At 44.3% G+C, this 144,179-nt stretch overlaps 1 protein-coding gene across 3 annotated transcripts; it reads right to left on the reverse strand.

Annotated features, from left to right (window-relative positions):
- Nucleotides 1-17,408: 17,408 nt before the first annotated feature.
- On the reverse strand, nt 17,409-108,281 carry MYOCD (myocardin). Of its 3 annotated transcripts, XM_036452306.2 has the most exons (15): nt 107,794-108,280; nt 73,446-73,511; nt 68,468-68,511; nt 63,472-63,527; nt 62,124-62,199; nt 59,684-59,845; nt 45,388-45,563; nt 43,508-43,633; nt 38,597-38,841; nt 36,898-37,051; nt 29,292-30,227; nt 26,318-26,461; nt 25,186-25,314; nt 22,733-22,790; nt 17,409-19,690 (listed from the first exon to the last, which is right to left on the reverse strand). In XM_036452306.2, exons 5-15 carry the CDS (start codon nt 62,137-62,139, stop codon nt 19,119-19,121), a joined length of 2,718 nt encoding a protein of 905 aa, XP_036308199.1. In that variant the 5' UTR covers nt 62,140-62,199; nt 63,472-63,527; nt 68,468-68,511; nt 73,446-73,511; nt 107,794-108,280; the 3' UTR covers nt 17,409-19,118. The 3 variants fall into 3 exon arrangements, with proteins under 3 accessions (XP_036308199.1, XP_036308196.1, XP_036308195.1); XM_036452303.2 differs by lacking the exon at nt 68,468-68,511 and having other exon boundaries at nt 29,307-30,227; nt 107,794-108,281; XM_036452302.2 differs by lacking the exon at nt 68,468-68,511.
- Between the last annotated feature and the right edge of the window lie 35,898 nt (nt 108,282-144,179).

Below are 144,179 nucleotides of genomic sequence, written 5' to 3' on the forward strand. Positions count from 1 at the left end.
ACAAGCTCAGAATGATTTTGGTCAGTTTAACTTGACTTCTCCAGGCTACTTCTTCCTCACCTACTACCAGAGGGATTTATATAAGACCACCAAGTTAGAAGTTTTGGAAATCAATAAACCAACCAGTCTATTTGCCCAGTAACTTGCTATTGGCCTAGATGTCCCTAAAGATTCCAGTATTAATATGTCCAATACAATCTTCAGTGCTCCTCTTTAACTAAAGGATATCATTTATCTGTTTCAAACTTAAACTAAGAAGGCATAGCTATTAGTCTGAGGTATCTTGTCAGCATGATGACAGATGTTCCCAACTAAGGGCATTATCAACTCTAATTTTTCAGCCTCACCTTAGGCAGAATGTATCTCCATACTGAGTTACTTTGGACTAGACCATGTGACTGCTTTAGCCAATGGCACACGGGTGGAAGGGACATGCGTCGCCTTCACACTGTGCACTAAGAAGCTTTGCACATTTTTCTCTTTCCCTCTTCTGTCTCTATCACCACTGTGAAAGCTTCCTCCAGGGGCTACCTGTCTCTCATCGTGGGCTCTGGGACAAGCACTTTGGAGCAGGACTCAGTTCACAACTGGAATCAAAGGAGAAATTATTGATAATTCGCTTTAGGACTGGTTATTGTAAAAGAGAGATTAAATGTTTAAATCTAAAGAAAGAAAAAAGGAGAAACTGAAACACAACTTTAAGAATGAGAAAAACATTTAATCACAGATGCAAAATAAAATATGAGAGAATATTTTTGCAATTTTATGTTTACTTATTTTTAAATAAACTTTTTTTTTTTTTTTCACTAGGCAAAATAAGAGGAATCTCAGAGGGAAGAGGGGGGCCAGGGAGAGATTAACCAAAGAATTTATATGCATATATGCATTGCCCCTGGACACAGACAATAGGGCACGAGGGCCTAGAGTAGGGTCAAGGGAGGCAATGGGGAGGGGAGGGGATAATGGAGGGGAAACATCTATAATACCCTCAACAATAATTTTTTTTTTAATGACATAGGTGTTTCAAAAACAGATAGCAAGCATGAGTAGGCCAAGAACACAACAGAAATCAGAAAACTTGTCACAGAACAACACTCCTCAAAATAGTCAGACCAGGTGGCTTTATGGGGAACTCTTTCAAAGTTCCTAGGAAAGGAAATTCCTCTACTATGCAAAGTGTTCCAGAGCACAGAAACAAAATGCAAAAAAAATCATCTTATGAAATTGGCCTGACCCTTCTAACAAACCCAATGGATATATTTGTTGAAGAATAAATAACTAGGATAAATTAAAAAAGAAAAAGAAAAAAGAAAACCATGCATATTTTAGTAACCAATATAACTATGAATTTACTAGAGGCCTGGTGCATGAAATTTGTGCTCAGAGCGGGGAGGTATCCTTCAGCCCAGCCTGCACCCTCTCCAATCTGGGACCCCTCGAGATTTGTTTAACTGTCCATTTAGGCCCAATCCTAGTGGGATCGGACCTAAATGGGCAGAAGGACATCCCTCTCAAACTCCAGGACAGCTGGCTCCCAATCACTTGCCTGCCTACCTAACTGATTGCCCCCTAATTACTCCCCTGCCAGCCTAATCAACATCTAACTGCTATTCTGCCAGCCCAATTGCCCCTAACTGCCCTCCCCTCCCAACCTGGTCACCCCTAATTGTCATCCCCTACAGGCCTGGTCCCCCACAACTGCCCTCCATTACAGACCTGGTCCCCCAATATTGCTCTCCACTGCAGGCCTGGTCACCCTTAACTGCCCTCCCCTACTGGCCTGATCATCCACAACTGCCCTCTCCTACCAGTCATCTTGTGGCAGCTGTCTTGTGTCCACATTGGGGCAGCCATCTTTGACCACATGGGGGCGGCCATCTTGTGTGTTGCAGTGATGGTCAATTTGCATATAAATCTTTTATTAGATAGGATAAATATATTTTTTCATGGGGTCACACTGTTGTTAGGTCAACATTCTTTCCTGTCTTCTGTTAGTCTGACTATCAATGTAATTAATATGCTTTTGGCTAAAAGTTTTCATATATACCTGTTTCTTAAGATTCAATATGAAAGAAGTAGAATTTATGCATCCAAGTGTCATGTTTTCAAGCTTCTTGTTATATTGCCATGTTATCCACTAAATTAAAAATGGAAATATTTTGCAGGCCCACCTGTGTATATTGATCACTATGTATAAATATTCAATTTCACCACACTCGATCTACACTGAGTATTACCACTTTTAAAAATCTTGCCAGAAGAATAGATGAGAAGTAGCATTATAGTATTGTTTTAATTTATACTTTTAAAATTACATTAGACATTTTCCCACATGTTTCATGGTTATTTGTATGTCTTTTTCAGTTAGTTGAATACTTATTCACATCCTCAAACTATTTTTTATTATATGGATTTTATATTTCCTATTGATTTTTAAAAGCTTTTTAGTTATATTAATTATACTAATGCTGTTGTGCCTTATGGAAAATGTTTTCTCTAGTTTGGCCTTTCCTTTTCAAATTTCCAATGTTTTGGTTTGTTTGTTCAGATATGTTTTTATTGATTTCAGAGAGAGGAAGTAAGAGAGAGATAGAAACATCTATGATGAGAGAGAATCATTATTGACTGCTTCCTGCTGGCCCCCAACAGGGGAATGTCCTGACCAGGAATCAAACCATGCAACCTCCTGATTTCATGGGTCACTGCTCAACCATTGGGCAACACTGGCCAGGCTCAATCTCTAATGTTGATTTTTGTCTTCAAGGAATTTTACATTGGTCAAATCCATCAATTTTTCTCCTTTATTTATTTTTTAAATACATTATATTGATTTTTTTACAGAGAGGAAGAGAGAGGGATAGTTAGAAGCATCAATGAGAAAAGAAACATCAATCAACTGCCTCATGCACACCCCCCATTGGGAATGTGCCTGCAACCAAAGTATGACCTTGACTGGAATCTAACCTGGGACCCTTCAGTCTGCAGGCTGAGGCTCTAACCCCTGAGCCAAACCAGTTAGGGCTCCCCTTTATGTTTTATGCCTTTGGATTAATATCTAGAAAACCCACGCTATCCCCAAAGGATAAAATATTCAACTATATTTTTACCTAAACCTTTTATGTGTTAATTCTCTTTACTTATAATAAAACTTAAATTCAATGTTTGGAACCATAATCTTAACAAGTTAGTACTTTTAACTCATTTCTTCTTCCAATATTTGAAAAAAATAAAAATAAAAAACTCATCTAATGTAATAGAGAAATTCTGTGTCACTCATGGAAATTAGAAAAAAGCCCCCACTCACAATCCTGACAGAAAATTATATGGATTATTTCTGAGTGAGGGAAGACTAGCCAGGCAGAATATTCTGGAACTTTCTGGGGGAAATTAAATGGAGACCTATACTATCTCTGATAGACCACCTTCCCCACCATCAGAGCCACCAAATCTAGATGAATTGGATCTCTATGTGAGAATGAACAAACACTAGTTTAATATACTAGTAAAGATTATGATGAAGATTATGATTATGATGAAGGTAATGACGATAAACTATATAGCTAAGTACTATCACAAGTACTTCAACATACATTCTTATTTAATCCTAAAAGAACCCTAGCATGAGGATTTTATTAGCCCTTCAAATAAATCAAAGCTCAGAGGGTTTAGGTGACAAACCAGCCAAGTGTCACAACTCGGATTCAAACCCATGTTTCCCTAGTTAAAATGTCTGTGCTTTTATTACAAGCTACTGCCTCCATGAAACAGAAAGACTAACCTGAGAATTCAGGGGAATGGCCTTTAGTGGAAATGTGAAGCCAAAATAAGGGAAATAGATTTTAAAAGTCTAATTTGTATTCTTGATAAGAACAGAGAACATTGCTTTAATACAACTGGAGCCAATTGCCATGAAAAAGAGCCATATTAAACAAGAAAGAGTTTTTGGATAAGAAACGCATGACTTCCAAAAGAATGAAATTCAATAGAGGCAGGAAATATCAGATTTGGCACTGTTCAAGATGGAATTGGTGATTTAGGAGATGGGTGGGAAGAATGTTCCCAAGATTCAGAGGAAAAAATATAAGTATTTCCATGACTTGCAAAGAAGAAAAGAGACCTGGAATCTTTTTCACAACATTCAAAATTATGTAATAGAAATTCTAAAGCAGATGATGAAGAAGATATAAGCATAAACATTCTGGAGAAATATTTTACAGAGCTCAAGAAAGGCCCAAGTCAAAATTAAAATAATTCACCAAGTGTGAGAAAATATTACCTCATAGTAGGAGGTATGGGAATGGCTAGACATACCTTGGTAAAAGTTTTGAATTTCAAGATACATAATACTGTATTATGAAGCTGCTAATAGAGTAGGTCTTAAAAGTTCTCACCACCAGAAAAAAAAATTCTGTAAAGATATGATGATAGATGTTAAGTATGGTTGTGATCCTTTAGCAATATACAGATATTTATTTTATTAGTACACCTAAAACTAATGTTATATATGTCAATTATATTTCACTTTCTAAAAAAATATATTTTATTGATTTTTTTTTTTAACAGAGAGGAAGGGAGAGAGATAGAGAGCTAGAAACGTCAATGAGAGAGAAACATCCACCAGCTGCCTCTTGAACACCCCCTACTGGGGATGTGCCCGCAACCAAGGTACATGCCCTTGACCAGAATCAAACCTGGAACCTTTCAGTCTGCAAACTGACACTCTACCACTGAGCCAAACTGGTTTCAGCTATATTTCACTTTTTTAAGACACACAAAAACCCCTCAAAAATATATATACATATAATATACATATGCATATACATTACATACATATATGCATACACATACACATACACATACACATAAATACATACACTAGAATCCCAGTGCACAAAATTCATGCACTGGGCAGGTTGTGGGGGGGTGTCCCTCAGCCTGGTCTGTACCCTCTCTTAGTCTGGGACCCCTCACTCCTTACTGCCTGCCTGCTTGCTACTCCTTACCACTCAGCTTGCTGCTTTTTAATGCTGCCACAGAGACAGGAGTTGCTCCCTCCACCGCCACTGTGCTCATAGCTGTGAGTCCGGCTTCTGGCTGAGCAGTGCTCCCCCTGTGGGAACTCACTGACCACCAGGGGGCAGCTCCTGCATTGAGCGTTGCCCCCTTGTGGCCAGTGTGCATCATAGTGACCATTCTTCCTGGTCATTAGGCCATAAGGGTCGCTTAGGTTTTTATTATATACTTATGGCCCGATGCATGAATGAAAATTCACTTAAGAATGGGCCTTTATTCCCCTGGCTGCCAGCACCGCCTTTGCTTTGGCTGGAGCAGCCTTTGCAATCTGGCCTAGAGCTGCCTTTCTGCCTTCCCACGCTGCCCAGAGGACTGGAGCAGCTGGGGTGGTGTAGAACACCTGTGTCATGACCATGGCGATGACACAAGCATCCCACCCCATCCCCAGCTGCTTGGAGCCTGCATATGCAAATTAATCCACCATCTTTGTTGAGTTAATTTGCATACTCACTCCTGATTGGCTGGTGGGTGTCACGAGGGTATGGTCAATTAGCATGTTACTCTTTTATTAAATAGATACTAGAGGCCCTGTGCACAAATTTGTGCACCAGTGGGTCCCTCGATCAGAACCAGTTCTCCAACATCCCCCGGAGCGCTCCCAGATTGTGAGAGGTCACAGATCAGGCTGAGGGACCCCACTGGTGCATGATTGAGGCCAGGAAGGACACAGGAGGTTGGCCAGGTAGGGCGGGACTGTGGAAGGGTTCCAGGGCGTGTCTGGCTCATCTCACTCAATCCCTATGAGCTGGACCCCGGCAGCAAGCTAACCTACAGGATGGACTGTCTGCCCCCTGGTGGTAGGTGCACATCATAGAGAATGGTTGAACAGCTTTAGCATATCATTAGCATATTATGCTTTGATTGGTTGAATGGATGACCAGGCACTTAGCATATTAGGCTTTTATTATATAGGATATTTGTCTCATGCTTCATATTCAATGTCATTCCAATTTGGAGCCACAATTACAGAGCTCCAATGGAAATAGGTTGTCCCTCCAGTGCAATTCATAAAGTCTACATCTGCCCTTGCAAGCACAAACAAGGCACGAGAAAGTCGTTTTTAAACATATAATGAGTGGAAAGTTTATCAACCATCTATTCTCTAAAAAATATTACTAAAAAGCATTCTTTCCAAAATAAATAAAACAAAGAACAGAGATAAAATTTCTACATGAATTTGGAGTAGACAATGATTTCTTAAAGATGACACCAAGGACTCTAACTCTAAATATTGATAAATTGGACTTTATAACAATTAAGGACTTTGATCTATCAGATGATATCTCTTCATTTAAGAGAATGAAAAATCCATTCTCATAGTGAAAGAAGTTATTTGTAATACATATAGCTGTCTAAGGCCTCAATTCCAGAATATAGAAAGAATCCTACATTTCAGTGAGAAAGCTGTGTTTGCATTATCAGTAAGGCTTAGCAGCATGTGTCCCCCATGACCCAACAATGTTACACATTCAACAGAAATGTGTACTTATTTGCAGCAAAGGGCATGTGCTACAATATTTATGTCAATATTTTGAATAGTAAAAAATAAGAAGCAATTGCAATGTTCATGAACAGTAGGGTGAATAAGTAAATGGTAATATATTTGTACAACAGAATATCATATGGCGCGAAAGACGGATGCATTACTTCTGCAGCAAACAGTTGGTGAAAACATGGACGAATCCAAAGACAAGGCTGAGCAGAAAACGCCAAACTCAGAAGAATGCATACTATGTGATTTCATAAAACAATTCAATGGTAAAATAAATCAGAATAGTGCAGGGGAGGAAAGGATACTAGAAAATGATAAAATCAGTGTCCTGGCCACTAGCCTATGTCAATTGAACAATCGGGGTACATGAAAGTGAATGGGGGTGGTCTTTCGAGTGGCTTATATTTAGGGTAGCCGTAGTCCTGGCTTTCCCAGGTCAGTCTTGGATATGCCTGTTGTGTTGGCCTCCTATTGGATTTAGTATTTCACCTGAACAAAAATGTTCTAATCCAGATGGTAATTATATGGTCACTCCTACTGGACCCTGTCCTGGCCAGATCTTTTCTCCTGTGGAAGTGGCAGTGTTGACCCTTGCCACGTTGATATGCAGCAGAAACAGTGGGCTCAAATCCTGCCCTGGGATGGGCATAGTAGCAAGAGGACAGGATTCTGCAATCCACTGTAGAGAGCCAGGTTACTCAAAGAACAACAGTGCCCCACCACAGAGGAGTCCAAGCTGACTTTGACCTGGAGGTCCTTCATCTGAGCAGGATACCTTGGAGTGAGATCATGCCTTATGGGGAACCTATGGTGAAAAATCCCTGGACTCCCCTCTGGCAGTGTGGCTCTGGTCCGGGCCTAGAGGCTAGGAGGCACCCAGATTCATCTCAAGACAACCCATCATGGTTGACATAGAATTCCATAGTCTCAGAGAAAATTTATTTGCGTTCCAGTTTTACAACCAAAGTCAAGAGTAATGAACCCTTCTTTCCATTACTAGACACCAAGGGCATTCCTTGACATTTGAAGGTTAAGTGGGCTTTGGAGTGATAAAGTGGACTTCCTATTAATTTAGACATTGGGAAATCAAGGTTCTTCTTTGAGCCATTCCTGGGGGACCATTATTCACCTCCATCAAGTGGTAATATGAATAATGGATATTCATATATATTATTATTATTTTTATTACAATATAATTATTAGTAGTATTTGTAATGTTTAATTTGTGATGCTGGTAAAGCATTTTTTCAGGGTGTGTCTGTGAGGTTGTTTCCAGAAAAGATTACATTTGAATCAGTAGATTCAGTAAAGAAGATCCACCCTCATCAATGTGGGTCCTTCATCCAGTCCATTGAGGACTTAAATACAACAAAACAAAATGAAGGAGGGAGGGTGAGTTCTCTCCTTGAGCTGGGACAAACATGGCAGCCCTTGGTTCTCAAGCCTTTAAACTTTGGGATTTATACCATTGGCTCTCCTGGTTCTCAAGCCTTCAGACTTGGACTGAATTACCACTGGCTTTCCGGGTTCTCCAGCTGGCAGAGAGCAGATTGTGGCATATTTCAGCCACTATAACCACATAAGTCAATTCCCATAATAAATCTCTGCATCTCCATGAAGGCTACATATATCTACAGGGTGGAGCAAAAGCAGGTTTACAGTTGTTTGTATGAAGACTAATATAATAATTAGTAAATAAAAACACAAGAATAACCTTTATGTTTCACCTACTCACAGTATAAACCTACCTTTGTCCTACCCTGTTTTTAAAAAAATTTACAGATATCTCTATATAGAAAGAAACATATAAAGAGACCTTTTAATCTATATATCTCTCTACCTCTATCTCTACATTGAAACACTAATAGAGTATTTTCAATATTGAATCTACTTCTAAGTTTCTTTTTCTTTTAAATCCTCACCCAAGGGCATCCTTAGAAAGAAGGATTGAACCTGCAACCCAGGTATGTATTCTGACTTGGAATCCAACCAGCAACCTTTGGTGCACAGGACAATGCTCAACCAACTGTACAACTCGGACTGGCTACTTCTGGTTTCTCGATCTAAGCATTTTTTGCCTCCCGTTTTCACTCATTTCCCTAGAAGAATGCACTGGATACCACATAGTACACCATTTTACCTTCTTTTCAGTTTTATTCTCAATTATCCAAGTCTGTATACTGATTCTCTCAGCATCCTAAATTTGGCTCTACTCACTTCTTTGCCTTCTCTGCTTCCAAGTGCCAGGCAATCAATATTGTTAATGGAAAGTCCCACCATGGTGTGGAGGGGGTGACCTCCAGCCAACTTTTCCAACTCTGCCTAGAAATCCTGTGTTTCCTAATAAGTTTTCTCTTCTAATTTCTTCTTCACTCAACTTTTTTTCCTTTTTCTTAAAACTTCAGCCCCACCCTTTTTCTTCCCACTAGATGAACATTATCCCTACCTCTTATTTCAAGTATAAATTGCAAGCCACCATGAGAAATCCTTCAATGTCTTACCACAACGTTTGTCAAAGCACCCACATATTCATCTATCTTTCTCTTTCTCTCTTGTCACAACAGATAGTTCTTTCCTCTTCCCAAACAAAAATCAACCTAAATTCCATTCTTTACCATTTTTTCTTGTGTATACTACCTAAATCCATTAGTTTTACTATTAGGTCATAAATCTCTCCTCTTGAAAATCAGTCCTGTAAATTTTTTACTCTTTGTATGGCTTTTGTATCTTCTTTCTCACATTGTTATACTTTTTGAAAGGCATGCCTGGATTCACTGTCTCCACTTCCTCACTTCCTTTTAATTCCTTAGTCTACACCCAGATGGCCTCACCATGGCACCCAAGATGCTCTCACTTTGGTTACCAACCAACTTGTTATTAAATCAAACAACACTCTTCAGTCCTCACTTTGAAATTTTCTCCCTCTTTAGTGTCTCAGATACCACCTGCCCATAGTTTTCCTCCTGGTTTTCTATCCACTCCTTTTCCTTCTCCTTTGCTAATATCTCAAATGTTGATGTTTCTCAAGATACTCTTTTCATCCCACTCATTGCATAGGTCATAAACATTCCCACAATTTCAGTTATCTTCTGTATGCTGACTACTCCCATATTTAATCTGTGTTCCAGACTCTGTGTTCCAGACTTCTTTAGTAAATTCTTTTGACTTTAGGCCACACAGGCACTAGATCCTTAAAAATTAAATTTGTAATTTTTCCTATTAAGTAAAATTATGTGGGGAAGCATGGGACTTGGTTGGAAAGTTTGTAAGGAGGAATCTCTGAAAGTTTAGAACCTCCAAGGAGGCTGGCTGAAGGTGGCTACCCCTGCCTTGACTTTTCCAAACAAGTCTCAGCCCCTAGGTGTTTTACTGGAATCTTTATGTCTAGTCTTTAGACGCCCTGGCTTAAAGGACACTACAGATGCATGTGTCTTCTAAAGGATGCTTAATCTACTGATGGTATCTAATAGTTAATTTTATTTCAAGTGGTTGTTACAATAAAAGCCTAAGGAGACAGGCTAATGGGACTGTTTGGTTTCTCAAGCCAAGCAGTCCCTTAGCCTCTCTTTCACAGCGGAAACGTGTGTCAGAGTAATCATTCACCAATTGCTTGAGGTCTGTGGGTCAGCCCTGGCAGGTAACTATTCCTCATTCTGGCCTTTTGCCTCTTTGAATGAAGTAAACATATATTCAACATCCAACTATCCCTCCTTTAAACCAAACCTGTTTCTCTATCACTATCCACAGCCAATGGTCAAGTCCATACTTTCCCTTCCATTAACATTTTTCAAATTTACCTTCCTCTCTCTATTCCTACCACCAATCTAATCTAATTAGTAGGACTATAATTTGCCTCTTGGCTGATTTATCGCAACAGGTTCTTAAGTCACTACGTTCACTCTAACTCCCACCCTATCCTATCAATCTTCATGTATTAAATCTGCTGTGTTGGGTTGCTCATCATTTCCCTTTAAGTTTTTATGTCTATAGATAAAGAGTGCATCGATGACTTATCAAACTAATTCACCATAATTTACTGGACTGCCCTTTCCTTATTTTTGTCATTCCAATCCATTTCCACAGTGTAGTCAGAGTTACCTTTCTAAAGTGTAAAGATTATTATAGTGTTTTCTTGCTTAAAGCTCTTCAGTGATGGCCTACTGGTTTAAGGATAAGTTCATATTCCTTAATGTGTTCAATGAGACCTACCTTTCATGAGTTAGGGAGCTCCTGCTTATTGTGGGTTGACCTATGGCCCCTATCTCCAAATTCATATATTAAAGTTCTTATCCCGGGAGAATGTCACCTTATTTGTTTTATACAGAAGTAATCAAGTTAAAATGAAATTAGGGTGGACCTTCATTTATTGTAATATGACTGATATCCTTAGGAAAAAAATAAATTTGGACAGAAACACATGTAAGAAGATAGAGGGGCAGTGCCATGTGAATATACAATAAGACAGCCATCTATGAGGGTCTTCTTTACTGAATCTACTGATTCAAATGTAATCTCTTCTGGAAACATCCTCACAGCGCTCAGAAGGAACTAGCACTGCCAACACGTTGACTTTGGGCTTCTAGCATAAGACAATGAATTTCCTTTGTTTAAGCCACCTGGTTTGTGGTACTTTGTTACAGCAGCTCTAGCAAACTAATATGGCTTCCAACTTCTCTTACATTTCCCACATCTCAACCCTCAACGCCTTCTGTCTTCTTCCTATAACCTCTAGCCATTCTGAACTTCTTATATCCCCTTCAACATGGTAAATTCTCATCTCTAGGCCTTTGCACAGGCATTCCCTCTGCTTGGAATGCTCTTTTCCTCAGCTTTTGCTTGGCTAACTCCTGTGGCATTAATATTGTGACTTAGTGGTCTCCCTTGGAGAGTCCTTCTGGACCATCCTCCCTATGCATGGTTTTATTACATGCCCTTCTTATGTTAGCATAGGTAGCTAGATATTAATAAAATAAGAGAAAAAAGGAAATCAGACACTATTAAGCATAATAAATTAAGGAGTATAAGCCTACTTGCATCACCAGGGAGCTACAGATTCATACACTCCAGGGGATAACAGCATTGTCCTCACAAGGGGATTAACACTCTTCCCTTCTCAAGTAGAAAGCAGCCTGCCCTCAGGTACCGGATTGTTGGATTGTCAGGAGAGCACCTGCATAATAGGAGCCAAGATGGCATCCACAGAGGCGTGTCAGTCTAGTCTGGGAAAAGGATCGTGTTTGAAAGGATCGGCTAGGAAATAGTTTGGTTAGAGGATGGATTCAGTGCTAGCCTGCTAAAACTTGGGAATTTGATTGATTAGTTTAAAGAAGTGCCTGGTCCTTCCCAAACCTGTGATAATACAAAGACAAGGACCTCTCTCTCTCTCTCTCTCTCTCTCTCTCTCTCTCTCTCTCTCTCTCTCTCTCTCTCTCTCTCTCTCTCTTTCTCTCTCTCCAGGTAACATGCACTCATCTTGTTTGTTCTTGGGTGTGTTCTCTCATTAGCAACCATTTGGCCCTAACAGCTGGCTGGGGCCCACAGCAGACTGTATGGGCCTGAGCACAGTGCTGGTTGGGAGCAGAGTAAGCTAGCCAGATGGGGACAGAGACATGGACTGAATCAATGGTGCAAAATGTCTGGACACTGGCCCTATTTCTGGGCCTGATGAAGATAAGATTGGACTTTTTCTGCAGAGGGACAGATGGAGATGAGATATTGGAAACCTGGGCACAGCCTTCTATTTCATCCAAATAAATCGTATCATGCCACAACCTCCCACGCAGGGTCTCTTGCAGTGCTTTCCTTGGGAGTCTGTGAAAGAACATGATTTTCACCGGCACTTGCTTCCGTGATTGGACTGTGTGTCACTCCTGTTTGCCTCCTTCACTAGATGATAAAATTGGAAGCAGGGTTTGTGTAGTAGAAGTCCACTGCTTGTGTCTTTTCCATGTCCGTGGCCCTTTTTGGCAGTTGCACCCTGATTTTCCCTTCCCCGCCTTCAGTCCATGAGATTCAAATGACCCCACTTCCTGGCTCAGGGCTGAAGAGGGAATCTAGGCCTCGTGAATGAATGTTTGCCTCATTCTCACAGCCACAAGGATATTCTCCCTGCCCCCTTCCCAGACCACTGAGAGCCGCTATGAGATTTCTGTGGGGATGCAGGAAGGAGAGGCTCTCCTTTGTTGGAATTGCTAGTCTGGCTGCTGCAACCTGTTACCTTCTTGCTTCTATGTGGGGACAGTTCACTAGAAAATAAAGCCACAGCAGGAAGGCAGAGCTGGAATGGAATATGACCAATTTTAGCCTAAACTAGGGATCTCCTCACAATAGCTCAGTTCTTCAGTGTGTTTTATAATAATCATGGACAAGAAAATGGCAGGAATATATTTAGGAGAGGAAAGCAGATTAAAAAAAACCAAAACAAAAAAAAAATGGCTTCTTACTTAGGGAATATATACATATAGGTCACCTGGAAGCCAAATTCTATATTATTCAGTTTGATTAGTTGCCAAACTGATGGCAACGTTGGATTGGCTAAGCTGTGTGTGTATGTATTTTAACAGGCAGTTATGTACCTTGAGAGTCAGTTCTTTTCACACAAGTCCTCAATTTACTAATATGACCAGATTAAGAGCAGGCGAGTGTTGAGGATTGGGGGCTTTGACGATGAGGGAAGTTTGTCTACTGGCTTTTGGCATTGTTTCGTTGTGTAGCCTTAATCAACTTAGCTTATTGGAACCTCAGTTTCCTCACATGTAAAATACGGACAGTAACAGGTCACTTCCTGGCGCTGTGGTGAGGGCTAAATGAAATCACACACCTGAAGGGCTCAGCACAGTGCTTGGTACATCATAGGGTCAAGAAAGGAGCTTACATCTCTTTTTAAAATAGACATTTTATTTAAAAATATATTTATATATTTAAAAAGAACACATGCCAACTTTGGTATTTTAGCCGTTGCTACTTTTCTCTTCCTGGCAACCCACATTTCTTTCTGGTTCTGTATAGCTGAGCCAAGGGGACCAACATGAAACAACACCTCACGGGGTCCCCACAGAAAATGTATTCTTGGTCTTTTTATTTCTTTACAAAGCACCTCGTTGTGTTTCAGCAAGGAGGGTTTTAAGCACCCAGCGAGCACTGCCCTCTTTCCATCCTGGAGAGGAACCCTGGGGGCATGTAGCTTCCCTTCCTTTGGAAAACACCAGAATAGCATCCAGAATCCCCATGGTTATGCTCCCTTTCGGTGAACACCCAGGAGCTGTTAAGCCCTTTGTGGGAAACTCATATTGCCAGCAGGTGGTTACAAGAAGCATAAGAGACTTTCAGGAGTTTGTCTTAATTCCCAGGGGGAACTGCCAAATCCTAGAATCTGAAGGAACTTACTGGCACATTACTGAGCTCAATGAGTCCTCTTATGAGTTCCCTGGCAGATGCTAGCAAAATTCTTCCAAGATTTTTCTTGTCTTAAACTTATATTTCCATGCATAGTCTCAACCTAGCCTGGGGTCCTCTGGAAAATGTGGATTCTCCAATTGAACCCAGCTCCTGAACACACTGGAGCGGCTCTCAGCACCAGAGGCCCGTCTTTTCCCAGGGCCTGGATTTAGGGTTTATTAATACAATCTTTCTAATAAGGCACTAGCAATGTCAGCCTCTGCACCACCCTGAGGAGTTATGCTGGATTGATAGGAAAGCAAAGAGCTCAGACCCTTTTATGCGAAGTTCCCTGTCTCTGATAGCAAGCAGTGTGCCAGCTTGGGTGAGGAATGCAGCAAAACCCAAGGGGGAAGACAGTGCCTTCACATTGCACAGCTTTTCTGCTAAGGATGGAGGCTCAGCTTGGACACCCCGCCCCTGCAGTAAGTGTCCTTGTTGTCTAGAGAGCTTGCTCTGGAGAACGAGGATCAGTGGTAGGGTAAGATGTTTTCTTCTCCATCCTCAATTTTCATGGGTTTCTGTATCTGGAGATAAAAATAAGCCCTAAGATGCTCGCACATGTTTCACATGGTGGGAGATATTGAAAGATCTCCAAGTGATGTACTGCTGCTGCCTGGTCATTGAAAAAGGGACAAGAGCCAAGACCAGTTTGGCTCATTGGATAGAGCGTCGGCTTGGGGACTGAAGGGACCTGGGTTCGATTCTGGTCAGGGGCATGTACCTTGGTTGTGGGCATATCCCCAGTAGGAGGTGTGCAAGAGGCAGCTGATCGATGACTCTCTCTCATCGATGTTTCTAGCTCTATATATCTCTCCCTTCCTTTCTGTACAAAATCAATAAAATATATTAAAAAAAAGAAAAAGGGACAAGAAAAGAATATTAGTGTGGGTGATATCTCTTAGCTAAAAAGAGCCCTCTGTTTTCTCTTCTGGAAAAATGGGGACAGCCTTTTTATCATGGCTAAAAGGTTTCCGGTCTGAGGACTGGGAAATTCTCAGTATTCTTTCTTATAGCAGCTGCAGCTCCCCAGCCACTCAAATTCCGAACCAGTACTTAGCCAGTGTGGTATTGGATATCTGAGGATTTGTGTGGTTTGCACAGGTTAGATATCAAGTAATCATCTATTGGATGAGTAAATTTGATGCGGGAGTTTTCAGCCACACCATGATCTGTTTTTAGGAGAGCTGACAGAATTTAAATAATTTTTGAAAAGGACTGCCTCAGATGCTTGTTTTTAATTCGTTCTTTCTGTTCATATTGGAAATGAATACTTTGAAAGGCAAAGGTCTTCAGTTCTCAGACCCATGACTACATAGGTGGAGACTCTCTTGGTTTCCTCATTTATGGTGCAATCATTGCGTTTCTAAAGGATGACTTCTCATCTAAAAATGTGTGGTTCACTTCTCAACATGCAATGTCTTAGGTGAACTGGGAGGTTCACAGATCAGGAAGTTGGGTCCTTTTTTTATCCCCGATCTCCCTCCCTCCTGTTCTTTTTCCCCTCCCTTCCTCCCTCCCTCCCTTCCTCCCTCCCTCCCTTCTTTCCTTCCTTCCTTCCTTCCTTCCTTCCTTCCTTCCTTCCTTCCTTCCTTTCTTCCTTCCTTCCTTCCCTTCCCTTTCCTTCCCTTCCCCTTCCTTCCTTCCTTCCTTCCTTCCTTCCTTCCTTCCTTCCTTCCTTCCTTCCTACTCTTATCCTTCCCTCCCCCCTTTCCTCTCTCTCCCTCATAATACAATATATGTGTCATATCAACAACATCCTTAGAAACAGGGCTACAACTAATAAGCACTGGCTTAATGACAGCAGGCTTAATGACAGCAGTTGCACAAATGAATTTTCTACTCCTTTGAAAAGTCTGAACCTAAGCGACTACATCAGCATTCAAATGTCTGCAAATGTCTGCAGGTCTGCTGCCTCATGGGGTGCCAAGAGTATTAAGAAAACTACAGGTGGTTATTTTCAGGCCTAATATAATTAAGAAACATGAATGCTTCCATCTTTATAAGTCTCTGTACATCTTTTTATCAGGCCCAATTTGTCACCAAAACAGAGGACACAACTAAGAGCTTAACAGAACTTAAAAATCCCCTATAGAAAGACAGATGAATTAACATGAATGAACTGATCCATGGGGAGAGGCCAACTTCATCAAAATTTTCCAGATTACCCCCGGTTTTATCCCACAAATACACCATCTGAGCTATGAAGAGACAGAGTGAGTATGCTGTGTGGAGACTGTGGAAGGAGGCTGAGATCAATAACCCAGGGTCTGATCTGTGTTAAGTGTGTTGGTTTGTAGCAGCAAGTAGGATCCATCTTTTGTCAACTGTGAGGTGTGTATACCAGTACAAGGTAAAAACCTAAAAAGATCCCTAAAGATGCAGAAACTTGCAAAGTGCAGAGGCCGCCTAACCAAGTCTATTTCTTCAGATAGGACTACCCAAAGGAAGAAAAAAATAATTAACACTCAAGCCACAGCCTCAGAGGAAAGACACTATGAGTTTGTTTTCCAAAGGAAGTAAAGGGTGAGGAGGATAACGTACAAATCACACAACGTAACACATGGAAAATGTACTGACCAGCAAGCTTTGTTAAGATCCAAATAGAATTTCAACATCTGAGGAATAAACAAATGTGAGGAATGTGTTCATAAGGGTTTCTTCTCCATGCTTCATCTTCAAAGAAAATGTTGGTCATCCCCTCCACGCTCCCCTGGATTTTTGGTTCTGATGACCGACATAAAAGCAAAATTTACCGTGTGGATCTTTTAAAGCACAATGCAGATCAAGGAATGTAAAAAGATGTTAGTGTTCCTTTTATGCTTTCCAGGAGAGACTGGATAGCCATTTCCAGCTGCTAATGGTGAAGCTGTTCTGTCCTTCACATCCATGTCCATTGTCAGGATGAGCTTGTTCACAGTAAGCAAGTGGCTGTGAGTTATCGGCTGGAACCCTCAGTCACACACAGAGAGGCAATGTGTAGTCTGGTTGGTTAATTACAAACTCGTCGTGAGAAAGACCAAGTATCATTTCACAGCAGATTGAGGCTTAAAGGTTTTTGGTATAGATCTCTGTGACACTGCTTTACAAGATTCATACACACATGTGTATGTATCTATACACATGTATGTCTATCTGTGTACAGACATAGACACATACACACGCCTATATATATCTCATACACATATGCATGTGTGTGTGGATATATATATATATATATACACATATCCCCCACCCCTAATAAGCTCTTGCAGCTTTCAGAGTAGCAGTCACCAAAAACTCTGTTCACACAAGTTTTACAAGTTAACAAATGGAATGATTTCTAAATCTTTGGTTTAGAAAAAAAAAAAAGAAAAAAAAAAAGAAGAAAAAAAAAAAAGAAAAAGAAAAAGAAAAAGAAAAAAAAAAAAGAACTAAAACCACAACATTTTTGGTTATTTTCTCCATAAGTGCACAGTGAACAACATTTTTTTACAAAATAAGAAAACAGTGCCTTAGTGATTTAAATTAAAACAACAACAACAACAGCTACTTTCTACAGCATGCAACACTATGAAAACGGTGAAGTCACAGTGCACCTTGGGGAGGCTGTCCCCACAGCTGAGTTTTTCAACCCCCAGCACAAGCTTGAGAGGTAATGAGGAATGCACAAGACACCACTGTCTTTTCTTCCACTGTTTTCAATGCACAATTGTGTTTTCTTCAGAATTCCATACCTAAACACTCTCTCCTTGTGAATGTATCTCTACAATATAATGATTTCCAATTTCCCAAATCAATGATTGCTGTAAATCAAAGGAGGGGAGAATGAGCGTGGTGACTGAGGGGCCCAGTCACCAGCTTCTTCCTAAGGACATTCTTTTACCTTCCTTCTGCAGCCAATTATGCATATGGAGAATGAGTTTTCCTGGAAAACCTGAAATTCTAGCTTTTTGAAATGGCTTTCTTAGGAGTATGGCAGCTTGTTAGATCTAAGAAGCCTTTTCCCAATTTTGGGGCAGAAAAATAAAGATATATGAAAGAGGAGCAAGAAAGGGTTGGTTTCTTGAAAGAAAAGTTGAGCGGGAGGGAAAAAGAAACAAGACCATGCCCATTCCAGAAAAAGAAGTTGGGCCTCCACACACAGTCCTCTTACAGCAGCCTATGGTATTTATCCCCATGGTATGTGAAACAGCATTCTCTAGTGCGGTCTGAGTGATCCCTGATATGGCTCCCTGAGGCTAGAGCGGTCCTTTGTCTGCCTAGGACTAGGTGGTCAGCACTAGTCTTCGGAACTAAGGAGGGTTGTGTTGAAGAACCTCCCATGGCAAGAATTTCTTGCCTGTTTCACAATGCTTCCCACCACAGGGAGGGTGGGAGGGATTCGGCTAACTGGTTAAGAAAAAGGGAAGTTCCAGGAAGGGTTCTCTGCAACAATCTTGGGTCACTGTTTATCGGGGACCACACAGACTCCTGGGTAGGAGATTGGAAACCATTCCAATGGGGTCGCTATGTGGCCAAGGGACACTGAGTTGATTTTTCTTCTCTTGTAATGAATTGGTTCTGTCCCTCTATTCTGCCTCAAGAACTCTGTAACTGAAACTGGGCCTTATTTGTATTTTGAAAGACAGGTAATGGAGCTATGAGAATCAGCCTCCATCACAAGTGTGTCTTCTATAACCTTTGATAGATTGACTTCCCTGGACTCCCAAGTTTACATTTTCTTTCCACAGTTTTTCCAATAAATTCATGAGAACAGCTTACAAGGTGAGATTATGCCCCAACAATGTCTTAATTAAATATGGGTTAGAAAATATATTGGTGTTTGAAAAGGTAGTGAAAGATTTTTTTTTTTTTTGCATTCTTGATCTGAGAAAGCACATTTTAAGTGCATTGTTAAATTCAGCAACAGTCATTGAATGTTGGTAAATATGACAGCACAAATAGAGTATATATATATATATATATATATATATATATACTCTATTTGTGCTGTTGTCACAGAAATCTCCATTGCTTCTTTTAAATTTCCTCCTCCTCCTCCTTCCCCTCCTCCTGCTCCTCCTTTTGGATAATACAAATATTTGTGGTCATAGAATTCCTATTGGCCTTCCTTAGCATTTTTGTGTCAGGCATTCTACCACTGCTGTAAGTGAAGGTCCATGGGGGAATTCAAATTAAGATCTGTGACATCCAGAAAATCAATGTTGAAGATGCTAGGGCCACTGGTGGTGAGTGAGCTGAAGCTCGGTGTGGAACTTGGTGGCGTGAGGTCCAGCCACTCCATGGTTTCCCAGGGAGATTCTGTGAAGCTTAACTGCAGCCCACTGCTGTCCACAGAAGAAGGTGAAAACTGAGTGTGTATCGGGGAGAGGGGACCTGGCAAGATCTCGTGCGAATTGAAGAGGTCTTCTGCAGCCTTCCCAGAGAATCCATCCATTATGCCATCGAAAGAAGGCTCCTCACTCCCAATTTTTAGAAGGGCAACATCGCTCACCTTCCCCAAGGGGCTCTGGGAATTTAATAAGACTTCCAGGTGCTCATCACTGTCTGTGCCGTAGTGATCAAATGAGAGCTGGCCTCCTGAAGACGCTGGTTCAAAGGGAGCAGAAGGCTTGGGGAGGGCATCAGTAGGGCTTCGGGAAGACCTAGGCATCTTTGGGACTTTTTGAAGACACGAATGATCCTCTCTGGCATCAGCTGGCATTTCTGTTGGTAAAACACAATGGGAATTGTCAAATCACTTCAAACAGAGCATGAATCTTTGGGATGAATGAGTTACACTCAGATGCAGGAGATGGCTATGTTTCTCTGCTCACTGCTTACTACCGTCTTTCATCTCCAGACTGCTCTATACATTCCTATCCCCCTGACCCCACCTGCTTTCTCCTCACATGGTTTCTTTCTGGAAATTTCACTTAGTGTTTATCAAATTCTCAAAGCAGGCTCCTTTACCTGCTCATCACTGACACCTGTCTGTCCCCTGTGGACAATGCATCCTCGTTACACCCTCAGTGTGGGCTCCTATACTTTAAAGTAGAAAGTGAGTCTTCCTGCTGCCACTCTCTGACTATACTGCCCCAGCTTATAACTCCTAGTTTTCAAGATCATGCCGCTCTCCTCACAATCCTACCCCACAAGGCCTCCTCATCCACTGAAAACTCTATTCTCAGTTTATTGCCTTTTCCCCACTTCAACTCTTGTAATTTTCTGTGATTTCAGCATCCTCAGAAGTCACCCATTGCCCAGCTGGCCTCTCAGTTCCTTGACACCCCCATCACCCTCAACTTCAGTGATTCCTTCATTTTCACTCTGCTGGACACACCCTGGACCTTATCATTTCCAAATACTTTATCCCTCTGAGACACCCTGGACCTTATCATTTCCAAATACCTTATCCCTCTGTAACACCCTGGACCTTATCATTTCCAAATACTTTATCCCTCTGAAAAGCTCAATATCAAGCAAAATTTCTCACTCTCAGTGCATGCCCTCCTAGTCATCAAACTTACCCAACAACAACAATTTCTCAGCCACAAGGAGTCACTCTAATCTACAGACACCACTATTTTATCATCATTCATAAACCTCTTCTGGTTTTCACTTCTTTTATTTCCAATCTATATTATCTGGCCCACCATTATATATATATATATATATATATATATATATATATATATATATATATATATATATATATTACCCTAATATGCACATAGACCAAATGGCAGAACAACTGAACAACCGAACAACCAGTCACTATAATGTGCGCTGACCATCAGGGGGTGCATGCAGAACATGGTGAGTATCTGCAGTGGTGGGATGATGGAGCAGGTGAGTGGGGGTGCCAGACCAAGATGGGGTGCCAGTCACTGTCATTGGGGCAAGCCTCTGGTGGTTACTGAAAATTCTTTGCTCCCACCTGCTGTTGGCGCTGGCTCTGCTCACACCTGCTGCCAGAGCCACCACTCAAACCTGCCTCTGGAGCTCTATTTGCACCCACTGTCAGCACCTGGCATTGGCCCTAATTGGTCAGCACCGTCAGTGGGTGAGAGTGGTGGCTGCCAGCCCTGATCACCCCCCAGGACTTCTCCACTTCCCTCTGCTCCTGAAGGGTGATTGGGGCTGGCAGCTGCCTCTCGCACCTGCTGATGGCACTGGAGCCACCACTTGTACCCACTGCCAGTGCTGGTCCTGCTCATACCCACAGCTGGTACAGGAGCCGCTACTCACACCCGTTGCTGGTGTCTGGCACCAGTCTCGATCTCCCCTGAGGGCTTCTTTACCTCCCCCTGCTCCTGAGGGGCAATCAGGGCAGCAGACACCCCTCATACCTGCTGACTGTGCTGGCCCCACTTGCATCAGCTGCTGGTACTGGCCCCATTCACTTTGTACCATCAGTGGGTGCAAGTGGGGCTAGTGCCATCAGCATGTGGGAGCAGTGGGAGTGGGAGTTTGGCTGCCAGCAGAGAGGGGACAGGGGGCCATGGTGGGAGGGAACATGGAGGATGGACCGAGACCCACCCTTGTGCCCACCACAGCCTCATGGCCCATGGTTTTTTTTCAAGGTGCATGACTTTGTGCATTGGGCCCCTAGTTCTCTTATAAATACCCTCAATGTCTTTTCTCTCTTCTCCTTCCAATATTTTCCCATGGAAAAACTCCACACTTGGGTAAATCTTACCATCTATATTTTCTGAGCCCTGGATTAGCTGGACATTGTAAGAGAATAATTACACAATGAAACTGACCAGTTTCATTTAAATTCATGTCAAGACTACAATTGGCATTTAATATTGCCTAGCAATCCTACTGTGTTTCTCTAGAAAACTCAATTTATTCATGATTGATCAATAACTTCTCTTCTTTCCTTGAATCTCCTATGCTCCCCTTCTGCACACTGACTCCCTGGTGACTTTGCCACATAGTAGTATTTTATTTAAAATATAAAGGTGTCTGAAAAGAACCTTCTCATTTTTCCATCATAAAAATTATAAAGATACACACATCTGTGCCCATCTTTTCCTTCTTCTCTCTTGTTACAATGGAGGAATTGCCTGTTCACTTGCTTGTTACCAATCTCCCTCACCAGAATGCAAACTTCCCAAAGGTAGGGACTTGGTCCAGTACAGCCTTGAGCCTGGACCCTCTTTCTCTGAAACTTACCTGAGGTTTTTTATTTTTTATTTTTTTTCTTTCTACCTACACTTTCTTTTGTGTGACCTTATTCATTTATATGGTTTCAAATTCTAAGTACATATTATATAATTTAAAAATAAATACATGACTTAAAAGGGGCAAAAAGAATGTGTTGATAATTTTTATTGCTAGTTTGAAAGACATTTAAGCATGAATGGACCATCTAATGGGAGATTAGTAGTTGAATATCATTTGGAGTAGGTAGCTCAAAACTTGTTTTTTCTTCTCCATTCTTCTCACAATGAAAAAATAGGGACACTGGGATTAGAATGGTAGAGAGAAATAGTATAAAAAGAGAAAAGTTAGGAAACAGTTGGAGCATGAAAACTGTTAAAATGATTGGTGGAAATGTCCCGAGGACAAAGGGACAATGGGGAGAGGAGTCATCTACAATGCCTTCCTTTGTCTGCTCCAAAGTGGACAGAAAGTTCAGATGGAGTGCCCACTGTGCCCACAGACTTTCAGTCTCATTTACAGTGAGCAGCTGGATTTACTCCCTAGAATACATGCAGGTGCAGAGTATCCTGATGGGCAGAACACTGGCAGTCTTACCTCCACTTTCAATGAGGACATCCAGGAGTTCATCCATCTGCTGACTGCGAGTCATTTGCTATAATGAATTAACCAAAGGAGGACAGAGAAGTCAGAAGGTGGCTTCCTCTTCGATAGGAAATCATTCGAAGCAGCACCACATTTTTTTTTAAACTAGGTTTGACTTTAATTGTGGTAAAATACACAAAACATAAAAAGTATCATCTTAACCATTCCTAAGTGTACAGTTCAGTGCTATTAAATACATTCATATTGTTGTGCAACTATCACCACTCCCCATCTCCAGAACTTTTCTCATCTTGCAAAAGTGAAACTCTGTCCCCGTTAATCAATAACTCCCCATTCCATTCTCCTCCCAGGCCCTGGCAACCACCATTCTACTTTCTGTCCCTATGAATCTGACTACTCTAGATACCTTTTAAAAAATATATATATTTTATTGACTTTTTACAGAGAGGGATAGAGAGTTAAAAACATGGATGAGAGAGAAACATTGATCAGATGCCCCCTGCACACTCCCTACTGGGTATGTGCCCGCAACCAACGTACATGCCCTTGACTGGAATCAAACCTAGAACCCTTGAGTCCACATGCTGATGCTCTATCCACTGACCCAAACCAGTTGGGGCTCTAGATACCTTAAGTAGTGGATTCATATATAGTATTTTTCCTTTTGTGACTGGCTTATTTCACTTAGTGTAATGTCTTCAAGGTTCATCCATGCCAGAATTTCCTTCCTCATTAAAGATGAATAATATTCATTGTATGTATATATCACATTTTGTTTATCCATTCATCCATTGATGGACATGGGTTTGTTTACACCTTTTGACTTTTGTGAATAATGCTACTATAAACATGGGCATAACTCCTTTTTGGCCCCTTATCTCATTTTGAAGTGAATATGGTCCAAGAATGTGGCTCATATTTCCCAAGAATGTGGCTCATATTTCCTTACTTCTTCATTGCAGTAGTTTGTGGAACTTGTCAATACTTGTAGGGACTGGACCCCGCCCCTCTGGCTCACCGGCATTAAGCAGAGTCTTATTTATGGAAATTCGCTTTGCTTGGCCTTTTTATTTTCTTTTGAAACTGATATTTACAGATAACAGGTTGATATTACAGATACCAACGAAAGAAAATGCGGAGAACTAAGACACATATTGATCTCACTCCTCTGAGAGTCCAGTCCCAATAAACACAGGTGTCAATAATCAATACAGATGGGAGCACTGTTCCAAGAATGAGTCATTCACCAGTCCGGAAAGCATCTTATGCCTGCAGGGTCTGGCAGGCAATGCAAATGGTCCCAATGCAGAACAGGAGAGAAGGGTGGAGTGCTGAACCTATGCTGTGGTTCAAGAAAGCAGTGGATACACTGCCTCAGGTGACTGTTTTCTAAAAAAAAATGTGGCCTCCATGTAGACATATCCCCTAATTTTTCTGAAATGAGAAAGCCTAATTTTTGCATAAAATCTCCTACATATTAAAAATATTCTCTAAGCCAAGTAAAACCTAACTGCAGGCTGATGTGATATGTGGAATACCAGTATCCTTTTCTGGATTGAGCACATATGAAGGGTTAGCTGATACTTTATCCAAACTCAAGCCATTTGGAAAATAAGATCATTAATTGCTTTTCTTTTTGTACCTTTTCTTTTGAAAAATTTTGAACATAAATGAACCTCTGGCCAAAACTGGTTTGGCTCAGTGAATAGAGCGTCAGCCTGCAGACTGAAAGGTCTCGGGTTCGATTCCGGTCAAGGGCATGAACCTTGGTTGTGGGCACATCCCCAGTAGCGGGTGTGCAAGAGGCAGCTGATTGATGATTCTCTCTCATCGATGTTTCTAACTCTCTATTCCTCTCTCTTCCTCTCTGTAAAAAAAATCAATAAAATATATTTTTAAAAAAGAACATAATCTTACCATTTGCAACAGCATTAAAAAAAAAGAACCTCTATTATTATCCAGTTCCATAACCATCAACATATTGCCAGGAACAGTGAAATTTGAAGCTAAAAAGAACCCCGGAAAGAATCACACTGCGCATTGCTCTCATATATTTGAATATCTATCTGGTGCCTGGACATTTGGTATTAGAATGGTAGAGTTAAGTATTATATCATTTGGGATCATTACAAAGGAGATATTGGCCCTGTTTCATATAAGAGAAATGGAGTACTTGCCCAGCCTTAGTGGGAGTGCAGCTGTCATGTGGCTGAGCTGGCACTAAGTCCAGTCATTTGGGTACCCAGACAAACCCCTTCTTTCTCTTGGCCTCACACAGCTTACATACACATCAGCACCTTTCTATAGTTAGCATCTAGACACCATCCATTTTGATGGGAGGCACCAGATGCCCTCAATACCAGAATCCACATGCATGAACCCATGTAAAACATAGTCCAATTCAGCCAACCTATTCTTCAATAAAGAGCAAATCATGTGTTTACCTGTTTTACTGCATCTTCATAGGATGGAGGCTGTGTTATCTCTGCAACTGTTGATGTTGACTTAGGAAAAGTTGGAGATGGATTTGAAAACTTTGGTCCTGCTTTATCAGAAGAGTGCAAACCAGCCATCTGTGTGAGTCAAAGCAGAAACAGACAATTCACGTGTCAGATGTGGTACTGATTCTGTAATGGAAACTACGGGCTCAATTTTGGGAAAATAGATTTAAGGGGAAAAAGAGAGATAGGGCTAGGAAAACAAACCCAGTAGATTAACAATAGTATCTATCACTATGGACTTATTGCTGGAGGCATCTTAGAATGAGAACCTCACAGATTCATTTCTCGCTCCATGTTGCACCCTCTTCTGTGAGGAGGAAGCAAGATGAGAACAGGGAATGAAGTAAAAGAGTCTAGTCTAATCCAAAGAAGCCCACCACCCCAGGAGTTTCCATAGTAACTCATCCCCCAGCTGTTCCATTCGGGGCTGGTGCATTTGCAGAGAGCAGCAGGCATGGCTGGGGGAATCACTTGGAGACCAGCCTCGTGCAATTAGTGTGCCCTGTGGATAGGCCACTCTGGGGTCTCTGTCTCCAGGACCCTGGCCCCAGCAGGCAGTATGCAGCACTTCTGTATTGGCCATCATGCTTGCTCCTTATCACCTGACCCTTGCCCATGCTCCCCACATACTGGGTCCTTCATGCCCCTAACTCTTCCACCTGCTGAAATGCATCATCTCTTCCTTTTTTTTCTTTTTTCTTTTAAGAGAGATATTGCACGGTGACTCCAATGTTCTGGATCCCTCTGATCCTTTCCACAGATCCCTGTATTTCACTTTCTCCAGCAGTACGTCTCATGCTCCTCTATTTCAGCTTCACAGGAACCGGTTTGTTCGTCACAGTGTCTCACAAACACACCAGGGTCATGTTATTCACATCACTTCTAGAATAACGTTGGGAAATGACTTCTTGAAGTACTTCCGATAGCTTATATTGGTACATCCATTTCAGGCCTATTTCTGTCTACAATGTCATTTATTTCTGCCATCGAACCTCATCATTGGGATAAAAAGGATCCACAGAAGAAAGAAGAGGCAAAGTCAACCTTAAGTTTAAACCCTTCTCCAGATGCCTACCTTTTGCTGTACACTTGGGCTTGAGGGACAAGGATTGCCCATAGCACCATGACTGCTGTCTGCCTGGGCCCCAGAGAAAGGGGGGTGAAGGCTGGCAGGCTGCGGGGAGAAGCTCGCAGTATGGCCCTCGTGTGCCCCTGAGTTCTGTAGAGAGAAAGAAGCACAAGCTAAGCGACTTTAGAGTAGCCTTTGTTGAAACAACTGGCCCTGGTCCATTCCATGACCAAAGTCCCAGTTCTTGTTTTTATGTGTCACCTACTGCTCGAAACACTCAGGTGCTCTTACGTGTCCAAAGCACGGAGTTCCGCTTCTTCCCCCCAACATCAGTGTTCAAGATGTTAGTCAAGCACTAGCTCCTTCTGCAAGTTCAAGTTCCATGAATCCCTCTGTGAGCTTCCCTCAGCATGCCCTGTACATGCTACCTCCCTATCGGTTTTTCCCCCTCATGGAATGCCCTTTTCCTGACCCCCCACCCCCTTTTTAAAAATATATTTTATTGATTTTTTTTTACAAAGAAGAAGGGAGAGCAATAGTTAGAAACATCAATCAGCTGCCTCTGCACACCTCCCACTGGGGATGTGCCCACAACCAAGGTACATGCCTTTGACCGGAATCGAACCTGGGACCTTTCAGTCCACAGGCCAATGCTCTATCCACTGAGCCAAACCGGTTTCAGCCTGACTCCCCTTTTTGAACTCTACACTTCCTTTTAAGTCTACCCTCTTCTCTAAACCTTACCGGACTTTTCTAGCCCTTCAGGATCCATCTGCCACCCCTACCCTCACCACAATGTCATAGACACAAGTCAGTAATGTTATCCTGGATTGCTCAATATATTTTTTATCAAGCAATCACTTATGTCTTCAAAGGGTGCTTTGTAAACTGTAAATCACTGTACGAATGTTGGTTTTTCTGGAGAGTATCGATATCGTTAGAACTGAATGTGCAGAGCTTTGTAAAAAGAGCTGTGTTGACCTCTGTTGCCTAGGACACTATGCATTCAGTCAATGTTGTCAATGATGATGAAAATGCATTTCAATCCCAACTCCTCCCAAATGGGTGGGCATTATTCATTTGAATGCACTGCTCCACTGGGTTTGCAAAAATGTCTTCTCATGACCTATGGCCACACCCAGAGCAGAGAATAGGCAGTGTGAAGGGAGCATGTACTTTAGAATCAGATAATCCCAGTTTCACTTCCCTGAGCCACACGTTCCTCAGCGGCAAATAAAGAATAATGAGCCAAAGCCATTTTTGATTTAGTGGATAGAGAGTCAGCCTGCGGACTGAGGGGTCCCAGGTTCGATTCCAGTCAAGGGCATGTACATTGGTTGTGGGCACATTCCTGGTGAGGGGTGTGCAGGAGGCAGCTGGTTGATGATTCTCTTTCATCGATGTTTCTAGCTTTCTGTCCCTCTCCCTTTCTCTCTGTAAAATATCAATAAAATATATTTTAAAAAAAGAAAGAAACCCCATATCTAAAAAAAAAAAAAAGAATAATGAATCAGAGCCCAAAAGATTGTTGTGACAATGAACAAGATTACTCATATACATATACATGTACATGGCAGGAGTGAGATTAATGCTAGTTTTCTCCCTACTCTCTTTCTAATGCCATAGCACTCAGATTCTTTTCATGATGCAATCCAAGCATGTCAGACTCACGCTGGTGGGTTGCGAGTTTGACATGCTTCATATAACCTTTCCTTAGGTAGACTTAAAGAGATGCTCTTAATAATTCTTTGGCTTCATAGACAAAGTAACATCTTGAGTCTTGATGATCACCTTGGTCTAATCTTTGAAACAGTTACTATTCTCAGCCGGCTCCTACAATTCCGCTCTCATCCTACCCCAGGCACACCTTCTTTCCACCATGCACGGTCCCTCCTCAGGGCACTTGCTATTCCTCCTTTGCCTAGAGTGCCTACACCCAAATATTCATAAGGCTTTCTCCTTTACTTCTTGAAAGCTTTGCTCAAATGTCCCTGCCCCTTTTACTTAAGGTTGCAAATTTCCTAATCTCCTCACCCCTCCCTCCCCTTCTCTGCTTTCTCTCTATAAGATGTATCATCATCTTCTTCTTTTTCTTTTTTTAAAAATATATTTTATTGATTTTGTACAGAGAGGAAGGGAGAGAGATAGAGAGTTAGAAACATCGATGAGAGAGAGTCATCGATCAGTTGCCTCTTGCAAACCCCCTACTGGGGATATGCCCCCAACCAAGGTACATGCCCTTGACCAGAATCGAACCTGGGACCATTCAGTCTCCAAGCCGATGCTCTATCCATTGAGCCAAACCGGTTTCGGCAAGATGTATCATCTTCTAATACATTACATATTTTATTTTATTTTTCTAATTTACTGTCTGCCTCCCCATGAGGATAGGGATTTTTGTTGTTGTTGTTTTTGTTAGTTCAGCACTAGTCCCCAGAGACTGGAAGGGGGTCTGGGCTGGCACACAGTAGGTGCTTAGTAAATCTGTGCACGCTGCATACCACCACCCAGAGACCACGTAACTTCCCCTTTGGCTCTTGGAATGAACTGGTTGGGCCTGTGCTGAGGCTTGGCTCCAAGGAATCCTACAACAGAGTTTGGCAATCTCCAGGCCTGGGAGCCAAACCTGTTTGTGCACATAAAGCTTTATTGGCACGCAGCCACGTGCACTTGTTTATAAGCTGTCTGCAGCTGTTCGCATGCTGCAGGGGAGGAGGGTTGCGTCCTTGTGACAGAGACCATAACGCCCCCAAAGCCAAACGTATTTCCTATCCAGCTTGTTACAGAACCCGGCTGCCAATCTCCGCCCCAGAGAAGCGAGCCCGTGTCTGTTCTGAAGGCCCCAGCATCTCCCTGTGTGTCCCAGGAGGTGCTGCTGGACTCTGCAAGTTCCAACACCAGCTCTTAAGCTCTGCAACTCCACACCCCACTTCCAGGAAGGGGGGCAGGGGTGCAGCGGGGGTGCGCGAGGCACTCTTACCTGTGCAGTGCACACCTGGGCGCTGGCAGGTGAGGAGACCCCGTGCCCCTCTCCCTGGGCACCTGCTGACGAGGAAGGGAGGAAGTAATGGTTGTTGGGGGATGGGGGCAAGCTGATGTGCTGCGGGCTCTTCAGGGCCCCCAGCGGCGAGTGCTGCGGGGAGCACTGCGGGCTGAGGAACGTGGAGGGCAGAGCGTGGGCCTGCCCCGAGGCCTCCAGGCCGTGCCCGCTGCCCGGGGGCAGCAGGAGCGGGGCAGCCTGGACGTCCGGTGGTCTGTGCGCGGAGCAGACCCGCCGGGAGGCCGCGAAGGGGCAGCTGGGGGCAGCGTCCTCCTGCTTGATGGGTGCCCCTAGGAAGGGCGGCGGCGGCTCCAGCTCGGAGGCGGCGGTGCCCTTGCTCCGCTTCTGCTGCTGCAGCTGTAGTCGCAGCTCCTCCACGTGCCGCTGCTCCTGCTGCAGCTTCCACGTGAGCTCGTTGATGACCTTCTGCTTCTCCACCAGCATCTTGTCCTTCTCGGAGTCCAGCCCCGCGTCCAGCTCTGCAGGAGCGCTGCCACCGTGCAGGCTGCTGGCCAGGCTGTCGTCGGGGCCCAGGCGGCCCGGGGACGGGTGCAGGCCGAAGGAGGGCGATGCATCTTGGAAGGCGTCCGGCAGGGACCCCGCCAGGGACAGGTCGGAGGAGGCGGGCGAGATGGGCGGGCTGGAGCTGGTGCTGCCAAAGTGGTAGAAGCCCTTGGGCAGGGCGGACGGGGAGGACTGATAGTGAGGCAGGGCGCCGGTGGGCGTGACGGGGAAGGTGACCGTGGTGATGTCGCCGAAGCTGGGCACAGGGCTCCCGGAGCAGTCCTGGAAGGGCCGCAGCCGGTCCATGAGCGCCGTCTTGGTGCCCGACACCGGCAGGCCGCGGAGCCTGAGCTGCTGTCGTAATTCAGAAACCTGGAGCAAGCAGGCACGTTACTGTTCTGTCAAGGACGATGCTTTAAACATGCATAATTATTAGTATTACATTGACTTTAAAAGATCACAAGTGCAGTTTCACAGTGTTCGCTTCTCTTTTTATCATTGCCTCCCCCCCCCCCCCCCCGCTGCATCCAGTATGTCAGTTTTGCACAATTTTAATAATGTTCTTAAAATGTGTCATAGGCCAAGTTTTCATGGCTCCAAGATCATAGATATATCCTAGAAATGGTGAGACCACACGGATCACAGAGGCATGCCAATCCCATCCTGGTCCTGTCCCCATATCACAGATGAAAAGACTGATACCTGCCTAAGTTCAGGCATCAGCTGGCAACCAGCCATCCTGCAGCATGCTAACACTCTGAGGAACTGCCTCCTACCTTCCCCGCCAGTCCTCCTGGTGGGCGATTCTCAAACCTGAGCAGGTGCTGGAACCCAGGCCTGCAGGTTGTTACACAAGTGGGTGGTGGTGGGGGGGAGGGGCTGGGGTTCTTACACAGGTAGCTGGGCCCCACACCAGTTTCTGGCTCCCTGGGGCAGGGGGTGGGGGCTGAGAGGTGCCTTTCTGACAAGCTCCCAGGGGCGCTGATGCCGTGATCCCAGCCCAGCGTTGGAGAACAGCAGCTGTACATGAACACTCTGTCCCCGGTTTAACAGCTGGCGGATGGCGGTGCTCTCCTGAGAGAGAGATGTGTGGCAATAAGACCCTCAATTCCAATGCTGGCCCTGCTCTCCCTAGTTCAGTGTCAGCCTGTGCCCCAGCTCTGCTTCTGCACACGGAGGTAATCCTACCACCTTGTGAGGATTAAAGCAGTTTACACAGTGGAAAGCACTGGGAAGAGTACTTTGCATATGGTCAGTGCATGTAGGGGCTGTTATTGTTATGTTGAAGCACATGTAATTATCTCACCCCTGCACTTTTTCATGTTCATGAATTTTAACCATCAGATATCTAAAAAAATAGAAACTAAGTAAATAATAATGCATACAAATGATGGAATACTTTAGGTCTATTAAAACTGATGGTGTAAATATTTGTTGACATAAAAATAATTATTTATGGTATAGTATTACATTTAAAAGGTTTCAATAACTTTATTTTATTTTCTAAGAAAAAAATATATAGTATACGTACACACACACACACACACACACACACACACACGTGTATGTGTGTAATATAAATATATATTTAAGCCTGTGCTTGCAGATTATAATATCCGGATAAAGATGTGCTAAAATGTTAATGATGGTTCTCCTTATCTGTACTTCCTAAGTAGTTCCCATAAGCATATTACTTTTATAATTAAAACAGGAGCCATATTAAATATCTAACTGTCAATAATTCTATGAAACAGCTAGAAGAATATATACAAAAATATCCTTCTGATAGTCTGTAGGGGAAGACCTTTTGAGCAGAAAAGCAAAGAAGCTAATCATAAAAAGTTGACAAAAATATTTGAAAACTCCTATCAGTCACAAAATGAAGATGCAAAGGCAAATAGAATTTTAAGGAAAAATAGTTGCAGGAAAAATAATAAAGTATTAGTATGCTCAATGGGCCAAGTGTGTTTAAAAACCCCGAAGATAAAGATGGACACCCAACTACAAATGGACAATGGACATCATCCAATTTTTCACAAAAGAGAACATTTTAAAATGACCAATAATGTATGTATACCATCATTAGTAGTCCAATATTTGCAAACAAAAAATATGCATATTTTGTATTCATCTAATTGACAAAAAAATTTGCAATAGCACTTTGTGTTACTTAAATAGCAGCAAAAATAAATGAATAAAAAAATTTAAATTAGTGAAAGAGAAAGATAGAATGAGAGAGAGAAAGAGAGAGAGAGAGAGAGAGAGAGAGAGAGAGAGAGGATGAGAGGCAATCAATAAGTTACCTCCTGACTGGGGATTGAACCTACAACTTGGGATGTGCCCTGACCAGGAATCGAACTCACCACCAACTGAGCCACACTGGCCAAGGCTAAAAATGCTTTTTATTTGTGTTTGTTTGTTTTGTTTTCAATCTCTTTTATACTTAACTAAATGCCCAGTGCACGAAATTTGTGCACAGGAGAAGGGATCCTCAGCCCAGCCTGAACCATCTCACAATCCACTTAACCACTTGCCTGCATGCCTGATGCCTCTAACCACTGTCTGCCTGCCTGATCACCTCTAACGGCCTATGCCTGCCTGCCTGATCACCCTAACCATTTGTTTGCCTGCTTATCGTCCCTAAGTACTCCGCTGGCCTGCTTGATCACCCCTAACTGCTCGCCTGGCTGCCTGATTGTCCCTAACTGCCTCTGCCTTGGCCCCCACTGCCATGGCTTTGTCCAGAAGGACATCTGGAATGACTTCCAGAAGGTCCTTTGGCTGTCCAGTCTAATTAGCATATTATGCTTTTATTATTATAAATACTAGGCTATTTTGAATGTGGTCTGTGGACCAGCAGCACTGGCAGCTTCGGGGAGCCTGTTAGAAATACGGAATCTCAGGCCCCTCCCAGACCTACTGAACTGAAAGCTGCATTTTACCCAGAGCCCCTGTAGCTCATCTGCTTCCCGGACTAGCGAGGCACAATGTTCGGGACAGAAAGTGGGCAATATGTAGCAAGAACTTCTAAAAACGGTAATATGCTTTGGTTCAGAAATTCCACTCCTATATGTTTAGCCTGGGGAGATATTTAGATAAATTAATAAATGTATGTACAAATTGTATTTTTAACAGTAAACATTTGGAAGCAAGTTAAATGTCCAACAGAGGAATGTTAACTAGGTGGTGAAGTAATATGCTGCTATTAAAAATTAAAAGATTTTTGACTCTTAAGAGTTATAAAAAATGTTCATTTGTTAAACAAAAATGCATGTCAGAAATTTACGCTCACATAATTATTCTAAAGCAAAATATGTCCATATGCATTTCAAAACTAGAAGGAAATAGAATCTGTTATGTGAGTCAACTGCCTTTTAAAATGCTCTTTACTTCTCTCTACACAAATGTATTTCAATAGTGAGTAATATTATTTCACACTCAGCTAAAATGTATTTTACATGGATTAGGACAATTTACACCACCCCAAGCAATGCATATGCTATCCTCCCCCCCTCCCCGGTCTTGCTAGCATTGCTTTTATTTTAGATTTGCTGATTGGAAAAAGTGCAAAGTGCCAACTCATTGTTTTAATTTTGAATTACTTACAATTAATGAGTTCTGCATTTATTTTTGGAATCTGTTCTGGCACTGAATAATTTAAAGCACATTATCAAATAGTGCAGCTTATATTCTAAAGTAAACTGAATGCTGGTTGAATTCAGTTTACCTTCCATTTCAGAATATTACACTGTGTGGGCATGCTTGGGACAAAGTTTTGTATATACATCCTTCCTACATTCATTGGTGTTTCAATTATTGATAAGGTAAACCATTTATTATGGAAAATTTCAAGCATACATTAAAGTAGTGAGAAAAACGTAATGAACCCCATATAACCACCAACCACTTTCAATAATTATCAACTCATGTCCAATCTTGTTTCATTTATACCCAAACCACTTCTTCCCCAACATTTTCTGAATTCAGAAATCGTGTAGTTTAATCTGTAAAAAGTTGGTATCTATCTCTGAAAGATAAATACTTTTAAAAAACACACCGATACAATACCATTATCACATCTAAAAATACATGAACCATTATTTCTTAGGCTCTATCAAATATTGCCTAGTTTTTAAATTTCACATTCACCTTCACATTCTTATTCTCTCTCTCTCCCACCAGTTTGTTAGAAACTGGATACAAGACAAACACAAAAAATGGACTGTGATATTATTGTTTGAAGTTTTTAATGAGAAACCAAACTCTATTCTCAGTATTTTCCACTTTTAATTTCTACGTAGCAAAACATGAGCACTTATGGAAAATATCACTTCATTGCCTTATCTTTCTGGTTATTAATATACCGTATTTTCCGGCGTATAAGACGACCCCCTAATTTTACAGTTAAAACATAGGTTTTGGCCTATATTCGCTGTATAAGACTACCCCCCACTTCCGAGGCAACACCAGTTCTTTTTTTAATAGACCGCCTCTCTGACTCTGGCCATTCTGAGCAGGCTTTCTCAGAATATAGGCCTAAACCTATGTTTTAACTGTAAAATTAGGGGGTCGTCTTATACACCGGAAAATACGGTGTGTGTGTGTGTGTGTGTGTGTGTGTGTGTGTGTGTGTGTGTGTTGGTTTTAGAGAGGAGAGGTAGGGAGAGGAAAAGAGAGAGAGAGAAACATCAATGTGAGAGAGAAACATCAACTGATTGCCTCCAGTACGTTCTGACTGGGCACTAAACCTGCAACCTAGGTAAGTGCCCCGACCAGGAAACAAACCAGTGACCTTTCTGTGCACAGGACAACACTCAACCAACTGAGCCACACTAGCCAGATTCCGATTACTTTTTTGGAGGGTCGTCTTCATTAATTCCTCTTATCTCTTCCTTCCCCAAAATGTGATTACATCATTTGCTTCCCTTATTCCTCTTCTCTCCTTCCTTTCTCTCTGTTCCAACCTCCTCTCCACTCTTTCCATTTTGCTCTCCTTCTATCTCATTCACTCTTCTAAAGTTTCAACCTTCCCCACTGTGAAAACAATCCCAAAATTTCTGTCCCTATGCCCAACAACACAGCTGAGGCCAACCAACTTGGTATTTATCTAACAGAACCTGCTGGTAGCTGAGACTCAGCTTTCCCAGACTGAATGAACTTGCCAATGTCCCCTCACATCAGCTCCTCAAGCTAACGTCCCAGTGCATGTTGTTGTGGTAGAAGACATGTCACATAAATCTCACCATTTAATCATTCTTCAGTGGCTCCAGTACATCAACAATGTTGTGCAAATATCAGCATGATTATCTCCAGAACCTTTTCGGGATCTCAAATTGAACCTTCTGTCCCCATGAAACACGAACTCCCCATTCTCACCTCCTCCAGCCCATGGTAACCTGCATCTACTTTCTGTCTCTATGAAGTTGACTATGTGAGATACCTCATATTCGTGGACTCGTACAATATCTGTCTCTGTGTCTGGCTTATTTCATGGTGTAATGTTTTCTAGGTGAGAGAGCCTGCTGATCTGGACGGGTTTAGGATCTGGGGAGTGGAGGGTGGTACCCTATGGCTCTGGAGAGCATTGCCATGCCCTTGGCATCCCCGTCTAGGTTTATGGATGCCAAGTTCAAACCTGAGCACTTGTATTCCAAGTGGGAGTAACAGAGAAACCTTTGATAGTAGGACCCTAGATACACATTATTCACTGGTCTTGGCACGTGGCAGCCATGGAATTTTCTTTAATTTGAAATAATCCCAATCCTACTTCCCTTCAAAGAAGATAATGACCAAGTACTGAACGTGGGAATGAGAGTGGCCATGAGGACTGAGACAGGGCTGTGGCTGGCCCAGTGAAGACTGGGGACTTGTATAAATTTAGTCTTTTGGGAAACATGCTTTGTGGGTAAGCAGGTGTCAGCATTGAGAGTGAGGAGGCACTACAGACGGTGGTGTGCTCACAGAGTAGAGCAGCAAGGCACTGCGCTCACCCTTTTCAGTTCTGTGTGAGTCCTGGGCAAGTGCATGCACTGCCTGAGGGTCCCGCCGAACCACACCAGGCTCAGCTCAAAGCTCAGGGCATCTCAGTAACTGAGGGTCTGTGGTCAGTGACTAGAGTAAACTGCTAGCACATACATAGCATGTCGCCAGTTGCTGTTACATTTCAGAAGGTCCCTGACTGCATTTCATAGACTAGTACATTGCTTTAAATTATATAATTATCATAGAGTTACCAACATTTTATTTTGTTAAATAAGGACTAGTATCCTTACTTAATAACTAGAAACCCAGTGCCCGGGGTCCCTCGGCCTGGCCTGTATCCTCTCGCAATCCGGGACCCCTTGGGGGATATTGGATAGCCAGTTTCAGCCCGATCCCCGCAGGCCCAATCCAGACAGGCGGGAGCCCGATCCTGTGGATTGAGTGTCTGTCCCCTGGTGGTCAGTGAATATCATAGCGACTGGTCAACCGGTAGTTCAGTCATGCATATATATAGTTTCTTTTAATAAAAGGAAACAAAACTTTCTCAGAAACACTCAGCTTTCATCTACTATCATCATTTACTACTGGAAAATATCTTTCAGCATTCAAAATATTGGGAGAAAATAAGTACTTTGAATAAATATTACATCTGTGGAACATATTTAGAGTTACAAAAACCTTTATATGGTTTTTATTTTCCTCATTTTACCAGAGATTGGTAAGAGGTCATCATGGGATTGACCACTGGCTCGGAGCTCATATCGATCCCATAGTACTCTGTGCTATGCTCTATCATGTATATATGATTCCAATTGATTTTCATGACAAACCATTTATGCAAATGAGGAATCTGAGATGCTAAAAATTAAGAAACTAACCCAAGGTTGCACAGCCGGTCAAGCTTGTGTATTTAGCCATAGCAGTTAATATTCTGTCACCTACTGAGTCTCTCCCACATTCTTCTGCATCATGTTCTATACAAGAAATCAGTTGGTGAAAATGTTATTTAAAAGGTATTTGTTTAAAAAAAGGAAAAAATAAATCATGCCGAATCCTATACCTTCAGATCATCCAGGTTTGATGGGAGTGGGCCTGGCTTGAGAGAAGAGACACCAGTTTGACCAGAAAAACTGTTTTTGACAGGAGACATAGGGGTACTGCTCAGTGGTGCTGAAGAAGAGTTTGGATTTCTGACCATCTGTTCATTTGGTTCCCTGAAAACAGACAAAAAGGAGGGACTTAAAATACAGTCAGATCTATATATTGTGATATACAATAAGAAATATATACTTGGTGTTTATACAGTTTCTGGCTCAAGGCTAAAACCCTTGGGATTTGCCAGGTGAGGAGAGTGACAAAGGCGTATCTTGTTATGTTAATGAGGTGGCTTTTGGACTATCTAAGGAGCGATGCTGGCTGCCAGGAGAATCCATCCTGTAATTAGACTCTAATCATTAGAGGGTAGAAACTTTTGGTTCCACCACCTTCCCTGGCCTCCAGGCAGGGTGAGGGATTGGAGATTGAATTCACCAATGGCCAATGATGCAACCAGTCCTGGCTTTGCCATGAAGCTTCCATAAAAACCCAAAAGATTGGGGGCCAGAAAGTTTCTGCGTTGGTGACCACATGGAGGTGCTGGCAGAGTAGCCTCCCTGGCCAGGGCTTGGATGCCCTGTGCCCCTCCCCACACCCTGCCCTGTGCATCTCTTCCATCTGGCTGTTCCTCAGTTGTATTCTTTCATAATAAACCAGTGACCCAGTAAATAAAATGTTTCTCTGCATTCCATGAGCCGCTCTAGCACATTAATCAAACCAAAGGAGTAAGTTGTGGGAACCCAATCTGTAATTGGTTGACCAGAAGCCCATGTAACAACTTCTGGACAACCTCTGGCATCTTCAGAAGGTGAGAGTACCAATCTTAGGGACTGAGCCCTTACCTGTGGAATCTGACACTATTTCCGGGTAGCTAGTGTCAGAATGAGGTTAAATTGTTGGATACTCTGCTGGTGTTGGGGAATCGCTTGGTGATGTGGGGAAAACATCCCCTACATATTGGAATTGGGTGACCAGAACCCTTAGGGGGTAACTTATATTTAGACTAGAGGCCTGATGCATGAAATTCATGCAAGGGTAGGCCTTCACAGCCCTGGCTAACTTGCAGTCCATGGCCCTGCAGCCCCACCCCCACCCAGGGGTCATTCCGAAAGGTCGTTCCACCATCCGGTCTAATAAGCATATTAACTCTTTATTATAGAAGATGAAATCACAAGTTAATTGTCTATAAGGACCAGGCACGGGGAGGAAAACCACAGCAGGCTAGCTGGCAAGTGGCAAGTCACACTCAGGCTGAGTCTGGGGGAGACTGGAGGGAGTGGTGCTGAAGAAGAGTTTGGTGGATTCTTTGGCATATGGGTGGGCATATCCATGCCTCATTTAGCAGGTGCAGCTCTGTGGAGCAGAGGCAAGCCTGCGGAGCTTGGCTGTACGCAGCATAATGGCTGGTGTCACCCAAGGCTGAACAGGGAGATGGCTGGAACCTCTCTGTTCCACTTGGGGCCTCAACGTGGTCACTCCTCCCTTTTCCCGGGGAGGCCTCTTATCAGGGGCACTGATTTCCTTGCTCCCTCCTGGCCTATGTTCCTGAAAAGGTGTGCCCAGTTTCCAAACATGACAGCATGGGACTTGGCCGCAGGGGCTGGCCCGATGCCCAGGAAGAGAGGAGCCACCACCCTGTGTGCAGCCCAGGCTCTGGGACTCACTTGAGCTGAGCGGGGTGGACGCTGGTGTAGCCGAAGCGCTGCTGCTGCTGCTGGCTGAGGATCTGCAGCTGCAGGAACAGCTGCTGCTGCTGCAGCAGCCGCGCGTAGGCCGAGTCCATGGGCGGCGGCGACTTCTCCGCCTTCTGGTCCGGGGGGATGTACTGGTGGTACTTGAGCTTCTTCACCTTTGGCTTGGGGTCCTTGGGCTTCTTGTGGCGGTTCTTACTGTCGCTCAAGGACTTGGCCTGCAAGACATGGCTTTAGGTGATGGAGAGAACTGGTGTCATGGGAACGTGCGACGGTGTCCTGTCCGATAGATGTTCTCGAATCTCGGACAGACATACAGCAAAGCATGGAGTGCAAGGAGACCCTGGGACACTGCGATGTCTAATGAACCGGAAGCACACCCCTCAGCTGGGAGTCTTGGACCTTACAAGTGGCTCCTGGAGCTTTTTCCTCCCAGAGTAGAGTGAGGACACTTTCCTCACCTCAAACCAACTGCCGTCGAACACATTCTGATTTTGGGGTTGATTCGTAGGAAAGTACTCCCATGTGTATACATGGAATCACTGCTGCTTAAGCACTTAGCCAATTGACGTAGTAATGCCATACATTTAGATGAAATTAACCTTGACTTTGAAAATGTGAAGTTTTGCTGCTTCACGCTGCAAAGTAATATAGACTCTTCCTCCCACCACCATCCCTAATCCTGATATAAAATCAGGAAGTGGTACCATTGAAATACTGTACTTACTATGAGGAGGGTTAGCCACGCCCTGGGGATTTACCCTTTGTAGAGCGTGGTTTGGACACATGGAAAGAAGTTTAGTGTATGGGCTAGGGAGTGAAGAGAAATTTCTGAAGGTGGTACAAGCACCTTACTACATCTTAGTTACCTCACCTGCGAGTTGGGGAAAATAATCTCTACTTCCTATCTCAGTAACCAACGTAAGGGTGATGGAAGACAGTATTGAAATAACAACAGGTCTCAGAGGAGAGTGTGATTAGATCTATAATCTAAAATCAAAGGCCTCCCTACTTTAGGAAGCAAATACTGTGATCAGTTGAAAAATATAAAGTTCAAACCTTGACTTTTTCCAGAAGGTTGAAATGAAGAACATGGATATCATGTAGGAAGATTCTTGAGAATTTGGGGAAAAGGTGGAGGGAACATGTGGTACCAGAAGTGGCCAGAAGAGGGGGCTCCTGCATAGCTGGCAGGCCCGTTCTGAAGGGCAGTGGCCCCATTTTAACCACAGAACACATATCTGAAGGTGACCTACCCAGGGGAGCTGCCCACTTGCCTTCCTAACCAGTGCATCCCACCACCGAAGCCTCTGTGTTTTCTCAAGGAGGCTTCTGGGAGACTAATGAATGATGAGCACGTGTCTTTCCCTGCTCCTTAATCACTTAGCATTCCAGTTAAGGAGTCAGTCTCTCACTGGGAGGACTTCTCCGGCCCGCAGTCAGCTCTGCGCTGCTTGGCTGCATCTGTTCCCACCTCAGCGGGGACTTGCCTTATCCTGGGAGCTTCAGCCCCAAGTCTTCCTAAAGATTTTCTCTCCATGCTGCCTTACTTAGTTAGCACAGGGAATGAGCCATGCAGAAGGTTCTAAAACCAAGTCATTTTCTCTGCACAGTGAGGGCAATGACTATTGCGCAGGTGGAGCTCTGAATTCAGGGACTGGTGCCGTTTCACACTTTTTCTGAGACCAGAAGCTATTCAACCTGTGGATTTGTGTTGCTGTTTCCTACCAGGTGAGAGGACAACCTAAGGCAGCAGTGCATCTAATGCCCAGGGGCTTAAGACCCAGGCATGAAGGTGAGTGTAATGTGATAGGGAACAGTGTGCTCCGTGCCTGACACTTCCTCACTCAGCCTGCACACACACAGTGGGGCTGTCGCACAACACAGCAGCCCCTGCCTGCGAGATTAAGTCAAACTTGTCAGCCCAAACAGGCTGGCGCCAAACTGCCTAGCCCTACCCTCTCCAGCAGTTCACCCCTCCTTCCCTTGTAATTTTCTGCTGTTTGGGAACTCCCTCCTCCACTTGTTGTATGACTCCAGCTCATCCTCTGAGTCCAGCTCAAAGCTCAACTCACCAGGGAAGCTTTTCCTAACTCACAGCCATGTCTCCTGTCTGAGAGTCTCACATGGCATAGCCACACCCCTGCTGAGGGGAGGGGACTGAAATCCAGCCCTCACTCTGCTTCGGAGGCTGTTGGTCCTGAGGTGGAGCTATGGCTGCCTGGGAGGGGGAACCTCTGCTTATGTTACCTAATAATATACAAACATGTAAATTGACTGTACCTCCACTATGCCCACCAGCCAATCAGGAGAGAATATGTAGATTAGAAGAAGAAAGATGGCAGCCACTCAGCTACTCCAGGCTTGAAGTGGCCAGGGAGGGTAGGATGCCTGCTATGAGAGGGGGGGGGCAAGGGGATCTATAGGTGTGGCACTCTGGCCCCACAGCAAAGACGAAGATGGCAGACTTTGGCCAAGTCTGCAGCAAAACAGCGAAGACAAGGATGGCAGACTCCAACCTGAGTCAGCAGAAAAGACAGCAGACTCTGGCTAGAGTCTGCAGCAAAGACAAAGAAGGCAGACTCCGGCCAGAGCAAAGGCCTGGGTCCCAGGCACCAGAAGAAAACCGATGCTGGAAGGAAGGCCTATTGCACGAATCTCTTTGTGCAGCGGGCCTCTAATATTGTGATAAGATACAAGTAACACAAAATCACCATAGTCATCATTTGAAAGTACACAATGTAGTAGCACTTAATACATTCACAATGCTGTGTGTGTCGTCACTATCTAGCTCTGGAACATTTCCATCGCCCCCAAAAGAAAGCCACTCATACCACTGAGCAGTCACTCCCAACCTTCCCTCCTTCCTGCTGCCCCCCAGGAGCCACCTCTGCTTTCTGTCTATATGGCTTGGCTATTCAGGGTGTTTCAGAGAAATGGAATCAAGTCTTTTGTGCTGGACTTTTCACTCAGCATAGCACTTTCAAGGTTCATTCCTGGTATACTGTGTAGCAGCACTCATTTCTCCTTATGGCTGAATAATATCCCATTGTGTGGATATGCCACATGCATATCCGTTCTTCAGTTGATGGGCCTGTGGGTAGGGTGCTATGCATATTTGTTTCCAAGGTTTGGTTTGAACATTTGCTTTCAGTTCTCTTGGGCAAATACCTAGCAGCGGAATTACTGGGTCATACAGTAATTCAGCCCTGAACTTATTGAGGGGCCACTGCTGTTTTCCATAGTGGATGGAAACCATTTTACATTACACTCTTCCTCTGGCAACATTTGAGAACGCCTGTCTCCACATCCTCACCAGCACTCGCCTTTCCCCCATTTTTTACTATAGCATTCCGGTGGGTGTGCTGCGTATTTTGTTTGCATTTTTGGGTTTTCTTTTTTCTGATGACATGCAACACCTTTTAATGTGATTATTGGCAATTTCCTTATCTTTGAAGAAATGGCTAGTAGAGGCACATTTTCCGTACTTGCTGAAAGCACTAAGTTAGCAGCGCTGTTATACCCAACAGGCGCCTCGAGGGCAGGGACCATAGGATGGGCGCCTCCCCCCCGCCCCCCACCCCCGCCCCCCTCCACTGCGTGGAGAATGCCTTCCTCTCCTAGGAGACTTTCCACATCCGAGCACTGCTGTGCATTCACATTGGCCTCACGGGAACCTCTCACCGTCAGCAGGGCCTCTAGAGGGGTTCCCAGCCTGGTTGCCTCCTTTGAGAGTCCTCTAGAATCCTCTTAATTTAAAGATGATGAATATTCAACAGCGAGCAGTCACAGGCATTGGCCAATCAGCAGGAATGTGGGCTCTTACGTAAACGTAAACCACCGCTCAGTCCTGCTCTTTATGAAAATGGACCCGTCCTCCTAGGGCAACATTCGCAGAGTGCAGGGGCCTGAAGCTTCACTAATCTGAACTATGAAATGTAAGACCCGTTGGTGGAAATTCTTATACAATTTCTTTGTGCACAACATTGAAAATAATGTGAATCATCGCCTCCTTCCACCTGCAGTGAACAAACTCAGCAGCAGTCACCTGATTTCAAAGCTGCCTAGCTGAGTGAACTGGAAGCGAGCTTTAAGCCACTGCAGTTGGGTGGGGGCGCTTACTGGGCGGCCGAAATGCCTGCTGGCCACTTCTGTGTGAGCAGTGGCGGGGACCCTGGACTGTTACTTTAACACTGACTCTGACTCAGTCTACAACCACTAACAAAATAGTTCCTCTCAATTTTCTTTAAGTGGCAGTCTGAGAGGTGAGAGACATGCTCCCAAAGCAACTAGGAGTTGCATGGCATACACTGGGAGGAAGGCTAGATGCCTCCCAGGCACCTAAGCCAGGGGATCCCACTCCAGAACGATGAGCTACAATGCTGAGAAACGAACCAGCGATATGCTAAATGCTGTATTGTTCTTGGTCTGTTTACCTTAAAGAACATCCCCTTTATCTGCACTTTATATGGAGCCTGGATGGACCCAGGGAGGTCTGACTTGTCCAAGGCCTTCTGGTCTGCTTCCCTTGCATGAAGTTCAACTCCCCTCTGCTGGTTTGATGGCACTTACAATTCTGTGTGTGTTACGGCCAGCTGTGTCTATGGCTTTTAAGTCAGGAACAAACTAGTGGGCGCTGAGCCCAAAGAAATGCAAAGGCATGGGCTTCCCCTGCAGGGAAATCAAGTCCCACGCTGTGCTGCGTGGAAAGCAGGATCTTGGTCCACGTACCCACTGCTCACACTGTCATGCGTGTTCCTAGTGGACTAAACCTGTAACAGGGTCTGCGTGGCTCTCATCTTCGCAGCCTCGCTCAGAAAGCTCTGCTCAGTGCTGCCCTGTGAGCCGGAAGTCAGGCGGGGCTTGTAGAGGGGCCCATCGTACCTTCACTGCAGCGTGCCCGGGGTTGGCGGAGCTGAGTGGGCCGAGCCCCTGCTTCCCTGGGTCTGACTGGTTGCTGGGCTGGGAGACCGAGTCATTCCTGTCATTTTCTGAGCCCGAAGTCAGATCCTGAAATCCAAATTGTAGCATTACTAGGATGTAAGGTCAAAACGGTGACATAGAAGTATTAAAGTAGAGCTCCCTCCTTCCCCCCACATAAACACACACATAGCTCTGCTGTGTTTTTTCAATTCTCACTGAGGATTTGTTTTTAATGATTTTAGAGAGAGAGGAAGGGAGAGATAGAGAGAAACATGTATGTAAGAGAAACATCAATCAGTTGCCTCCTGTACCCAACCTAGGTATGCGTCTTGACCAGGAATCAAACCCACTACTATTTGGTGTACAGAACAATGCTCCAACTAACTGAGCCACCCAGTCAAGACTAGCTCTGATATTTTAACCCAGCTTTATGTCCAAGTACATATAAGACTACTTCCTCCAGGAGAAGAATATGTATATACTGTCAGCCAATTGAGGACATTTTGAGGAGAGAAAAGGGTCATTATTAAGAATTATTCCACAAGAGAGGTATAGAACCAGCCTAGTCTTGGCAAACTGGGATCTCTGGTCAGGGTGTGGGTTCCTCCTGCCTGTGACAAAGTCCATCAGTTGGACTTGATAATGGGATTGAAATAGAGAGAGAGAGGAGCAGGTGTAGCAACTGTGGGAGGAGTAGGACATGAACAAGACGACAGGGTGTCAGCCGATGGAGGAAAAGTAGGCATGCATGTATGTATATGTGTGTATATTTATCTCTGTGTGTATGTGTGCATATGTGTGTGTGTTCTATATACAGCTGTATGTGTCTCTGTGTATATTTTGTGTACACATAGGTATATGAGTGTATATACTTGTATATGTATCTGTGTGGATGTGTTCTGTGTATGTATATTTAATGTATCGATACATGTGTGTATGTGTTTGTGGTTGTCTGTATGCTTATGTGCCCTTGGTGTGAGTGTTTCTGTGGGTACGTATGTGTGTTTATGTGTATTTGTGTGCATGTGTACATGTAGGTGTGCTGGGCAGGCTGAGGAAAATGGCACTAAGCCTGGTGGCTTCTAGGGGTGGCAGCTGAGGGGCTGGGGGTTGCAGTGTCCTGGAGACCACACACTGCTCAGCCTCAGACCCTCAGCTCCTTCCCTGTAGGATCAGTGTCAGTGCTCCTGCCTGGGGGGCGGTGCTCCCTAACAGGCTATGCTCAGGAAGTGGCTGGAGTACCCTGGCGTAATGAGTGCTTAATGGAATGCAGCGGCTGTTGTTAATAATCATCATTATTCTTTACAAACGTGCTTTGAGCAATATTTGCAATATACATGCTTTACATGCTTCACTAAGGGTTTGTGGATTTGTCCAGAGGAGATTGCTGTGCTTGGTTTGGGGCTGGAAGTGGCCTTGCAGGGGTTCTGCAGGTAGAAACCTGCTCAGGTAGAACCCACATGCCGCTCTGTTTTGTAAGCACAGCGCCCCCTCGTGGCTGCTCAGTGCACGGAAAGGGCGACGTTGAAAGCAGTCCTGTTCTGGCACATTCTGTCCAGGTGACTGTGGGGGATCATCCATGGGAGAGAACCTCACTTTCACTTTGTAAAACCAGGGATGGAAGGTGTCTACTTGCCAGAGTAGATGCTTAAAAAGTATGTCCCAGGTACAGACCTCGGGTTCTCCTCCAGGTGTTCTGGAGGTTTCGCCACCACACAGAGTCCTGGACCTGGGGGGTGACATGCCATGCAGACGTGTATGTGAACCTCAGAGTGGGACCCCAGCCTGGCAGTGTCATTTCCGGACCGTGAAGAGATGACAGGCTGAGAAGTGTTTGTTACCTGGATTGTCCCTGGAGGACCTGCCAAAGAGGTCTCTGAGGCTTTGGTGTCTGGGGGGGACCTCGCTGGGCCCTGGGGGTCTTCGCTTCGTGTGTGATCTGGAGAAAGCCCATCGCTGCTGCTGTCCTCGTCGAAGGCGAAGGCATCTGCTGGTTTGGAGAAGCTCACCTGGTTCCCTGGGGCCGGGAAATCCAACACCGGTCAGAGGCCCAAGCACCTCACAGGGCTTGCTGCACCTGCTCAGTGCCACCCATTAGGACAGCGCCGCCCCTTTAGGACTGTGTGCAGCTCAGGGTAATGGTGAAGGTCCTTTCTAAGTAGTTTCATTTCCATCTATTGACTCAAATGGGAACTTGTGTTTATAAAGGCCGGACGTTGGGCAGGGAAGAATGACTTGCGTTATTGGTTAAACCTTATTTTCAGGTTTGTCCATCTCTGAACATTTTCTGTGGGAACCCCTGATCTTTTGAAATGGAATTGGGGGGTGCTGAAGAAAAGAAAAGGCCTCCCCCAGCTCCCTCTTTCTCCCCCCCTTGCCCTCCCTCCCCCGCCTCGCCCCGGCAGGAGGCCATTGGAGCGAGCTGGGAGAGAAGGCCACCTCCCTGTCTCACAATGAGAGACATGACCGAGACAACAGTGGGCCATCTGCATCCTCTTCACATGTAACACACAACACAGCACCAATGTTTAGCAAGCTTCCTCACAGGCCGAGCTAGGACAGCTACTGAGGTTCAAGTCCAAATGTCAGAAGCAGCCCACGTCCCGGGGTGTCCCATCCCACCAGTGCATGTCTGTTTACAGAAGCATCAACGTGTCTCAGAAATGTTGGGGTGATCCTTACTTGTTTATGATTTGGATTTTCTTTTGACTCCTCCTACCTCTGGGTCTATTTGGGAAAATCTTACGGGCTCACATAGGCAGAGATGCCTCCTCTGCTGCCCACACACCTCTACGGGCACAGGCGCATTCGCTTGGGAAGAGGGTTTATCAAACCAGCGGCACTACAGCGACATCCTTACATGTCCCTTATGCTTCCTAATCGCTCAGTTTCATCTGGCTTACTATCCAACGGCATCGTCCCAAATGTGCCGGGGCCACCTTGCTCATCTGACCCGGACCCAGGCCAGCTCTCCCGAAGGAATTCAGTTTATCAGGAAGTTGCCAGGCCGGCCTTCTGCAATCGCGCTGCCGAGAACTTTTGACTCCTGCTCTGCGCAGATAAGGGAGAGGCGCTCTCACTGCAGACGGGGAAAGGCAGCGGGGAGCTGGAAGTAATGGAACAAATGCGGCTGGGGGCCTGTCATCGCCACCACTGCTGGCATCTGTCACGGCCCCTCACTCAGATGTCCCAGGGTCAAGTCAGGAAAGAGGCCAGACTGGGACAGGGCAGGTGGCAGCCCAGCCGCTGGCCTGTCCGTGGGGCGGCCCGCCGCCCTGCCTGGCACGGCGTGGGGCCCATACTGCTGCTCCGGGGAGCCTTCAGGGGAGTCATTATTGCTTTTCTATTTGGTTATAGAAGGAACCTCTATTCATCCCTAACATTCACACCGCAGGAAATGGCCACACCAATCCTTCTTCCTACAAAGAACTCATCTCCATGTCTAGATTTAATTCTATATGCACAGCAGGACGTGTAGGCACACATGTAAAATGCATGTCACCCAGACCTGCCTGGGAGAACCATCTGCTCAGAAACTTGTCTCCCCCCCCCTGCCCTCTACACGTGTCCTGAAGACCCTTCCCTGTGAGCATCGAGGTCTTCCTCATTAAAAATCACATTTTGTATCAGCTGCACAGTATCCCATTGTATTCACGGGAACTTTGATTCTTCACCTTTTATTTTCAAAAGTGCACTTTTTTAAAACTACAAAACATTTGAAATAATGGACAAGCACAGAGAGTAATAGAAAACACCTGCAGGTGTCACCTGAAATAAATACGCGCTTTCATTTTCTCGTGTTTGTAGCAGAGTTCTCCCAGGGGCATTCTTGGTGCTCAGGGGCCACTGCCCCCCTGTAGAACTCTGGTCTCAAACGCCCCCTCTCTCTTCTCAGAGCCCGGAAGTGGCTCCCAGCCTTCCCGTCCTGGCCTCTCACAGCGAACCCCACACTCCCCACAGGAGGCTGTGTTTGTCACTTTGGTGGGGTGTGAGAAAATGTCTCCACTCTTTTCTCAAGGGGCCCTCAGCCTGAGAGCTTCCCAGGAAGGCCCTGCCAGCTGCCTCGGGAATCAGCTTCTATACATGTCTTCACTTTAGAAACCATGTTTTCTTGGGAATTGCAAATACCTTCTAACACACGTGGAATTAGAGACTTTGTCCCCATTATAAAAGTTACATGTATGGTTGAGGCCAGGTGGGCCTGGGAGGCGGAGGGCGGGTGGGTGTTAAGCCTTCCCACCCCAGAAACCACAGAATTTCACTGGGATCTACCTGGCACCTCTCCTTCCCCCCTCCCTTTCCTTCTCCTCCCTCCTCCCTTCCTCCCCCCCAGCCAACACCATCCCCACCCTTAGAGAAGCCTCCTGAGGCTGTGCCCACCAGGGCCCCTTCTGAGAGCTTTACCTTCTCTCCATCCCACTCCCTCAGCCTGCAGGAATACGGATCTTCTGTGTGCTGTTTGGTACTTCAGATGACAGACTCCGCCCACCTCCGCCCCTGTCAGCTCACCCACATCTACCGTATCACATTGCCAATGTGTAGAGATGAGATGGAATTTAGCCACATTGTAAAGTTGTCCAAGTAGTGTCCCCCAAGGGTAGGAATGTTTTGAGAAAAGAGGAGGAAAGAACGGTTTCCCTTTTTAGCTTCCATCAACCTTGCTTTCCAAATGGAGGGATAGCAGATGGTAAGAGGAGGAGTTTGTATCAGTCATTCCCTAGATAGCGCAGCCATGGCAAAACAATCAGCTTTCATGAGGCCGTGTGGCGGGCAGTAAGTCAGAGCAGGGGCGCATTTTCTCATCTCTCTTTGGAGGGCCTGGCTAGGGCCAGGCCATCCCAGTGTTTAGAGACCTGCTGACTGTGGGCCCAGCCCACATTTCTCCTCTCTCTGCACAGCTGTTCTGAGGACATCCCCACATTCCACCACATGTTTTACTTGAGCTTTTGCTATTTGAGGGGCCAATGTGACTTCTTGATTGTGAGAGCGAAAAGCCTCCAGTATCTGGGAAGGTGCTCATGAGGGTTCCATTGGGTCTTGTCTCCGAAAGGGCCAGAGGGCTGGTTGCTACCAGTCAATCAGCATGCCCTTTGCATTCTAATATGTACATTCGGTGACCTAAGGCTGAGGCACTAGAATGACATGGAAAAGTCTACAAGTCAAGCACCTGGAATAAAGGAGTCAGTAACTGTCCCGTTTCCCCAATTCCTCAGTTACTCTCTTCTTTTCCAGCCTTCCCACCTCAGGAGAAATGGGGAGAAAGAGGAGCACACTCAGACACGGTAGGTAGAGGGAAGAGGCACGCTGAGGAGGTTATTCTTGCATTGCCATGGACACAGTGGACAATGTCAGGGACCAGACTGGGGAACGTGGTGGGCAGAGGAAGGAGGGAGGGAGCAGTCGGGTCTCCTGGAGTGACTGTCAGCTGTGGACAGGCCACAACAGGGGGGGCGGCGGCAATAATGGGGAGCATGGAAGGGAAGTGACAGGCAGTGATTAGCAGAATCCAGGTGGGAAGGGAGAGGAAGACATGCTCCCAGCTGGGGGAGAGGTTTATCTGGTGACCAGTCCCTGGAGAGGAATGGCTTCTACATGTCTGCTTCACCAAGTGACCATGATCACTGAAAAGGTCCCTCTGCTTACAGGTGAATTCACAGCAACTACAGGCAGGTACACCCCAATGAAAAATCAGGGTGAAGGCAAGGCCCCAAACATGGCTCCTGTCTGGTATCTAAAGAGCAGCATGTGCCCGCTCAGAATATGCCTCCAGACACGTGAGGACCACTCAGAGGCTGTCCAGGTCAAAAGATCTGCATTGGCCCCTGCTCATCACCCCCCTCCCCGCCCCCCCTCAAGTAGATGAAGTTGTGATGCCAGGGCAGACCATGAGAGAAAGGGCACAGAAATCCCCCCTCCCCCCACTACACCCTCAGCTCAGGCTCTGTGGATGGAGAAAACCTCCACAGCGGAGGGGTCATGAACACAGGGCTGACTGCCCCCCGAGACAGTGCATGAGGGGCTCGGTGTGGTCAGTAGGCAGTGGGGCTCTGCAGTCAAACAGACTCCGTTTGCTTCTCCGTTCCACCACTGCAGTGGCAAAGTGACGGTTGGCAGTTATTTGACCCGGCGGAGTCTCTGCTTCCCCATCTATAAAATGGGAATGATAACGACAGCTATCTTTCAGGGTTTGAGGGTGAAAATGACATGTTGTGCATTATTTGCATCGTCCCGCAAGTGCTCAGTGGTTTGCAGCTGTTGTTGTTGGTGTTGTTTTTGTTAGGCGTCTCTCTCTCATCTCAATTTTACTATCATCCAAACAAGAGACCACCCAGGAGGCAGTGTCCCTGCGGCCAGCTTTGCAAGGGTCAGCACAGCTCCAGAGAGAGCGGTGTGTCCCAGTGGCACAGTCACGCTGGGAAGGCAGAGCCTTCCCCGGAGCAGGGTGTCGCAGGAAGGGGTGTCACAGGCCAGATTCCTGTGGAGCGGGACCGAGGTCGGCTTATCTGGCTGCCTCAGGAACAACCAGGTCTATCAGCGTCCTGTTGCTACCCTGGGCCTCCGCTGCCCGGCTCCAGAGGGCTGTGCACTGGCTATTGTCCCTGGACACGCTGGGGGCCGTGATGACAAGGACCTGCTTTGGGAAGCCCTGATATCACCCCCCAGCTATGCCCTGGGGCTGGCTCTGGGCGCTGGCCCCTAGGGATCTTGGCCTGGTGGCTCTTAGCTCTCCCTCCCCCTCTTGGAAGTGATTAGATGAATGAGTCAGTTGTTCTTTCCTTCACATAAACATTTAAAATTCCAAGATTAGAGGGAGATAATTGGAGTCCAAGTTACCTTTCTGCCGGCCCACAGGAGGGCTGAGACCACTCGGTGGAATGTGAAAATGGGCCCAGCTTCTTATCTCAGGCACTGCCAGAGCTATTTTAATTCCCGGGCAGGCCATCTCCTAACCTCCTCCTGAAAGGAGTTCCAGCCAAGTCCATTTCCCCAGGGAGGAGGCTAGGACTCAGAGGTAGATAGGGTTTCAGTGCGGCTCTTGCCTGAGCTATTTCCATACTGGAGATACCGCGTCTGCAGAAGACGGAGTACAGTACACGGCCCAGCAAAGACAGACCACCTCTCGCTCTGGGAGGGGATCGGTGCCTTGGCTATGGGAATAGAGTCAGTGGATGATTGAAGGAATAAAGATTTCTTCCCTCAGATGCCTGGCTACAAATTTGCCGTTAGGTCTCCAGATATACAAGGACCAAAGGCTATAAGGATTAGGACAAACAGTTAACTTGCTTTCAAGCATTTGACTTAGCTCTCAGGACTAATTAGACACTGAGATCACCAGGAATATAGAGATAGGTTAGCACCGTCTCTCCTTCCAATGCTCAGGACCCCACCCTTTCACACCTCCCTCTCGGTGTCTAGAAACCTCCCCCCGGTGAAGGCCCACCTGGACTTGCCCTGCCCACTCTCAAGGAGGCCTGTGGTCATTTCAGTGGGCAGCAAAGGCCAACACCAGGACAGCCACCTTCTCTCAGTGCCAGCTAACTGTCCTTTTTGCCACTCCCACCCCTACCCCCCTGCCATAGCTACTGGTCCCCTGGTTCTCCCTTCCCACACTTTTTCCAGAATCTTCCTCAGAAGAGTCTTTTTCATGTATGTCTCAGTGTGTTTCTTTCTTTCTTTTTTCTCTTTTTAAAATATGTTTTTTTAATTTATTTCAGAGAGAGAAAGGGAGAGGGAGAGAGGTATAGAAACATCAATGATGAAAGAGACAGACTCTGTGGATAACCAGGAATGGAACTGTGGTCTCCTGGTTCATAGGTCAATGCTCAACCATTGAGCCACACTGGCTGGGCTCAGTGTGTTTCTTCCCCCATCCTAATATCCTGCAAATCAGTTGCCCTTTAAAAATTATTTCTCATTATGGAATGATAGAGTTTGACCATGAGAAAGATATCCTAAAACAAACCTTTTCTTCTTATGCCAAAGCAAATGACTATCTGTCTTATTGTCTATTTGCCTTAAAAGTGAATGATAAGAGAGTGTCAAGACTTCCAGAGTCTCAGATAACTGGAAACTTAGAAAAGATGATTTTTTCATTTTGTTTTACTGTGAAGTCTGAGCCTTGGGGACACGGATGAGTGAAGACTAGTGTAGGGTCCTTTAGAAATGTACGTGACAGTGTGAATGGGTGACTTCTGGACCAGCCCTGTGGACCAGTGTGTTGCTTCCTGTGTTAAAGGGATAAAAAAAAAAAAACCCAAAAAACAAAAAAACTCATCAACCTTGGATGATGAGGCTGTATATTCTGAATCACAGGTTTGCTTTTTGAAGTAGCTGAAAAGCTGACCAGGCATTCAGCTGGGAAGCCTGGCTTGGTTCAAGGACAAGATGAGAGCCCTTTGGGAGGAGGCGTCAGTCTATTGGAGCAGAACACCAGGACCCTTCTGTCCTTGCAAGAGCTGGGAAAGCCAGCTGGGCTTCCGTTTTACTCAAGCAGGAACCAGGCCTCTGGGCAACCAACAGCTTTCTTGGTAGCTAAGGGATGTTCCTGTCACGTGAAGAAAATACTCAGATGACTAGAGAGAGAATTAACAAGCTTGGAGTAAGCCTCTCCTCCCGCCCACCCCTCACCCCCAGGACTGAGGGATCCCTGAGTAACAATGACCACTCATACGCTGAACAAGACCATGCTAAAACCCAGCATATAGTTTCTGTTCTCGGAAACAATCACCTCTACGTAACATCATATTTGTGATATTCAGTATTCTGGCCGGAGAGAGGGTGGCTGTTCGTGGTTTTCTCTGAAAGAAAAGCAGGGGGTCAGGTACATGCTTTGAGATGGGGCCCCTGCTGCTGAGGAAGTCACATCAGCAAGCTTCCTATTCCTCCTCATCATGCCATTCTTATCAGGCAAGCCCACCTTTCCTCCATCGTGAACCTGTGAAATTCCACCCGGCTCAGAAGACACACCCGCAGGCTGGAAGTGGGGCTGCTAGCTGGCTCCATTAAGCAGAGGAAAGCGGGAAAGACTGGCTGCCATCATTCAGCTACAGCAAGAGGGGTTGGAAACTGGGAGTGGGAAGGAAGATCCCAGAGCAAGAATGGGTTCTCTGGTGGGAAAGGTTCTAGATGATTTTATCTCAGGATTGGAGAATAGTTGGCCTTTAACAAAACCGGGAGGGAGCCAGACAGTGACCGAGCATTCCGCTCAGAGCTTGGCAGAAACACAGAAACACAGCTGCAGAGAGAGCTGGGAAATGTAAACACATCTGGAAAGGCACGTGGATGGGGGCAGTGGGGACACAGACACCAGGAGAATGATATCCAGTCAACCTCCACCCTGAATCATGGCACGGCTTTCTCAGGGGAGATGATCTGATCACGAGAAGTGACAAAAAGGTGGGTGGGCTGGACCATCATCACCATGAGAAGCACTATTCCAAGTGCTGGACCATCATCACCAAGCTTGTTAATTCTCTCTCTAGTCATCTGAGTATTTTCTTGTGACAGGAACATCCCTTAGCTACAGCTGGTCTTCGAGCAACTCCCTTTCTTTATGACATTTCAACTGATGACGTCACTTGCTCACAAATGCATTGAAAGTTACCACTAACTAGGCTGACGCCTGGTTGATAACAGGTGCTCAGTCTCCATCACTTCCCTTAGATTAGGTCATCCTATATCCTCCACCTCTTTCTGTAGCCATTCCTCTCTTTATTTGTCAGAGAATCACTTCCTCTACCCCAAATATTGCATGAGGACCTCACCTTAGCCCTTTTCTTGTTTCATACACCCTCCATTCCCCCAACTATCCTCTACTGGGCACTCTTAATTCTTCTTTTCAATTTTTAATTTTTATATTTTTTATATTTTTTATTGATTTTTTACAGAGAGGAAAGGAGAGGGATAGAGAGTTAGAAACATCAATGAAGAGAGAATCATTGATCAGTTGCCTCTTGCACACCTCCTACTGGGGATGTGCCCACAACCCAGGTACATGCCCTTGACCGTTTCAGTCCTCAGGCTGACGCTCTATCCACTGAGCCAAACGGATTTTGGCTCTTAACTCTTTGTACCCTGCAATACTTCTATTTTTTTTTTTACAGCATTTATCATCTTTTATTATGCTATATAACTATTTCTTGTTTTTGTTTATTGTCTGTGTCTCCCCCTCTAGACTGTAAGCTGTTAGGGCAGAAGTCTTTATATGTTTTGTTTCTGAGATATCCCAAGCACTTAGGATTGTGTTTGACAAATAGAAGGTGCTCCATAAATATTAAGAAATAAGTGAATAAAAAGCAATCTTATCTAATCCATCTGTTCAAATTACCATATACACTAAAATCTCTCAAGTCCATAGTTCTAGACCAATTTTCTTCTGAATCCTAGTTTGATAACTCCCACTGCTTACACAATTCCTGCCTATGGAGCTCTCCTGAGCCTTTTAAACCCAACAATTCTTCATGCTACTTCACACCTGCTCTTCCACTCATGGTCTCCATCTTGATAAATGGCTGCCAGTTACCCAACTGCCTAAAAGAGAAGCCTGGGTGTCATCTTTGACTCATTCCTTTGTCCAAATTGGTATCTTCTACTGACCATCTAACCATGCAAAATCAGTGACCTCTCAGACTCCCTCTTCCATACCTGCAGCTACGACTCTTGTTCAAGCTCCCAACTCCCGTCAAACAAACCAAACAGCCTCCTAATGGAGCTCTTTCACTCCTTTTCACTTCTGCCAAGGCCCTTTCACCTGCAGCCAGCATGATCCTTCTCCGTGCCAAACCCCGCCTGTTCACACACAAAGCTCAGCTCCGATTCCCACTAGAAACCCTCCAATGGCTCTTCACTGCTCAGTATTAGTAATCACAGTTATGTGCCCCCCCTCACTGGGTAATTAGGAGTGCTTATATGTGTTCCCTGAAGTGATGAGAGAAGTTCAAATCTCTCATGTGCTTCTAAGAAACAATTTAAAATGTCCTTATACCCTGACCAGCGCTACCTCTCGGTCCTTCCTCCTCCTTTCTGCTCGCTCCTTCCAGATCCGTCTAAGAAGTCCTGTCCCCAGGAGCCCTGGTCAGGCGCACACACATTCCATGTGACTTCTGTCTATTCCCTTCATAGCAGTGCTCACAAGGAAAGATCGTTTTCTCCTTTATGCCTCTTTTCTAGCTGAAGTGGGAAGTCCTGGACGTCAGAAATGAAATGAATTCACTAACATGTCACCAGCACCTATAGTTAATTCTTTACAAACATTTTTAAATTGAATCCACCCATGAGATAGGCATTATTATTGTTAGAGTTTCAGAGAGGAGAAACTGAGACACGGTGAGATTAAAAATTCATTGGTTATGTGGCCCAGGTCACAGAGTCCAGCTTTGAAAACTAGACTCCTGCTTTTCTATATTCAGGAGGCTTTGTGTCCTACTTATTATTATTATTATTATTTATTATTATTATTATTATTATTATTAACAGTCCTCATATTTGTTGCCTTCTATGCATTTCCATTGACCTTGACCATGGCTCCTGCTCAGACCCTCCTGACTTCTTCCTGAATGTGCATCGTTTTTAACCATCCTCTGCCTCCATTCTCTCTCCCGCACATGAAGCCAATTAATATGTGAGACCCTCGGCTCCCCTCATAGAGATTGTCCTGTTCCACATCTTTGACTTAAAGCAATGCCAACTGAATTCAAGGAGAGACAAGAAGCCAACCAAGTTTATGAACAAATGCATGAACTGCAGCTGCTTCTTTGTAATAATAATCAATGAAAAGAGACTTTCAGCAAGTGTAATGAAAAAGAGAAAGGGGAAGGGGAAATACATATTTGTGATGAAAATGGAGCCTAATCATGGTTTAGAGAAGCTCAGAACACTTGGAAACCAATACCATTGTAAAGTTATACACCTTTAGGCTAATGACTGAAATTCAGGGGGATAATGAAATTTTTTAGAAAAACTAAATTGTACAAATTGCCTTAAGGAGAAAATTTGAATGCGAAAGAGAACTATGAGCAAAACTGAAGAAAGGCTACCAAAGAACCACTCCTAAGACAAGCCCCGAGCTTCTGATATCTTAATAGGCAATGTCTTCAAGCAACTGATCACTGAGATCCTATTTATTTCCCAAACATGGGAAAATATGCACAGGTAATGACAATGTTTTGTAAGGCACGTGGAGCTTTGACATTTAAACCTGAGAAATAGAAAAACAACAACAATAGAGACCAATATTATTTATGAACATTGTAGCAGAGAGGACTAGCTACTCATCAACATGCATGTTCCCATCCATGGTATAGACAGACTGCTGGGAAATCTCCTTCACCCAGGAAACAAATCCCAGCTACACCTACTACTTCATAAACAGATGTGAGTGGAAGCCAGGCATTCATTTCCAGGTCGAGGCTTTTTAAACCTGTGTGTGGGCCTTTTCATTCTTTCTTTCCCAGAGGACTGAGGAGCTCTGGGGCACAGCTGGCAAATTATGGCCTGGAAACCTGCTCTATTCTCATGGATAAAGTTTTATTAAAACATAGGCTTGCTCATGTTCTTACTTGTTGCTCTGGTGCCTTTCATGCTACAACAGCTGAGTGGAGAAGTTGCCACAAACAGCTTAGATAGCCTAGCTTATGTATCACCTGGCCCTTTAAGGGAAAGTTTGGTGGATCAGGAGGACTGAAGGAGCCTGTTGGCCTGAAAGACCTGCCAGTGAGAAAAGCTCTCTCTGGATTGTTTATAAACAAGATCCACTTCTATTGCTGAGATTTTATGGTTTGTTTGGAGCTACCATTATTCCAACTAATAATAAAAGAGCAATAAAACATAAATAAAACACTAGCAATTTCTAGAAGAAAGGACCTATGTAAGATTTCCCCCAGAAATGTGGATAATTAAGAAAGAGCAATTGCACATTACTAGGTCTAGAAAGAAAATCCACAGGATCATCTTTGCATGCATACTGAAAGCATTTTAAAAGCCACGTTCATCTTACAAATGACTCTTAGTGGAACAGGAGGGAAACTCTTAGAATATCTACCCATAACAAAGCTAATATCACAGATAGAGGCAGATGATGACTAGAGACATTCCCATTTATGATAGAAACAAAGTAAAATGTTATCAGTAACATAATAAAAACATATATGTAACAGTGTAATACTGCTATTGAAGCATTGGCAATGCAGAAGAAATACTTTTTACTATACTATATTAATTATTAAATTATATAATAACATATTTTATACAATATAGTCATATAAGTTCTCTGTGCTTTATATGAACATATAATTTTACATATGATATGCATCTATATGTGATGTAACTATTTTATATATAATAAAATACATTTAACTATAGAATATTATACTTTATAAGAAAATTTACACAAAATTTGTAATTTATAAATTTATATATAGTTTATAAATTTATATATAACTTACAAATTTATAACATATAATTTATATTATAAATATTCTGTACATAATTTTAATAATTTTATTAAGTATATAATATATTAATAAAACCATAATGTTGCTTTTCAAGTATCAACCAGTGCATCAAGGCAGAAAAAAATGTGATTGTGTATTAGACAATCTAAAAAGTAAATTATTTAAACTATTACTAAAATCTTCTATTATAAAATAAATATACAAAATCAATAGATTTCTCATATGTTAGAAATAATTGACTTTACTTAAAGAATTTGCTTCAGAATTAATATATTTTAAACATATGAATTCACCATAAATTAATCTATTAATTTACTGTAGTCCCAAGCAGAATTCTAAAAAGACTGAAGTTGGCATGTGACAAACTGATTGTAAATTGCACCCAGCATATATTTGTGAGAGTAGCCAAGAAAAATGAGAAAGATCAGATCAATGTACAGACACTTGTGAAGACAGGTACTAAAACATATTGTAAAATATATCAATAAAACTGGGTAAAACAAAGTTAGATCTTTCTCTTAAGCCATGAACTTAAAATAATTTCATATGCACTAAGGATTGAAATATAAAAATAAAGTATACAAATGTTAGAAGACAATAACTACATTCTTGAGCTAAAATGTTTTCAATATATTCAGAAACAATAAAGGAAAAAATTAATAAATCTAACTGTGTAGAAATTGAAAATTGCTATCAGTAAAACACACACACACACACACACACACACACACACACACCCCAAGGACACAGGTAAAGAATGTGCAATACCTATGACAGATGGAGGATTAGCATTTCCCCCTACTACATAAATAGCTTTTACAAAGCAGTAGGGAAGAAAATGCCTGGTAGAAAAAAAGAGGAGTAACCATGAATTGACAATGACACAAAATCACATAGAAAAACAAATCTCGCCATAAACCAAAGAGTGCAAATTAAAATGAAATCTTTTGCCTCTCATATAAAAATCAATAATAAGTTTACATGCATGGAATAGAATATTCAAAGAAATGATAAGAAATGTTCAAAGAAATGTTCTCTGTTGGAGAACATTTTCTGTCTTAGTCCGTTTCAGAGTAAAGGTGGAGAGAGTGTGTGGCTGAGTGGGCTAGTCCAAATTCAAAGGCACAGTACAATTAGCACGATGGGAGTGAGTGTAGACGATGGTAAACCGCAATGACGTGTGTAGGGGCACTGACAGGTTTGCATATTGTCTCTCCCAGAGTTAACATTTTCATATTTACAGGTTCCAAATTCATGTGGCCTTTGAATGGCTGGGTGAGAGCAAGATTTTAGAATGTGGATAACATACTTAATGATCCTATATAATAAAAGCCCAGCGACTAAACAGTGGAATGACCAGAATGACTGGTTGACCAGTCACTATGACACACACTGACCACCTGGAGGCAGATGCTCAATGCAGGAGCTTTCCCTGGTGGTCAGTGAGCTACCACACCTCTCAGCTGACCAGGATGAGTGGTTGCTCCCGCTGTGAACCCCAGACTGCAATCATAGCCTCCTCAGCCTAGGCTCCTCCTCATTGTTCCTGGCCACCTCCTCTGGATGCCCACAGGCCACACAGCACCACCACCAGGCTCACAGAGCTGACCCTGCCACCTCTCAGTGCTATTGTCCCTGGGCCCGGCCCTGACCAGGTCCCCTGGAGAGGCGAGTGCTCTGGCTCCACAGAAAATACTGGGCCAGGGAGCAGCTGCTCAGAGGGCGGATCCACAGCCACTCAGCTGACCTGGATGAGTGGTGCTCCCACAGTGGGCTGATCGCACAGCCATGCCTCCCACCAGTGCACGAATCCTGTGCACAGGGCCTCTAGTAAGTTTAATAATAGTCTTCGTATCTGATAAAATGTCTTTATACACACTTTTGACAAAGTATAGAAACATTTAAATGTGAACTGCTTATTAAACACTTAATCTTTAGAGCTCTTTGTAGACACAATTGGAAGAAAATAAGTTTCTCTAACTTTTCACGGTAAGTGTTCCTTTCTTCCTTCTAGTTTTCCCAAGTTTCACCACAACACCTCTATAAATGGGTTAAGTATGTTCAGGCTGTTTGGGTCCATTTGCTCTAAGAGGGTTCAAAAAGAAAATCTACAAAATGATTTTATATAGTTAATGATAGAATTAGTATTTGTGTCTCTTAAGTATTTGCACTTCAATTTTTTTTTGTACATGTGAGGATTGTCAAAGAGTTTTCACATGCTTATGTGACCTGCACTTTGCTCCAAGGGCCTAAGAGTGGGGCAGGAACTGTTGTTTTCATCTGAGAGAGGTGAGGTAACTTGGGGAAACCCCAACACACAGCAGGCGAACTGGGCTCAGAACCCAGGCCTTCTCATTGGGGTCCAGTGCCCTTCCCACCCTACCATCCACTTTCCTCTACAAGAGGAGGCCAAAGATGGCCATGATGGAACCTTGTAGAGAAGATGTCTTTGAAGATTACATCATGTCAAGTACTCAATCTGCTCACCTAGAACAGCATTCGTCTATGTCTACTTGACCTTGGAGGGTGTGTCCATAGGAATTTGTTCCCCACTCTCAGCACCTCTGGTTATGGGGAACATTTTAGGACAGCATCCCATGGCCCTCACCCCCGGGCCTAGCATGTCAAGGTCATGCATGGCTTCCCCAGATCTCAGGGCACAGGGAGAAGCATGCCGTTCTACTACCTTTAATGGCCTCTTTCACAGCAGAATCCACAGGGAGTATGTTCTTCTCCACTAGCTCCAGCGGCCCCGGCCGGAGAGCAATTTTTTCATTGAGATCGTCTGCAAGTCTGGCTCTTTTCAGCTTCATCTGAGCAGCGGGAATAGACCTCTCTGCCGTGGAGGCTGAGTGGGGGAGGGGAAGGAACAGGATCAGCTCTACAATGCCGTGTTATTTTTGATTTGTTGCATTTGTAACCAAGTATTGTGTACCTGGTGCTCTACCATCCTGAAAAGTTTTTAATGCAATCGTCATTATTTCTCATGGATTAGCAACAAAGACTAGCCACTTCTAAACAAAGACAAATAATGAGTTGGGCACACAGAAAAGTTAGACAAACTTGCTTTGTGAGGATTTTTGAGAAGAAAAAAAAAGTGCAGTTTGGTGATTCTGTAAGCAAGTAGTACACAGAATCTACATTGCTTGCTGACCCTAAGCTACAACCTTTGAATGCACATCCTCCGTATATGCTCCCTGGTACAGACTAAGCCTGCAGAAAATGTTATCTATTCTTAATATATATATATATATATATATATATATATATATATATATATATATATATATATATATATTTTTTTTTTTTTTTTTTTTTTTTTTTTTCCTCTCTCAGTGATGAGAGAGAATCATTGATTGGCTGCCTCCTGCATACCCCACACTGGGGATCAGGGCATGTGCCCTCACCAGGAACTGAACTGTGACCTCCTGGTTTATAGGTCGACATTCAACCACGGAGCCACCCCAGCCAGGTCATTACTAACTCTTATAATTATACTGTATGTTCTTAAGGCTTTTCTACTTATAAGTGTGAGGTTAATTTAAATGTCCAGGTCAGCTGTAAAAGAAAAAAGACTCATTTGAAACAGTTATCTAATTAAACAGAGAGATCTTGACAATGGAATTTATCCAACAAGCAGCTTATGATCATTTGGAGGATGAGAACGGTTACTAACAGAGCCCTAAGCTACCCCATGTTCCCTTGTCAGTTAGGCCTGACTTACTTCTGTGAACGAACTTGGCAGAGAATCTAGCCAGCCAGGTGTTGCTATAATACCGAACTGTAAACTACAATTCCTTAAGACTTTCTAGCTTTACTCTCAACCTGGCACATTTAGAAGGTGAGATATTCACGGACAAGCCTCAAGCCCACTGTCCTGTTATTTCCATGCTATGAGGCCAGGCAGTGTCTGTTCTAGCAAGCTTCCCCCAGCAGAGGGCCAGGGATGTCTCATTGTGGCAGCAGGCCAGGCTCCTCGAAACTCTACCTGCAAAGCCCCTGATGTGAGATGGAAGCATCTGGAAAACCCCACTTACAATCTTAGATTAACAAGTGGGTGTCATTTTTAATTCCTTATATTTATTGTTAGGGCTGTATTTCCCCACCACAGAATATGACTGTAAACACAGCTCATGTATATTGTTTTTCTTCCCTGAATTTGATTACAAATGTAGTTTTGGTTTTTCACTAAAGGTCATCTTGTAAACCATTTCTCATTAAATCATTATCCTTTTAAAGCCCTCTTTGTGGTGGCCTGGTGGAATTAAATCATATGGCTGATGCATAATTTACTCTGGGCACCTTCATTGGTGGACAGTTCGCCATTTGCCAAGTCTCACTATCTGAAGTAATTCTACAGTGAACATCGTTGTACATCAATCTTTGCTTATCCAGTGATTTTATCTGGATAAAATACAGGCATATACATTTTATTGTGCTTTGCTTATTGCACTTCCCAGATGTTGAATTTTTAAAAACTGAAGAAAAGACCTTCCACCACCAAAAAGCTTACAACTCACTTACTTTATTGTGGTGCATGCTTGATTACAGTGGTCTGGACCCCAACCTGAAATAGCGCTGAGGTGTGCCTGTATTACACTTCCTACTGGGCTAGAGGGCAGGCACACTGTGAAAGAAGGTGATGTGTATGGACATTGCCTATGTACTCAGAAGTGGCACAGCTAAGACTAGAACACAAGTGTGAGACCTTCCTAGCCTTTGTATGGCTTCCCAATTTGATTGTCTAAAATGGCCTAGAGCCGTGGTCGGCAAACTGCAGCTCGGGAGCCACATGAGGCTCTTTGGTCCTTTGAGTGTGGCTCTTCCACAAAATACCACAGCCTGGGTGAGTCTATTTTAAAGAAGTGGCATTAGAAGAAGTTTAAGTTTAAAAAATTTGGCTCTCAAAAGAAATTTCTACCCTTGTATTGTTGATATTTGGCTCTGTTGACCAATGAGTTTGCCAACCACTGGCCTAGAATGACTATGTGACTTCTCAAAAGTACCAATTTCCAATGTTAGGGGACACTTTCTATGAAGTCTTAAGTGACTGTGCAGAGACCAGGGGCTGTGGCAGAATGGCCCAGCCTGAGCGGGCCTCTGGCCTGTGCTTCGCGCAGCCTTACCCTGGAGTATGTGCATAGTCGCCGAGTGGGCGCGGTTGGGCCTGCTTCTGACCTTGTGCTGCAGGGCGTCTTCTGTCTGCGGGCACAAGCAGAACACATGTCACCACCACACAGGCCCCCCCGCTGTACATCAATCTTTGCTTATCCGCCCGGTTCCAGCTGCCAAAGCAACCTGGGCTTCCTCACAGGGGAGAGCAGTCTCTTTATGACACACGAAACATGCAAATACCCATGGCCTATGTTTTCACTCAGAAACACTTACAAAAGCCTCTTGAATGGATTTCAGGATGAAAGACGAAGAGGTAAAAAGCTCGGGTTTCTAGTGAAAGGCCAGGCAGGTACATGCTAATAAATAGGATCGAAGCCATGCTGCTTGTGTTATAGTGAATCCTGCACTCCTCTGCCTCATAACCGGCCACACATTCACCAGGGTTAGAGGCGGTCCCTAACCTGAGTCCCTCCCCATGACTACAGACGCCCTCCTCCTGTCAGGCTTCTCTGTGAGGCCTGTCCAAGTTGGAAGGACACTTGGAAACAGACTATTTGCTGAGTGTTCTCGCCTCCGTGGTGGCGGGCTGTGGGTGGGGTGGGGCGGCTGGGCAGGGCCACACTGGCTTGGGTCTGACTTCCAGCTCTGAGTTGTTAACCCCACTACATTGGATCCCTCCTATGTGGCCCTGAGAGGTGCCTGGAGACACCTCCAGTTCTGACTTTAAACAAAAACAAAGCCTGGTTCCTCTCCAGAGAGTGGGGACCACTTCTGAGGGGTCACAGGTTGCCTCCTCTAGAGACCCCAGGAGACACCTCCCGGCAGTTCCTCCCTGCAGAGCGCTGGCGCTTGCTACAGTGCATTTATAGTATGCATAAATTCAGGTGGCAGAGATGTGCTAAGAAGAATATATACAAACTTTCCCCCCAATTGCCACAAAAAAACAGAAACAGTCATAAACTCAGTGCCCTTTGCCTTAAGTCACTGCAAATAAGGACTGTGTCCACAGCCAGACCTCACCACCAAGTCACCTTAGGAACACCTGATAGTTGCCGAGAAAGGGCTGTAATGACAGGCACAGCCGCGAACCAACTCCGGCTCCTGTGAAGTCTTTGACTTCTGCTGCAGCCTGCAGCGACCCACATCAGAAAGACTGGGCATTTTTTATAGCTGATGTAGTGGACCCCATTTCAAGTTTCCTGTTTTTAACAGGAAGATGCCATTCGGCATGCGGGCAGGGAGCTGGCTAGCGGGCTGAATTTCTTGGAGACATTCTACTTGCTGTAGGCGAGGGCGAGCAACCGGAGACCTAACCCTGGGAGGGTAAGTTCAGGGAGAGGGCAGTTTGCAGGTAGTTACCTGGTCACCAGCCGGATGCTTTCTTTGCTCATGGAACACAGTGGGACCTCTCAGCGCTGAAATAGAAAGACGCAGATGTGAGTGGGGGGCTCGGGGCTCTGAGCAGGTCTCAGCGTTGGCTGGTGCGCGGGCTGAGCTGTGCACAGTACGGCTGTGGGCACCTTACAGGCCACAAGCAATGGAGAGGAAAGGCCTGGAGGTCTCAGCTTTCCCTGAAGCTGCAGGTCACAGAGGAAGGAGGGTCTTCAGCCTAAAACAGGAGGAGTAGCAGAGGCAGAGGCGACAGGAAGAGACATGGTGGCGACAGGGCATTCGGGGTCCTGAGGAAGTACAGGGGCCTGTGGGAAGCTCTGGTTTGAGGGGCAAGGGGATCCTGGGGTACATAACACCCTCTTTGACTTTGCTCTGCCCTTGAGTTCAGGAGACTGGGTGGAAGCTGTGGTCTGTGGGAAGAGGTTCCGTATCGAAGAAGGGATGGAAACCCTGGGTGTGGTGTGTGGTTCGCTGGTAGGAACATGCAACTGAAAGTGTTGGTTTGAGAAGCAGGGAATCAGACTTTGAGGGCTGGAAGGGACCTTGGAGATAATGAAACACAACTCCAACCCTAACCAGAATGGGGAAACTGAGGCCCACAGAAATGGGTTGACTTGCCCTGGGTCACACAGTCTGGGCTGGAAGTCTAGGCCCTCTGACAACCTGGCTTTTTGCAATGTGTGTGTCCAAGATATTAATTAACAAGCAAGGGCACAGGCACCAGCCAGGCCCCACACATGGCTGCTCCTGACAACCTGACGGGACGCTAGCCTCCACCTCTCCTCCTTGCCCTGGCTTCTCTGCGACCTCACAGCTCCCCCTCCTGATCCTTTCCCCAGGCCTCCTAACTCAGTACAGAAGTAGGCCATCGTTCAGCAGAATTCTCCATTTAAAAAAAATATATATTTTATTGATTTTTTACAGAGAGGAAGAGAGAGGGATAGAGAGCTAGAAACGTTGATGAGAGAGAAACATCAACCAGCTGCCTCCTGCACACCCCCCACTGGGGATGTGCCAGCAACCAAGGTACATGCCCTTGACTGGAATCGAACCCAGGACCGCATGCCGCAGGCCGACGCTCTACCACTGAGCCAAACGGGTTTCGGCAGAATTCTCCATTTTTTATTAGTTTTTCTGATCCCCTGAAACAATCTCCACCAGGAGCTACACACATCACTTTTCATGATAAGCGATGAGGTTGGTCAGAGATTACAGAATTGCCCTGAGTATCTTTGTGTGTAAGTCTCAGCAAGTGGGTGAGTGACAGGACCTCCAGTTCCAATGTTCCTCCCACAGGTGTCCACCATTAAGCTGCAGGCAATGAAATGGTCTCCCAAATTTTGGCCAGAAAAAAACTGGGTTTCTGGCCAGATTGGCACTTGGGGCCGTGTGTGTGTGTGTGTGTGTGTGTGTGTGTGTGCGTGTGCACGTCCCTTATTCAGATCTGAAGCTCATACTAAATTTGAGCAATTTCAAAAGGGACAGTAAGCCATCTCCTTCGGAGTCCTGTTGGCTGGTGGACAATGTCACCCTCTTTTGAGGAACCTGTTTGGAAGGTACTAAGTACACTCTCTCTAAGCCCCCAGTCTTGCCTCAGCATTGACAGAGCTTTTCTAAGGAACATGCAGAATAGTCCCTTGTTCTATTTAAACAGCAGGGACTTGTGCCAAGCATACTGGACTAGCCCCTTCTCATGCTTTGAGCAGAATAAGAGGCTTCCCTTCTCATGGAAAAGAATTAAATGTGCTGCTTGAATATCACTTTTCCTATTGCTCTAACACCAGTCTCTTTTGGCTGCTTTCACCCTTCCAATGGGCTTCTTTGCAAAGCCTGCCATGTCAAATGGCCCCTGCCCATCCCTCCTTTTGTCCCTCTCAGTGGCTCTGAGACATCATCTGGAGAAACGTGTGTTTCCACTGCGATGCTCATGTGTTTTCTCCCATTTGGGTCTGGTCACCATCCTTAGAAAGAAGGCTCGCCTTTTCCTGCATTTGATCACAGCTGTGATTCGTATTGATGGAGTTCTGAAAGCAACTCCTGTTTCCCTAGCAACCAGATCCTACATAGCTGCGTGGAGTCCAGTAGGCCATGGTAGATCTCACAGTCTGAACTGGCAGGTCTTCACCTGTGTCCTACACCCTGGTGAAGTAGGTAGTATGTACTGCTGTGGCTTAGTCACTTCTGACCCAGAAGAGGAATGGATCTCAGTGTGGCCTGGTTAAGTGGCTGAAAAGAATAGCACCTCCTTTTCCTTAGGAAGCACCCCTCAGGGAACAGTAGGAAGGCATCTTGCAATATTGCTTACATTGCAAACTCAATTGGTTGTAATTGGGCTTCAGGCTTGGGAGGAATTTATCTGGTTCTCCTGTCCCCGGCTCTTCATTTTCTAAGGGAGTTTACTCATTGTTCTAAGAAACATTGCATTTCCTGTATCTCAGCTTGTCAAGCTATAATTCATCACTTCTTGGTGTTAAAAGCTCCCCCGAGAAATGATTCATACAGCCCAGCTCCGTTGCCAGGGGCACAAAAGTCTTATGGAACCTTCTAGCACAGGGTGGGAGAAGCTAAGTCCATTTAGCAAGGGGTCAGGAGGAAGACAAAGGGATGGGCACACTGAATTTGCACTGTCGACAGCCATCCTGCCGTGGCCCTGCCACAGACACTGGCCTTTTCTGGGCTCCGGAGAATGTGGGTTTAGCCTCCTCCCAAGGCCAGCAGAGGCCATAAGGCACCCCCCACCCCAAGTTCAGTTTTTTGAAGACAGAGGACCTCTGCTGCTGCCAATCCTGGGAGCATCAAACAGCAACACTGTGTATCCAAGGGACATTGACATTTAAGATGGACAAGGAATTTTAATTTCTAAATTAAAAAAAATAAGGCAAATTAAAATTCTTTGTAAATTTACTCAGCCATGCATCATATTCCCCCCCTAGAGGAAGATAATGTTTTCTCACAGGGGAATTCACATTCTCACCTCTGAGTCGGTTACAACTAGCCTGGGTCTGCTCGGTGCATAAACCCCGCTTTCTCAGGAAAAGATCCCAAGAGGAGGCCAGGCCTCCTGGAGCCCTGCTCTGCACTCTGACCTCATGTCTTCATCGGGGGCACAGTGAAAGCAGAAAATAGATCTCGGGGCACTTTAATCCATTGAGGAGAGGGGCCAGCACAGTGGAGGGGCCAGGTGTTGGTGGCAGCTCTGACAGCTGTGCCTGAGGCAGGACCTGCCTTCTGTCACCGGCTGCTCAATCCCAGGCTAACTGGGAGAGAACCCAGCTCCTTGGGTATTTTTGATAAAGATCAAGAGTCAGGCCAAAACCGGTTTGGCTCAGTGGATAGATAGAGCGTCAGCCTGTAGACTGAAGGGTCCCGGGTTCAATTCCGTTCAAGGGCATGTACCTTGGTTGTGGGCAGATCCCCAGTGGGGATTGTGCAGGAGGCGGCTGATGGATATTTCTCTCTCATCGATGTTTCTAGCTCTCTATCTCTCTCTCTTCCTCTCTGTAAAAAAATCAATAAGATATATTAAAAAAAAAAAAAAAAAGATCAAGAGTCAGAATCAAAGAGTCAGAGTCCTGGGACAGTAATTAAACTCCAAGTGGTTCTCGAAGTGTGGCCCCCGGGCCGGCATCATCAGCATCACCTGGAAATTTGCAAGAGTGCTAATCCTTGGCCCGAGCTGAGAACTCAGGACCCCAAACTGTGGAGGTGTGGGAGCTAGGGGGCTGTGTGCCAGTGTAGCCCCGTGGGTGATTCTGATGCACACGTTTGAGAATGGCTGCTCTGGTACTTACAAGGCAGTGGTCCTGATCTAGGGAGTTCAGAAGGGAGTGATGGTTTCTAGGGGTGATGGTCAGTATTTCAGAAAGCTGGAGAAGGGCATGTTGCCCAAAGGAAGAGGCTGCTTTAGGCACACGGAGCTGTCACTTCACTGCTGCTGCCTAGGCTCACAGCAACTGGGTTTAGTAACAGGTGTCCTCATGGAAATCACTGGTTGGTAAGTGTATGTGACAGTAACTAATCAAAGACAGACATAAGGTTAATCATTCATGTATGTAGAGTTCTTTGGGAGGAAGATGAAATGAATTCAAACATTTGATCTATGGCAGGGATAGGTGTACTGAAAGAAGTTTTGGATGACGGAATCACCGGCAACCATCCATTTAGGCTCTATCCTGACTTTGCATCTATGTTTGGTATAGCTTTGAACATGTTTATAGTCTTCCTGTGTCCTCAGTTTGCCATTTATAAAATGGGTTTAGTAATGCTAGTCCTCTTCTTGCCTCGCTTTTAAAGACAAATTGGATCATGAGTATTTTTATTTCAAGTAGCTGTGTGTTGTCACCATGCCATGCATAAATGATAATACTTTGGAAATTACTGTCTCTCTTTAGGTTGGCAGTATGGCCCATTCAGTACCCAAAGGGCAGTCTTAGGCGTCTTCTCAGTGCAGCTTTGCTATTCTTAAGAGGTGGCTTGAGCACTTGGACACGTTGATGGAACATAGGTGAACATTTTGGAATTTGTCAGAAGAAAGGTACAAAGACAAATTCAAAGTATGCCAGTGACTACTGATTTACTTATTTCGAAGGATCAAGAAACCAGAAAATTGAAGGAAAAGGTGGGGTGGGGGATGGGGAGAAGGGATTTATGATTGTTTACCCAAATGGGGTTGTCACGAAAATCCAGGGTGCCTTTTCCTATCTCTGAATCTGAGGTGCTAGAAAGAAGGGAAGAGGCAGACAGATGGAAACCCTCGTGCCGTGTTCTGCTCAGACAGCCAACAGTGTGTGGCAGGTGCTGTGGGAATAAGCCAAGTCAGGTGAATGCACCGAGAAAAGGAAGGAAGGCTTTGCCCACTCAGTGTCTCAGAGCTATCAGGAAGCTGCATGTGGCGTGGGCACAGGAGCTGCCCAGTCATTCTTCTCGCTATGCAGGAGGAGTATCACAGAACTCAGGGATTTACCAAGGCTTGGCAGTAAGTATGTGGCTGCTGTGGCTTGGATTAGTCTGCAAAACAAATAAAGGCAGCACCATTCATAGACAGCTCATCGCATCTTTCAATTCATTGACATTGATCAGATCACAGAACCAAGCCGCCCAGGCATCTTGCTCTGGCCAGTGGTGGCTTGCTTGGAGTCTCCATGGAGTGCCACAGCCGTTCTGGGCCCCAGCCCTCCACAGTCCATCTCAGTTCTCTAATCTCGCTCTCTGTGTTCCAGGACAATAAGCTAAATGTTCTCTCCTCTCTCCCCGGGATCCATATAGATTAGCTCCAAGTTCATAGCAGCGGGAAAGAGAAAGAAAACATAATTGATTTCTTTCAGTCCTCCCAGAGACCCACTCCCACACAGTGACATGATGTTGTCCAATATTGTTAACGAGGACAATTAAGGAGGATGATTGGGGCCCCTTCTGGATTGTAAGCCCTTAGAAACACAACTTATGTCTGACCCTTCCGCACTCCACAACAAATAGTCAAAATATTTACTGACAATATTTTCTTTTGTGTTCAGAAAACTTCTAGATCCTTTAGACACCTAATCCATGTAGCTGATCACCCTTCTGCACCAAGGCTTCAAAAATGGTTGGAATAAAATTGTGTCATTTAAGATTCTACCCAGGAGAGCAAATGCTCAAGAAAAAACAATGTAGCTAAAACAATGTGCACAAGAGATGAGGAACAGGTCCATAGGTCTACCAGGGAAGGAGGGAACTCTGTCCTACATCCAAGAAAAAGTAGAGAACCTTGATGTCCTCTTACAGCATTGGGCCTAAACGGGAGGGGCAGTGGAGCCATCCTTGTGAGTTCTAGTTGATAGTGACAAAGTCAGCAATTTGGAATCTCCATCTTGAGATGCAGAGATAAGATTTTGGAGATAAATCCAAACAACAAATTCTTAGATATTTCTAAGTTAACTTCAAGAAGATTATTTCACTAAGATGTTATGACTATTTTGAAAGTGTGAATTCCACAACTGAATATTAAATGTAAAAGCAATCTTAGGGTCTGGCTTGGGTCCATGCTCCCGGCCTGAGAACCCTTTTCCTACTGTTTAAAGTTGTTTGAGGGGCTCAGTGCTGGCCTCAGAACCCTGCTCTGCTTCCCTGAAACTCAAGGAGCAATGCCTTTAAACCCATTGAAAGCACCTGAAAGGGAAAATCCTAACCCCATAATGCCCACAAGAAATATGTAAATGCTTAACGAAGTGATTAAGGGGGATCATACAAAAGGATTTGTTCCTAATTGATGTGGACTCTTTGTACTCATAGGCAGACTCAAACCCTGCAGGATGCATGGCCAAGGACAAGGGAAACATAAATTAAATCCATTTGGACTAGTTTCTCTCGTCAACTGACAATGACACATGGTTTGGTTCATTGGAGCCAGTATGGGAGAAGCCTTGCCATGTAACCATCACTTTGGCACGGAGTTGAAGTGAGAGCTGCCATAGCTGAGGCAGTGGGATTTTTCACTCTGCCTCAGTCCTTGGGGGGCATAGATGATGCCATAGACTCTGGAGCCATTTCAAAAACCACCGGTTTGTCCTTGTCATATATATACCCCCTCCCCCCCAAAAAATGTATACACACACATTGAATAATTATAAAAGCAGTGTTTATTAAAATACATTTCATTTTAAAAATTGAGCTACAGCTGTTATATATATATATACAGCTGAAGATATATATCTTCAAAATGTATACACACTTTAACAGCTACAGCTCAATTTTGAAAATGAAATATATTTTAATAAATGTAATTTAATAAATAATATGTAACTGCTTTATAGTAGACACTTAAGTGCTCTAAAAGCTCAAGTGATTCCTTTTGAATAGCTGAAAACAAAGCCCTGTGTAGGCATCAGAAGACACAGGTCTGGCCCCAGCTCTGCCACAGTGCACAATATGAGGGATGCATTCTTCCAATGGATAAGCCCTTGAGATGTAGCCTCATGTCAAACTCAAGACTCATTCTGCCAAAGGGTAGAGGATGTTTCTGTTGAGCACTGCAGGGCCATATAATAACAACACAGAACGATTCATTCATGTGGCCATGTCAGCTTTCCACTTAGGCAATTTATGATGTTTTAAAATAGGGGGGTACAATTGCAAATATTTAAAACTTTACTGATAAAGTAAAATTTTTATTAATAACCTTATTGAGCATGCACTTCAATTCTCACGATTCAAATCTGCAGAAATTAGAACCACTCTGGGACCGGGTTTTGGGACATTTGAAAAATTTTTAGGCCTCCTCCACCCCAGTTTTATGAACATTAAAGATAATAGGGTGTGGACTAGGCCAGGGGTTTTAAACTCTGTTCTGAAGAGAGCCAGCTCTTGGGGAGGATGACTGGGGTGTCTAGAAGGAATGGGGATGGCTGAGTACATGGAGCAGAGGCCTCCACACTGTTTCAGCCAGCACATACATACACAATACATCTTTCACAATTAAAGAAATTCAAGATCACAGAAATAGATGATCTCTAAGGATTATCAGCTCTTCTTCCCTCCATTCTCCCCTCTTCCTTCCACCTTTGTTCTGTTTCAAAAAATTCAAAGAAAATAATGAAGAAATAAAAGCCCTCTTGTGAACAGAAGGAGCTCCACCTTGAACTATATTATGTGTATTTCTCATCACTCTTTCTCCTAAAATCTTGAGTTTCCCTGAGGACCGTATTGCTCCCGGGTGTGGCCAGTATGCCTGGCACAGCAGCCTGCATCAATTCTGGTTAGAAATATGTTGAATTTGACTAGATGGAAAAGCCCCTGGGACTGTGGGTCCTCTTTCCTTCGCCCCATGAGTGACTCACACACCTGCTCTGAGGTGCCTGAGCGAGCACTCTGCATTAGCTGGCAGGTTTAATCTCTCCTCCCTGCCCCAATCTCTGGGCGGGTGAAGATTCCTCCTGCCTGGGGTAGCTTTGTGAGAAGACCCAAGTGCTGACCGTTTCTCCGGGCTGGGCCTGCAGTGGGCTCCTGCTGGGGTGTGGGCATTTCCCAGGGAAAATCCACACCCTTGGAAAGTGGGGTGGAGAAGAGGTGGTTGAAGACTAAGGAAAATGGACGATGTGTCATTAACCTTCCTCATTTTGCTGAATTAAAAAGACAACATTTTGGTCACACGGCATTTCGTTAATTTGTACACTATCTGACTTTGGACATCGTGGAGGACAAAATGCTCTATCCCATCCCCATTGGACCCTACTGATCTTCCCAAGTTACACAGAGGAAGTATTTAAAAATTCAATATAGGGTTTTTATCGATTCTCAGAGATTTCATCCTATTAACTTAAAAAAAAAAAAAAGAGTTTGTTCTCATCCAAATGTGAGCTGGGAGACCTGGCTCAGGGTTCAGCACATTGGTGGATCTGTCAGTCACTGTGGACAGCTGGAGCTGTGCACTCCAGGGAGGGGACAGATTATTTCCACATGATTCAAATCGGTGGCTCCTCTTAGGGTACCTACTATATATAACCTGTGGCCCCCTGAAAGGATCCTGGGAACCTACACTAGTCTGCCCTCTTAGTGAATACTTCTTCAAGATAATGGGAAACAAATGAGGTTCTATACCGTGAAGGCAGGATTCCTGGAGAGATAGGCCTAGTCCAATAGTTGGCAAACTTCCGCTCGCGAGCCACATGCGGCTCTTTGGCCCCTTGAGTTTTTAGCAAAGGCCAGCTTAGGAGTACCCTAATTACCTTAAGAACAATGTACCTACCTATCTAGTTTAAGTTTACAAAATGTGGCCCTCAAAAGGAATTTCAATCGGACTGCTGATGGTTGGCTCTGTTGAAGAATGAGTTTGCCGACCACTGACCTAGTCAGCTGTGAGTGACGCTGGGTTTGATGGCTCCCATTTGAAGTCTGCAGGCCTTCGGTCTCTCCTGTCTAGAGCAGGCCACAGGCGGTCTGGCCGACGCCCAGGCCACACTAAGACTGGCTCCTTTAGTTTCTCATCACAGGTGTACACGCTGTGTTAGCAGCTTTTAAGTGGCAGGCTGAGCTGTTTCTTTTGTGTTCAGAACACTTCTAACAACCTTGTCCTGCTGTAAGCTCACCTGCTGTTTACTCTTGGTGAGGTTTAGCCATCAACAGAGAGCCGCTTTTGAAAGGAAAAGGCCTGAGAAACTCTTCGTTCTGTTTTGGCTCAGAGACACAGGATTGTGCTTGAAAATGTTAGACCTTCAATCATAGGGCTCTGGCATAACTAATCGCTGGCCTCTCTTTTCAACTCAACTCTGACGTACTAGTCATGCCGGGACCTGGGTTTCTGCAAGGGTCATTATAAATCTTAATTTTTAAGTTCTGTTGGGGGAGGAAGTTAGAAACGATGACTTAAAGAAACTTACACTGTGATTTCCTTCATCCAGGGAACCCTTTCTGCTATTGCTATAGAAAACTAAAATTGGCTCTAATTGCTAAACTGGTAGAACATTTCAAATATATCTTTGAAGAGATATGAGAATCCTTTTTCTTTGACCTAAATTACGGCCAACAATTCAATGTTATAGCATCTGTGCTAGACTGGTATTGCTATTCAGTAATCCAGAAAGAAAGCTCTTGACAATATTCAATTAATTGTGGATAAAAGTATCTCCAACCGAAGTGAAACCGAAGAGGTAAGAAAAAGATGACATATTAATGCTTCTGGAAGAGTAGTGTTCATATGCCAATTTAAAAGTAAGAAAAGGGTGGGGGATGCACATAGTGAATTGTATTTGCCCTAAAAGCAAAACCAACACGTGGAACTTTAGGGAACCACCCACCTTGTGGGTGAGTAGCATTTGGGGCAAAGCATCCAAAGTCTGGATTTCTGCTGATTCAGATTCTACGAAGATCTGTGGGCTTAGACTAAATGCCCTGAGATGCTTTCCACTCCCACATCCCATGATCCCCTGGGCATAGTGCATCAGTAACCCCGAGATGCCAATACTCACGTGGTATGAAGCCCTGGCTAGCCAGCTGCTCCTGGGCCCTTCTTTGCTGAAGTCGTAACTGCAAAACTTAGAAAAGAAGCATTATTGTGTGAGTTGTGCTAAATGTGATCATAATCACCTGCATTTACATCATAGCTCATCTCTGTTTCTAGAACAGTTGTAGACGTGTGTGGGAGGCACATCAGAGAGAAGGGCGAGCGCTGCTGAGAGGGCTGCAGGGCCTCCCCGTAGGTTGGTAACCACCTCGGGTGAGAACACTCATCTCCTCTCTGAAGTGAATGCTGTTTTTACAGCACCACGTGCCCTCTGTGCCCTACTGTGCCACGTGGGAGACAAATACCATCCAATTCCTCTGGGAATTCTCCTGTCATTTCAAGAAAAGGAGACAGTAAAGAAAGCATAGGTTTTGGAGTCCCAAGTGGGTTAAATTCCACCTCTACACCTGTGCAGGTGAGGAACTCTGGGTAAGACCTCCCTGACTTTGCTTCCTCATTATCAAGTGGGAATGATGCCTACCTTGTGGTGTTGCTATGAAGTCTGAACAAATAATGTATGCAGATTGGTTGGCAGAGTTCTTGGAAGAAGAACTAACATTGATAAATGGGAGTACTATGAGATTCTGGAATCCATTTGTGAATTCAGAAAAGGGCCTTGGTGTCAAGCTTTGCTTAGAGAAAATAAAACATTCTAAATTGTCCAAACTCTGTTTTACAAAAATTTATGTTACCATCCATAGCACAGATAGATTATATACAACATATAGCTACATCCATATAAGTAGTATATCTAGAATAAATGTATTGTTTGTGGTTTTTCCTCTTTCCCCTCACCTCTCTACCCCAAACACATTTTATCTTCCAGCATTTATCCTCTCCCTTATGAGCATTCCATTTTCTTAGGGAGATTCTGAGTTTGCCATCTTAATTCCTGGTTGTAAGCTGTTCTGAGTAGAAAGGATAGAAAGAGCAGACCTTTGCCTACACTGTGAAAGAAGGGGACTCCTCAGTGGATCAAAGCTGTAAGTAATCTGTGAGACATAAAAGGGATATGGGACTAGACAACTACATCCCAAGATTTATACAGGCGAGTAATTTAAAGCTGTGCCAAGAGACCTTTTTGCCCAGGAGCAGGAGGGGGTCTGAGGCTCAGTCTAACAGGGCTGTTCGTTGGGGTACCACAGCAAAAGGTCAACCTCTACCAAGCCCTCCCCACCTGGCTATGGGGTATGAAGCTCTCTGCAGGTGGGAGCAGAAAATATGGAATCTTGGGCACCCCAGGAATAAGCTTTCAGACTGCTAGCACTAACCAGGAGGGGTAAGGACCCTTCATTGTCATCCTGTGCCTCTCGCCCAATCCCGGAATTAGTTCCAAGCACAGTGCCAGCGACACGTCTTTTCCCTGCAGGCTGGCTCAGCTGTGCGCCACGTGTTTAACAGGTATCCACAAAGGCACCTAGCCAGGGTTCCACTGAGAATTACCTAACCTGGGAGGCACGTCAGCACCGAGAAAGGCTCCAAACTTGAAGGTTACAATGTAAACGGATGCAACAGGCCTTTCTCGAAGACAGGCAAGAGAGAATTCACTCACTAAAAATAGACTAAAGCACTTCACACACATTACGATGGACACTACATCGAAAAGAGATCAAAATAAAACTTAGTTCATGAAAATAAACACATTCAAACGAATGGCTGGCTATCAGGATTAATACAGATAAAAGCAAATTAGTAAGTCAGAATTTTGAACTAAACTTTTCTCTTAGAATGTAACCCAGAGGAATAAAGGGGCAGAGAGTAAAATCAATACCTACTCAGTGTGAGACATTGCAAAATACAGAGGAGCTCCCAGGAAAAAAATGCTTACTGCTAAACTAAAAAGAACTATTATTAACTTGGGATTTGTGTACTTAAGGCCCTTTCCTCCATATGTTTCTATTGGATCATATAAGTTTTCCTTCATTACTGTTTTTCACTATTAGGGATATATCACAGACATATTCCCATGTGATTTATGACCTTTTAAAACATACTATTTGGGTGGCTTCCTAGTATTTTATTTTATTTTATTTTATTTTATTTTATTTTATTTTATTTTATTTTATTTTTTGGTTATTCTACAATTATTAAACCAAATGTCTATTATTGGACATTTAGTTTGTTTCCAATATTTTACCATAAAGAACAGCAGTGGACATTCTTTGTGGTTAATTTTGGCCCACATCCTCAATCTTACTAACGGATACCCTTCTCCAAGTGGAATTGTCACACTTCAAGTGCCATATTGAAGGCCTGTGGTCAGAAGGCAAACGGCTCTCTTCAAGGTTGTTCTGATTCTCTTCTCACTGTGAAGTGGCTGGGCTGTCCACTGCCCTCAGCCTTGCTGCTCTCATAGCCTGAAGGCTGCTGCACTGCTCTCCACTGGAGTTGGTGACTTGGCTGCTAGTGCAGTGCTGCGTGCCTAAGTGGGAGACAGTGCAATGCAGCATGGCTAAGGGAGGGACCAGTGCAGTGCTGGGTGCCTACGGGAGGGGCCAGAGTGCAGTGGCCATTTGTGTCCCCAACCCTGTTGGCAAACTGTCACTGATCCATTGTGGCTAAAAATAAACGGAGCAGAGGGTTAATTTTGGCCCAGGCCTTCCTCCCACCCCAGTTCTAACCGCCTACGAATGACAGGTGCTCCTGGAGTTTTCGCTTCACTTCCCTTGAGGCCATCTGGTCATTTCTGGGTGGGAAAGAAAAGTGAGTGCTTGGTGCCTTTTTCATGTCACCCCAATATGTGCCTTCACGGGCCTGGCATTTGGATGTCAATCTTTGTTAGCTTCCAGAATCAAAGCTTTCCCCCCTAATCTATCTTTGCACTCTTTTGTCAGAGTTTTAAGTCATATGTTTGCGCTCAAGTTGTCTCTTTCCTTGGGGTTCCGATTTCCTCATTGGCCTGGCTACCCTTGCTCAGTACTACATTAGCTCAGTAATTCTAGACTCATGATAGATTTTCATGTCTGGTAGAGAGAATCTCATATTAGCCTCTTCTATAGATGCTTCTTGTTTTTTTGTTGTTTTTTTTTTTAAAATATATATATTGATTTCAGAGAGGGAGAGAAAGATAGAAACATCAATGAAGAGAGATAATCATTGACCATTGATTATTTCTGCTTCCTGCATGTCCCCACCTGGGGATCAAGCCCACAACCCAGGCATGTGCCCTTGTCTGGAATCAAACTAGGGACCATTCAGTCCGTAAGCCGATGCTCTACCCACTGAGCCAAACTGGCTAGGTCTGTATAGATGCTTCTTGACTACTCCAGCCTGCCACCCCCATGCACCACTCCTCAAAAGAACTTCAGAGCCAGAGTAGCAAGTTCCACCACTACCTCCCACAAGCACTACCTCCACAAGAAGAAGGAATAAATTCCTTTAACAATCATAAGTGTAAACCCCATTATGTCAAAGAAGCAGACCCCACTTAATGATTATTAAAGAGTATATAGAAACTTCTGGATCAACCATAGTGAAGGGCCAGGAACAGGGTCCCTGCATGCAGCGGGGGCTGGCACTGGGTACCCAACTCAAGAATGGGAGTTAGAATGTCTGTACATCACTGGGTTGCAACTGGAACATGTCACGTGCTGGTGCCCAGGAGAGGACGAGTCACCAGAAGTACCAGGGGCAACTGTCGAGTCTCTAGAGTTTCAATTTGAGGAGGAGGCAGATATCAGGATTGATGGACACTGTCCCATTTCTCCCTTTAAAAAAATATATTTATTGATTTTTTTACAGAGAGAAAGAGAGAGGGATAGTGAGTTAGAAACATCGATGAGAGAGAATCATCGATCAGCTGCCTCTTGCACACTCTCTATTGGGGATGTACCCACAACCAAGGTACATGCCCTTGACCAGAATAGAACCTGGGACCCTTCAATCCGCAGGCCGATGCTCTATCCACTGAGCTAAACTGGTTTTGGCAACTGTCCCATTTCTCTTACCACACAGACGGCCCCTCTGCCAGATGCCCACGGGGTGGCAGAACCTCCTGAGGCAGAAGGGAGGCAGCTTAATGAAAAGAGGGTGCTGGGAATGGACAGCGTAGACTGAACTCTGACTCCAAGCTGTGTAACTCAGTCTAATTAGCAAGTCACCATGTCTATATCCCACCTTTCTCATCTGTATAGAGTAATGTTAATATTAATCATAAATCATAGTAACTGTTTCATAGGATCATTGGGACCCACTTTCTAAACTACGCAAGGCTAACAAATGCTTTTCTGTTTTCTATTGATAACTAGAGGCCAGGTGCATAAAATTTATGCATGGGGTGGGGTGGTGTTCCTCAACCCAGCCTGCACCCTCTCCAATCTGAGACCCCTCAGGGGATGTCTGACTGCCAGGCATCTCTCTCACAATCTGGAACTGCTGCCTCCTAACTGATCACCTGCCTGCCTGGCTGATCACACCTAACCACCTCTGCTTGCTGGCTTGGTCACCTCTTAACTTGTCCCTTACTGGCCTGGTTGCCCCCTAACTGCTCCCCTGCCAGCCTGATCACCCCTAAGCCTCTGCCTCAGGACCCTACTCCCTCCCACCCCCACCACTGTGGCTTTGTTTGGAAGATGTCTGGTTGACTCAGTCTAATTAGCATATTACCTTTTTATTAGTATAGATGGTTGCTTTGAGAGAGAGCCCATCTGTTTGATACTGGTTATAGAATCTGAAGAAAAGGGAGTTTTAAGCTGCAGAGGGAGTAGCAAAGTGTAACTTAAAAAGTCGTGATGGCTTAACCATCAGCCTTGGCCAGGACCTCTGTCCCTGGGAGGGAGTGAGTGGTGCAAAATGGGAAGGAGGGAGCTGTAGGAATCTCGTAGGAAGAGGCACTGCTCTGCATCCAGTGTAACCATCCAGTGACATGGTTACACTGGATGCAGAGCAGACAGGAAAGTCAGGTGATAGAAACGGGAGCGATTGGAAGAATCTGGATGGCGTTTTTCATGTCCAATTCACATTTTTACTTCTTCTCTCGGCCTCTGTGGCATTGACTGAGTTGAAAGTGTCAGTCTTGCCGAAACCGGTTTGGCTCAGTGGATAGAGCCTCAGCCTGTGGACTGAAAGGTCCCAGGTTCGATTCTGGATAAGGGCATGTACCTTGGTTGTGGGCACATCCCCAGTTGGGGATGTGCAGGAGGCAGCTGATCAATGATTCTCTCTCATTGATGTTTCTAACTCTCTATCCCTCTCTCTTCCTCTCTGTAAAAAATCAATAAAAAATATTTAAAAGAAAAAAAGAAAAAAAAAGAAAGTGCCAGTCTCTGGGTTGGAAGTTTTCATACAAATCACCTCACTGAAACCTCTCACAGGTCCCACAAAGAGTGTGAACCACTATTCACGTTACAGCTCATCAGGCCCAGAGGGAGTAAATAGCTCACAAGGCCACCGAGTTAGAAGCAAATTTCAACCCCCTGACACTGGACTCTGAAGTTTTGCCTCCGTTTGCAAATTCCACAAGGGACTATGTGGATGATGAAAGAGAAGCTTTTGTCATGTCATACCTTGTGTTTGACAGGAACACATTTAAGTGTGTGTGGGTCCCTTTCATGAAGAATCTGATCATGAAGAATCTGATGAACGTTTCAGACTACCTCCCTCATAGGTAACTCAGTGTAAGGGACACTGCTCAGCATCACTGCCCTCAGTGTCTCCATAGCAACAGCCATGTAGGGTACCATTCTCTTTCTGGCAGAGGGTGGCTGTTAGTAACTGACATAGGTTACAGGTCTAGTCGAGTATCCGGGCTGGAGGAAGCTCCTGAATGCTCCCAGGCTCTGACGGCATCGCGGGGCTGTTGCCATGGTTTTGGTGAGAAGTATTGCTTTTCTGAGGATTGCAAAACATTTTATGTTCCAAAACCATGCTCGCTCATTCCTGACAGAGTGGAAAATGTGTCTCCTTGGCTGAAATGTTCCTCTTGAGTCCAGCCCAAAGATGACATTTTTAGGAAAGTTTGAGAAGAATCCTGTGGCTGTTACTGAGTCACGATCGAGTGGAAATGGATCTTTTCTATTTAAAGAGTTTGTGCTACTGTTTGAAAATGTCACATTGCTAGGGAACTGTGGAAATGGAAAACTTTCCATTTGCCATCAGCAGAGAAAGATCATTATTGAATGTGAAACACTGGCATTGAGGAGAAGTTCGGTTACCTGTCTAACCAAAGCGATAGGTTGATGGGAATATAACTTAAGGTTTACTTAAGGTCTGAATAAGCTCTGTTCTCTAAAAAAGGGATGGCTCACGGGGAACACAGCACATGTAGTTCCAGATCCCACTCTGCTACAACATAGCTGTTACTTCAGACAGGTCCAGAATCTCTCGACCTCAGCTTTAATATAAACCCAAGGGAGAGAGTAGATTTGATTGGATCCGTTTTCCCAGTTCACCTGAGAGTCATCAGGGCCCCCCAAAAGCACCACTATAGTTTGGTTTCTTTCCTGGAGACTATAGTCCTCCCCATCTAGGGCATATTTAACATATATTTTAATAAACATCCAGGAAATTGTGAGGAAAATGTAGGTTTCAGAAATAGAAACAAGCAAAAATATGATGTGCAGAATTAAGACCACATTTCACTACTGTTTTGTACCTTGCTTTTTTTATTGGCAATAAATCATTACTTATTGTGTGGGTGTGTATTTGCAGATTCTCATTCTTAATGACTACCAAGTATTTTATCATGTTCCAACATTTTTCTCACTAACCCCCTTTTATTGTACATTTCATTTCTTGCATCATTTTGTATTCCTACTGTATACCATTTTGCTTTACCCTGTTACCAGATGATGCTGTTAAATAATAAAAAAAGCTTTGCTAATTTAATAAGTAATAATGATATCTCACTGTATTAATCAAAGATGTTTTCATGGATTTATTGACCATCACTGTCTTTTTTTGTGAACTGAGAACATTGTTTTGAAAAATTTTCCATTGAATTTTTTAGTATAGATTTGGGAGAGCTATTTTTATTGAATCACATTTAACACAATCATCTATGTTTTAAATCCCCCCTCATTTAGTTTGCCATTCAGTGTTTGTGAGAATTTTTGGCACTTAACATTGTTATGTGCAAGCCTTTAAAAAATTCTTTTATTTCTATCTTTGGTGTATAGTTGGGAGAATCTTATCCATATCCAGATTATATATTCTTTTAAATGTACTGATTATACTTTTATGTTTTTAGTTTCTCCATTTGACTTTGCAGTGCATCTGAAATTAATTTTACATATAGTATTAGAAAATACTTTCATTGCTTTTTAAAATTCTTAACTAATTATTCTAACAATTTCTATAACAAATAGATTTTAGATATTATATTACATAAATATAATCCTCATAATACCTTGAATCTGTTTTTAAGTTTTCTTTATATTCTGACTTTAATATTTATTTTATCTAGTGGCTGATATTAGACTTAAATATATACCGTACTTTGTAAGACATGAGAGTCTATAATAGTTTGAAATTCTCTGAACCCCTCAGTTACACAATCTTAGTTTACACTCCTCAAACCAAGCCTTCAGGATGATTTCTAAATAATTCCAAAATTTCAAAGGAACAAAAAGTAGGAAGTAGCTTTTATCTAATAGAGGCAACATGTCCAACTAAGATAACACTTTCCCCTGGCCAGTGTGGCTCAGTTGGTTACCATATCATCTCATACACTGAAGGCAGTAGGCTTGATTTCTAGTCAGGGTACAGACCTAGGTTTTGGGTTTGATCCCTGGTCAGAGTGCATACAAGAGGCAACTGATCTCTTCCTTTCATATTGAAGTTTCTTTCTCTCTCCCTTCCTCTCTCTCTAAAATCAATAAATATATCCTTGGGTGAGAATTCAAAGAGAGAGAGAGAGAGAGAGAGAGAGAGAGAGAGAGAGAGAGAGAGAGAGAGAGGATTGCAGAGAGGTAGAAAGCGGAAGTGAAGGAAACTAAACTAGGAAAAACAGTTTAATTTTCTTAGTGTGTATGTGTGTGAATATCTACTTCAGAGATGGCTATTAACTCATGTATTTAATAGGAAAGAAAAGATGCATTATTCCAGATCCTGCCCCAGAAGGAAAGCAAGAAATAGGTCAAGGATTCTGGCAAAACTCTGAATTAATAAGGTGGCACTGTGGCCCACATCATGAGCTGTCTCCCTGGGCCCAACATGGGGGTGATTCTAATACTAAAAAAGAAAGAAAGAGGGAAAGGAGGAAAGGATGAAAGAGAGAGGGAGAGAGAGAGAGAGAGAGAGAGAGAGAGAGAGAGAGAGAGAGAGAGAGAGAGAGAGAGGAAGAAAGGAAGGAAGGAAGGAGGGAGAGAGGAAAGAAGGAGGGAAGGGAGGGAGGGAGGGAAGGAAGGAAGGAAGGAAGGAAGGAAAGAGGAGAAAATAAAAGAAACCTACTTATACACGAAAGACTTGCTCGCAGAATTTCAAAATGAATCTAGCTATTTGGTCAGCTGTTTAGATAATGTGGAAGTAACAGCTTTGGCATAGGGGCTAGAGGTGGCAGGACTACTCAACTGGGCTCTCTGTCCTGCTCTATGAGCCTGGTTATCGCCCATCCACATCTCAGTTTGCACTGTGCTGGTAAAGCTGGCAGGTCCAACTGAAACCCAGCAATCCCTCCTAGTGCTACTCAAGGTGGAGAGGAATTGCCCTCCCTCACTTTGCTGTAGGAGTCTTTCCAATGTGCCCAGCGATACTATTGTCCCAAACAATAACACTAGATATCTTAGTGGTCCCCGACTCTGGTAATTGTTAGTTCTTGTTTATATTTTTCAATCTAGACTACTTCATAGGCCCATAAAGTTTTCTCATGGAAAGAATCTCAAAGAAGTTACTGGGATCTGTGTGTTAAGCTTCTATGGATTCATCCAAATAAATTATAATTGCTAAGAACATCATTTTTACCCATTACTTCTCCCATGTTGCCAAAATACTAGTACACTGCCTTCTTAAGACCAAATAAAAAGCTTTTGCACAGCAAAAGAAACCATCAAAAAAATAACAAGAGAGCCCACTGCATGGGAGAACATATTTGCCAATGATACATCTGATAAGAGGTTAACCTCCAGAATTTACAAGGAACTCAAACAACTTAACAAAAGGAAGACAAACAACCCAATTAAAAAATGGGCAAAGGACCTAAATAGACACATCTCCAAAAATGGATAAACAAAAGGCCAAGAGACACATGAAAAAATGCTCAAAGTCACTAATCAGCTGAGAGATATAAATCAAAATGACAATGAGGTACCATCTCACACTTCTTAGAAAGGCTACCATCAACAAATCAACAAATGACAAATGTTGGCAAAGAGGTGGAGAAAGGGTAACCATACACTGCTGGTGGGAAAGCAGACTGGTACAACCACTGTGGAAAACAGTTTCCTCAAAAAAATTAAAAATGGAACTGCCATTTGACCCAGTGATTCCACTTCTAGGAATATATCCCAAGAATTCACAAAACACCCATCAGAAAGAATATAGCACCCTTATGTTCATAACAGCACAAATTTCAATAGCTAAGATTTGGAAACAGCCTAAGTGCCCATCAGCCGATGAATGGATGAAAAAAGCTGTGGTACATCTACACAATGGAATACCACGAAGCTGTAAAGAAAGAAAGAACTATTGCCATTTGCAACAACATGAATGGAACTAGAGAGCATTATGCTAAGTGAATAAGCCAGTCAGAGAAAGATAACTATCACATGATCTCACTCATATGTGGAATTTAATGAACAACATAAACTAATGAATAAAAACAGACCCAGAGACAGAGAAACATTGATCAGACTGTCAAATCTCAGAGGAAATGCAGAGGAGGATAGAGGGAGGGGTCAACCAATGGACTCATGTGTATAACCCATGGACACAGAAGGGTTGTGAGGACTTGTGTGTGTGTGTGGGGAGTTTGGAGAAGGCAATGGGGAAAAATAAGGGATATATATATAATACTTTCAACAATAAAGATTTATGTTTTAAAAATCAAAAAAATACCATATTATCCACATTTGATTTTCTATTCTACCTCCCTCCACTCAAATGTAGGTTTTATTTATTTTTTGTTGTTGTTGCTGTTTTTAATCCTTCATTTTTATTAAGTAAATTAGAGGCCTGGTGCTCAAAATTCATTCATAGGTAGGGTCCCTAGGCCTGGCTGGCCATCAGGGCCCATCAGCTTCCCCACTTCCCTGCCTCCTCCTTCCCTCACTCTCTCAGTGCCCCACCACCACCGCTGGTTGCTCACCATGTTCCGCGCCACCCCCTGGTGGTCAGCACACCTCATAGCGAGGGATCAAACTCCTGTTCTCCCTGTGGAACTCTTGAGGGGACACTTGGCATACTTTGCATATTAGATATATATATACAGAATGCATGATCTAAAGATATTTTTTTCTGAATTACATATTGTATTTAAATTTTCCAACGTCATAATTTATGTTCACTATGTATATAGCAAATCATGGGGAATAAGTGAATGTGAAATTATATAAAAGTAGTCATTGATAAAGAAAATAAATGATGTGTCCTCAGAGTAACCAACCATATATTCACCACTCCTAGAGTCATCCTCCTCTTTTTCTCAGGTTCCATGAATTTTAGTCCCTCCAGAAACAGCTCTGCCTTGATGATGTGGGAAGTACAAATAACCCGCCTCGATTCTACTAAGTGAACCTAAATGTCATGCTGCAACAACATTGCAAAGTAATAATATAAGGATTCACCTCTCTGGTCTCCATCCTCCTTATCCACTAGGGAAGGACTAAGTTAGAATTAGGTGCTTTCATACTTTTAAAAACGGCACTGGAAACATTTTTTAACTGAAATAGTACATGGAAGGAGTAAGGAATAGTAAAGGGGTGAGTGATAAAAGCAGAACTTCTTATAAAATGTCAAAGCAGTGTTTGAAAATTATTAGGTTGGGTGGACCCTAAATCCCTTCCAACTTAAGTATATTACTCTTATGCTTTAAATGTGAAAAAATCTCAAACTTCCTAAAGATACTGCGTAGGAACAGATGGGGTGATTTTATCCAGGAGCAAGGGCTGGAGTAGATTACAGTGCCATTGCACTAATGTGGCCCCATTTTCCAAGCCCATCCTGATCCTTTGAGCATCCCTTGTGAAACAGTGAAGCTGTAAGAGTGCGGCAAAGTTTCCAATTCCAGCAGAGACCCAGCCCTTTAAGAGCAGCAGAGGGTGGTGGGCTTTCACTGCTCCTGCAGCACTTTCTTTCAGTGGCCTCTTGGTTGCTATTGGAATCTTCTGTATTCTGCCTAACAACCAGTGCCCTTGATAACTACAAGAGCAGTCATTCCATCGGACCCATAATACTGCTTGTGCTCTCATTGCTTTATACTTTTTCCATGTTCTGCCTATGCACTAAGCTCTATGTCTAAATGCAAACTTTTAATAATTTAAAATGATGGATGATAAGATGCGAGAATCTAGAATTTCATTGAAAGTCAAAGTGAATCGTATTTAAAAATAACCTGCATCTGTGTTCAATTTCTGCTTTGCACATAGTCAAAACATTTATGTGCCTATACAAGGTTGAGAGACCTGGCCTTGCTCTTCTCACTAGATAGCTATGTGATCTTGGTCAAGACATTTTACCCTTTCAGACTTCAGTGTGCCTCCTTCATAAAGCAAGAAAGATGAGCTGATCATCTTGGAGCTCCTTGGAGTGCTAACATTCCATGACACTTGGCTTCATTTTTTAACCAGGGTCTTTCTTTGTACATCTCAAACTCAGGCCTCTGAGATGTTTCTTCATCTCTAGAATTTTCCCCATGAGATTGCAATCTTTCTTGTAATGCTTCTTATTATTGCGTTCAAAATGCTACAGGGAAGGGTCTACAAGATTGCAAAGCAGGAGCCCACCAAAGGTTCTAAAAGTCCATTGTGAAATGTAGGGTCCAAAAGTGACCCTAGAAGAAAATGTGAACCAGACAAGCTGCTACTTTAGTGAATGACTCAGAAATCTTTAGAATGTTTACGGTCACCAGGCCAGTCAGGATCATGCATGTATTTACCAGGTCAGCCTCTCAAAAAGCATCTACAATAGCTGTTCCTTGCTGCTTGCTGAGGCAACTCTGGATAGTGAGGCTGATATTGAGTAATTTAGGGTATGACTAATCTAGTGGGGAGGAGAAAACATACACATTTGAGTGAGATAAGATGTTAGCAATCTGTGATTAAGGAATGCAGTACATAGAAGGAGAACTGGACTTTAAATTAAATTAAGAACTGGACCTTTAATCAAGTAGAAGAATTGTATCTTTAAATTTTCAAGTGAGAATCATATGGCTGGTAAAGGGCATTCTTGACCAAAGAAAGAACATACATAAAAACCTGAAGATGAATAAGAGAAACATCAACCATCTGCCTCCTACACATACTGGAAATGTGCCTGCAACCAAGGTACATGCCCCTGACTGAAATTGAACCTGAGACCCTTCAGTCCATAGGCCGACGCTCTATCCACTGAGCCAAACCGGTCAGAGCCACTCTGTTTTTTCTTAATCCTAAGAGTTGCTCCGACTCTGCTTCCTTGAAGAAGATCGAGAAGCATTCATTCCGGCCAGCTTCTAGCACTGGGCATTTGGAGGGTGAAGCCCAGAATATTCCATTCCAAAGGCCCTAGCTTAGAATGACCACAGGGCAGTTCTTTCGATGACTGAGCTTCACACATGGCCCAACGTTGTTTTAAAAAAGCGTCTGTTCACACAAACACTGTGAAGCTATTCTTTCCCTAAGCACCACACTCTCCGTTTGTCAAAACATCTGAAGAAGACTAATTCATGCCTCAAAAGGAATTCTCTCTCACTCACAACGCTGCCAGGTTTGTGAGCTGGAGGCTTTGCTCTTACAGGATCTCAAGACACTAGAAAGAGGCACGCGGACCTCAAGTGGGAATGCCTCAGGGCTCACCAGGTCACCACGGAGCAGAATCACAGCCCGTGCTCCCTGAGAGGACAGCCCAGGGGGTGAGTCAGAGAGCTCCAGCCAGCTCCTGCCAAACTAGGTGCCACGGGAAGCAGGTCAGGGTGATGATTGAAAACATGGACTCTGAAGCCAGAGGTTCATGAGTTCAGGTCCCAACTTTGCTGTTTTGTTAAAAATATATTTTATTGATTTTTTACAGAGAGGAAGAGAGAGAGATAGAGAGCTAGAAACATCAATGAAAGAGAGACATCGGCCAGCTGCCTCCTGCACACTCCCTACTGGGGATGTGCCCGGAACCAAGGTACATGCCCTTGACCAGAATTGAACCTGGGACCTTTCAGTCCACAGGCCCACACTCTATCCACTAAGCCAAACCGGTTTTGGCACTGTTTATTAATCGTTAAGTTCTCTTCACCCCTGGATGCTTGGTTTCTCCTTCTAGGACGGGCGGGGCTATAGGACCTTCCTTCAGGACTGTTGTGAGGGTTCAATTAATTTTATGAGGTTAAAGTGCGCCCAACCACACATAATTCTCAGGGTACTGGGGGCGATGGTGTCCCTCCCCAGGCTGCCTGTGTGTGTGTGTTTGTTTGTGTGTGTGTGTGCATGTGTGTGTGGTGGAGAGACAGGGGGACAAGAGGCCACCGGCCACGCTGTCATCAGAACCGCCCCAGGAGGGTAGCTGTTGAGCTGTGGAGACTTTTTCTTCCATCTCCAACAGGTCCCTGGAGTACAGAACAGAAACTCGGCAACTGACATAAACAGTTTCAAACACTAATCTCAGAAGACAAATCGCTCCATTTGGGCACCAAGATTCTTCTGCGAGGCTTCCCCGCTTGTTTATTGTTCTGTGGCGGGGAGCCACGAGTGAATTAAGCAGACAGCGCGCCCCGAGATGGCGGGAGGAGCCTTTGGGGAAGGAACCTGCCATCTGACCTGCTTTCCTTGAAAGCTGTGGGGGAGGGGGGAGCGGTCCTTGAGGAACGGACTGATTTATGCCTCCTCATGTCCAGCTGTTCACTGGGAGAGGTCAGCGGATGGAGGGCCAGGAGATCCAGATTCTAGTCCTGCTGTGTGTGTGTGTGTGTGTGTGTGTGTGTGTGTGTGTGTGAGTGTACCTGGTTAATTTCAGCCCTTTCTGAAGCTCAGTTCTTTTTTTTATCCATGTAAAAAAGGTGTCATTTTAAGGCACCATTATACCCAAGTGGGTAATTGCAGAGATCAAACTAAGACTCCTTTAGCAGTGATAGATTGCTATACTAACATTAACAAGGTTAATGTAGGAACTCAGTGAATAACTGGACGAGAATCAGAAACAAAGGGGAAGCAGAACTTGGAACAAAGGGTATATTCTATGAGGGCAAGGGAAAGGAATTATTTCCATGTTCAGAGGACATTCTTCTTTCCACATTGTTGCAGTCCTTAAATGTAGATGACGTTCTTTTGAGATTCTAAGTTGAGCCTGTGGTATACCATGCTAGAGTTTAAAGTGCATACTGCCTCTTCTGATTATCAAGGAAATGCATGTTCATTATACAAAATTTTCAAAATGGGCAAAAGTGTCAGGATAGAAAGTGATATTAATGGTAATTCAAGTCTGTAGGGATGACCAACCCCTGAGAATACTTTCCCATCTTTCTTCCAACTCACAAAGACCTACATATATATAAAAAGATGTACTCTTCAATTTCTCATGAATTTGGATTGTATCATATATGTAATTTTGAAGACTTTTTTTGCATCGTACACATATTTACACCTCAAAAGATGTCCTTTAAAAATACTATTTAACATGCATGTTATATTCCATTTTCAATGTAATCATTCTCCTTTTCTCAAACATTTTAAGTTTTTCCTTCAATTTTTTGTAGTATATATAAGACTACAAAGAACATACTTCTTTGATCCTTCTTATGATATACTAGGGGCCAGTGCACGAATTCATACACCTTGAAAGGAACTGTAGGCTGCAAGGCTGCAGTAGGCACAGAGGTGGGTCTCAGCCCATCCTCCGCGTCCCAACCCAGTCCCTCCCACTGCTGCCCCTACTCCCCTATCTGCCAGCAGCCCCACTCCTGCTGCCACCAAGCAATTGGGGCCAGTGCCAGCAGGGGGTGCAAGCAATGGCTGCTGTTCTAATTGCCCCTCAGGAGCAGGGGGAAGTGGAGAAGCCCTCAAGGGCAATTAGGGCTGGCAGCTGCTGCTTGCACCCACGGATGGTGCCAAGCAACCAGGACTGGCACCTAGCACCAGCAGCAGATGTGAGTGTAGCTAGTGCCAGCAGCAGCTGCAAGCACTGAGTGGGACCGTGGTGGGCAGGAGCAAAGAATTTTCAGAGGCTCGCCCCGATGGCAGCAACTGGTGCCCCACCTTGGTCTGGCACTCCCTCTCACCTGCACCACCATCTTGGGGGGGCCAACGCCCGCCATGTTCCATACACGTCCCCTTGGTGGTCAGTGCATGTCATAGTGACTGGTTGTTCAGTTGTTCCAGTTGTTCTGCTGTTTAGTCTATTTGTATATTAGCCTTTTATTATATAGGATAATACACACACACACCCACACACACACACACACACATATATATATATATATATATATATATAGAGAGAGAGAGAGAGAGAGAGAGAGAGAGAGAGAAAGAGAGATACAGTAGACATATATATGTGTATGTGTGATACATTATACACTCACACATATTCTACTATTGTATTGCCATCTATCTACCTATCTATCTATCTATCTATCTATCTATCTATCTATCTATCTATCTATAATATATATAAAAGCCAAAGCATCCAGAACACTAAAACTCCCGGAATGACCAGAATGATTGGTCTCTATTATGTGCACTGACCACCAGGGGGCAGATGCTCAATGCAGGAGCTGCTCCCTCGTGGTCAGTGTGCTCCCACAGCCAAACTCCTGTAGCAGGCCAACCTCCTGTGGTCCCTCCCTCTGTCTGGCAGGCCCCAACTGGCAGCTAGCAGCTAGCAGCCAGCAGGAAGGCCCCAGCTGGCAGCAGGAAGGAAACCCTTGATTGCTGGCCAGGCCTAGGGACCTCACCCATGCATGGATTTTGTGCACAAGGCCTCTACTTGATATATACTACTCTTGTATATATAAATATTTTGATATTATATATATATATATATATATATATATATATATGTGTGTGTGTGTGTGTGTGTGTGTTAATATATTTCATATATATATATATGATTCCTTATAACTTAGACTTCATTTCAGTTACTGTATTCTTCATATATATATATATATATATATATATATATATATATATATGAAAATACTATATATACCTTTCATTAATACACTTTCACTGTATTTTAAATTTTGGGAAAACAGTTAATGTACATACAGTATTTATTTTGGTGGGAAAAGTTTAATGTACCATAAAAATAAAATGTTTCAGAGGCACCAGGAATATATTGGGAGGAATAGAATTTTCTGGCATCAGGGTGAGAGCTGGGGGGATAGCTTTCTTACAGACAGAAGTGTTGGCAGAGCCTTCCCCCACAGAGCTGGCAGGCGGGGGCCAAATCTGAGTCTCCATCAACCTGGCTTTCACTCTACACCTCATCTTGGTGATTCCCTGAGATCTGACTCCACCCAACTTGCTGGTCTATCAAAGCCACTTCTAGTCACTTTTCATACAAATGCCTGTCTTGACTAATGCTGCAGACTTTCCTAAAAATCTCTCAAACAAGCAGTACGTGGCCTCAGCATGTCCCATATCTCTTGTTAAATTGCCCCAGGCCTGGAAGAAGTGGCAGCCTTGGCTTCTGGGCACCTCCAAGCTCAGTACAAGTATCAACCATTTGCAGATTGCTTTGTAGTTCATGCCAGGTAGCCCCAGGCATAGGCAGTGGCTGACCTTGGCCTGTACCTCTAAGAAGGCCCCAGAGCCACCTCATGCAGTGGACAGCTTTAGACCACACTGAAGTACCCACTCAATCACCTTCACAACTGACACACTCAAGCAGGCACCAGAGTCCCACTGAAGCCAGTTCTGGTCTGTAGGGTTGCTCCATACACAGCCGAATCCTCCATGATGATCTTAATCAGTCCTTTCAGCCAATAGACCTGGGGATAAATTCTTCCCATTGAAGTACCAACAGCAATCAAGGCTCAACAACAACAAGAGGATACACACAGCCCATAGGTGGGGAGGGGCATACCTGGAGAACCCAGATTGGGAGATCAGGGAGGCTGTGCCAAAGAGGATTACATGATTCCTACAATAACTGGCCACTCTGCTAAGCCTGGGAGATATAGCAGTGCTACCTATACAGAGAAACAAACACAGGGAAGCAGCCAAGATGAAGAGACAAAGAAACATGTCCTCAATTAAAGAACAAAACAAAACTCTAGAAAAAGAACTAAACAAAATAGAGATAAGCAATTTACCAGATGCAAAGTTCAAAACATTGGTTATAAGGATGCTCAATGAACTTAGGGGAATAGTAGATAAACTTACTGAGAATTTCAACAAAGAAATAGGAAACATAAAAATGGAACTAGAAAACATAAAAAAAGAATCAGTCAGAAATGAAGAATACAGTAACTGAAATGAAGAATAAGTTATAAGGAATCAATAGTGAAGTAAATGAAACAGAGGATCATATCAGAGATAAGAACACAGAAAACATCCAATAGAACAGCAAAAAGAAAAAGTATCAAAAAAGAACAATGAGGATAGTTTAAGGAGACTCTGGGAAAACTTTAAACATACAACATTCTCATTATGGGGGTGCCAAAAGGCAAGAAATTGAAAATCTATGTAAAAAAGAAGTAACAAAAAACTTCCCTAACCTGTGAAAGAAAATAGAGATTCTAGTCCAAGAAATGCAAAGTCCCAAACAAGATGAACCCAAAGAGGCCCACACCAAGACACATCATAATTAAAATGCCAAAAGTTAAAGACAAAAAGAGAGTCTTAAAAGCAGCAGGGGAAAATGATGTGCACCTACCAGGGAGCTCTCATAAGACTGTCAGCTGATTTCTCAACAGAAACTTTGCAGGTTAGCAGGGATTGACATGAAATATTCAACATTTTAAAAAGCAAGGATCTACCAAAATATTCTACCCAGCAAAACTATCATTTAGAATTAAAGGACAAAAACAGAGATCCCCAGACAAAAATAACCTAAGGTAATTCATCACCAGCAAGCCAGTGTTGCAAGAAATGTTAAAGCGTCTTCTTTAAGAAGATAAAAAATATGAATAATAAAATGGCAATAAATACATATCAACCAGAAATTCCTTTATATGCAAATGAATTAAATGCTTCAATCAAAAGACCCTTACATAAGCTGTCTACAAGAGACTCACTTCAGATTGAAAGATACACACAGACTGAAAGTAAAGGTATGGAGAAAGGTACTTTATGAAAATAGAAACAAACAAACAAAATAAGCTGGGGTAGCAATATTTATACCAGGTAAAATAGACTTTAAAACGAAGCTATAATGAGAGACAAAGAAGGACCCAGTCATTCTTCTGGGTATTTATCCAAAGAAATCCAAAACACTAAATTGAAAAGACATATACATCCCTATGTCTACTGCAGCATTATTTACAATAACAAGACATAGAAGTAACCTAGGTGTACATCAATAGGTGAATATACAGAAAAGTGCTGCACATAAACAATGGAATATTCTCAGCCATAAAGAGGAGTGAAATCTTGCCATCTGCAGCAACCTGGGTGGACCCAGCGGTATTGTGCTGAGTGGGTGGATCAGACAGAGACAGACAAATGCCATGTGACTTCACTCATATGGGGAATCTAAAAGGCAAAATAAATGAACAGGCAGAACAGACACAGTCTCACAGATTCAGAAACGTCATGATGGTTGCCAGGTGGGAGGAGGGTTGGAGGATGAGTGAAAGGGTTAAGAAGTACAAATTGGTAGTTATAGAATATTCGTGGAGATATAAAGAAAAGCATAGGGAATATATTCAATAAATTATAATAATTATATATGGTATTAGATGGGTAATAGATGTATCAGGGTGATCACTTCACAAGTTAATATTTAAATGTCTAATCATTGGGTTGGGCACCTGATACTAATATAACATTGTAGGTCAACTGTAATTGAAAATTTAAAAATTATTCAAAAATAAATAAAGGACAAAAGGTGAGACAATTCAGCAGACTGCTCCTCTAGCATTCTGATCCCCAAACTCTGTTTCCTCTGGAGAGAGCTTTCTCCCTTGGCTTTACTTTTGGACAGAACAGTATTTTCAGGTATAAGGCACCAGTTGCAGGAATATTCCTGCAAGACTTCTGGCAGGCTTCCCTCCCACCACCCCCACCTCATGCACCCCCCTTACCTCTCCCACTTCTGCAGGCAGGCCAGGGTACTTGCCCTGACACACCTGTGGCCACCACTGCCACCCTCTCAGGGGCCATGCACGCTGCCGCGCTGTGCATGCCTGACCCACTGTGCCCGCCGCTGCCTCCCACCACCTCCTCCTGCCCCCGCCTCCCACATCGCCATCCCCCTGTGGTGCAGATCGCCACTGTGCACCTCACGCCACCCAGTCCCGCACACGTTGCCAGTGCTTTCACTCCAGCAGCTGCAGCAGCCTTGCTTTCTACTTTCCCTCCCTTTGCTTCTATGCTGTCTTCAGTCTTTACTCCACCCTCCCTCCACATATGCAAATTAACTGCCATCTTTGTTGGTTTAATTTGCATACTTGCTCTGATTGGCTGGTGGGCATGACTTGTGTAGCGGAGTGATGGTTAATATGCATATTACTCTATTATTAGGTTATATGGGATTCAGGGCTTTCAGTAGAGCTACAGGAATAGCCATGAGCCTGTGGTTATTATTATAGCCACCCGCAACCTCTCCAGGGTCCCTGCCAAGGTCTGGGGCTCACTTAGAAATCCATAAAAACCTGAGCTGTGCCACAGCCCCTCTCTCCAGGATGAAGATAGTAAAATTTCCTTCCTCAAAAGTTTTTTTGAAAGGGAGAAAAATAAGTAATATGTATATAAATCACTTAGTGAATACAGTGTAAATTCTATAATGATAATCATTAAACTCATCACACAAACTCAGCCTGGGATAAAAAAGAAAAGAGCAGCAAATCTTTTTAAAAAATATATATTTTATTGATTTTTTACAGAGAGGAAGAGAGAGGGATTGAGAGTTAGAGACATCGATGAGAGATGAACATTGATCGGCTGCCTCTCACACACCCACTACTGGGGATGTGCCCGCAACCGAGGTACATGCCCTTGACCGGAATCAAACCCAGGACCTTTCAGTCCGCAGACCGACGCTCTACCATTGAGCCAAACTGGTTTCGGCAGAGCAGCAAATCTTAAGGGATAATCACAAGAGGCTAGTTGTTAATTTAAAAGCAATATGATATTTTATGATAACATTTAAGTTATTTTAAAACTAGAGGCACGATGCATGAATATTGTGCATGGGGGATAGAGTGGAGGGGTGGTCCCTCAGCCTGTACTGCAATTTCAGCATCTCATACTCCAGCCTCTGTCCAGAGGCCCCTTTCTCCGCATGGCTGGGGCGTGGAACATTTTATTTCTCACATGGCTGGAGCAACACCACCAGCATCCTGCCCTGGCCACTATGGGGGCCGCCATATTTGTGATGGAATACAGTTAATTTGCATATTACCCTTTTATTAGATAGAATATTATAATTAGCATTCCATAGCATATTGACATAAATATTAATATAATAATTAATATATCATTGTATTCATCTGTGACTAAAATTGCTGCCATTTATGGAGTACATAAGAACATCCCTGTACTATGTCAAGCATTTTTATATGTTTTTTCCCTTTTTCACAGGGAGGTATTGTAGTTCCTACATTTGCAAATGGAGAAGTAGAGTTGGAGATCTTGAAGGATATAATCAAGTTCATACAACCAGGAAGGGTGGAGTCAAGATTTGAACCCAGGTCAGCCAGACTGTAGCTTATAACACAATATATGCATGTAAAGTTTCCAACATATTGATAAATTAGTGTTAGGGGCTGTGGCTTCAACCTCAGCTTCAGAGCAAGTTTTCTCGGCTGTGGTTGGAATATACGCATGCTCTCAGACTGGTCGGATCAGCCACTTAAGCCTCCCAGGTGGCCAGCCAACTTCAGGGCTAGTTGTTCCTCAGTTAAGGGGTCTTTTATCCTCTATTCTGATTTAAAAAAAAAATAAGCAAATGAGGCTCACTGTTAACTTGGTTATTATAAAAGTTATTCCTTTGGTAATAGGAGACACTAAATAAATAATCAAAATAAATAATAAAGTAATGAGCCCCAGATGGTTTGGCTCAGTGGATAGAGTGTTGGCCTGCAGACTGAATGGCCCCAGTTTCCATTCCAGTCAAGGCCACAGGCCCAGGTTGTGGACTTGATTCCCAATAGGGGGCGTGCAGGAGGCAGCTAATCAATGATTCTCTCTCATTAATAATGTTTCTATCTCTCTCTCCCTTACTCTCTGAAACCAATAAAAATATATTTTAAAGAGAATAAAGTATGATGAGAAAGAATATAAGAAAAATTAAAAATTACTCATAATCTCACTACTGAGAGATAATCACTTTGAGAATGGGTCTTTCTAGGCTTTTTTTTTTTCTATATTTTAACACTTTTATTATGTTTGTGGTGTGTTTTGATGCCTAACTTGTTGAGTTTAAAATATTTTACCTTTAAAAGTAAAAAAAATGATCTTCACTGGATAAAATATCAAAATAAATAAATAAACAAAGTATACTGTTGAGAAAAAATAATAACAGAATGAAATATAGGAATAGTATCTTAAAAATAATGTTAATTTTTTTTACTGCTTCTGATCAAGATATGAACCTGATATTTAAAATTTATTGACAGTTCCCTCTCTCTCTCTCTCTCTCTCTCTCTCTCTCTCTTTTTCTCTCTCTGTTTGTGGGAAAGGGTGGTAAATTTAAAAATGTCTTCCAATATTCTACATCATGTAAAAGGTTTAAAATATTGATCAAATTAATTTTAGTATTTATATCATCTAAATCTTAATTTGAATTTTTCAAAATATTTTTAAATTGATTTGAGAGAGAGGAATGGAGAAGGAGAGAGAAAAAAATATCAAGGAGAGAAAAACGTTGATCTGTGGTCTTTTGCAGGCCCCTTAATGGAAATCAAGTCCGAAACCTGGGCATATTCCCTGATTAGGAATTGAACCAGTGACCTCTGGGTGCATGGGACTAAACTCAATCAACTGTGCCATACTGGCCAGGGCCTCCTTTGAAGTTTTGTCTACTTGATGAGACTAACAGAAGTATGTTTTCTACTAATATTCTTATTTTAAAAGATTCAAATATCCCTGGCTGGTGTGACTCAGTTGATTGGATAATCAATTAGTGCATGAAAAGTTCAGGGGTTTGATTCCTGGTCTAGGCTTTTGCTGGAGGCAACTGATCAATGTTTCACTCTCACATCAATGTTCTCTCTTCTCTCTCTCTCTCTCTCTCTCTCTTCCTCCCTTTCTCTCTAAAATAAATAAAAGCCCTTTCTTGCCCCTTTTCTCTAAAATCAATAAAAGCATGTCCTGGAGTGAGGATTAAAATACTAAAGAAAAGACAAAGTCTTGTCCTCCTCCTACCTGAACATGATTGGTAACATTTGACTTATATTCTTAAAGGTTTTTTCCTATGGATTTATGTCTAATTTTTTAAAACATAAATATAAATACTTGCCTGATTGTTTCAAAATATGCTTTTTTAAAACATTAATTGTATGTCTTGGAGATCTTTCCATGTGGGTTCATATAATATTTTGTCATTTCTGTTTTGCTTGGAATTTTATTGCATAGTATGAGTGTACTATAATCTAAATAGTCATGCCTTATTAATAAATATTAATATTTGTGCTGTTTCCACCTTTCAGTTTTTGCATTATAAACTATGATGCAATGAAAATCCTTGGACAGACAAGTGCTTATTTAGATTAGATGCTTTGAATTTCTTGGCTGCTGATGAGGCTCATTTAAAATACCATAGAGACTATCAAATTGTATCCTTAAAGCTTTTGCCCATGTGCTGTCCAACAGAATATTTATAAACACTTGGCCAATATTTGACATTATTAATATGTTAAAATTTGATAACATGATTTTTTTAAAAAATGGTACCTTGCTCTTTTAATTTGCATTTTCTTGAATGTTAATGAGTTGAGTATATTTCATGGACTTATTATTTTCCCCCTTGAATTATATTTCTCTTAGTTTGTGTACTTTTAATATTATTTATAGAATTCCTTTAAATAACTTTGGCATTCTCATTAGTATTTTCTTTCAATCTACTGTTTGTCTTTTAATTTTTTTGATGATTTTTTTCCATATAACATTTAAATTTTTTTAAGTGATCAAATATACCAATTTTTATTTCTACTCTGACCTTGGTGACATGCTTAGGAAGGTTTGTCCCACTCCAAGGTTATATAATTATCCTCTTATTTCTTCTCACATTTTATAAATTTCCTTAGCCCTTTAATCCATATGGAATTTATTTTAAGATATATTATAAAATCACTAAATTCAATTATTTCCAAATGGATAGTAAATTTTCTCAACAAACTTTCATCACATATTTTATTGCTTATTTGAATAGGTAATAATAATAATATTTATTATTAAATGTTAATAATTAATTGGAGATTAGATTAATATATACACACATAAGTCTATAAATATGCATACACAATTCTGACCCACTTATAATATTTGTCTGCTTTACTCCTAATACTAATTACTAGATACTTATTTTATTTTTCAGCTTTCATACTTATTACTTATTGAGGTCTGATTAACAAGTAAAGTTGCAGTATATTAAAAGCGTAAGCATGATGATTAGGCAGACAGTGTGAAAGGATTACCCATCATCAAGTTAACTAACACACCCGTCACCTCACATATTCACTGTTTTGGGGTGAGGATGACAACTCAAGATCCAGTATCTTAGCAAATTTTAATTATGCAAAAAGGTGTTATCAATTATAGTATCCATGTTAAACATTAGATCCTCAGATCTTATTCGTTCTATAATCGAAAGCTTGTACACTTTATCAACCTGTATTTCCCCACCCCCCAGGGTTGGGCAACCACTGTTCTACTCTCTGTTAATAGAAACAGGGTGGGGCAAACTCTCTGTTTGAATGGAAATAATACAGTAACTAATAAATAATAAATAATAATACAAGGATAATCTATGTTTCATGTACTCACAACTGTAAGCCTAATTTTGCCCAACCTGTATTTCTGGAATAGCTATGTTTAGGGTCTTAGTGCAAGTCTATTCTTACTGCTTTTAGTTTTCAAAAATATCTTGATTTTTTCTCTCAAATAAACTGAGATTGAAATAGTCAAGTTTTATTAAAAGTCCTGGGATTTGGGGGGAGGGGAGGATAACTTGTATAGTTTATAAGCTAATTTGTACTATAAACAAGTATCTTCATTAATAGCTATTTAGAAAATCACACCCAATAATGGTAATTTAGATAATGGCATGTCTGGAGTTGTAGTTCAAAATGAGGTATATTACATCCAGTGAGCCAGGGGTGAGGAATGAGGGGGGTGGGAGCAGTGAGCCTTGGGTTGTAATAGAGATGGTTGTCATGACACAGGGGGACAAATGGGATCGATCTGGTCTCTGCCATTTATTGGTTATGTGACTCAGACCAAGTTGTTTAACATCTTACGTCTTTGAGCATCAGTTTCTTCATCTATAAAATAGGTATAATCATCTCTCATAGCACCTTTGAAAGGATTAAATGAGATAATAAAAGTGCCACAGATAATAGATTCTCAATAACTCCTGGTCCCCTTCACTTCTCCTCTGGTGAGTCATTTCTGATGAGTCATCAGTTTTATTTGGTAACAGGTGGTCCCCAAATAGATCGCACAGAAGTTCTCAAAGTTATCAGGTAACTGTGGCTCCTCTTCCTTTTTATTCTCAACTAAAAACATGTTAAAAGCTCATGAACATTGGTTACCACTGGATAAGCAGCTGAGATAACTCTGAGCTAGTTCTATTATTGGGACAAGTGTTCACTGCCTATGGAAACAGAATTATGGTTAAGCTTGGTCCATTGTAAGTATTCCAGAAACACTATCATAATGGATCAGAAAAGCTCACATTCACTATCCCCACACTTGGATGTTTACTCCAAGCAATGAGCATCTGATAAAAACAATCAAGGGGAAGAAAAAAGTCATGTGCATAAACATTTTCATGTTAGTGTTATTTATAACATAAAAATTATAATGGGTTAAATTTTCCAATACAAGTGTGCTGAACACAGGTTTAGAATTTATTATACACACACTTGGTGAACTTTAATACAGTTTTTGAAACAAGAATTATGCTGCTATGTGGCAGCTTGAAAAACTACTTACGATTTTATACTGACTGAAAAAAAGGCTGATTGTAAATTTATGCATACATTCGGAGATAACTTGGTAAAAATATTTATGCATCTGGGGACAAATTTCTCTACAAAATAGCAGAGATATTTAAAGCATTGGGGAGATTATTGTTCAAGTGATGTTGAGTAGTATTTTCTGGAATTGGCCTGTTTTGGAGCTTTATACTGCCCTGCCTGGAGCTTGAGTACCAAAAACTCCAGGAGGAACTTGACTTTAGGCTGAGAAACTAGCCGGACCAGTGGAGAGGAGAACCAAGTTGAATGACCCCCTGCAGGGAGAGTGTTTCTAGAAATAGGAACGTCTTAGGGGGTATTTTCCAGTCATTTTACCCTGGGACTACTTGACTACATTGTCAGAGAAAAAAACCTGACGATATTTTTGTACCACTTAAGAGGCCGAGGGGAAGGAAATGCCAAGGAGGGGAGCTGACTAACATAGTAGTTCAAATTGGGGTGTCAGACAAGAGGTGCTAAGCAAGACATACTAAGTATCTGAGAGGCTGTGTATTCACTCACATGGCCACACATACCAAGTGATGGCTAAGTGCCATACATGAGGGAACCGAATAAATACATCTTACAGTGGCTTCATTCACTATTGTTTTTCTAATGATCTAAGGAGCCTGGCTGCAGCCAACATCAACTGGAGTGACGGAGATGGTGAGAGAAGCACTCCAATGGTGTCTATAAGGAGTGGGAGAACTCACATTCCCTCAACCAACAGGAGAAAAGAAGTTTGTTTTCCCAGTGGTTTGGAGGGCACCTTGCTGGGCCCAGAGACAATAAAAGTCAGGAATGACCCTTATTTATTCTCAATTTCAAAGAATAAACAATACATTTTATTTTAAGAGAATTTGGATGCCCTGGTACTTTATCTAAGAATAATGATGGAAGTCTGGTTCCTTAACTGGACTTACCAGCTACTCTGTAGGATCTCAAAATAGAAATGAGTGCAAATTACCGACTTAGGAAAATAAGCAATCACCACCAGCTTAATGAAGTTGAAAATGTAAGGCTACGAAACTATTACTCAGCTAATGGTTTTTGTTGTTTTTAAAATTCTATTCATGTCCATCCAAACCTTTTAACTCCTCTGTGTTTCTCTCTTGCACAATTCACACATGCCACCCGGTCAAATAATCTTTCCTAAGGGGAACGGGGACTCCCTCCTGTAGAAGAACCCCTCAGTAATTCCGCCAATGTCTTTCCGTCAGCGGCACGTACTACGCTGTCATTATGGCAACACAGGCCCAGGGAGCTGAGGTGACATTCCCAAGGTTGTGGAGTCAGAGTGGGCATGCTGAGTCTCACGGTTGGGCATGCTGAGTCTCATGGTTGGAATGAACTGAGGAGGCAGGTGCTTGTCAAATACACTTGCGAGCTCCACCCCTCTGAACTGGACAGAGATGCAAGGAAAAGGGCTGCTGGGGGACTGACCGGAAGCTCTGGCCCAGAGGGTGGGAAGAATGTGCACTTCAGGCTCCCGCAGCTCCTGCTCCAGTTTGGCTTCCTGAAGTGTGTAAAACTCTAGCCCTGGGCTCAGCACTTCTGCCTCTGCCCTGCACTTCTGACCTTCCCCAGAGTAGCCCCATCAGGCCGGAATCCATTCCATTTGATTTCATCCAACTCAACAAAACCTTGCTGACTGTCCACCATACACTGCAGCAGATAGAGGACGAACGCCACACTTTTTGGTCTTAAGACACTTACTTTTATAATGTACCCCAGGTACACAAAATTAGGTTAATCAGAATTCCTGGTCCACCTTGTCACTGGCCCACAAATGAACAATGTGTAATTGATGTGCCTAAGACTAAGCATGCAGGGAACCACTGCCTGGCCAGAGGGCCACCACAAACCCTCTTCTCGCCTCAGGCACAGCCATTTCTCACCCTGCCCCTCCCCCTCTACAGGAAACTACTCTTCTGAAATTTGCATTTATATTCACGAATCTCTTTTTTTGTTGTTATAGCTTTAATGCCTAAACATGTATAAAAACGTTATGTTGTTTATTTTTATTGTTTATGAATATTCTATGGGCACAGAATAAAATGCATCAATTCAACACAATCAATGGTGCCTTCTCTCTGCCAATCACTGTTCTGGGTGCTGGGAAACAAAGCAGTAAAAACCAACAAACAAAGCAAAATCTAACCCTCAGGGACAAATAACAAACATATAACCAAGTGAAATGTCTAGTATGCCCAATAATGACAAGTGCTGTGGGTAAAAAACAAGACAGGGGAAGTACGGGGGGAGGTTGGGGCTCCAGCAGAGTAATGATGGTGGCCAGGGAAGGCCACCCCGTACAGCAGTTGGCAAATCCAACCCAGTCGGACTTGAGGCAACAGTAGGGTCCTCAAGCAGGTGGCCTGAGTCACACCCTGAAGGCTCCTTGGCTTTTAAAAAAGATCTTAAATCTCAGGCTTAAGATGCGGTGATCTTTTAAGGCCAGGCTAGCTGTGTTCCAGTGTGGACCTTGAAGGCAGTTTGCAGGAAACATCTAAAATTCCAGGTGAGGACAAGGAATGTGTCCTTTCTGCTCCCCAGTTGTACCCTCAGCTTCAAGCACAGTCTCCACTACAAGGGAACCAGGAGAGAAATGTGTTGAATGAATGAATGAATGAATGAATGAATGACTATATCACCCTCTATAGCATTTTCAGGTTGTTTGTGAGCTCCTTGGGGACAGGGCGTAGGCTCCTATGATGGATATCCATCCGTGGCGGGGGTATTGGTCCTGACACCAATAAATACGGTGTGAGCTAGTTAGTGAGGGGTGAGCCAGTGAGGGGTGAGCCAGTTAGAAATAAGCAGCCAGGAGGAAAACTATCGAGTTCTCACCTGGGTGAGGGGCAGAGCTTGCCAGCAGCATTCACCTAGAGATTAACCTCTTTGAATAAATCACTGGTGGGAAGGAGGGCTTCTCTGCTTGGAGCAGAATTTCCCACAAGAGGCTGTCTAGCCGGATCTGCCCGAGGAGCTGCCATGGGAGTAAAATACAGCACACTTGGAAGTCACTGCCTTTGAGAAGCTCATAGTAGGTATTAGAACTATTAAAGCTTTGAAGGAATTCTGAAGTTAAAAAACACACTTAATATTTTGTATATTCTGCCTCTCTCTTTTCAAACCTTTTCTGCTAAACAGCTGTTGACATGGTGGCATTTGTCTACGGTGGCCCTGGAGGGAGCCCTGGGACTGTGGCTAGACAATCACAGTGTGAGCAAAGCTCTGCAGAACAAAGACCGCAGGGCAGAGCCCTGTGGAGGCGTAGGAGTTGGGAATGCCAGATTGAAAGTTATTGGAAGTTGCTGTCATCAGTAGAATAATGCCCTCTTTCTCTCCTCCCCTCTCCCCACATACACTGCAGAGTTACCCATGTCTTAGTCCCCGGGGCCATGAATATGTCACCTTCTGTGGTCCTACCCCCTAACCATTCATGCTGAAGCCCTAACCCCACTCTAGTTGGAGATGGGCCTCTGGGAGGTGACTGGTTTATATGAGGTGTGAGGGTGGCCCTGATGATGGGATTAGTCTCCTTATGAGAAGAGAGTTCCCCCACTCTGGCTCTCTCTATGCCCTGTGAGGCCATAGCAAGAAGGAGGCCAAGGCAGAGAGCTTTCACCAGAAGTGAGCCTGCTGGCATCCTGGACTTCCAGCCTCCGGAACTGCAAGGTAACACACCTGTTGTTTTCCCCCCAGCCGTGGGATTTTGTTAGAGCAGCCAGTGCTGATGAAGACCTGTGGCATAGGGAATTAGTACTTAGATGGGTTTCGGGGTGCTAATCAGCTGACCTTAAAACAGGAGATGGCCCTGGATGAGCCCAGGGGAATCCTTCCATGTGGAAGCCAGAGCACAAGAATCCAGTCAGAGAGACATCTAGAAGATGAGGAAGGGGCCCCAAGCCAAAGGACAGGGTGCCTCTGCAGTCTAGAGAGACCAGGAAGCAGACTCTCCTTTAGGGTCCCGGAAGGAACTCAGCCCTGTCCACACCTGGACCAGCGAGGCCCCTTTCAGTCTCGACCTCCATAACTGACATAACATGTCTGTGCTGTCCCACACAACCGAGTGTGCAGTAAGTGACAGCGGAACAAACAGGAAACTGGTGCAGTTGCTGAGAAGGGAATTAGTGGTTGTCAGCAAAGGGGGAGTTGAGCTAAGAACACGTTGTACAGAGGCCCATGGTGACAATTTGCCCTTCGTTTCCTCTGATTCTGATTACATCCAGCAGAAATCCCTGAAAAATTTTGATGGAACAAGTTTTCCCAAACTATAGAAATATTCTACTGCTCATGTCACTAGCTAAATGGAATTGGGACTCGCTAAGCTATCTGTTTTTCCGTGGGCTTCACCCCCAGAAGCTGTCAATGAAATGCTGAAATTCTAGAAGACTGAACCTGTGAGACAGTTGAAATGATTTCCTTGAATACCACCGGGTTATTTATGAAAATGGTAGGTGTAAATTATTCATTCATCCATCTAAGAAATCTATGCCAATTTCCCCGAGAATACAAGAGCAGAAACCTCACAGGAATACGTTTGTAAAGCTTACACTCTTCAAAACTTGACGCAAATCCTTAGGGCCATTCACTTGGATAAATGCCAAACATTAGGGGAAGCAACTTCAGGGACGGACAGCCCAGATCCTCTATTTTGTGATGACAAAAATGAGGCCTAAGGAGGTCAATTAAATGAGGTGAAGAAAAAAGTATACATCCCATAGCTATACCTATATCTTTATACAGGTAGTTCAGAGCCTAGGACAATTAAGTTAACCTAGAAGAATGTCTTTTCCATAATACAGCACTAGGTTAAAATATCTGTCCTAGGTCCTAAGATGAATTAATGACGCAGGCAGGGCCAGAGCCTGAACTTCTTTTGAGATCATGGTGGGAATTTCTTCAATAGTGTCCACAACCTCTGGGCTAGCCTCTTAGGGCAGTGTCCTCGGTTTAACAGAAAATATTCTGTCTCAGAGATGTTCAGGATCTAGCTTGAAGTAGAACTAAGCAGCCTTCCAGGTGATCTGGAGGAAGGAGGACAGAGAAAACAGGGAGGATGACCTGTGGGGGCCTGAGATGTCCCTGGCTGTCTCTGGAAACACAAACAGCAGCCGGGGGCTCTGCAGGCTGCTTAGGCCGGTGAAGCGTGTGGAGCTAGTGCGCTGCCCCGCACAGCCCCAGCTGAGGCCGCTCTGCTTCCCCAGCGCCTGCTCTGCGTGCTCCTTGGCTTCTTTTGGCTATGGCCCCAAGTCCCAGAGCCCTGCACCTGAGCAGCCTGTCTGCTGGCTTCTCCTTCTCCTCCTCCTTCTCTTCCTATTCCTCCTCCTCCTCTTCTTCCTTCTCCTCCTCCCAGAAAGCCGAAGGGAAGTTCTCACATTCCTCCTTGATCCATGTGCTGCTGCATCCCCAGGACCCAGAGCACAAGCTCATGGCACCTGCTCCTCATTTAGAGTTTCAGTCTCTGCTCTCGAGCCGAAAATGCACGTTTACAATTTGGAGGGTCTATTGGCCCCGGAATCTCAAGAGCCTGATAAGATGCTGGACGGGGCAGCATTGCGTGCTGGTGAAACACAGCTTAGATTGCAGGTGGAGCTCCCAGAGAACATACAGAGTGCCCTGTTCAATTTGGACTTCAGATAAAAGCATGCCCTCCATATCCCAGTGGCCTCTGTATTTTTATTTGCTAAATTTAACAGCCCCAAGTTTGTGGGGGACAGAGGCACGCTCATGGGTGGCGCCTGAGTCTGCCTTTGTGTGAGCTGTTTGAATGGGAGAAGGAGGAAAAGGGAAAGAAACGAACGCAAAACAAAAGCTCTTCAGAAGCAAAAGCCATTACTGGCCCTCTCCCTCTCCTTTTGATCTTTGTGCATGATGTGTGTGTGTGTGTGTGTGTGTGTGTGTGTGTGTGTACACACATACACGTAAGTCCTTGTCTTTTGTTGACACGAGGATTGTGGCATTGGGGAAAATTGTTGACAGAGATACTGATTACAGTATCTTAATTGACAAAACAAGAGTGATACTACAAACAGTAAAAATGCTGTTAGTCTGAAACTCACACTATTTATTGCAGGCCTGCTTACCATATATGTATGCCCAATGCCACACAGCCCAATTGCAATTTTGCCTGTTCCCTATCTTTATGTGTTCTCAGAGAACCACGAAATGTTACCAGGGCATCTGAGAAATCATCTGGTCCAACCTTGACATTTACAGATTAAATAGCCAAGATTCAGAGAGAGAGAGAGTGGCCCATATAGAACCCGGCAGCCGAAACAACATCGACAATAGAATATTTTTTGAAGGCTTACTAAGCGCCAGGCATTTTCCTTAGTGGTTTACCTATAGATTCACATTTAATCATCACAGCAACCCTATAATCATTCTCATTATTCAAATGAGGCAAACGGAGGCAGAGGGAGTCCTGTAGTTTACCTAAGGTTCAAGGCCAGGTTGCTGGTCAGTAAAGGCGCCCGCTCAAGTCCCAGCAAGTTTGTTCTGGGCCCACACACTCGACCGTGAAACCATGCGCTTCTCAGATAAGATGAGTTTGTATCATTAGGCATGTTCATACGTGGAGACTCTCACAGCTGCCTACTCCCCGTGGCAGGATTCTGTGCTGAATAGCAAGATCACTCGAATATCAAATACCACCTCAGGAAGCCGGCTGGATGCTGTTGTCATATGTGTCAACTTCAGAGTCAAAACCGCTATCTGCTCACTTAACACAAGTCCCAGAATACGAGAGTCTTCCACGATCAGAGAGCAAACCAGTTTTATTTATTTTTTAAGCTATTTTTAACAAAATACGTAACAGCAGGGTCCACTATCAAAGCAAACATTAGCAGTCAGAATTTTATGAGTTTACATCTTGAGCAGCTCATGAACGAAAAGGAGAAAAAAAGAAGAGGGAGAGAGGGAGAAGGAGAGAAATCAAAACAGCAAAGAGGCCTCCCTAATCCGTTGTTAGTCGCAAAGTAAACCAAGTTCTCTGAGTCAGAGGCCGGCCCTTTGTAAGCGCACCGCAGGCCAGGCTTCTGGGAGTGCAGCTATCCTCGTAATCCACGGTTACCGTCCTCAACGTGACATTTACTTAGTTTTACGTTCTGCCTGTTTTTCTCCTCCGTCTTGTAGATTATCAACCCCTTGCATCTCAGATATTGAACCCACTTCGTCTGTATACAGACCCCAGCGTCCCTGTGTGTCACAGGTGGAGGATTAAGCATGCCCGCGTCTGCTTTGATACCATGTTTTCCAAAGCTACCCTTCCCGGGACACAAAAGCCTGTGCGAGCTTTAAGAAAAAACTGAGGCTGCACTTGGAGTTCTCAGGAGCTCCAGGGGGTAGGTACCTGGGAGACACCAGGCCTCCACCGAGGCAGGCATTCGGAGCCCTGCAAACACCGTCTTCCCCCTCCTCTGCACTTTAGGAAGGAAGGGTGAGTCTGAGGAACCTGCTTTTGCAATCCTCTCCAGAACCTCACCAAACCCTTGGAGGGACAGATCCCTCCCCTGTCCCCCACAGGAACCCGCAAGCATGCATTGGAAAGGAATGTAGCTTTTTGCAAAAACAAATCTGCATCCTCTTTTCTTCAGAAAGGTGGCAGTGTTGCCTTGCAGTTTTGACCAAATTATAAAGCAGTGCCAGTGTCTCTAGCGGATTAACACATCAACCACCTCACCTCGCCATGGGAAGTAAGGAAAAGAAGGATGTAACTACTGCTGAACCGGATGGCTGGCAGATGAGTTTATATCCTGAAGCCTGGCACTGAGCATTTTGGTTGGCGGAGCTCCTGAGTTTTCATCTCGTTTCAACAGCGCAGAGACTAAGAAAATCTCCAGCGAACCGCACAGACGTCTGAAAGCCAGACATCTCCTAGGAAGCCTAACCCTGCTGTCCCAGCATCCACGCTTCTCGTTGCTGACACATCCATCCCAGGTGACACACTGAGTGGCCCTCCTTAGAGGCTAAGGAAAACCTCGAACCAGGCCAGCATCCTCCCAACACCTGCTCTACGGAATGTCCACATCGGCACTCTCATACAACAGTTCATCTTCTAAGTAAAAGTCCTGCCATTGGTTGAGTGGCTTGTTACTGCTTTTTAAAAAAAACCAATATTCGACACGATTTATAGAGAAAGAATTTAAGAAGGCAGGTGTCTGTGGCTAATTCCTCACTCAGACCTTCCCTGTGCCCGTACCAGCCCTTGTGAGCAGCGTGGAGTTCCCACCGTCCCCACTCACCTTGACTCTGCGTCCAGGGAGAAGTTCCTCTTTGCGCTACTAACACAGATATTTGGGGGAGAAAAAAACCCTCTCCATTTATAAATATCGGATGGTTTGGGAAAAAATATTTGTGGCACTGGGCTTTCCCCCCCCCTCCACAGTGATGTCATTTTAAATACTTGTTGTGCTCCAAATTGGCTATTTTTACTTCCCCCAAGTGACTTTTTTGGGAAATACATTTGTTTGGATTAGCTACGTTTTAAGTGACCCCAGTCATCGAACACAGGGCCTCAGGCTCATCTTCTCAGCGATTATCACTAATGTTATGCGGCCACAAACTCGAGATCCCCTCATTTGTTCCTTTTCAAACTTGTTTCTTTTTGAATAGACTTCCAAATTTTCTATTCACAGATACAGAGAAAAAAAATAAATAAATACAAGGAAAAGACTGTCCTTTTCACAAACAAAAAACCACACTCAGCAACTCCAAGCACTTCAAACGGAAGACACTAAAGGCCCCCAAGGTCGAATCACATTGTCACTTCCCAATGTGCTTTCTGGGGACAAGGTTGCAGCAGCCAGAGGCGCGCGCGGGCTCTGACACATTTATTGGAAAGCCGTGGAGCGCTGAGAGGCACAGGAGAGGAAAGTTGAGGAAGGCACGTCGGATGCCTCAGCCCTACCTGATCTGAACTTGCTCCTAATCAGCAAAGAGTGCTCAGCCCCCAGGAGGGTCATGTTGAGTCTCAGCGAGCCAGGCGCCCCCTGTGTGCCACCAGGAACCGGCTCCCGGGAGCCCCGCTGCGCGCAGCTGACAACCCAGAATTCATCCAGCTCTCCTCGGGGAGCTCCCCTGGGTAGGAGGACAGAGGCCGCCAGGGACCGAAACCAGTGTCCCCGGAACCCTGGCGGGGCTCCCCCTCGCTGCGCGGGCGGCTAACTCCTAGGCGGCGGCGGCGGCGGGACCCTCCTCCTCCCGCGGCGGCGTCGGGCCGGGAGCAGCGGCATCCCAGGCGTTCCTGGCTGATGTCATAGGCCGCCGGCAATCATCATCGAGGAGTACCACGCCACGCCTTTATGAAGGTCCCAAGTTTGCTATCTGATACTTTTTTACTACTGACAGGAGCTCGGCCAATCAGGAGCGGCGAACGGGGACCGGGGACCAGGAGCCGCTGGAGGCGTCCCGGGCCGCTCTTAACTCTTTGCAGCGGGCTGGGCGCACGGAGGGAGGCGCGGCCGAGCCCTCCCAGCGGGGCGCAGAGTTAAGGGGCACAAAAAGGAGGGCAGCGGGGCGCCCGGGCTCACCCACGGCCACGGAGAGGGCCTGAGGGCCTGGGGGCCTGGGGGCCTGGGGCGGGGTGGGGGGAACCTCGGGCTTTCCCGCCGCCGCCAGGCTCTGGGGCTGCGGCGGCAGCCACCAGGGAGGGACGCGCGCCTGTGGGACTGGCTGCGCCCGGCGCTTCCCAGATAAGCCGAGCCCCTAGCAGACACATAGGGCTCTCACCAGATTGAAGCCCCCACCTTCCCGCCCCTTGGAGGGTTACAGGCACAGACTTGACACATCTCGCAGCTCGAGGGTCAGACTTGGACGCACGTCCATTGAGAAGAGGAAAAGCCTCTCGTTTTTCGGGGATCTGCGCTTTCTGGACAAACCCGACTCCATGGGCTGCTCACTCCGCGGGACACGGTGCTGTCCATCGGGGAGGCGCACGGGTGCAACGCCCTTCTGAGCTCTCCGGAGGGTGAGGTCCCAGGAAGGAAGGTACCTGGAGCAGGGGACCTCAGAGCTGGGGCTGGGAGCATGGGCAAGCTCAAGGGCTCTCCTAGGAGGGAATCCCTCCACCGGTCACAATCCCTTCCACACCAAGACCTCCAGGTGTAACAGGCTCATCAACAAATGAAGCAAAGACCCTGCTCAAAAAAAAAAAAAAAAAAAAAAAAGTCAAAAACAAACAAAACACACTAAAAACACCCCCACCCCCCAGACTATCTACACACATAAAGTTGGGTTGAATTTATTTGCAACCTTAGTGCATGCGGGGCCTTCTCCATCATCTGTCACCCTCGCACCTGCCTGTGTCTCAGGAGACCCCGGAACCCCAACAGGTCAGCTGGTGACAGATGAGGCCCTGAGGCCACGCCAACTCCTGGTACAATGTTTACTGCCCCAAGTTTGGGCCTCTGCCCGGGTTCCCTGGCTCTCTCTCGGGTGCACTCTGGCTCTGGCCCGCCTTTTGTATAAACAAGACCTTTGGGAGAGACACTGGCCCTGAGGAGTCGGGAAGCCAGGGAGGCAGACAAGCCCACCCAGGTCCCTTCCCCTCGCCTGGCCCTGCAGCCTGTGCAGAGGCAACGTCCCCATGCAGAGTGTACTGCTCTCAGTACTGCCCTCACAGGCCCAGTGGCTCCAAACAGCACTGGTCTGTTATTGTGCAGTTTGGGGGTCAGAAGTCAGATCTGGGTCTCAGCGGGCAGAAACCCAGGTGTCCGCAGGGCTGGTTCCCTCGGGAGGAGGAAGTCATGGTCTCGCCTTCCAGCTTCTGGTGTCCGTCTGTGTCTTCTGGACGGTGCTCAGCCAGCTGAGCCACACCAGCCAGGGCCCCTTCCTCCACCTGCAAAGCCCGGCGGGGGGTCAAGTTCTTACCCTGCACTCCGGCTCCAACCTCTCTCCTTCCTCCCACTGCATACTGAAGGCCCCTGCGTGTGACCCTAGTGCAAGGTCAGCTGATTGTCAACCTTGATCCCGTCCATTTGTTACCTTTCTCCCCTTTGCCATGCATCTGAGCATCCTCACCGATCCCCGGGGTTAGGGTGTGAACATGGGATGTGGGGGTTTTGTTCCGCTTGCACACAGCATGGCCCCTCTTGCCATCAGCATTCTGTTCTCAGTGGAGCCCCAGGCTCCCAGTCTCCAGTGAAAACAGGTTAAATGGAGGGAGGTTTGGTGAAGGGAAGGGAGGCACAGGAGCCTGAAGGAACCCTGCCAGCTCCGAGATGCCCTTGGCGGGGTGGGGGACGGGTACTCTGGGAGGGAGAGATGCTGGGATAAGGAACATTGCTAAATTATCTGAGAAGAGAAAAAAAAAACTATTTTGAGCAACTTTAAAAACAAAAGAAAAACAAGCAGATTTTTATCCTGAGGATCGTGGGGCCGAGAAGAAGGCAACTTGGCAGAGACGTGTTTTTTTTGTTTTGTTTTGTTTTTTAGTGAAAGTTGTGATAAAAACAGCTGAAGCCAGCATTGCACGTTAAGGGTCTGCATGACCTGGATGAGTCGGACAGGACTGAATTGTTTTTCCTCTGCAGGCTTGTGTGTGTGTGTGTGTGTGTGTGTGTGCGTGTGTGTGTGTGTGTGTGTGTGTGTGTGTGTAGGGGTGTTGGGTGTCGGTGGGCAGAGGGGAGGGCATAGTTTCTTTCCTGAATGTGTTTGGGAATGCCCGTAACCATAGCCTTCTCTCTCTCTCTCCCCGCCCCCCTCTCTCTTTCTCTCTCTCTCTCTCTCTCTCTCTCTCTCTCTCTCTCTCTCTCTCTCTCTCTCTCTGAAAGTATGTTTTTGTGGGAAAAACATTCATGGAACTTGACAAAGACACTCCCAGGGGCAGCTTGCCTGCGGTGCTATAGGAGCAGGGTAGATACAGTGGTGTGCGCCAGGCTCTGGCCTGCACGTTGGTCACCTGGGCGGTCACCTCAGCTGCTCCTCCCTGCCTCGCTGCCCTCCTCTGCCCTCCTCTCTGAGGCCTAAAGTGAGCCGGGGTGCGATGCAGTGGAGGCACGGGAGCTCCCACCATCAGGAAGAGCGCCGTTTGGATCTGAGCTGCCCTGTGACCTGGGTGGGTTATTCAAGTCCTATAGACATTCAGCACCTTCAGGGAGAGTGGGCTTAGAACTGCGTCCAGAAGCGTGGGGAAGTTTCAATGAAACAATGCAAGAGGAGTGCCCAGAGCAACTCTTTGTGGCATGTTTAAACTCCTCTCTATGCCTTCTTTGCACTTCCAGCTATTCCTGCTGGCTCCACACTATGCAGACACCGTCTCTTGCTGTGTCTTTCCTTTCCTTTGCCATCAGTTACCTCTGGCTGCCTTAGAGACCGCCAGCTCAAAGCAGCACACACATTCTTCCTCTGGCCGTTTCCCCGGGTCAGGGTTCCGGGCCTGACCTTTCAGGCTTCTGCGCAGGATCTCACAGGCTGCAGGCCAATGGTGGTGTGGGCAGTGGCCCCATCAGGGGCTAGTGTCCTCTTCCAAGCTCACTGGTTGGCAGAATCCAGCTGCTTGCAACTGCAGAAGCCTCGTGACACGCTTCTCCAAGGCTGGCAGGTGCATCTCTCCCTGGAAAGTCTCTGTTGGGGCAGGTTGCTCAGCCAGGGACTGGACCCCCCTGGGGGCAGGAAATGGGAAGACCACACGAGTGGCAGCACGCTTTATTACGAACAAAGCAGCCCCACACTGGCTGGTCAGTGGCACCTTATGGACCTGCTCAAACAAAGGTGCCAGGGTGAGACGCTCATGCTGCATTAGCATAAGCAGGTACATAAGGGTATGATTGCAGTTTCCATCATGCTGCTGCTGAGTCACTGCCCTCGTGCAATGGGGGGCAGGGGGAGAGGCAAAGAGGCCTTTACCAGTTACACTCCTGTGTCCTTGCCTGCACCCGTGCATACGGTGAGTTCCCAGGGGCCCCCAGAGTCTCTCTCTTTTTTTTTTTTTTTTTTAAATATATTTTTATTGGTTTTGTACAGAGAGGAAGGGAGAGAGATAGAGAGTTAGAAACATCGATGGGAGAGAGTCATCGATCAGCTGCCTCTTGCACACCCCCCACCGGGGACATGCCCGCAACCAAGGTACATGCCCTTGACCAGAATCGAACCCGGGACCCTTCAGTCCCCAAGCCGACACTCTACCCATTGAGCCAAACCGGTCTCGGCCAGAGTCTCTCTTAAAGGACTCATCCCACTAGTGAGAGCCACCCAGGATTAGCTCCCTTTTGAATGACTCCAAGTTATACTAATGAGAATCTCTGCCAGGACCAGTTTGGCTCAATGGATAGAGCGTCGGCTTGGGGACTGAAGGGTCCTGGGTTCGATTCTGGTTAAGGGCATGTACCTTGGTTGTGGGCACATCCCCATTAGGGGTTGTGCAAGAGGCAGCTGATTGATGATTCTTTCTCATCGATGTTTCTAACTCTCTATCTCTCTCCCTTCCTCTCTGTACAAAATCAATAAAATATATTTAAAAAAAAAAAAAAAAAGAATCTCTAAGTATCCTGCAGAACCTCCTCAGCCATATTGTGCAGCCTGGTCGCTGCAGTGTTTGTTATACTCGCCAGCCTCTCCCAGCTGCAGGACTACACAACGTGCAGCTCCGTGGATCATTTTAGGATGCTGCCTTCCCCCAGCTGTGATCCTCGGCCTCCCACTGCCGGGGCGCGATGTCTGTAAAGGAGTCTGTAGCACAGCTCAGTGGTCAGCTTGAACTCTGACCCCTTATGGACTTCCCTATGGGTCCGCATGAGGTCAGTACCAGGTCGGAGAGCAGGGGTGGTGAGCAGAGAGAGAGGCCACAACCGCAGGCCCTTCGGTTCTCCCCTTGTTAGTACATGCCCCTCACGTTCCCCCCACCCCATCAACCCCCCCTCGCCTACTCCCTCTGCCCTTCTCCATGCTTGCTCTTGCTCAGGAGAAGGGAGTGCAATGGCTCATATGGTTTAAAGCCATCTGGTTGGGCCACACTTGCCAGAGGGCAGGGTCGCTGTTAAAAAGTCATGTGTCCATGTATCAATATTAATACCTCCTCAGATTCCCTCTGCGTCCTTGCCACCGTTACAGTGGGGAGGAGCGGGGATCAGAAGCAGAGAATATGCATTCTGACAGCGTTTGAATCAATCATCCCAGCCATGCTAGCTTCATTCCTGCCGTTCTCTGTCTAGAGACTTCCTACTGACACGTCAAAACCCAACTCCGATTCACCTGATTCAGGAAACCACCCCAGGCAGCCCCAGGCAGAGGTCATCGCATGCCCCTTGCTTTCCTACTCTCCTATCTCGCAGGTGTTCCCGTTACTGCCTTTGTCGGGGGCATTCCAAATGACCTTTTTAAAAAATATATATTTTATTGATTTTTTACAGAGAGGAAGGGAGAGGGATAGAGAGTTAGAAACATCCATGAGAGAGAATCATCAATCAGCTGCCTCTTGCACACCCCCTACTTGGGATGTGTCCGCAACCAAGGTACATGCCCTTGACTAGAATCAAACCTGGGACCTTTCAGTCCACAGGCGGATGCTCTATCCACTGAGCCAAACCGATTTTGGCCCAAAGGACTTTTTAACCTGAAAACCCTTTCACTGATTTACAAGCTGTGTTTGCATCTACGGCAATAACTCATCTGTTTTTCCTCTTAATGCTATTGTGCTCACTTTTTTTGTATTACTCATCATAAAACAAGCTGCCCTTTGACATACTTGTGTGCAAATTATTACATATCAAATGGTGTTCCTGTTTTTGATCTTTAAATTTTATTTTATTGAATTTTAGAGAGAATGGAAGGGAGAGGAGAGAAAGAGAGAAACATCCACTTGAGAGCGTGACATCAATTGGCTACCTCCCACATGCCCCCGTGGGGGATGGGGCCTGCAACCGGATTGGAATTAAATGGGTGGGCAACCTTCCCGCACAGGGAACCGAACCGCAGGCAACCAACCACGCGCAACCAACTGAGCCACCCCAGCCAGGGCTATTTGTGATCTTTTCTTCTGCAAATAGATTACAAATTTCTGGAGGACTTTGGCTACATCTCCCAAGGCATCTTACAGGTGCCCCTGAAGACAAATCGCAATAGGGCTGTGGGATGGTGCCTGGGCGTAGGGACCGGTGAGTCCAGAGTCATCCATTCAGGGCCTGCCACAGCATTAGACACTCTCCAGAGAGGATGACAAAACCCCTTCTGGTTCACAAAGTGTGAGCGGACGTGGGAGTTTGCTTTCTCTCTAAAGCGTGTGTGTCTGTGTGTGTGTGTTAACTGGTCACATTCTGTATCCCAGCCTCTCCCTCCACTCAGCACGCCTGCCCTCGCCCCGCTCCCTAGAAAACAGAATGGAGGCCCATAAACCACTGACCTGCTCCAGGTGACCTTACAAATCATGTGTGCCTTGTCTCATTAACCCGGGACGCCTATTATGGCTAAAGAATGGTGAGGCGCTACCCCAGTGCAACGGGGGTGGGCGTGGGGTTGGCCAACCGGAGTACTTAGTGGGCCCCCATTGCTCAAGAGCTTCCCGAACCCCTCTTCACCTTCCCTCCTGCCCCCTCTCCATCCCCCCCAGGGCTGAATCAGAGAGGAGCTGTTAGTTGGAGAGCAGAGGATCTGGGAAGTGTTTCTCGCCCTCTGAGGAGAGCATTAGGCACTCAGGATTAGCGAGCTTAGCTCAAATGATACCTGCTATTAACATTAGTACATTTCGAATGAGAATGTCTAAGTGCTATTCCAAGGGAGGATTCCAAGTGCTATTAAAACTAGCCAGGATAACAGTGAAGAAAAACTCACAGCAGGAGGCGGCTCATTCACAGACAATACTCTCCCTGCCTCTGGAACCCAGTGATCAGCAAAAGGTGACTTTAAAAAAGTTCAGTTTAGCAAATGGCCAGGAACTGGTTGGACCCACTTATGGCTTCTGCAATGAGATTCTTGTCTGAATAGGATTTGCACAGACATATCAGCTTTATGGAAACTGACCCAGCACATCTCAGACTTAAACCTGTGGGACATTGAGGCAGGGGTTGCAACCTTTGGTATGCCCCTTCTCGTAAGATCTGTTTTAATAAGATTTGTTTTAGACCAGTACTGTATTAGACTCAGAGGAAGGCACAGAGAGTTCCCTTATAATCCTTCCCCGACACATGTGCAGCTGCCCCCGGTCAACCTCCCACAGAGAGATGTGTTTATTACACCTGATGAGCCTGCGCTGATACTTCATTATCCCTCGATCAGGGGTTACGCCAGGGCTCGTTCTTGGCATTGGATGGTCTACGGTAGGGGTGTCGAACTCAATCAGAGAAGGGGCCAAAATCTAAAATCCAGCCTAAATATTGGGCCGAATGGTTTACTGAACAGTCATAAACTGTCATTGTGATGGAAACGCAGCGGAGTGCAGTGATGACAGCGCGGTGCGGGCCACATTGCAAGGCCTGGCGGGACGGATTTGGCCCGCGGGCCTTGTGTTTGACACATGTGGTCTACGGGTTTGGATAAATGTCCAATGACATGGGTTTATCATCATGGAATCATACAGAACACTGTCACTGCCCTCAACCGCTTTGTGCTCCCCTACTCATCCCTCCCTCCCAAGATTTTCCTGTTTGACAGTCACACTGTTATCACGCGTCTTTTCTCCAACGCATGTGTCCTTATAGCTGGTTAAACCCTGTTGTGCCTATTTTCCTCGCAATCCCTATAGTAACCCTGTGAGGTATTTGAGACGCTTTTCGACAGCCCAAGAAATGACGTCGGAGCGAGGATCACTGGTTCACTGGAACTTGTCCCCGGGGAGAGGTGCGTGCGGCCGGGGCTCGGGTCTCCAGGCTTCCATGCGACTCCTTCCCGAGACTTCTTGCCGCGTCTCCATTGACAGATGACCCCAAGGCCTGCGCATGCATCCCCCTCTGGGACACACAGGTGTTTTGTGTTTTTTTTTACTCCCCTGGGTGGTCAGTATTCATGTCAGGGGAGAATTTAAACATCTCTACGCTGCTTCCTGGCACATGCAGTATTTTCTTACGGTACCTTGCCAATTTCTGTTTTTCTTCTGGAAAATTCTTTATTACAAACTGACCTTGGTACTGACCCATGCCATAAAAAAATAAATAAAACCACAGACCCAGGATTTTGTTACATTATTATTCAAAGCCAAAGAATGGTAACTGCGTGTCTAAAGCTTCCAAGACATGAAGCTGGGGTAACTTCTCCTGTGTTTGAGAGGAAATCTATTAAAAATGACCAAAGGGAAATCCTGGAAGACCCAATAAAATGTTCATGTCGGCAGATGGGCTGGGTGTGGAGAGAAGGTGGCGGAAACATAGAGCTGTTGGTGGTGTGATTCTCCCTCCTCCCACCCTGCTCCGTGGGATGGCTGGCTGTGTGTGGCAGAGGATGGGGTGTTGGAGCCAGATGCCTGTGCGTAACGCCTTGGCTCCACCTAATGACCTGTGTGACCCTGGGCAAGTTACTTACCTGCTCTGTTCTTGTGCCTCTGTCTCCTCTACTGTAAGGTGAGGATGTCTGTTCAAAAAGTTCTGTGGAGGATTCGGTTAGTAAATAAGTACAGGAAAAGCAGTGAGGACAGAGCCTGATACCTAGGAAGTTCCCATCAGAGGAGATCCATGATGATGATGATGATCATGGTAGCGGTGATAGCAATAATGATAATCCCTCCACCAGGCAAAGCTGAAATGCAGAGAAGCACTTTGTATATTTCAAAGTGCTCTACAAATGCTGCATAGCACCTTCTTTGGGAAATGATTATTTTCTGTGGCGGAAATAGCCAGGGCCATTCCAAAGCGGTTTGGAAAGAGTCAGCATCCTTTCAACAGCCTCCAGTTGCGCCAGACCTGGCTGTCCTTGGGGAAACGGGTGCCCTGAGGCTGGATGTGGTGCTGCAGGTAGGTGGGGGAACCATCGCAGGGATGCCACAGGCAGAAACAGTGATACTTGGTTTTGAAGCATTTAGACTGTGAACGCTTTGTTTTTGCCCTATTTGAGAGGGGGAAAAAAGCACACAAAAAAAACCTGTAAATTAATATCCACTTGGGTAGAACTTTGTGAAGTTAGAACTAATAATGGCCAAGATTTGGTGTCCTCTTTTGTTTTTGCCATATTGAATTTGATGATTAGCCATTTTGAAGGCATTATAGGGCCAAGTGTTAAATGCTGATACACACATCTGTCATCAAAACATAAATACTAATGTGTATGTATTTGTACATGCAACAAGATCAGCTGGTGTTAAGTTAATGCTTACTCTAGGCTAAAGATTTGAGTGGTTTTATTTTCATGTTTAATACTCACAACGGCCTTAGGAAGGAGGGGCAAGTATAGTCTCCTCTTACAGATAGGGAACGGAGCTTCAGGGAAAGGGCTGTCCTCAGACTAGAGGTTCTGCCCAGATGCCACATCGCGGGGACTTCTGTGTTTTGGAGCACCTCCCTTGGCATTTCCTAAGTCTTCCTGTGATATCAGCTGTGCCACCTACGCTGGGTGCTCTGAGCCCAAGTCAGATCAGGAGGCACTCACTTCCTGACCTCTATCTCTCCTCTTTGAGTTGTTCTCTAACCCTGTAGCCTGTGGTGGGGTCGACCAGATGCCCAAAGGAGCTCCGGAAGTAGAGCTGAATGGGTTGGCTGTCCTGGAGTCTCATGGGTAGTGCTGGCCCAGGAGGCAGCCTGATGAGTTGATTACTTCCTCTGACGGTGAGTTATTGGGCTGCCCCAGTGCTGACATGCTGGTTTGGAGTTACTCAAATTATGTATCTAGACAGGAGTCCTCTGCAGAGTATTTTCCCAAATCCCCTTGTTCTAAGCAGCCCTGTTTATAGAGGTGAAACAACTGATCAAGATCATCCATCTGACAAGTGGCAGGGCTGTCACCTGACCTCAAGTGTGTGTGAAGTGTTCACATATTTGTTCTTTATTTTTAAAGATAATTAGGAGTTGTTATCCTTGTACAATATGTACATTAAAAAAAATCAATTCTCTCAACAATATTTATTGTCATTTTTTGTGTGTGCAGAATGATCAATCAACTCTTCCATAATTTTGTTTGGTCTGTGACCACCTTCCATGTAGACCTATCTTTGAAAAGAATGTAAATTTAATAGTCTACCCAGGTTTATTTATGGGGCGTTGGAACTTCCCAGAATTGAAGTAATGGCTAAGGGTTGGTAACAGCCTTTAAGGCACTCATCAATGGCGGAGCCTGATTCTTGAAGAGACATTGGTGGATTTTTAGAAATAGCCTTCCACTCGTTAGTTGGAAATGATACCACATCTGGGAACACAACCAAAACATTTCTGATGCCTGACAAAAGCATCACCAAAGGGAGAGAGGGAGAAAAACAACAACAATCCACAAACATTCATGACTGTGGAATTTTAAAATTACTGACGTTATTTGTTTATTAAAGATTGTAACTCACTTCAACATCACAAAGAATGAAACCCCTTGAACCAGATAACAAGCACGGCATGTTCTTTATGACAATGCCAACAATAAAACTAGAAGACTTTACTATTTGTTATTTATCGGGTTGACAGGGCAAATCATTTTTATACATGATAGGCTTGAAAAACTCTTTGTTTTCTCTTTCCTGCTTATAAATAAAGCAGCACAGAGATGGCGAGTTTACCTCCACGCGCTCCGCAACGTGAAAGCGAGGTTAGTTGGCTCTGGTGCAGAGAGGTCCCACAGCAGGCAGCATTGACATTAGGTTTCTGGAAGGAAGTTTTTGGCTCATGACAATGATATAACTTAAATATTTCCCCAATGAATATCTTAAACATATATATATATATATATATATATATATATATATACACTTCATATCTTCAATCACCATGCTAGACCACAGCAGCATGTATTTCTTACTTAGTTGGTGTAATAACCTCCTAAATCACATGTGTCAAACACAAGGCCCGCGGGCCAAATCCGTCCCGCCAGGCCTTGCAATGTGGCCCGCACCGCGCTGTCATCACTGCACTCCGCTGCGTTTCCATCACAATGACAGTTTATGACTGTTCAGTAAACCATTCGGCCCGCGATTTAGGCTGGATTTTAGATTTTGGCCCCTTCTCTGATTGAGTTCGACACCCCTATCCTAAATAGTTTCCTAACTTTCACTCTTGTCCCTCTGAAGTCATGTCTCTACACAGAAGCCAAGTTAACCCTTTTAACATAAATTAGTCTAAAGTACTCCCTTGCTCAGAACTCTCAAGTGGCTTCCCAATGCCCTCAGGATTAAACCAAACATTTTATCATGGCTCCTCTGGATATCTTCTGACAGCTTCCTTCTTCTCCTCCTCCTTCCTTTGACCTGCCCTTCAGTTGGAGGTGGTGCTGTGGGAGGTGATGGGAGGATGACCAACAGGTAAGCATCAGTAGGTTTCTTTGTCTTCTATCTTTTGGGTGTGTTCAGTCAATGGGGAGCTCTGGCATGGAGGAGAGGGAAGTGGGAGAGTGAGGCCAGGGCATGGATTTCCCAGGTTCCCTGCATTCCTTGTCCCTGTGGGTCCTGGTGACCACTCCCTTCTCACCCTTCAGCACTAGAAGCAATCAGGATGTTCTGTTGTTTCTGATCCTGGGGTTACTATACTCTACTTTGTGGTTTTCCTACCTCACATATCTTTGTGAATATTACTCTTAGTAAAATTTCAATTTGCCTAATTTTCATGTTCCATCTGCTCCTTGCTGGGCTTAGAGTTCCCCAAGCCTGGTCCCTGCTTACCCCAGGCTTTCCTTGCTTACTGTCCTCTAGTCACATGGATCTCCCATTCTCAGCTCGCTCACTGTCTGTCTGTGCCTGGAACATCCTTCTCTCAGATCTTAGCACACCTGGACTCCATTCACGTAAGTATGAGCTTCACAGGAAAGCCTTCTCTGACGTTCTTAGCTTAGGTAGCCCACTCCTCCCAACGCTTTTGATCAATTTCTATGTTTTGTTTTCTTAAAGTCCCTTATCATTAACATAATTTATCTCATTTAGTTATCTTCTCCTCCTCCTTCTCCTTCTCCTTCTCCTTCTCTTTCTCCTTCTCCTCCTCCTCCTCCTCCTCCTCCTCCTCTTCTTCTTCTTCTTCTTCTTCTTCTTCTTCTTCTTCTTCTTCTTCTTCTTCTTCACCTCCATGACTGGAATGAGATGTGGGATCTTGCCTCTCCTATGTTCCTCTTTACCCCAGAGCCTAGAACTGTGCCTTATCATAGTAGATGTGCAATAAGTGGTTGCTAAGTATTTGACCAATGAGTCCATTGGACCATCTCATTTTACAGACCAGGAAGCTGAGATCTGTGGAAATGGAACTTGTCCTCACACAGGCACTTGAATCAAGAGTTGTGTGGCCCAGGGCTGTCATTTTTAGCTTTCAAGTTTCTGTCTCATTTGTCTCATGTCTGTTTTATAAAAAGGGGCCACTCTTCCTTACTGTCTATTTATTGGGTGTATATTTTTAATATAATGAGTAATTTTTTCAAAAGCATTGATTTCCTAACCTGCATTTCTCCCAATCTCTCTTGATTTTCTCTTCTCTTTCTCCCATGCCTTCTTATAGCTATGAACCACTGACAAGGGAAAATGTTTAGACTCGGAGAGTGACTTGGAAAAAACCATGCTAGCATTGGAGAGCAATTGGGAAAGGAAAGAAAAATTTTACTACAAATTGTAAAAATAATAATGAAGTAACATAATTAGTAGTTTACTACATTTAATTTATGAGTACACACTCTAGACCAAACACTATGGCTAGTATGAGTAACTTTACATGCTTGTATATTCCTCAAAGATTTCTGTGATTTATATATCTCCCTCTTATTTTAGAGGAGGAGCTGAACTTCAAGGAGGTTCAAAGACTGCCTGAGGCTATGGAAAAGGTGGTATAGATTCCAATACAGGCCTCAGAGGCTCCTGGAAAGTGAAGTTAGGGATCTGCAGGTTACTCAGCCTCCACAGTGAGTGAGTCAGAAGTAAGGCCCTGATTGGGAGTTTGGTCAGAGTCTGGGAAATTAGCTATGGGTGAAGGAATAAAATTCAAGAAATAGAGAGCATAAAAGAGCCAATGTAAAAGCTAGCACAGGCATTAGATCTTGAGCACCGCAGTCAGAGACTGTGGTCAGGCTTATCTCCACTGTGATGCTTTCTGCTCTTTGATGTTCTGGCATCTTCTCTGTGTCTTTAAAGTGTTCTTTGGAAATGACATGGAAAAAGCATCTGATACTCCAGGAGGGTCTTTCTCTCTGACTCTGTGATAAGAGGAGATACTGGCTGGACTTTTCACAGGGCAGAGATAAGTTGTGCTTGAAACATGGAGGCCAGCTTTGGAGGCCTAATACAGAAGCAACACAGGAAGGACAGAGTTAGGGAAAAGCATGCAGAAGTTCAGAGGATCTGGTGGAAACAGAGGAGGCCAAGCTGAGGGCATCGCGCTGGTCCTTGATTGCCAAACATAAGAATCCATACCATCAAATGTCAATTCTTACTTGAGCCCAAGGTTCAACATTAAATATATTTCCTGGATGGAAGCCATCTGTAAATGCCCACTCTCTGCCCCAGAAGAGCTTCTCTCCATTTAAGAAAAGAAATTAATGGCCAAAAAGAATGGTTAGGCTGGTCTTTCAAGGGGACCAAAGACAGGTAGAGGGAGTGTCTAGCCATGAAATATTAATTTCCATGCTTCAAGCATCCTAAATACATTTATTAATTTATTATCATGCAAGGCTGTTGTACAATTGACACAGAGAAAAAAATACCCTTCTGTACTTTACTAAGTCTACTTCTGAGCTGCCCAATGTTTTCATCATAATATTTACTCCTGGGTAAATAGGCTAAATTCTCCAATTCTGATACAAAACAGAAAGATCAGAAGATGAAAATAAATAGATGACATGGCTGTTTAAAGATCATGTAAAATGTTTTTTTTAGCAGCATAAATATTTGATTGTGAAACTCTTAATATGTTGTGTCTATTAACTAGTAATGTACAATATTTAAATAATTCCAGCAGCTGAAGTGGGCCAGGGTCATTGGGGAGGGCAGAGGGAAGGCCCAGGCTGGCAAGATGCCAGCTCACAGTCATAACCAACCCTGAGGCTGGCCCCAGACACTATTCATTCATTCCATCTGGAGCTCTCTGGTCAGGACCAAACCACAGACAAGAGCAAAGGGTTAAGTGGAGCTTGCAGGGACATTTAAAATTCCCCTGTCACTTTCCATTGCTAATTCCATCTGCACAGACACTTTTGCATACTTTTTATATTTGGACCTTTAGCTATTCAATGCAGTCAATAGTCTTTGCATGCTTTTCTTTTTAATAAATTAAAATATTTTTATTGATTTTAAAGAGGAAAGGAGAGGGAGAGAGAGATAGAAACATCAATGATGAGAGAGAATAATTGACTGGTTGCCTCCTGCACAGCCCACATTTGGGATCGATGTGCAACCTAGGAATGTGCCCTGACCGGATATCAAACTGTGTCCTCTTGGTTCACAGGTCAATGCTCAACCACTGAGCCATAACGGCTGGACTTTGGCATGCTTCATTGATTTTTGTGTTTGGAGTAGGGGGAGCCCAGTGAAGTTTTTGGAATTCCATCCAGGACTTATGTGGAGTTACTTGAAATTCCACCCAGCTCATTAATATTCCTGACTCTCTACATGTATAATCTGCAAAAACATTGGATTTATGGTCAGGAAGAATATAAATTTGGGAGGTGTTCCTAGCCATTTGAATATGGACAGTCCTGAGTTTTTCTGGGGCACACTTTCACCACCTATAAAATGGGACCAATATGATTCCTGGTTATTTTACTGGATGGTTGTGAGGATCAAAATAGAAACAAGATAGAGCAATTAAAGGTATAAAAGTCCTATAAAAGACTGTTTTAATTGAAGGAAGCATTGCATTCACTTCAGAGTGTATCTCACTTTGTATTTGCTGCAACATCTTACACTGAGCCCGGACATTGTAAATCTCTTTACAAGCTTGTTAATTGAATGAATGAGCACTGCTCACACCTAAGTATTCCTCTTCTCTCAGTTCTCCAAGGAGTCAAAGAGGATGAACTTCCCAGGATGATGAGCCCCACTAATCAAGACCATAATGGACCCTGGGCATTCTCAATGGATAGATGGTGCAATCTGGAGTCCCCAGCTTCCTGAGTGATGTTGAAGAGAAGGGCAGAGCTGACTGAAATGCAGAATATAGTGTGGCAGACGTGTTCCCTCCTGGCTCGGCAACATCCCCAAGGGGTGGAATTCTCAGGAAAAAGTCAAGTTTGTAGACATCATGGATTCTAGGGTGTCTCAGAAACAGTAAAAACCAGAAATCTTAAATCAACAAAAGACAAAGATGTGCAATTTTACTATTTTACATAATTGGAAAGGAAGTGATTATGTAAAGCAGTGTGAATAATACATTCATCATGAGCCTCTGTTCATTTGTTTCACTGGAAGAATACTTGAGACAGCTCTCGGTCACATCTACAAAACAAGAGGGCCTCCTTCCACACTATTTGAACATTTCCTATGTTTTATGAAGTAGCACAAAGGCATTCACATTGAGAAGCTGACATCTAAGTAGTTTCAACAGACTATATAGTCTCTTGTGTCTGAATTTAGAACTGACTTTATCACACTATGTACACCTTTCTTTCACTTATCCCCTCACTCATTGAATATTTAGAGTACCTACTCTGTGCAAAATAGGAAAAATGCAACCTACTATAAGAAGTAAAGTATGAGACATTAATTTATACTCTTAAAGACCTTACCATCCTTTAAGTGGGGCAGGGGAATGGCAGGGGCCTGGGCTGCAAAAGGGATGTGTGCAACAGAGTTTAAACTTGAATGTAATTGCCCTGTCAGTACTGGTATTGTTTGGTGATACTATCTGTACAGTGCTGAGCATATAGTTGGTGATAAGGAAACATTTGTTGAGTGAATGAATGAATGAATGAATGAAACACCTATTTTATTGATCCTAAAATGGGTATTTTTCCATCTTTTACTATCACCCAAAAAGCAACACTCCTTAAAAATCAATAGAATATCACACTTTAATTGGCAGTTATTTTTCTTTCTTAGTGGTGCATAAAATAATGCTTTATCTTACCATCAACATTCAAATTTGGTGGAATATGATAAATAATGACACAAGGGAGGATTTATTTAAGTCTTAGAATACAGTACTTAATTCCTTGGACATCAGAAGAGGAAGTTTTTGTGTGTGGAACAAGCTAGCCTACATTGTAAAGAGGAGAAAGGAAGTAATTTTGGGGATGGAGGGATGGAGCAGAAGGTCAACAGTCAACATGGGAATAGGTGGAAGGAGGCTTCAAGGGATAACAAAGAGAAAGACAGAGTGGTTAAAACACACTTCAATGCTATTGAAAAGGTAGGTATTTCCTAAAGGGAAAGTTCCAATTGAGAGTAGCACAACATAAGCACATAAGCCTGTAAGTAAAAGTAGAACCATGGCAGAGTGTAAGGGGCTTTGAATAACAAGTGGGGACATTTGGATTTTATCTTGTATATACATTTTGAGCCAAAGGGTAACATACTAAAAATACTGTTCTGAGAGGATTAATCTTGGCAGGGTGGATTGAAGTGTGTAAAACTGAAGACAGGGAGAACAGTTAGGGGATGGTCTTTGGAATCTAGCAGAAACGCAATGAGAGACCATACTGGGATTGTAGAATGGAGAGGAAAGGCAGGATATGAGAAAAGATGAACTGGTCAAAGATGTCTCTTAAATTTTATATAACTATTATTTATTTAACTCTTTCTATGCATCAGGCAACATTGTGCTGGTACTTTTAAGAATCATCTTACTTCATAGTCAAACATAACTTTTTCTTATTATTTTTCCATTATTTTCTCATTATCTCTTATTTTCTATATTTTTAGCTGAGAAAACAGTAATAATAACACTAATGAAGTGTCATTAGACACTTTTTTCCTCAGTCTTTTTTTGTTTAATGCTAGTATTTATATCCCTGTATTTTCTGTTTGCTTCTGCAAGTTATATCTTTGTACATCAACTTATGTTAATTTTTATGTCATTTTGTTTTAGTTATCTATATTAATAAAAGCATACTATGCTAATTAGACTGGATGACCTGGATGAAGCCATGGCGGTGGGGGCTGAGGCAGAGGCTGTACCATGGTGTTGGGGACTGAGCTCCTTGCACAAATTTTGTGCATTGAGCTTCTAGTTTATCTAATAAAAAGATACAATTTGGATTTTCAAAATGATTCAATTCCAGAGTCTTTGAATGGGAGAGATTTAACCCATTAACATTTATTGTGGTAAATTATTTGGTTAATATTACTTCTCTCATCTTGTTTTCTGCTTTTCTATGCTCCATAGTTCTTAATTTTATCTCTCTATTTTTCTTGCTTTTAGTGATTTTCAAACTCTACATATTATTCTTAGTCTTTTCCTGTTACCTTATCTCTTTTAAAACAAGTTGAACATATATTTTTCTATTAATGTCATGATCTTTCATTTACATGTTCCTTCTGTTAGGAAAAGTATTCTTCTTCCCATCACCTAGACATTTTCCAGAACTTAGTTAATTGATACTTATGTGGACCCTTCTTTAATTCTTTCAAACTAGAGTGTAACTTAATCTCTGTACTCCCCTTTCTAATTTTTTTTGAAATGATCAAGAATATTAAATCTAAAAGATTTAATAGTTAGATTTAAATAATTTATTTTTTTCATTATACAGCATCTGTGACAAAAATAATTCTTACATTTGCATTCAGTTTCAAAACCATTTAAACCAAAAACATGAAACATAACTCCAGTCAACATATTACTGTTCTTGTTACTCACCACCATTCATTTGTACTTTGCCTTCTTCAATTTTGCATTCTCTCTTTTAATTTTATTTGCTTGCATTTTGTGTTTCCATTTTATGTTCTCATTTTTGTAAATTTTTCCCCCTCTTATCTATTTTGCAGGAATGTGTATGCTGGAGTAGTTTTAAAGTCTGCATGTAATAGAGCATTTCTGTTTGTCACAATATTTTCTCATCTGAAATCTGTAGATGTGACTTCTGTTTTTTAGTGTTGCAAAGGAGAAGTTTGATATAGAATTGACTTTTTTATTTAGTGGATAACTAAAAAAACAAAACAAAAAACTTTAAGTACCTAAAGGATTTCCTTCCTAAACCTTGAATTTTAAAAATGTAAACAAAATATAACTTGACATGTGTCTAAGTTCAATTAATAGATGTGACACATGGTGAAAAGACTCATGACATTCTTTAGTTCAGAAATGGTTTTACTTTAATTCAGTGCTTTATCACTGAATCTTTGAGTACTTTCATCTTTCTTCTGGAACTCTTGTTCTACAAAAATATTAGACCTTCTGGAACATTCCTCCTGAGCTTCTCATCTAAGTGCTCTTAGTAAACATGCTTAGTTTTTCATTTTCTTGGCCCGAATGTCTAAATCTTTCTTAAGAAAATTTGTGATGAAGATAAAAGTAGATTTGGGTGCTTTTACACATTCCTCCTGTTATAGGCGGAATTGAATCCTCCCAAAATTTATATGTTGAAGCCCTCATCCTCAGCACTTCAGAATGTGATTGTCTTTGGAGATAGGGCCTTTTAAGAGGTGATGAAATAAAAATGAAGCTGTTACAGTGGGCCCTAATTCAATCTGACTGAAATCCTGACAAGGGGAGGAGATTAGAGCACACGGGAGACATTAGGGATGCACAGAGGAAAGACCGAGTGGAGACACAGAGAGAAGACAGCTATACACAAGTCAAAGTGAGAGTCTTTAAGAAAAAAACAGCCCTGTTGACATTTGGGTCTTGGACTCCCAGCCTCCAGACGCTGAGAAATAAATCTCTGTTGTTCAAGCCCAGTCTGTGGTATTTTGTTGTGGCAGCCCTGATAGGATAATCTACTCTCTCTGCTGATCCCAACCATCTCATGGTCCACCTTTCCCTTTGTCCCACTAGAATGAAACCAGGGCCTTTCTGATTCCTTAGCCAATAGAATGGAATTCCGGAATGAAGCTGCTTCCTCTCTGCCAGTGTACATGTTTCCTTGGTGGGGTTAAAGGTTCCAGTTCCAAGGAACAGTCAGGTGGGTCCTCTGTTATAGTGCAAAACTGCTGGCCTCTCCCTCCCCTTTAACTTACTACACTCGGCCCAGGAGTTTTTGTCTATAGAGAAAGCCAGGCAAGGGAGTGGATGCAGCAGTGCAAAACATGACACACATAAATGACAATGCAAGTGAAAGATTAAGGGTGATGGGGTCAAAGAGGAGGGACAGGTACAGTTATCTATAATAATGAAAGCATAATATGCTAATTAGACCAGACATCCTTCCGGATGTCCTTCTGGGAGGAAGCTAGGGCTACAGCCCTGGGATCCATGCAGCTGCCTGTGGCTGTCAGGGAGGGATCAAGATAGCCAATGCTGCAAAGGCCTACCCTTGCACAAATTTGTGCATCGGGCCTCTCATTTTAATCTAAAAAACAAAGGAAGTTTTATTTGGCTGAAAGGAACTTCTTTCAAAATAGATTATTTAAGAGGAAGGTGCAATGGTGGGCTTAGAGCATCTCACAGAAATTCTGAAATTGGCATCTTTAATTCTAAAGACATTCTCGGTTGTCTCAGCTTCGTATCCTATTCCCATCTAATTGCATCAAGTTTATGTCAGCTGAGCCCAAAAGATCACTGGGTGATGCTACTTCGATGTATTATAAAGAATGATAATTCAGTCCTATTGATTTTATAGAAAGTGGGAAAGCAGTTACTTTTTTAAAAAAATTATTGATTGATTTGAGAGAGGGAAGGAGAGAGAGAGAGAGAGAGAGAGAGAGAGAGGGAGAGAAAGAGAGAGAGATCCACTTATTTATGCATTCATTGGCTCATTGGTTGATTCCTGAATGTGCACTGACCAGGGATCAAACCCAAAGCCTTGGTATACTGGATGATGCTCCAACCAATTGAGCTACCCCACCAGGGCAGCAGTTGAGTTTTAGATAACTGGTGAATTGTGATTTTGCAGAAACATTTGTACTAAAAGATTCTTTAATATGGCTACATAAATAAATTTTCTAAACAAACTCATTCTTGTTTCAATTTCCCATCATGAAAGTCACATGGTCCCCTGTTTGAGAAGAGAAGGCATTATGATAGTACCGAGACTTCTTCCCATACATACACAGCAATGGGACATTGATTCCTTCAGCAAATGCTTACCGAAGAAGCCCTCGTGTTTGCTAGGCACTGAAGACACAAAGATGAAGGAGATAGAGCCTCTGTCCTCAAGCAGTTTCAAGGCATAGAAACAATTCCGCACACTGCAACAGGTTCTAATAGCAGCTCTACGGTTACATACTGTGTATGCTTGAAGGAGGCGTTTAACTTTCCCGGTAAGGCAATTTTCTTACCTGTGAAATGGGATTACTAAATTCTGTCCGACCATTCCTGAGGCATCATTCCTGAGTTATTCCTGATTTTCAACTAAGAACAAGTCAGGGAGAGTTAAGGACTATATTAATGGTAAACTATCTCTCAGGCCTTCTCAGGTGCCATCATAGAGACAGAAACATGGGTACCCATTGGTTTGGCTCTTCCAGCCACAATGGCACTCCTGTTTGCATGGGACAGTTTTGGCCACCTTGGTCTACCAGAGCCTGTGCACTCTGAAGAGGATGTTCTACGGTTGCTTCACTTCCTGTTTCTCCCCCTCCCATGGCCCTGCCCAGCTGGGCCATAGCTCCTGCCATCTTCAACTAACAGTGGGACAGAGAACACAGTTTTGAGTCTAAGGGGCAGGGAAGACAGGTCTTGTTTTTCTTTGCCTACCAATTTATTGATTTCTCTCCCATCGACTGCAGACATCTGGAAGAAAGAAAAGAGACCAGCAGGAGAACCACTAAGTCCATACATTTAATAAGAGATGACTCAATGGAAGGACTAGGCCAGGAGGTTCCCTTCAGCCTCAGCAAGACCACTCGTTTACATTAACTGACTCTTCTATGTTCCAGATGCTTCTGTGAGTTCCCACTGTAACATAATTCTTCAGTTAAGAAAAAGCCAAGAGAGGGCAAGTGCCCAAGCCACTCTGGCCTGCCTGACTCCAAGCTTCACGTCTGTCTATTCTGCTCAGATTGCCTCACTATTGTTTGCAAGCTCCTAGTTGGTTTGCAGAGTTAGGGCATTCATGGAATCCGTTTCTCACCCACCATTTTCTCTCCCTCATCTTTTCGGTCTGTATAGATCATTGCTCACCCACCATTTTCTCTCCCTCATCTTTTTGGTCTGTACTTTGAATTCTATGCAAAGATCTTTTTCTTTCTTTCTTTTTTTTTTTTTTTTTTTTTTTTTTTTTTTTTTTTTTTAACCTAGAACAGTCCAACATCAGAATCAGGGAGGAGAGTTACTATTGAAAGGAGCTGAAGTTAAGGGCTCGGATTCCAAATGCCCATTCTCTGTTAACTTGCTTCATGACCTTGGCGAAGACACTCACAAGCAGATCATAGTTTCCTAAAACTGTATCTGAGAACTGAGGAGGGCTGAGAGGTTTCCTGTTCGAAGGCGGTGAGACTCAGCGGAGCCCAGGTGTCCCTCTCCCTTCAGGGTCGTCTCGCTGGCAGCTCTATGGCTGTGCACAGACCCGCTGCGGGGCAGGAGGCGGCCAGGCTGGCACACTGCTTCGTCACCTTCTGCTCATTAGTTGGCAAATCCTCAGAAAATAAAAACGCCTTTTCGTGTCATTGTAATCAAAACACTTTGAAAGGGGTGTCTGTTGCCAAAAATTTATATTTATCCCAAGAAAAATTAGAAACTATTTTTGGATTATCTGCACATGACTGGCCTGCCTCACTGAGATAAACAGGAATTACTTGCAGGCGAACCCCGGTGCTGCCCAGAAAGTGCCTCACCCTCCCTCCCATGATTCTGCCCATGGAAACCCAGGTTCTGTGCCCCCTGGCAGACTGAGGGGGTGGGGTGCATGAAGATCTAGATCTGAAATCCGGCTCTGCTACTTTCCAGCTCTGTAGTGTTGGGTAGGTTATTTAACCTCTCTGAGCCTCAGTTTGCTCATCTGTACAATGGGATTAGACTCAGTGGTCAGCCAACTGCGGCTTGCGAGCCATATGCAGCTCTTTGGCCCCTTGAGTGTGGCTCTTCCACACAATACCAAACTCAAGGCCTGGGCGAGTCTATTTTGAAGAAGTGGCGTTAGAAGTTTAAATTTAAAAAATGTGGCTCTCAAAAAAAACTTCAACTGTTGTACTGCTGATATTTGGCTCCGTTAACTAATGAGTTTGCTGACCATTGGGATAAGTAACACTTAATTTCAAGGTGCTGTGGGACTTCAACAGAATAAAACCTTGTTCTATGGTGGACACTTCATAACTGCTCTGTCCCTCACCTTCCCAGATCTGTCTTTGCCCAGAAAGGGCTTTACTCTGTATTGAAGGAGATGGCTGTGAAACTGGTGAAACACCCACATTTACATTAAACCTCCTGCGCTTGGGCCGGGACCCTCTAACTCCAGGGAGGGAAGCAGCTGTAGGCTGGTGGCTGCAGAGCAGAAGACAGAGCAGCTCAGGTCCAGGCCCAGGCCCAGGTGTTCTTGCAGATGTGGGAACAGACAGAGGTGATGCAAAGTGTGGCTCAGGGCACATGCCAGCCCCTGGCATTTGGATTTTAAAATGTCAAAGCACTGTGGCAGAATGTGGCCCTGGGAGCTCCAGTTTGTCACCCCTACTTCAGAGGAACTTGCTGTTCATTCCTTCAAAGGCCATTTCACAAAGCTCCCCTCCCCCAAATCTGCGTGTTTCTTTACTCATGGTTCCTGCTTTTACTGGCACAGCCATTCCTTTCCAAGCATTTGTTAAGCACCTATTTTGCACAAAAGTTTGTGGAAGGGACAGAAATTAACAAACAAACAAAAACAAGAGTGATTGTAGTCATGAGAATGTAAAGCAAAGCATCTAGAAATCGGAACAGCATTTCAAACTATGGAAACAGAGAGTAAAGAACTCCCCTGTCGCCTGGGGCTGGAGGCTGGTGCAGGAGCCAGGAATGCCTCCACCGGCGGTGTCACCTGAGCCCCGATGGATTTTGACAGGCAATATGGGGGGAGCTGGGCTCATCCTTCCAAAAGTCCTCTCTTCTGGATTTTGCTTGTCTCTCAAGTGTATGTTTATTCTCTTTCCTCCTAGGATGTCGGAAGCTTCTTGTATCCTCCATTTAGGTTTCCTTGACACTTTGTGATGCCTATCTCCGCCCTTGCTATTTCAGAATCTTGTTCTGGTCATTGAGAAAATGAGCTGCCAGCTTCCTCTATCAGCAAGAAGCTAACTGTCTGAGTCTGCGGTGGTCCTTCCGGGAGCACAGATAAAATGGGGGGAAAGGTGGGGGCTGAGTGAGCCTGGGAGCTCCTGGGCTGCGGCTGACATGATGTCTCCTGGTGATAAAGGCCCATGGGGACTTCCTACCCGGCTGAAGGGAGAAGGATGGCAGGCCCAGCATCCCCTGATTGTCTCTAATCACAAATGTTTACAAACAGCCAGGAGGGAGACCTCACACGGTCCAGCTTTTCCCAGGAAGCAGTGAGGCAGGGTATCAGCAGCCTCCGATAAAGAGTGTTGATTCCTCTGGTTCCTCAGTAGAAGGATGCGCCCAGACTGATTTGGCAAAAGGAGTGAAACAGGGTCTCATCCCTTTTCTCAGGGCTTATGGTCTTACAGTGACAGACCCTGGTGCATATGCCAGTCTGGTTACGGGCCCAGGAAAGGGGAAGGTGAAAGGGAGGGAGAGATGATAGCACCTCCTGCAAACCTATTGTTTGTTAGGCACTGCTCTAAGTTTTACCTGGAGGAGCTCATTTACTCCTCACAGAGAGCCAGGAGTCACTGAGGACCAGGTCCTCTGGACTAGAACTCTGAGGGCAGGGCATTTACTTAAAGTTGGATTGTCTACAAAATAAAATTTGCCATATAGTTTTATTTTTTTCAAGTTAGATGTTAAGGTTGGAAAGGTCCATACATCTATTCAGGGAAATATTTTGTGTTGCTGTTTCCATCTGCACAGTTTGCCACTATTGGGCTAGAACAGTGGTTAGCAAACCATGGTTAGCAAGCCACATGCTACCCTTTGGCCCCTTGAGTGTGGCTCTTCCACAAAATACCATGGGCATGCAAGTACAGTGTGATTGAAACTTTGTGGCCCATGAGCAGAAGTTGGTTTTTGGCCTGGGCAAGTCTATTTTGAAGAAGTGGTTCTAATGCTGAGCCACACTCATGAGCCGAGGTTTGCCGACCACTGGGCTAGAATATCTGCTCCACAGAGTTTAGCAGCTTAGCTGAAAGTTCAGTTCTCACTAGCAATGAGATCAGAAGTGTCTGAACCCATTCAGCATCCACCTCCAACTGCACCACGGAGACCCCACTGATAACTAACTCAGTGTTCTCCATGTGTGCTCAGAGTAGGTTTCTGTTGAACCTTAGGCCCTGAGATAAAAGTTTAAGCATGTTCACCTTGCTGTGTCCTGTCTGGGGCTCTGTCAGAATAAAACTGTAGTGACGAATTGATCAGAAACAGAAATGAGTCGACAGTGGGTGTGGTCAGTGGACTGGAGAACTCTCTGGACTATTGGAACTGGCCTCTGCAGGAGTGTCAGTCCCAGGGGACAGGAGATAGGGACACATAGGTTAGAAGACTTAGGTGAGTGGCTGAGCTGGACATTCAGAAATGCTTTATCGAGAGCTCATGAATGTGAGCAGAGAGGTGGGGAGTGTAGAGCAAGGATGAGGTGGCTGAACTTTGAATGGACTTGTGACAGGCAGCCCATGGAGGCTTCAATCAATGGCTTGCTCTGATAGCATATTATACACTGGGCAGCTTATAAGCAACAGGACTTCATTTCTTATAGTACTGGGGGCTGGGAAACCTCATGTAAAAGCCTAGCAGAGCTGGCATTTGGTGAAGGCCCTCTTCCTGGCTCATAGTTCCCATCTCCTAGATTTGTCCTCACAACGAGGTGGGCTGAGGAAGCTCTCTGGGGTCTCTTTTTTAATGGAACTAGCTGCATTCAGGAGGCTCCACCCTCCTGCCCTAATCATCCCCCAAAGGCCCTAATTTTGAATGCCATCACATATGAATTGTGAGGGGATGTAAGCAGTCAGTCTATAGCACGTGGTCAGGATAGTCCAAGGTCCCTAATCCCACAGTCACACCTGCTGTCACACTGTCAGCCATGGAGCCTGGCTGCTGGGGTTCAAATTCCATTTCCCCCACCCACTAGCTGTGTTAAAGCAATTCATTTGCACACTTAGTGTCTGGCACAAAGTAAGCGCTGGTCATTTCCCTCCATCTGTTCTCGCTCCCTTTCCCTCTGCTCTGCTCTGTTTACTCCCTTCCTTTGCTTTCTTTCCCCACTCTTTCTCTTTCCCTGGCTCCTTCTCATGAGATGCTGACATATATGCTTTGATTTATTATTTCAAATGTGGTGTCCTTTGTGCTTAATTTAAAGTCAGGTAAGGGGAAGTCCCATATTCTTCTCTTCCAGTTGCTCCTCTTTGGTAGTTTATGGTCCTTCAGGGAGACTTTCCCACGGCTGGATGGCAACAAATGGAAAACCTGTTTCCCCCTTGACCTCTGTTCTCATTACCTCATCATTAAGGCTCCAGTAGTTTCTTCTGGACCTTAGAGTTGCCGAGATTAGACTGAATGTGCCATGGCCAAGTACAGAAGGATCCCGTCGGGCCATCACAGAGGTTTCTCCATTTCATGAGAAATGTTGACTTCATTTTGAGATGACTTCACGAGGGCACAGAGACGTTCTTTTTTTTTTAAGTTATTTTTTGCCTGTGAAACATACCATTTCCACAAATAACGAGCCTCCTCCAAAACGCTGGTCTAGTCAGGCAAACTCATAGCTCACAAGACAACAGCTCTTTCCTCTCCCAGCCTTTCCTTTCTGATGACTTACTAACATGGAGGAGGTTTGTCAGCGCTAGGGAGTAAGCTTAGAGAGATGCCAATTTAAAACCTGCAAGTCAGCATTGGGAAGGGAGAATTAGGAAAACCCCAGGAAGACCAAACAGTTTTTGAAATCTAGTTACTGTTGAAGGTGGGGACCTACAATTGACAGAGAGCCATGTAAAGTAGCTGGAGCAAAATTGATTTATGAAAAGCAGGGCTACATTGAGAAAAGCCAGAGACTGGGTGTTTTCTTTCTACAATCAGGCTGAAGCATGAAATAGTCCCCACAAAAGGAAAGACACTCTTTGTTACTCAAAAGCCAAGTGAGTCCCGTATATACTAATAAAAGGATAATATGCTAATTAGACCAGGAGACCTTCTGGACAAAGCCATGGTGGCAGGGCTGAGGCAAAGGGAGTTAGGGACAATCAGGCCAGGAAGGGAGGGCAGTTGGGGGCAATCAGGTAGGCAGGCAGTTGGGGGCGAGCAGGCAGGCAGTCAGAGTGGTTAGGGGCAATCAGGCAGGCAGGTAGTTTAGTGGTTAGGAGCCAGTGGTCTCAGATTGCAAGAGGGATGTCTGACCACCGGTTTGGGCCCTGTGAAATGTGGAATTGGGCCTAAACTGGCAGTCAGACATTCCCCAAGTGATCCCAGATTGGAGAAGGTGTAGGCCGGGCTGAGGGATACTCCCCTCCCCCCACTCCCCACTCTCCATGCACAAATTTTGTGCACTAGTTTACAGAATATAATTGCAGCTCCAGAACCTGTCCAGAGAAAACTGATATAATCAGGGTTATTTATTTGAAAGCCTAACATTCAGCAATTTCAGGCATTGCAATTAGCCCCGAGTTAAAGAAATGACTGATCTTATAGGAACAGAAGTGAATCTGAAGGTAGTGCAAAATTGCAGTGAGAGAAGAGGCTCCATCTGTCTATCCATTTGTCTGTCCATCCACTGGGAACTCCCTGGAATGTGCTGATTGTACTAGTAGGTGATACAGACCTGAAGAATCTGTTGGAGCCTCAGAAAATTTATGGACAAGTGACAAAAAATCGTGCATATTATTTCAGCCTGATATGATGAAACAAGGTGCAGGCAGCACAACCTCGCCAATGACACCTGCTTGGAGGAGTCGGAAAACTTTGCAGAGAAGACGGGCTTTGTGCTAGAAGATTGGGGCTGAGCAGAAGTTGACCAGGTCGGCAGCTCTGCTCTCTCTCCCTGGAAGGCCACTTTCTTTGTTCTCTGACAGAGGTGGCAGCAGGAGACAACCTTGGTGTCTGGCCCTGGGAGATCTGCAGTTTTAAGGGCCATAGACCTTTCTGAGAATCAGATGAGCATCCTGCTCCTACTGCAAAGACACAAACACACACAACTGGACATGGAATTTCAGGAGGTTCCTGAACCCATTTGTACATCAGGGGGTGTGCCTCTAAGCTTATGAATGAGAAAATAACAAGATGAAGAAACTGTCCTGCTAATTACATCAGCACTCTGCCCCCCCAAAAGAGTGTAAAATGTGTGGTCTCTAAAAAAAACAAAGAAAAAGTTGAACGCCAGCAGGGAATAGAAAAGTGGCTGCCAGGGCCTGGGGTGGGAAATAGGGAGTGTGGTAAGAGGTTGCAAACTTTCAGTTACAAGAAGAATGAGATCTAAGGATCTAATGAATAGCATGACAACTGTAGTTGACTAAGTTTTGCTGAGAAAGTAGAACTTAAATGGTCTCACCAAAAAAAAACACAAAAAAACCCACACAAATAAATAATAAATAAATAAATAAATAAATGGTAAACATGAGGTGTTTGCTATGTTATTTAACCTAAGGTAGGGAATTCTTTCATGATGTATAGAGATATCAAATCATCACGTTGTTCACTTTAAGTATTTTTCAATTTTGTTTGTCAATTATACCTCAATAAGCTGGAAGGACCACTTATAAAAGCCACCAGTGCCTTATTATTGAAGTTGGCTGTGATGGTTCTGTGATCAGCGTGTATTTTATTCCACAGCATATAAATAACAGACAGGGTTATTCTCAAACCACTCCTTTATTTTCATCATGATGGATTTTGGTGTGAAAGAACCCCTTAAAGTGTCATCTGTTGAAATGGGAAGAAATACTTGAAGCCGAAAGACACACTTCATGTTTTCAGTCAAGACCTCAGGCATCGGGAGCCATGGCTGAGCGCCGCCCCACCCTGTTGGTGGCATCTGCTCTGTAAATGTGTTGCCCAGCAAGATGAGGAATGTGTCCGAAGCAGGACTGCATTGTGTAGACAAAGTTGCCCCATCACGGGAGTGGGGATGGCTGAACTTGAAATTGGCAGATTTTGGACAAATCATGGGCATCATGCTTGCTGTGGAAATGTACCTTCAGGACAATTTTTCCCCTTTAGTTTCCCCTTCACTTCTATCCTCCCACCAGCCTGGGCACCACCAAGCCACTGTGAGTAGGAAGATGGAGCCTGTGGGATTCCCAGTACGAAGCTGCAGGCCCTGGCCATAGATTCTCTAGAAGCCCAAGTTCCCCTTGTTGTGCTTCAAAAATGAACTCAGGACACCACACCATATATATACAGTATATATATACAGTATATATATACAGTATATATATATATATATATATATATATATATATATATATATATATATATATATTACTATTGGCTCGGAGCATGAAATTTATGCACTTGGGGAGGGTGTCCCTCAGCCCAGCCTGCACCCTCTCCTACCTGGGATCCCTCTGAGGATGTCCAACTGCTGGTTTGGGATTGGGCCTAAACCAACAGTAGGAGATCCCTCTCAAAATCCAGGACTGCTGGCTCCCAACTGCTCTCCTGCTGCCTCCCTGATCACCCCTAAGCACTTCTGCCTGCCAGCCTGATCAGCCCCTAGCCACTCTCCTGCCAGCCTGATCGATGTCTAACTGCTCCTCTGCCAGTCCTATTGCTCCCAATTATCTTCCCCTGCCTTCCTGATTGCCCCTAATGGCCTCTGCCTTGGCCTCCACCACTATGGCTTTGTCTGGAAAGAAGTCAGATGTCCAGAAAATGGCTGGTCAACCTGACATAATTAGCATATAACCCTTCTGTTAGTATGGATAACATGGGCTTTCTTTTCTTATTTGTTTCTGGGGAAAGCACCAAAGATACTCTTGTCCGCCTGCCTTTTTAAAGATTAAACACTACTTATTCCAGGAAAATAACATTCCTTTCAAACTCACAGACTGTTTGTGATGTCCAATGGTGAACAGACATACCTGAAGGCTTTTGCAGTCAGCAGTGCTGATCTGAGGCAGGTTGTAGTCTCTGGCAGACATGAAAGGCTCCCTGTTGGTGAAAGGGATAGCTGGGGACCAATCCAAATCATCAGTTCTTATCCTCCCTGTGCTAGAAATTTGCCCTGTGACCAAACCTTGAGACAAAATGCAGAGCCTTACAGACTCTGGGGCGTCTAAGAGAGGGGACCACATTTCCCTCCTTCCTCTCCTCTGGGAAGGTGGTCGTGATGAACAGCAGCCTGGCCGCCGTCTAGGACGGGAGGTAGCCTGCACCGTGAAAGCATGCCCACTGCTCGTGCGGAAGTGATCGTCAGCGTCATCCTCCGGATTGGCAGCTGTCCCAGCACGTCAGGCATCCCTTTGGGCCGTGGCATCGGAAGATCGGGGTCATCCGCCCTACGGAAAGTTCCAGTTGGCAGAGTTTAAGAATGGCTCTGACACTTCTGTAAGATCTAAGAGACCCTCCAAAGCTCTGCCTTTGATCTGTCGTGTGTCAAAATCTCTGGGTTTATTGGATAATGGAGCAAAGCAAGCGGGACTCCCCCCCACCGTTGTAAATATTCTAGACATGAGAAGCACAGCCCCCTTTTCTTTCCGTTATGGTCTGACTCCATGGCTATTTGAATTTTCTGTGTCAAAAGACAAACATAGAACATTAGGACGAAGCTAGGTCTGTCTGCTACCAATGTAAAAAAATTTTTTTTTTCTTTTCTTACCCTGAATGTTTTTCTAGTGACTCCTTTTGGAATGTTATTTTGAACTCACAAAGGTTCTTTTTCGAAAAAGAAAAAAAAAAAAAAAAAACTTTGTGTGTTTCTTTTAAGCATCCCTTGAGAAAGTCAGATTTAAACTTAGTCGATGCATTGGCTTTTTAAAAGTACTTTCTTAAAATAGTCAATGTAGATCTTGGTGGGAAATCTTTAGGTGCCCCGAATGGATGGAAATAGAAATGTTAATGGAAATGCCATTTGTGAGGACAGTAGTGACGGCTCCATTCAGATGGACTGAATCAGATGAGACAGAACTTGCAGAGGATTCTAGGGTGAGTTGGGCTTGAGGGGCCCCGGGAGGGGGAATGGGAAGCCAGGGGAGAAAGTAAGAAAACCACAATTTTCGTTTGCACAGGCGAGACTCCTCGGCATGCGGGCTAACATATCACTGAAGTAATGGCTATTTTCTAACTCTTTTATGGAGCAACCTCATCTCTCAGTGATTACAAGTATTATTAAATGAATCACTCTGGTAGGCCTGCCATGGCCCGGCATGACGTCAGCTGTTTGCTGTGGGTCAGTAGGAGAGGGAAGCCTCAGAGGTCCAAGCTGGATGGAGCCCAGTAGCAACACCTCAGTGCTGGTCTTTGCGATGAGGTTCTGATGTCTGTACACTTTGGCTGTGCCAGGGCTAGGTGGGGCTTGGTGCTGGTGCTGTAGGGGTCCGTACACCTACTCCAGATATTCTCCAAATCACCCCAAATAAAAGACAGTGACATGATTTGCTATGGCAGTTGAGGTTGTTTAAGTCTTATTGTTGAGAGTGTTTAAAAGTGTCCATAGAAATGCAGTTTTGAAACATGTCTCCTCCTACCCTCACTTTCTTGGAACTTTACCTTTCTTCAACCTGAGGACTCCCTTAACCCGTAACCCTCCACCAGGTGTCCCATGGCCGCCAGAGTTCCCAGCAAGGGGCTGAGGACAGCACATTGCCGTGCATCTTGCTAGGACTAGGAATTCCCTCCATCTTCAATGGCACCAGGCAGCCATTTAGCCCATTAATAAATGTTATTGTTTAGAATCATAGGCCCTCCACAAGGTGGGCCATTGTGCTAATGGTGCGCTTTAGTGAGGGACTGTAGCTGCCTGTCTGTGCTGCTGTGCACATTATCATTACTATTCCCCTTGGCTTATAAATGTGTCCTGGTTTGCACTGTGAGTTATATGAATGCCCACTCGCAGGGGACAAAGGGCCACCTGGCTTTGTGGTCCTGACTCATCTCAGAGGTTGGAGTGCAGTGGGATGCACTTGACCCCGGCCAGCTGTCAGTGGCCACAGATGCTGGCACTACTCACAAAGGCATGCTCATATCAGAGAGGTAGAGCACTGAGTGCAAGTTCTCTTCGATGGAGATTTCCCTCTATGATGCTGCCGATGTGCTCCCTCAGGCTCAGACAGGACCTCACTTCAGAGCTGTCCAGTATATACAGAGCTATATGGTTAGCTGTTCTTTCCAAGACTGAGCTGAAATCTTCCTCCTAGAGGGCACAGGGAGTCTCTTCTTTCTCTTACTTGATGACACTCAGGGACATTATTATGGGAGGTCAGAGGATGGAAAGATGCTATTGGACTGGAAGGTCAAGAGAAACCATTAGCTTCCCACCTTCCCAGTTCTCCCCTGAGGGCAGAGGGGAGGCGTGGCTCTGAGCTCCCAGCAGGGCCAGCAGCTGCTTGTCCGGCCCAGGTCCAGTGCTCAGTCTTAGCATTAAATGGTCAGTGAGGGCACAGGGCTGAGTCTAGCATCGATTTGGCTTACCTCTCAAACCCTAGGCGGGTTCATCTGCTGGGCATCTTGAACCTAGAAAGGTAGGTGCTATTATAGACCCAGCCCCTTGTGGTCCTGGAATTAAAAATTTAGGGCCCCTTGATGTACTTCAAAGTAGCTTTTCTGGGACCTCCTTCCTCAGCTGATTCCAGAGCCGCCTTCAGGCTTGCATTCTGTACCACCCATGCTGCCCCTGAGGCACATACTTCCTGTTTTCTGCATCTCTTCTCTCCTGTGCTTTCAACAAATATTTTTGAGGTTTAGGGGCTATCTGGTGAACAAGACCGGCACATGTTTACCCCTGGGGAGGTCTTTCATTGAGGAGAGCAGGTGGAGTCAGGCTTGAGTAAGCATCTCTGGTTCCATCTTTATTGAGGTGTATTGAACTGAGAGATGGGGAAGTACTAATCTTAAACAAAATATTACAAGCTTTTTTTGTTTTACAGCTTTTCCCCAAACTTTATTGAAATATAATTGACAATAACATGGTATGAATTTAAGGTATATAACATATTGATTTGATACACTTATATATTGCAAAATCATTATCACCATATCATTAGCTAATACCTCTATCACATCACATGATTACCATTTCCTTTTTTGTGGTGAGAATATTTGAGCTATACTCTCCTAACAACTTTGAAGTATACAATCCAGTATTGTTAACTAGAATCACATTCTGGACTTATGGCCAGCACTAATTCATCTTATAACTGAAAATGTGCCCCCTTTGTCCAATATTTCCTTTCTATGAGTTCAGCTCTTTTAGATTCCACATGTGATGTCATATAGTATTTGTCTTCCTCTGCTATTTCACTTAGCAGAATGCTTTCAAGGCCCATCCATGTTGTTGCAAATGGCAGAATTTCCTTCTTTTTCATAACTGAATAGTATTTACAGGGGTGAGCAAAGGCAGGTTTGTAGTTCTTTGTAGGGAACATCTATATACTAGTAAATAAAAGACTAATATGCTAGGTATCTGACCATTCAACAGATTGCTATGAGGCTCATTGACCACCAGGGAGCAGACGATCAACACAGGGGCTGCTGAGCTGCACTGACTGGGCAGTGGTGGTTTTCAGGTGATGCACTCTGAAAGTAGAGAGGAGGGAGCCCCATTCCTCATGCGGCCACACAATTCCACCATCGGCCATGGGTTATATTATTGCTGGGCACTGTTAGCCCTGAATCTGGTTTACTGCACACTTGCGTTTGTGTTCCACACTCTATACAACAGCAACATTGCAGAGTGCCCTCTCAAACTTTAGGACCCCTCGGGGGATGTTGGAGAGCCGCTTGCAGCCCAATCACTTCAGGCCAGGCTGAGGGACCCCACCTACTTGAAGGGACCCTGATCCCTTTGGAGACTCTGGGGAGGGACCACGGGAGATTGGCTCCAGGGTGTGTCCAGCCCATCTTGCCCAGTCCCACCCTGCCAGCCACCTTCTAATTAATTCCTTTTCAATGTGCACAAATCTGTGCACTGGGTCACTGGTAACACAATAATTAACAAGTAATAATGCAAGAATAAACTCTTGTGTTTTGTGTATTCACAACTGTAAACCTACTTTTGCCCATCCTATGTGTGTGTGTGTGTGTGTGTGTATGTCACATTTTCTTTTTCTTTTCACCCATCAATGGACAGTTATTTTCATGTCTTAGCTATTGTAACTAATGATGTACTGATCATAGGGGTGCAGCTATCTCTCTTTGAGATAATGATTTACTCTTCAGATAACACCTGGAAATGGAGATTATTATGGTAAGCGACATAAGCCAGTCAGAGAAAGACAAATGCCATATGAGCTCATTCATATATGGAATCTAATGAGCAGAATAAACTGATGAACAAAATAGAAGCCTAGTAGAAGCAGAGTCATGGATGCATGGAGTAGCCTGACAGCTGTCAGAGGGGAGGGACAGGAAGGCTGGCTAAAAGAAGATGATGAGATTGGCCAAAGAACACACTGGGATATGCATAACCCATAGATACAGACAATAGTGAGGTGTTGGCCAGAGGGAAGAGGGTGAGGGCTGGGCAAATGGGGAGGAAATGGGGACACCAGTAATAGTGTCAACAGTAACAATAACATTTTTTAAAGTGAGATTGCTTATGGTAGTGCTGTCTTTCATTGGTTGAGGCAGCTCCACACTGTTCTCCACAGTGGCTGCCCCAGTCTGCATTCCCACCAGCCTGTACCGGGGCTCCCTTTCCCCACATCCCTGCCAGCACTTCCTGCTTGTCTTTTCAATGAGAGCATCCTAACAGGCGTGAGGTGACATCTCACTGTGATTCAGATCTGCATTTCCATGATGCTTAGTGATGCTGAGCACCATTTTATTGTTTTATGACCTTAAATTAATAGCAAATTTTAAAGGCAATTTTGATAAAAGAAAACATTCAACCAATCACCCTAACAACATCTACTTTTGTTATGTTAAACACTTCCATCTTCCTTCTTTACTTCAGCAATATCTGACATACACTTACTTACACATCCTGTGGGTACAGAAGGGCCTCTCATATACACGAGGTCGGTCTCCCACGTGCTGTGTGCCCAGGAACTTGGGGCTCACTCGAGAGACCCTTCAGCTCCTGGTCATTTGGTTCCTCTGGACGTTTTGCCCCTGGCTGAGATATTCAGCAGCTTGCACACCTCTGCCTAACTGGCCAAAGCAAAAGCGCAGATAAGGAGGCTCTAATCCATTTGCTCAGATTCTTGGAGTGGATTCTGGACAGCACTGTTTGGGAACCCACTTCTGGTATCACTGTCAAAGGTGTCAGCTGTCCAGAAACCTGCCAAGAGAAAATAACACTGAGATTAGCTCACTGCAGACAGCCACCGTGAGCCTCGCGAGGGCAGAGACTGCGAGAGGAGCAGAGCCTCCCTGCCAGCTGTTGTGCGGAAATTGTGTTTTCCCAATTTCTCTTTGTGGTGCATCTCACAAAGCCCACCAGAGGCAACCGGCTCAGAACCTCGGACACAGAGCCTTAGGCTTCTTACTTATTTCCCATAACAGAGACGAAGCTCAGGTTTTGTTGTCATGAACAATAGGAAGTTGAAGCAATCCATATTTTAGGAATTTTGTCTCCCAAATACCAAGAAGATACTGCACGGGATGGCATCCTTAGAACAAGTACTTGGACTCCCGTGGTCACAACTTTAAAGGCTCTGCATGTGTTTGGCTATTTACCCTCCCAGTTCTGGGACCTTGTGGTTTTTATTTCTCTTTCCCCGGAATGCTGTTCCCTCGCTCTTGGCAGACTCTCTCATTCCACTCATGTCTCAGCTCAGAGAGTCATCTTCACACGGGGGCTTCCTGACCTTATCCTCAACAGCCTCTCCTTCGCCCCATAACTCCCTCCTTTGCCACTGAATGTGCCAACCACCAGCCACACAAGACTATTGAGCCCTTGCTGTATGACCAGTGCCACTGAATTCCCCACTGTCTTTACCTGTCATTTAAATTTAAAAGCTGAAGGATTATGGACTTAAAAATCTTTCCCATGTTCGCATCCCATCCATTCATCCAACAGATCTATTCTTAGTGTCTTCCATGTATAAGGCATTGCTTTATCTTCTGGGAATATAGCAGTGAAAACCCCAGGCCCCTGCTCTAGGGGAAAACATGGAAAGGGACCATCTCTAGAGGGGACAAGCCAGAGCAAGGACAGAAGCCCAGGGGAGAGAAGGTGAATCAATGGGGCCCTGGGCTGTGGTCCTGCTAGAGACAGTACCGCCTTGACCTCCTGCACTTACCGGATGTGGCGTGGGCTCATTAGATCTGTTGTCTCACCTCTGGTAAAAGAGGGCTGACTGACACCATGGGAGGGCGCTACCACATTTTGCAAGTTTGTGGAGAGGGTTTACCAAAATAATCATGCAAAGTAACTTGTGCCATGACTGGCATATAAAAGGCTCTCAAGAAACAGCAATGAGGATGCTGACTCAAAAATCTCTCAGGGTTCTTCAGATCTTTCTGCAGCTAAAGACCCACAAGCAACACAGAGCTCTGCAAAAACGAAAAAACTCTGGCCTGTGCTGAGCATTTCAGACAAACCTCAGATGATGTGGGCTACAGAAGAGCCTGGTTTCTCTAAGAAAACCTAACGAGACGTGTGGTCTCCCACCTGGTGCGTCGGGCTGGGCAGGAACAGCTGTGATATGTACAGTCCGCCCGTCAGAGAATGAGTCTCAGAAGCTTGCCGTCCTCCACATTTTTTTCCCCCTAAGAAGCAGAACTTTTTCCCTCCTTGCAAGATCTTTTACAAAACCCCAGTTCTCACAGGGGCGCTGCTCTGTGCTGCACTCGATCATTTATCCTCTGGTCCTTCAGCACACCCTGCTCTCGGAAGTCCTGCAAATCTCTCTGGAGCTGCCCCTCAGATAGATTTGAAAATCCCTGTTGTGGGCGATGAAGGAGAATAGAACAAAGCCGTTTCAGCTTGGCAGAAGTAACTGCTGAAGCAGTGTCAGAGGGCTAGAGAGCAAGCTGAGGAGGCGCTGTGGTGGAAATAGGTGGCGAT

The sequence above is a fragment of the Pipistrellus kuhlii genome, unplaced genomic scaffold (genome assembly GCF_014108245.1).
Source record: "Pipistrellus kuhlii isolate mPipKuh1 unplaced genomic scaffold, mPipKuh1.p scaffold_m20_p_23, whole genome shotgun sequence".
Lineage (NCBI taxonomy): Eukaryota > Metazoa > Chordata > Mammalia > Chiroptera > Vespertilionidae > Pipistrellus > Pipistrellus kuhlii.

What these genes read in the sequence shown, in the direction of transcription:
- MYOCD (XM_036452302.2), bottom strand. Translation starts at nt 107,848, where the DNA reads ATGACCCTCCTGGGGGCTGAGCACTCTTTGCTGATTAGGAGCAAGTTC. An exon ending in GTCCTCCAGGGACAATCCAG is followed by an intron (nt 43,634 to 45,387) that starts GTAACAAACACT and finishes TTTGGATTTCAG; the next exon opens with GATCTGACTTCGGGCTCAGA. An exon ending in ATGAAGATGCAGTAAAACAG is followed by an intron (nt 22,791 to 25,185) that starts GTAAACACATGA and finishes AATTCATTATAG; the next exon opens with CAAATGACTCGCAGTCAGCA.